The sequence below is a fragment of the Entelurus aequoreus genome, linkage group LG20 (assembly GCF_033978785.1).
Source record: "Entelurus aequoreus isolate RoL-2023_Sb linkage group LG20, RoL_Eaeq_v1.1, whole genome shotgun sequence".
NCBI lineage: Eukaryota > Metazoa > Chordata > Actinopteri > Syngnathiformes > Syngnathidae > Entelurus > Entelurus aequoreus.
The window spans coordinates 44,929,643-45,032,142 of record NC_084750.1 but is presented as its reverse complement, the minus strand read 5'-3'; the positions used below and the strand labels follow the sequence as shown (position 1 = coordinate 45,032,142).

Here is a 102,500-nt window from a genome sequence, read left to right as displayed (position 1 = left end):
CTGTCAGCCTGCAGGCTCGGGTTCACGGCGATGCAAATGATTGACGCATCCGAGCGGAAGAGAAGGACGTCTAAAGGGAAGAAGGCACAACTTTCTTCCCTATCAATCCATCCATCCATCTTCTTACACTTATCCGAGGTCGGGTCGCGGGGGCAGCAGCCTAAGCATTGAAGCCCAGACTTCCCTCTCCCCAGCCACTTTGTCCAGCTCTGTCCTGGGTCTTCCCCGTGGCCTCCTGCCGGTCGGACGTGCCCTAAACACCTCCCTAGGGAGGGCCACTTGTACCCGTGATCTTGTCCTTTCGGTCATAACCCAAAGCTCATGACCATAGGTGAGGATGGGAACGTAGATCGACCGCTAAATTGAGAGCTTTGCCTTCCGGCTCAGCTCCTTCTTCACCACAACGGATCGATACAGCGTCCGCATTACTGAAGACGCCTGTCGATCTCACCATCCACTCTTCCCTCACTCGTGAACAAGACTCCGAGGTACTTGAACTCCTCCACTTGGGGCAGAGTCTCCTCCCCGACCTTCTCCATCAATATGATACATAATTCGACTATTTTGTAGCGTGGAATTCCAGGAAATGCTTGATCAAGTGAAATGAGTCAAACAGAGAAAAATGGCAGGTATGAAAAACACTCACCTATTTATTATCAACCATCCAGAATGGACTTATGCTATCTTTAAGTTGAAGTGGAGTAGTCATTTGTGGCCACAATAATTCATTAGGTTAAGCTCAATGAGGTAGTAAATGAATGATGCGGACATGTTTGTTACTGGATATTAGGGTTGTCTCGATACTATGGTACCGGTGCCAAAATGTCTTTCGATACTTTTTGATAATTTTCTAAATAAAGGGGACCACAAAAATTTCATTATTGGCTTTATTTTAACGGTACTATACTCCGTTTGAAAAGTATCGGTACTCGATGCTTGATACTCGATGGGTGATACTCGATGCTTGATACTCGATGCCTGATGCTTGTTGCTCGATACTCAATGCTTGATACTCGATACTCAATGCTTGATACTCGATACTCAATGCTTGATACTCGATACTCGATGCTTGACACTCGATGCTTGACACTCGATGCCCGATGCTTCAAACTCGATGTTTGATACTCGATGCTTGATACTCGATGCTTGATACTCGATGCTTAACACTCAATGCTCGATGTTTGATACTTAATGCTCGATGCTTGATACTCAATGCTCGATGCTTGATACTCAATGCTTGATACTCAATGCTTGATACTCAATGCTCGATGCTTGATACTCAACGCTTGATACTCGATGCTTGATACTCGATGATTGAGCGTCAGGCATCAAGCGTCAAGCATCCAGTGTCAAGCATTGAGTATCATACATCGAGTTTGAAGCATCGGGCATTGGATATCAAGCATCGAGTACAAGTATCGAGTATCAAGCATCGTGTATCAAGCATTGGGCATCGAGTGTCAAGCATCGAGTATCAAACGTTGAGTATCGAGTATCAAGCATACTCAACGCTTGATACTCAATGCTTGATACTCAATGCTTGATACTCAATGCTCGATGCTTGATACTCAACGCTTGATACTCGATGCTTGATACTCGATGATCGAGCGTCAGGCATCAAGCGTCAAGCATCCAGTGTCAAGCATTGAGTATCATACATCGAGTTTGAAGCATCGGGCATTGGATATCAAGCATCGAGTACAAGTATCGAGTATCAAGCATCGTGTATCAAGCATTGGGCATCGAGTGTCAAGCATCGAGTATCAAGCATTGAGTATCGAGTATCGAGCAACAAGCATCGAGTATCAAGCATCAGGCATCGAGTATCACGCATCGAGTATCAAGCATCAAGTATCAAGCATTGAGTACCAAGCATCGAGTATCAAGCATAAAGTTTCAAACATCGGGCATCGAGTATTAAGCATAGAGTATTAAGCAACGAGTATCACGCATCGAGTGTCAAGCATCGAGTATCAAGCATCGAGTGTCAAGCATCGAGTATTAGGCATTGAGTATCACGCATCGAGTGTCAAGCATCGAGTACCAAGCATCGAGTGTCAAGCATAAAGTTTCAAACATCGGGCATCAAGTATTAAGCATCGAGTATCAAGCATTGAGCATTGAGTATCAAGCACCCGCCATCGAGTATCAAGCATCAAGTATCAAGCATTGAGCCTCAAGCATCAAGTATCAAGCATCGAGTATCAGGTATCAAGCATCAAGCATCGAGTATCATACATCGAGTTTGAAGCATCGGGCATTGGATATCAAGCATCGAGTACAAGTATCGAGTATCAAGCATCGTGTATCAAGCATTGGGCATCGAGTGTCAAGCATCGAGTATCAAGCATTGAGTATCGAGTATCGAGCAACAAGCATCGAGTATCAAGCATCAGGCATCGAGTATCACGCATCGAGTATCAAGCATCAAGTATCAAGCATTGAGTACCAAGCATCGAGTATCAAGCATAAAGTTTCAAACATCGGGCATCGAGTATTAAGCATAGAGTATTAAGCAACGAGTATCACGCATCGAGTGTCAAGCATCGAGTATCAAGCATCGGGCATCGAGTGTCAAGCATCGAGTATTAGGCATTGAGTATCACGCATCGAGTGTCAAGCATCGAGTACCAAGCATCAAGTGTCAAGCATAAAGTTTCAAACATCGGGCATCAAGTATTAAGCATCGAGTATCAAGCATTGAGCATTGAGTATCAAGCACCCGCCATCGAGTATCAAGCATCAAGTATCAAGCATTGAGCCTCAAGCATCAAGTATCAAGTATCAAGCATCGAGTATCAGGTATCAAACATCAAGCATTGAGTGTCAAGCATTGAGTATCAAGCATCGAGTATCAGGTATCAAGCATCAAGCATTGAGTGTCAAGCATTGAGTATCAAGCATCGAGTATCAAGCATCGAGTATCAGGTATCAAGCATCAAGCATTGAGTGTCAAGCATTGAGTATCAAGCATCAAGTATCAGGTATCAAGCATCAAGCATTGAGTGTCAAGCATTGAGTATCAAGCATCAAGTATCAAGCATCGAGTATCAGGTATCAAGCATCAAGCATTGAGTGTCAAGCATTGAGTATCAAGCATCGAGTATCAGGTATCAAGCATCAAGCATTGAGTGTCAAGCATTGAGTATCAAGCATCGAGTATCAGGTATCAAGCATCAAGCATTGAGTGTCAAGCATTGAGTATCAAGCATCGAGTATCAGGTATCAAGCATCAAGCATTGAGTGTCAAGCATTGAGTATCAAGCATCGAGTATCAGGTATCAAGCATCAAGCATTGAGTGTCAAGCATTGAGTATCAAGCATTGAGTATCAGGTACCAAGCATCAAGCATTGAGTATCAAGCATCGAGTATCAAGCATTGAGTATCAGGTACCAAGCATCAAGCATTGAGTGTCAAGCATTGAGTATCAAGCATCGAGTATCAGGTATCAAGCATCAAGCATTGAGTGTCAAGCATTGAGTATCAAGCATCGAGTATCAGGTATCAAGCATCAAGCATTGAGTGTCAAGCATTGAGTATCAAGCATTGAGTATCAGGTACCAAGCATCAAGCATTGAGTGTCAAGCATCGAGTATCAAGCATCGAGTATCAGGTATCAAGCATCAATCATTGAGTGTCAAGCATTGAGTATCAAGCATCAAGTATCAAGCATCGAGTATCAGGTACCAAGCATCAAGCATTGAGTGTCAAGCATTGAGTATCAAGCATCGAGTATCAGGTATCAAGCATCAAGCATTGAGTGTCAAGCATTGAGTATCAAGCATCGAGTATCAGGTATCAAGCATCAAGCATTGAGTGTCAAGCATTGAGTATCAAGCATTGAGTATCAGGTACCAAGCATCAAGCATTGAGTGTCAAGCATCGAGTATCAAGCATCGAGTATCAGGTATCAAGCATCAATCATTGAGTGTCAAGCATTGAGTATCAAGCATCAAGTATCAAGCATCGAGTATCAGGTACCAAGCATCAAGCATTGAGTATCAAGCATCGAGTATCAAGCATCGAGTATCAGGTACCAAGCATCAAGCATTGAGTGTCAAGCATTGAGTATCAAGCATCGAGTATCAGGTACCAAGCATCAAGCATTGAGTATCAAGCATCGAGTATCAAGCATCGAGTATCAGGTACCAAGCATCAAGCATTGAGTATCAAGCATCGAGTATCAAGCATCGAGTATCAGGTACCAAGCATCAAGCATTGAGTGTCAAGTACCAGGCAAATGTTTGATACTCAATGCTTGATACTTGATGCTTGATACTCAATGCTTGATGCTTGATACTCAACACTTGATACTCGATGCTTGATACTCAATGCTCAATGCTTGACACTCGATGCTTGATACTGGATGCTTGATACTGGATGCTTGATACTGGATGCTTAATACTGGATGCTTGATGCCCCAGACTAATCAGGACTACCCTGGTCACCAACAGGCCTCGTCATAGAAGAGCTAACACAGCAGGCTGGAATCCTGGAAGCCAGCGGAAGTCCAAACCTACAAAGGAGGGACCGCAGGCAAGCAGAACTTCCATTCCAGCCCTGCCGCGGTCACCAAAGCCGAGGCCCAGCTGTGCGTGATCGGGCCAAATCAACGACATCATCTGGCGTCTGCAGAGAAGCTTTCAAGTCCAGGAGGACGCTTCTGAGGCCAAAGCCAGGAAGGCAGCCAAGCCTCCAAAGACCATGTGACAGCAGAAACTAACCATCAGTCCGTACACCTTCAGTATGGATCGTGCACTTCATTGATCCTCTCTCTCTCTCTCGCACGTCCGCTGGGGTGGAAAGTAAATGAAGGCCCAGCTAAGTACTTTCCATTACACGTCTGTCCTCTTCTTGCGTGCGGGTGACGGAAGTCTTTTGCAGGAGTTCAACTTCTGAGGACACATTTGCATGTTTCAGTGCGCCTCAGTCCAGCTTGTGTTGGGGCGATTCCCTCCAGGAGCGAGGGAGGGAATACAAAAAGAACATCCGCTCGATGTATGGAATGAGTCATCTGAACACCTCACACTTGTGCACAAAAGGTGAGCGGGAATACCTCAGCGGCGGGCGCGTTACCAATCACGTCTTCCGCCAAATGAAAAGTGAAGTGAATTATATTTATATAGCGATTTTCTCTAGTGACTCAAAGCGCTTTACATAGTGAAACCCAATACCTAAGTTACATTTAAACCAGTGTGGGTAGCACGTGGGTAAAGTGTCTTGCCCAAGGACACAACGGCAGTGACTAGGATGGCGGAAGCGGGGATTGAACCTGGAACCCTTAAGGGTTGCTGCTCCGTCGCAACCAGCAGAGGCGCCCTGCTCAACACAACAGTGGCTTTGAAACAGGCGTCCAGAACATTCTTTGTTCCACGGCGGAATGAAACAAACGGAGTGAACCCTCTTGTCGGCCGTCCACTCTTTTTGTCTCTGTGGGCGGAGGCGTGGAGCTGGCATACACACATCGATTTTTTCAATGAAAAAAAATACGCTTTTTATTTCAATTTGTTTAGTTAAATATTTAAAATGAAGGAAAAAAAAAGGTTTAATCAAAATCCGCTCATAAATTCTTGAATTATGTTGCTAGCTACCAAACGAACAAACACCCCCTAGTAATTAATTGAGGGTAATTGCAAAGTGGGGCTGCAAGAGGGTTCATCAGTCTCAGCACAAGGACGAGTTTATTCCATGGCGGAATGAAATAAACAGAGTGAACCCTCTTGTCTGCCGTCCACTCTTTTTGTCTCTGTGAGCGGAGGCATGGAGCTGGCATACACACACAGATTCTTTCAATGAAAATAAATACGATTTTTATTTCAATTTGTTTAGTTAAATATTTAAAATGAAGAAAAAAAAGTTGAATCCAAATATTTTGACTGGGGGGGCCACATATGAATGATATATACACATTTATCTGTAAAAATCTGCTGTACAGTATATGTGTTTGGGTCCCAAAAGTCATGGAATTGGGGGTGAAATCACCAAAAATGATTCCCGGGCGCGGCCACCGCTGCTGCCCACTGCTCCCCTCACCTCCCAGGGGGTGATCAAGGGTGATGGGTCAAATGCAGAGAATAATTCCGCCACACCTAGTGTGTGTGTGACAATCATTTAACTTTAACTTAACATAGTATCTTATTTGGTTTCGATGGTGAGGAGAGGTGCCAGTCTGACAGAGTTCTAAAAACGTTATGACAGACCACCTAAAAAAACGGAATGTAATTTTACAGTTTTTTACTGAATGGGACACCCAAAATGTACATGAAAATAAAGAAAGTGGGATTTACAATATGAACAATAAAATATTAACATGTGAACATATTTCACGTCTCAGAGCAGCTCCTCCATAGTTGTGTAACTTTTACAATCAAGCAAAACACAACAAAAATGTAAGAAAACAGCAAAATATGAATGCAAAGTGTAATAAACACCTACAATATGATATATTATCACGTAAAAATGTGCTTCCACATCTGTTCCTGACACATGTGTTTGGGGCTGGCTGCTCCGAAAACAAGCCCCTCCCACTCTGCTTTGCTGCTGTGACCTAGATTACTGCAATAACTCCTATAACACCCAAAAGTGCAGATTTCAACCACTGAAATACTTTCTATAGTTCAAGACATTTAAAAACATCACTGCTCATCATAAATTATGTAGAACGTCCGGCGGGCCGGATTGAAAATCTTAACGGGCCGCATGTGGCCCGCGGGCCGTATTTTGCCCAGATCTGCTATAGTGGAATGAAATAAACGGAGTATTAAAATAATTATGTATAAGTTATCACACAACTCTTATGCTTAAAGGCCGTTGCGATAGTCATTATCAATTGTGCTGAAGTTGTACTTTTCTATCCGTGCAAAGGCACACAACTTGTAATCTTCCATTGCGAGTTGTCTGGCGTCCGCAGTTTGTTTCCAGACCCTGCCTGCTGACAGCCAAGGACGGACATCGAGTACCTCAACGCAGACAAAGCAGAGACCGGGCGAAATCTCGAGTGTCAGCACATTTCCATTCTGAATAACCACGTATTGTGTCTACTTGCATTATCCCTCCCTTCAGACGCAGCCTCAGTGATGTTAACTCCCGAATAAATAGAGGAGCACGTGGGGCTGTACCTTAGAGCAGTGGTACCCAACCTTTTTTGCACCACGGACCGGTTTAATGGAGGCATTATTTTCAGGGAGCGGCTTCCCACTTGTGAAAAGTACAACTCACTATTAACGCTGAATTAGTGGGAACTAACTTGTTTCTTTGCAATGAAATGCTGATGGAAATCAGCCTTTGGCTACAATCTGTCACATTAATATTGATGTTCATTAATGTGCATTGTATCATGTCACAAACTTATAACAAATGGCAACTTCCTATGAGGCGTTTTATTGTGCATCTATAAACAAGCTCATTGCTGTGTCTAGTGCACAGGTGTCAAACTCAAGGCCCGCGGGCCAGATCTGGCCCTACACCTCATTTTATATGGCCCGCAAAAGCCTGGAAATAATGTGTCATTAAAATACCTTATATTTTCTTTCTTATTTTCTTACTAAAATGTATTAGGTTTTTTTTGTTCCAGTTTGACAGGGAAAAATAATGGTGTCCAATATTGCAACAAATATATCATATAACTTTGTTAGTCAAAATCCAAATAAATACATAAATATCTGCTTAACTTATGGTTTCGAAGCAAGTTATCCATCAAATTGTACACTATAGAAATTACCAATAGATTTTACTGTAAAATTTTGGGAGTTTTTTTTACAGCATATTACTGTAAGTTGGGGAAAAAACGACCAATGTTAGTTTTTTTATAGTAAAATGCTGTCGACTGAGCTGTCAGTTTTTTTGTTTTTTTTACTGTAAAATCCACGGTTGATGATTTTATGGTACCACATTTTATTATGGTAAAAAAAAACTGGCAGCTGAGTTGCTAAAATAAAATAAAACAGCGGTACTGTATTTCTATTTATAATAATATGTTGTAAAAAAAAAAAAAAAAGAATAAAAAACATTTTACAGCAAAGTCTGGCAACTTTTTTACTGTAAAAAACTGGTAAAATACGCAATTTGTTTTTTACTCTTTACGTAATAATTTATTTTTATATATTGAAAGTCATAGGCAAATTCATTAATTATTTACTGTCAGTTTTTTGTTTTTTTTACTGTAAAATCCACGGTTGATTTTTTGGTACCACATTTTATTATGCTAAAAAACTGGCAGCTGAGTTGCTAAAATTAAATTAAACAGCGGTACTGTATTTCTATTTACAATATGTTGTAAAAAAATAAACAAACATTTTACAGTAAAGGTCTGGCAACTTTTTTTCTGTAAAAAACTGGTATAATACGCAGATTTATGTTTTACTCTTTACGTCAGAATTGTTTTATTTTTTTATTTAAAGTCATAGGCAAATTCATTAATTATTTACTGTTACAAGCGGCCCTCTATTGGCAGTTATGACTGCGGTGTGGCCCTCAATGAAAACAAGTTTGACACCCCAGGTCTAGTGGGACAGGTCAAAGTTAAGTTGGAGAAAATGCAGTCCTTTTAAATTATTTAATGTTTCTCTGCGGCCCGGTAGCAAATGCTTCACGGACCGGTACCGGTCCCCGGACCGGTGGTTGGGGACCTCTGACTTAGAGTGTAGGGTGAAAATGTAACTGGGTGTGCAGCACAATACGTTTCTCCTCATGAGCAAAATTGAACTCTGTCTCTGTGTGATTCCTTGCTCCTTGTCTCGCTTAATAGATAGTTCGGTGTTTGAACCTGACACAGAGTGAACCCTCTTTTCAGTCATCAGCTCTCTTCGACTCTGTGGGTGGAGGCGGGGCGCTAGCATACACGCAAAGATTCTCTCCTCTCGTTAAAAATAATTGAATTAAAAAATGAGTATATCTTGATGTAATTAGATGGATCTTTTTGATGGAGAAAAAAAACAAAACTTCAAAAAAGTTACATCAAAATCTGAGCATAAATTCTTGAGTTGAGTTGCAAACGACCAAACAGACAAATAAACACCAGCTGATGTAAGGTCATTGATCGAGGGAAATTGCAATGTCGGGCTGCAAGAGGGTTCATCAGTCTCAGCACAAGGACACATTTGTTCTATAGTGGGATTAAATAAGCAGAGTGAACCCTCTTGTCTGTCATCCACACTCTCTGAAGGTGCTAGCATATACAAACACTTTCCCAATGTATATAGTTTTTTAAAAAGATGCACAATTCAATTTAATTAGATGGATATTTAAAAGTGACCAAAAGTTGCATCAAAATCTGACCACACATTCTTGAGTAGCTAACTATCAAACAAACACCAGCTGATGTCTAACTTCCTGGCGGAGGTAATTGATCGACGGAAATTGCATCCGCATCAGTCTCAGCACAAAGGTTCTTTTTTTTTTTTTTTTCACAGAGGAATAAAATAAACAGAGTGAACCCTCCTGTCATTTACTCTGTCTCTGTGGGCGGAGGCGGGGTGCTCGCATACACAGGGAAGTTATACCTCAGTGACATAAACGTAGCGTAGTCAAATTAATCCGGATCACCCCCCAAATCACTCGCTCCTTAGCCCATTTATGACATTTCCTAAAAGTAACTTTTTGAGTTAGGTTGCTAACTGACTAACAGATAAACCAAATGTTATCAAATGCTTCTTAGTCCCATGTCCAAACCCCAAAAGCAGTGAAGTTGTCACCTTGTGTAAATGGTAAATAAAAAGATAATACGATGATTTGCAAATCCTTTTCAAGTTATATTTAATTGAATAGACTGCAAATACAAGATATTTCATGTTTCAACAGCGTTTCTGGGTGTTGTTGATAAATGGCTTTGGTTTTACATAGTAGAGTTTTAACTTGCACTTACAGATGTAGCGACCAACTGTAGTTAATGACAGTGGTTTTCTGAAGTGTTCCTGAGCCCATGTGGTGATATCCTTTACATGCTGATGTCGCTTTTTGATGCAGTCCGTAATATCATGGCTTACGTGCAGTGATTCATACAGATTCTCTGAACCTTTTGATGATATTACGGAGCGTAGACGGCGAAATCCTTAAATTCCTTGCAATAGCTGCTTGAGAAATGTTGTTCTTAAACTGTTCAACAATTTGCTCAGGCATTTGTTGACAAAGTGGTGACCCTCGCCCCGTCCTTGTTTGTGAACGACTGAGCATTTCATGGAAGCTGCTTTTATACCCAATCATGGCACACACCTGTTCCCAATTAGCCTGTTCACCTGTGGGATGTTCCAAATAAGTGTTTGATGAGCATTCCGCAACTTTCTCAGGTCTTTTTTGCCACTTGTGCCAGCTTTTTTGAAACATGTTGCAGGCATCAAATTCCAAATGAGCAAAAAATAACAAAATATACCAGTGTGAAGATTAAATATCTTGTCTATTCAATTGAATACAAGTTGAAAAGGATTAGCAAATCATTGTATTCTCTTTTTATTTACCATTTATCAAATGAAAAAAACAGGTGAACTTACCTTTTGTTGGTAAAGTGAAGCACGTGCTCAGTCCTTCTCCAGGAAAGGAAAAATTAGTCAAAGTCGGATCTTCTGTTTAATCACAAAGTCCACTTTGTAGAAGTTGTTGAGCCTGGACATGTAATTTTTCTTGGTGACACTAATTCCTTCATTCATTCATTCATTCACTCATTAGAGCATTAAAAACGTGTTTGCTGCGTGGCTGGCTAAAACACAAACAAACTGCCGGCTTCTTCTTTGTAAAGAGAGGCAGCAACAAGCACCTGCTAGCTCACGTACGCCACCCTTCATGGTGAATCACAGTGTGGTGACTCAGGGTACTGCGGTCCAATAAACAAGATTAATGACGTCACAATGATGTTACATTCATTACAGAATCTTCTTGGTTCTAACCTCTATGTTCTATGTTCTAACTTCTATGTTCTAACCTCTATGTTCTATGTTCTAACCTCTATGTTCTATGTTCTAACCTCTATGTTCAGGAAATGTGCAGATTTATTTTTTTAGGAAAATGTAAAAAAAAAAAAATGATTGAGTCATACAGGAAGTACATGTATACCACATTTTTAATTGTCAAATATTACATTTATTTGATCAGAAGTCAGAATTGTATTTGTTATACTTTATTGTATTTACGTAAAACTATATATGTATACATACATATATATATATATATATATATATATATATATATATATATATATATATACATATATATATACATATACATATATACATATATACATATATATATATATATACATATATATATACATATATACATATATATATATAGACATATATATATATATATACATATATACATATATATATATAGACATATATATATATATACATATATATATACATATATATATACATATATATATATACATATATATATATGTATATATATACATATATATATATATATGTATATATATACATATATATGTATATATACATATATATATATACATATATATGTATATATATACATATATATGTATATATACATATATATATATACATATATATATATATATATATATATATATATATATATATATATATATATATATGTATATATATATATATATGTAAATATATACATATATATGTATATATATACATATATATATATATATATATATATATACATATATACATGTATATATGTATATATATATATACATTCCGGTGATGCTGCTCTATGTTTGTTTACTTACTACTAAAAGACAAGTTGTCTAGTATGTTCACTATTTTATTTTAGGACTAAATGACAATAATAAACATATGTTTCATGTTCCCTAAGATTTTTTTGTTAAAATAAAGCCAATAATGCCATTTTTTGTGGTCCCCTTTATCTAGAAAAGTATTGAAATACATTTTGGTACCGGTACAAACAGTAGTGGCATGGAGACAACCTACAATGTAGTGTAGTTTACAAACAGTAGTGGCATGGAGCAGCTACTCCGTGTATCTTGCAGGCTTACAATCAAAACATGGATGAATAATTATATTACCATATTGTTTTGGCCTACAAGGCACTTTCATTTGATCAAAAATGGACAGTGTGTCTAATGTTGGATGCTTGACATTCCAGTGATGCAGCTCACATGTTGGATGCTTGACATTCCAGTGGACGTGTCAGGAAGTGTTGACAGAGTTGAAGTGCATGAGGTCATCAGTGGAAGGTGAGCATGGAGGCCAACTTCAGCCTGCAGGTTTTGTTGTCGATGGACATTCAAACAGAGATTTAAAAACCACCACACTGCTGCTTCGGTCTACTCAGACTTGATGAATCAAACTCCTCTCTCACTTTGTCTTCATTCATAAACCCCAAAATATTGGGCGAGGCAGCCATTGGTGGACGCTAAGCAAGACGCCGCGCTCCCAGCAGCCAATAGGAAGCGAGTCGTGTGCTCAGCTCCCGCCTTGCTCTCTCTCTTACTTACTTACTTTCAGGTTTTCATTTCCGTGCGTGTGCTCACTCGCCGCCGTCAAAACGAGGCTACGGGGCCCGACGGCGTGACGGACGCCACTTTGTTCCAACACGCGCTGAAAGTGGGCCAAAGCCCCCGAGAAGAGGCCTTAAGTTGACACTTCGCTCAGCGACTGTAAAAAAACGACAGACTGATCACTTGATTGACATCACGGCCTAATTTTCCGCGGCGCACAAAGAGGGGACGACAAAAAGTGCGACACACGTGCATCAACGAGCGCCTGTGTGAACTCAGCAGTGCTTGTAGTGAGCCGCGTTGACCCCACTGTATCTATGACGTCAGGAGGAGCAACGCTGCCATCTATGGGCGCCTGTGAGTACTGCAGTCTCCCAATAGATTACATCATCAGCTTGAGGTTGCTTTTTTTTCCTTTTTTTTCCCTTCGAATGTTGACGTTCTAGTTCAGACAAAGAGAAGTCGCAGCAGATCAGATCGGACTCTAATAAGAGGAACTAAATATTACATGACAAATGTGTCGTTAAATTCAGCTTGGGGATTATTGTTTTATTCATGCCATACGTCTGAAAGCTGACAAAATACAGATTTTGTACGTTCATTTTGACAGAATAAGTGCAAAGTCTTTAACCGCATCACAAACAAACTCTACTGATTTATTTAAGGACGTTAGCGTGTCGCTTCCTCCCCGCCAGTGTGAGGTCCAGGCCCTGCTTTCGGAACCTGGGTCGCCTGACGAGTCGAGCACGCCAAGAACCGAGCTAAAATCCGACAATGTCCAGCGCCAGCTAATAAGGTGTGTACTAAAGAACATGCACTTGCTGATAAATAAATACAAATTTAGTGTACTGACTTGTATAATCCACCAGATCATTTTTAAACTGCAACACATTATCCATACAGGTAGTGAGTGTGCCATTAGCTCACTGAGGCAATTAAGTTAAAGTTAAAGTAGCAATTATTGTCACACACACACACACACAATGTGTGGCCAAATTATTCTCTGCATTTGACCCATCAACCTTGATCACCCCCTAGGAGGTGAGGGGAGCAGTGAGCAGCAGCAGTGGCCGCGCCCGGCAATCATTTTTGGTGATTTAACCCCCAATTCCAAGCCTTAATGCTGAGTGCCAAGCAGGGAGGTAATGGCTCCCATTTTTATAGTCTTTGGTATGACTCGGCCGGGATTTGAACTCACGACCTACCCATCTCAGGGCGGACACTCTAACCACTAGGCCACTGAGCCGATTTTTTACCACGGGGTGAGCGCTGCGTATCAGTTTTGAACTACTCTTTTGGGTCTTTCCAGTCCTCAGTCCTCACTGGAAGTGTCTTTAAAGCACCAGACCACGAGGACTCTGAACTCCATAAAAGGTAAGATGTACGTTCTGGCAGAACGGTGCAGCCCGACTGGGATGTTTTGTACGCTTCGAGCAGCTCCTGCATGTGGGAGGACAGTTAGTTAGTTAGTTAGTTGGTTGCACAACATAGGGAAGGGGTTTGTGTGTGATGACACTGCCCCCTAGTGTCCACACTGATACTGAGTAACCCATTTAAAAAGCAATGGCAAGTTGCATCATCACAATATGATATTATTTGTTTGCGTGAAACGTCTTTTTATTTGTCTTTTTTTTTTTTTAACCGTGGAATTTGACAAAAAAACAAGGTGCAAAGAACCGTGCAGGAACTCCAGCCAGACAAAGAAAGCTGCTTAAAGGTAATACAACATTTGCACACCCAAAACTGTGTACGTTGTACAAACATATCACATTAGGGAGGGGTGTCCTGATACAACTTTTCCACTCCCGATAGTAATCTGAAATCTAACACAATCGCCACAGAAATAGTCCACAGTTTGATCCTTTTGTAGTGTGGGATGTGGGAAAAGGTTTGATGGAGTGAAAGTACTTGAGGGAAGAGACACACTAACCTTTAGACGGACTTATGTCTTTAAATGTTAAGTGGCGTGGTCATTAATGGTCGGCAACGGTGAACGATGCGGACACTTTTGTTACCGGACACTTTCTAAATATGCGTCTGCCTTGGAGACTTTGTGTGTGCAAATAAAATGTGCTAATTTACACTGCAACATTGTTCAATGATTATTACGTACGTCGTGCTTGAGTGCTATTGTGTGCTTAGCTGTTGTGTAGCTGCTATCCGATAGCTTGACTAGATGACTTGACTAAAATAAAATAACTTTTGTGCTTATTGGAGATCATTTAGATGTTACTGTAAATTCCGGACTATAAGCCGCTACTATTTTCCTACGCTTTGAACCCTGCGGCTTATAAAACGGTGCGGTTAATTTATGCATTTTTCTTTGCCAATATTTTCAATAATTTTAATTCAACACAAGCATAGACAATGAAAAGGTGTGTTGTTGTTTGTGCGATGGCGCCATCCTTTGGACGAGTTTGCTCACTGCGGGTGGTGCGGGTCGATTATGTACTTACCGTTTTAATGCCTTGACCCGGAGAGTAAAGCCAGTAAGAATCTGCTCGAAGGGATTCTTCATTCATCACTCCAAACAACGTTTGTAAGTTTTACGAGAGTTTGTGTTAGCATTATTTACTTACAATTGAAGGGACGAGCGGTAGAAAATGGATGGATGGATTATTTTTGTATTGTTTCAGTTCTGTAAAAATTCACTTAAACAATAACCGTGGAGTTAAGTCTGTTTAGCCGATTGGTGAGCTAGCTTCCGCAGCAATGACGATGCCTTCTGTTTTGTTTGATCAGCCGTTTTACTGCCGTTTGGAAACATTTAAAAAAAGGTATGTAAATAAAAATTTACAGAATATTTCGGTGTAAATAAGTCATTTCACAACGTATATACATGGTAATGCCCCCCTCTACCTCAAAGAACTGCTCACCCTCCAAATCCTCCACACGACACCTCCGCTCCGGACAGGCTAACCTCCTCCAACCTCAGAGGACAAAGCTACGAACAATGTCCCAGTCTGTGGAACGCTCTCCCTGACCACCTGAGGGCACCACAGACTGTGGATGCTTTTAAAAAAAGGCTTAAAAACCCTTCTTTTTTTAAAAAAAAAAGCCTTTTTTTTAGATTTATGCATTCTAGTTTTTATTTCTATTATCTTTTTATTTTCGAATACACTGTAGCACTTTGAGGTCGTTTGCTCAATGTAAAGTGCTTTTTTACAAATAAAAAAAATATCTGTGGGCTCTGTACCGAGGATGTCGTTGTGGCTTGTACAGCCCTTTGAGACACTTGTGATTTAGGGCTATATAAATAAACATTGATTGATTGATTGATCTGCGGCATACAGTCCGGCACGGGTAATATATGGAAAAATATAAGTTTCTTCTCAAATTTAGTGGAATGCGGCTTATATACCGGTGCGCTCTATAGAGCGGAAAATATGGTAAGTGGATGTCCAGCTGCAGGACTGCTCGTATCGTAGCTTGTCACGGCGATTTCAGACGCGAGCGATTATCGTCCGATACTTGGTATTGTGTTGGTATCGGATCAGGACACCCCTACGTGACGCTACAAAAAAACAAAAAAAGGTGATCCTGAAGTCAGACTTTCCCGTGTGTCATGAAGTGGATTCCGAGGTCAGGTTGCGGAGTGGCACGACGGACGGTACAAAGGGGAGGAGTGAGGGTGCCAATGTTTTGAGGCGCCCCTAAAAACAAGGACCACTTTTGAGAGGCATGGGCGTAAAGGATATCATTAACGAGGCAGTAGTGTCACTACTGATGGGCGCGGCCTCGTTAGCCGCCACTTGGTCCGTCACCTCCGTGGGTACCTCCGTGGGTACCTCCGTGGGTACCTCCGTGGGTACCTCCATGGGTACCTCCATGGGCACAGGTTCGTCCGAGCACAGGAACACCTCCACCGGGCCCTTGGTGCTCTTCACGTGGACCTCCATGCTCTGGTGACAGATTTAAGCAGACGTAAGTCTCTGGACGCAGTCAAATGTGAGAAAGGCGTTCATGATGTTTGCACCGTTACAGACATAAGACAACACCTCTTCATGGGGAAAAAAAACTGTTGAAAAATGAGCTACCTTTTCCTAGTGGGTCAGAACTGCATCTCTAATAATAATAATACATTTAATTTATAAGTCCCTTTTAAAGGCCTACTGAAAGCCACTACTAGCGACCACGCAGTCTGATAGTTTATATATCAATGATGAAATCTTAACATTGCAACACATGCCAATACGGCCGGGTTAGATTAGTAAAGTGACATTTTAAATTTCCCGCGAAATATCCTACTGAAAACGTCTCGGTATGATGACGTTTGCGCGTGACGTCACGGATTGTAGCGGACATTTTGGGACAGCGTTGTGGCCAGCTATTAAGTCGTCTGTTTACATCGCAAAATTCCACAGTATTCTGGACATCTGTGTTGGTGAATCTTTTGCAATTTGTTTAATGAACAATGGAGATAGCAAAGAAGAAAGCTGTAGGTGGGATCGGTGTATTAGCGGACGGCTGCAGCAACACAAACACGTAGCGGCTACGTCGTAGCCGGTGTTTCATTGTTTACATTCCCGAACGATGACAGTCAAGCTTCTCACAGCATCTTCCCTATCTGAATCGCTTCCACTGCCCTCTAGTCCTTCACTCTCACTTTCCTCATCCACAAATTTTTCATCCTCGCTCAAATTAATGGGGGAATCGTCACTTTCTCGGTCCGAATCGCTCTCGCTGCTTGTGGCCATGATTGTAAACAATGTGCAGATGTGAGGAGCTCCACAACCTGTGACGTCACGCTACTTCCGCTACAGGCAAAGCTTTTTTATCAGCGACCAAAAGTTGCGAACTTTATCGTCGATGTTCTCTACTAAATCCTTTCAGCAAAAATATGGCAATATCGCGAAATGATCAAGTATGACACATAGAATGGATCTGCAATCCCCGTTTAAATAAGAAAATCTCATTTCAGTAGGCCTTTAAAAAACCCAAGGTTACTTAGAAAATACATCTTTGGTGCCACCTGCTGGTTAACAATATACTTTTCTACACCCTGAATATAAGATGAGCATCTTTATCAAGACTTTTTTCTTGTACACTAATAATATACCCCTGTAATAAGTCACTACACACTCTCCATACTAGTAGCATCACAAATACACCACCAGCGCAGTGGAGTGGTACTTTATAATGCGTTAAAGTACAACGCATACCTTTAAGACGTCCAAAAAGTGCAGATTTATCCATGAAAATATGAAGAAGCTGCCGATGGTGTGGGTTTTTTTGTGGCCGTGACTAAAACTTAGACTTAGACAAACTTTAATGATCCTCAAGGGAAATTGTTCCACAAAGTAGCTCAGCTACAAAGGGTAAGGATGGAAAGGATAAAGCAGGTATAGTGTAGACTAAAAATGCACCATAGTAGCAATATAAAATATAACATACCGTATTTTTCGGACTATAAGTCGCAGTTTTTTTCATAGTTTGGCCGGGGGTGCGACTTATACTCAGGAGCGACTTATGTGTGAAATGATTAACACATTAGCGTAAAATATCAAATAATATTATTTAGCCCATTCACGTCAGAGACTAGACGTATAAGATTTCATGGGATTTAGCGATTAGGAGTGACAGATTGTTTGGTAAACCTATAGCATGTTCTATATGTTGTAGTTATTTAGTTTAGTTTATTCTTCTTCTTCGGTCAATGGTCAACAAAATAAACAAACAGTTGTACATTCATAGATTGAAAATGAAAATGTTGCAGAGCGAAAGGGTTTAGGCTGAAGTTGAACACTTCTTGCGCCTAACCCTATAAACAATGTCACGTACAAGATGAACTTCCGAAAATGATGAAATGTCCTTTGTACAACATATTATAAATACACATTATACACAACATAAACACAGTTCAATTATGTGAAATATCCTTGTACACATATTAAACCTTTGCACCAATTATATACTATCAGTGTTTCCCATAAACTGCCAAGATACCTGTGGCGGTGGGGGCGTGGCTATGGGCGTGGTCACCATGACCCCATCGAGTAATTTGCATAATTTACTACAATGATTTGATTTTCTCTAAAAAGGCTCAAAAAATGTATACTTACTAATTAATAATAACAGTTTTGTTTTAAACGTCCATCCATCCATTTTACAATATAATTACAACACTTTATGTACATATTTATATACAGATTTGAACAATACGTTATTCACTGAAATATATTTATTAATTGTGGTTCTTACAAAAAATATATCTTATAAAATATAAAAGCTAAAATGTCTCTTAAAGCTCTGCCCCTTTAATTAGTGCATACTAAATAATGTAACTTTAGCCTACTACTACAACTATATTATTTACCAGCAACATAAAGTGAAACAGAGGCAGAGGTGTCCTGCCACAGTCAGTAACAAATAAACAGAAAACAGTAGTGGTGGTAGATAGACACAGAACTTCATCAAACATCAGGGGCCGTACTTATCAAGCTTCTTAGAGTGCCATTTTACACTTAAGTCCTGAGAATTTGCGAAATTTAGTCCTACTCTCAAACTTAAGAATAAAAGCTTTTTATCAACGTTCTTAAGTCTAAGAATCACTCCTACTCTCCACGATATTTAAGAGACCTTCAGAGGTGTCTTAAGTGGTTAGGAGTTGCCAGCAGGGGATGGCACTGAGGCGAGAGAGACGTGCGCCAACGTTCAGGGAACGGAACAATGTTTTTTTTTTTTTTTGATGACGAGCAGCTGATCAAACGGTATCGTTTAGACAGAGCGGATATTATTTTTGTCACAGATTTAATACTTTTCGATTCTTTGTTGATTTCCGCATGTGTCTGCAGTGGGCTAGTATATATAGAGCCACCCACACCAGTTTCAAATTAGTTGCCTAATTAATGAATTGGAAAGAAAATGTTATGACAGTAGCGTATGTGTGTGGCCGTGAGGTGAGTGACGTCAGTGAGTGTGTGGGCGAGAGAAGAGAGGGAGCGGTAGCGTGAGTGCCGGCGGGGACTAGTTTGTTTTGTATTATTTTGCAGTTTATTGTCAAAATATACACTCCCATTGTCCACTTAAATATTTCCAAGATATTTCCTTATTCTTAGACAACGGATTCCCTTCCGTGATTGGTCATTTCTATGGACACAGAAAGGACGTCACCTAAAATTGCGTTTACGGCACATAGTAATGTCGTAATTCAGCTCTGAGTGTGACACTTAAGATTCAGTCCTACACTTCGCTGAAAGTGTGAGTAAGACGCTTGATAACTAACTTTTAAGTGCAGCTTTCAGCGAGGAATTTATTTACTCTTAAGTCAACTCTTAGCAGACTTCTTAGGAGTAATTCTAAGAAGCTTGATAAGTACGGCCCCTGGTCCACTGAACAAAGAGCTCCAAAAATCTTGAACTTTAGACTGCCATCAGTTTTACTCCCTACACTTAACCATGTGTTTCCTACTGCCTGCAGACTTTGCACCCTTTGTTATATACACATGTTGTGTTTCTAATATAAATACATTTAATAAAGTCAAATACAAATAAGGCGACAAGAGAAGTATCCTACACTTCTCTTTTGTAAAGTAAATCTGAACAGCCGATATGGGCATCTACATCAACTATATGATTTGCCTGAGAAGCTGGAGAGGACAAAAAAAATAAAATAAATAAATAAATAAATAAATAAATAAATATATATATATTTTTTTTAAATTTGTGGCAGACGTAATTCTTTCGTGGCGGGCCGCCACAAATAAATGAATGTGTGGGAAACCCTGACTATATACAAACAATTATACTTCCATTATTATTTCTATCTCACATTTAGTATTTTAATCAACATTGATTATAGTATTAACTACTGTGTTGATTCAAGAGTAACATATTTTTTCAAGACATTGGTCTTAAAGTGTTTTTTGAACGTGTGAATGGAACTGGAACATTTTTAGGAATCATCCAAGCTGTTCCACAGTTGAACCCCCCTGACAGAAACACATCTACTTTTTAAGCTCCTTCTTATCTTAGCTTTCTGAAAGACGGCTGAACCTCTGAGCTCATAGGGACTCTCTCTGGGTTTGAACCTCTCCTGTAGACACCCAGGCAGCATGTGGTTATGAGCTTTGTACGTCACAATAGCAGTGTTGAGGTCATTTGAATGACTCTTACCATAATATGTTACGTTAACATACCAGTTGATTATTTAGGCCTCATATAACGTACACTTATTCAGCCTGTTGTTCACTATTCTTGATTTATTTGAAATTGCCTTTCAAATGTCTATTCTTGGTGTTGGCCTTTTTTAAATACATTTCCCCAAAAAATGCGACTTGTACTCCAGTGCGACTTATATGTTTTTTTCCTTCTTTAGTATGCATTTTCGGCCGGTGCGCCTTATACTCCGGAGCGACTTATACTCCGAAAAATACGGTATGTAATATTTACATATTTAATATACGGTATATCAGTGTTTTTCAACCACTGTGCCGCGGCACACTAGCGTGCCGTGAGATTCAGTCTGGTGTGCCGTGGCCCGTGGGAGATGATCTAGTTTCACCTATTTGGGTTAAAATTATTTTTTGCAAACCAGTAATTATAGTCTGCACATTATGTGTTGTTGTTGAGTGTCGGTGTTGTCTAGAGCTCGGCATAGTATAACCGTGTAATATTCTTCCATATCAGTAGGTGGCAGCCGTTAGCTAATTGTGTTGTACATGTCGGGAACAGCGGGAGGCAGTGTGCCGGTAAAAAGGTGTCTAATGCTTAAACCAAAAATAAACAAAAGGTGAGTGCCCCTAAGAAAAGGCATTGGAGCTTAGGGAAGGCTATGCAGAACAAAACTAAAACTGAACTGGCTACAAAGTAAACAAAAACAGAATGCTGGAGGACAGCAAAGACTTACTGTGGAGCAAAGACTTACTGTGGAGCAAAGACGGCGTCCACAAATTCGAACATGACATGACAATCAACAAGGTCCCCACAAAGAAGGATAAAAACAACTGAAATATTCTTGATTGCTAAAACAAAGTAGATGTGGGGAATAGCGGTCAAGGAAGACATGAAACTGCTACAGGAAAATACCAAAAAAAGAGAAAAAGCCACCAAAATAGGAGCGTAAGACAAGAACTAAAACACTACACACAGGAAAACAGCAAAAAACTCAAAATAAGTTACGACGTGATGTGACAGGTGGTGACAGTACACCTACTTTGAGACAAGAGCAATATTGATGCACTCTTGGTTATGGTTTAAAGTCATACCCAACAATTGCGACAATTACTTTAACTTTTTACTGTCAACTGTGTTTTGTTTTTTAATGATTTTTGCAGGTGGTGTGCCTTCGAATTTTTTCAACGCAAAAAATGTGCCTTGGCTCAAAAAAGGTTGAAAAACACCGCGGTGTATCATGTATTGTTTGTGGCCCTATTTCAGTCTTTAATATTATTTAATACCATCAGACTCCTGAAGGCCCCCCAGCCTAAACCTAACCCCGAATACACACACTCAGTATGTTTACATGCAAAACAAACCTAAATACGGACTTCATTTAGTATAAACTAGCCTGAATAGGAGTTTCAATAACCACATAACCTGTCATGAATCACGTAAGTATGATCATATATATGTCAAGTTTCCTTTTACTTAGTCTTTCATAGTGTAAAGTAGAGATTAGCGGATTCATGTTGGATCATCATCAGTGAATAATAATAATACATCATAATCATAAATATTATTATTAGTGCATCTACTGGAGGATGAGCCTCTATCTTTCAAACCTAGTGACGCCTCGGTTTCCCAACTTAATTAAGGGTCCTTGAATGAGATGCAAAAGTGAAACTTAAACATAACTTTGCCACAAATAGATTGTTACGTCGTACTAAAACATGTTGACGGATTTTTGAGTGTTCTATAATCTCAATGAAACATCAGTTTTGGGCTTGCATGCCAACGGGTACTTGCTCGCTTCATTTATTGAACAGGTGTCAACCTGCAGTCCACACATTATCTCTTGTGTGACTGCCATCTACTGGTCACACTTATCATTACACCATGTACCAAATATAACTGCTTCAAAGTCGGCAAGCACAACCGGAGTACGTACATTAGACGCACCGGGTTATAAGGCGCACTGTACATTTTTGATCAAATGAAAGTGCCTTGTAGTCCAAAAATTATGGTAATATAATTATTCATCCATGTTTTGATTGTAAGCCTGCAAGATACACGGAGTAGCTGCTCCATGCCACTATTTGTAAACTACACTACATTGTAGGTTGTCTCCATACCAGTGTTGTATACTTTTCTACATAAAGGGGACCACAAGAATTTGCATTATTGGCTTTATTTTAACAAAAAATGTTAGTGTACATGAAACATGTGTTTATTATTGTCATTTAGTCCTTCAATAAAATAGACAACTTGTCTTTTAGTAGTAAGTAAACAAACAAAGACTCCTAATTAGTCTGCTGACGTATGCAGTAACATATTGTGTCATTTATACACCTATTATTTTGTACACATTGTTAAGGACAAGTGGTAGAAAATGTATTATTAATCCACATGTTCATTTACTGTTAATATCTGCTTATTTTCTGTTTTAACATGTTCTATCTACACTTCTGTTCAAATGTAATAATCACTTATTCTTCTCTTCTTTGATACTTGACATTAGTTTTGGATGATACCACACATTTGGGTATCGATACGATACCAAGTAGTTACAGGATCATACAATAAATTATAATACCTAATTAGTTAAGAACTACTGATGTAAAGGGTAGGTGTCGTTTTTTTTTTGTTTTTTTTTAACATGTTCTATTTTACACTTCTGTTCAAATGTAATAATCACTTATTCTTCTCTTCTTTAATACTTTACATTAGTTTTGGATGATACCACACATTTAGGTATCGATCCGATACCAAGTAGTTACAGGATCATACATTGGTCATAATTTAAGTTCTCATGTGTCCAGGGACATATTTCCTAAGTTTATGAATAAAATATGATTTTTTTTTTTAAATGACGATAAAAAATATCGATGTTATCATAGTAGTATCGACTAGATACGCTCTTGTACTTGGTATCATTACATTGGATGTCAGGTGTAGATCCACCCATGGCATTTGTTTACATTCAGGAGCACTATCTTTTGTTAGCGGTGACGCCGGTAAGCTATCGTATCCTCCTACGCTATTCCTCGTCCTCCGGTGATAATGTTACGTGTAAGAAAATTTGTCGCCATGGAGGCGAGGATTGGTGATTTAGAAGTAGCTAAAACACTGTGAATGGATGTTAGCTGCTAGCTAGCAGCTCTTCCTGAGGGTGTTTCAGTGTTATAACTTCACCTTTATCTTTACTTTTTACATCAAAATGCGTCCATTCTCCCTTTTCTGTCTACACACTGTGTCTGCTTGTAAGTACTCTGTGTGTGTGCACTGCCGAACATGCTCCTCTGCTGGTAAAACCAGCAATGACACGACGTGACGACGATGTAAAAAAAATAAAAATTTTGGCAAACCGGTACTTTTCAAACAGAGTATAGTACCGTTTTTAATTCATTAGTACTGTGATACTATACTAGTAGCGGTATACCGTACAACCCTAGTACATTGTAAAATGTGGATGTACTTAAAGTCATTTAGATTAGTGGAAAAATTGTGTGGTGAATATACAATAAAATAAAAAGTCTGATCAATCAAATACTTCACGAACCTGTTGTACTACAATATGTTATTATTTCTTAATTCAAAGTTTTAGTCATTAAAAGGTGTGTTACAAGGTCACATTGTGCTGGTAAGTGGAGGTAGGACTGTATCATGTTCAAAAGTACCTCTTTCAAGTGCGGAACCTCTATTTGTGTGTCCGGGGGGCCTTTGATCACAAACACAGTCTGCTCTTTGAAGCTGGGAAGGCTTTGAATGTCCTCGTAGGTCAAGTAGGCCAATGTAAACAGCGCGGTCAAGGAAGACTAATTGGGAATGTGCAAGTGCTACAAGCAGAACAATGATGGGTACTTTAAACAAGGGGTGTCAAACATGCGGACCGCGAACAGACCAGATGACTTTGCTAAGTATAAAAATGAACCTGAAATTTTTGAATGAAAGAAACAGCTGTTCTAAATGTGTCCACTGAATAGCAATTCTTTGCAACTTTGTAGATGATGATACATATGTACAAAATAAACCACATGTGCACCAGTTGAGGAAAATGATCAAACTACATAAATAACATCCTCTAATTGGATTTTGATATCAATTTTTTATTTTGATCTCAGGATTCTAAGAACATTACTGTCATGTTGAGTAAAAAACACATTTTTGTGTTTGCAAACCTTACAAAAGCACATGTTTCTACCGTATTTTTTAGACTATAAGTCGCAGTTTTTTTTCATAGTTTGGCCGGGGGTGCGACTTATACTCAGGAGCGACTTATGTGTGAAATGATGAACACATTAGCATAAAATATCAAATAATATTATTGATCTCATTCACATAAGAGACTAGACGTATAAGATGTCATGGGATTTAGCGATTAGGAGTGACAGATTGTTTGGTAAACGTATAGCATGTTCTATATGTTATAGTTATTTGAATGACTCTTACCATAATATGTTAAGTTAACATACCAGTTGGTTATTTATGCCTCATATAACGTACACTTATTCAGCCTGTTGTTCACTATTCTTTAGACATTTTAAATTGCCTTTCAAATGTCTATTCTTGCTGTTGGCTTTTATCAAATACATTTCCCCAAAAAATGCGACTTATACTCCAGTGCGACTTACACTACTGTTCATAAGTTTGGGGTCACCCAAACAATTTAGTGGAATAGCCTTCATTTCTAAGAACAAGAATAGACTGTTGAGTTTCAGATGAAAGTTCTCTTTTTCTGGCCATTTTGAGCGTTTAATTGACCTCACAAAAGTGATGCTCCAGAAACTCAATCTGCTCAAAGGAAGGTCAGTTTTGTAGCTTCTGTAACGAGCTAAACTGTTTTCAGATGTGTGAACATGATTGCACAAGGGTTTTCTAATCATCAATTAGCCTTCTGAGCCAATGAGCAAACACATTGTACCATTAGAACACTGGAGTGATAGTTGCTGGAAATGGGCCTCTATACACCTATGTAGATATTGCACCAAAAAGCAGACATTTGCAGCTAGAATAGTCATTTACCACATTAGCAATGTATAGAGTGTATTTCTTTAAAGTTAAGACTAGTTTAAAGTTATCTTCATTGAAAAGTACAGTGCTTTTCCTTCAAAAATAAGGACGTTTCAATGTGATCCCAAACTTTTGAACGGTAGTGTATATGTTTTTTTCCTTCTTTATTATGCATTCTCGGCCGGTGCGACTTATACTCCGGAGCGACTTATACTCCGAAAAATACGGTAGTAAAACTCACAAAGATACATTATTTAAGGCGGGGTACTAGACATATTGCATGTTTTGTTTAGAAGTTATGTTTAAATAACTGTCGCAGCCTCCGTAGCAGAACCTCCAGGTTCTGTAACAGCTTCTTCCCTCAGGCCGTAAGACTCTTGAACGCATCATAATAATCCCCTCAATTCCACCCAAAAATGGATTAACTGGCTGGAATAAAAAGACAATATAACATACATCCATAAACGTGAATGCATATGCAAAAGTGCAATATATTTATCTGTACACTAATCTATTTATTTATATCTGCACCTTATTGCTCTTTTATCCTGCACTACCATGAGCTCATGCAACGAAACTTCGTTCTTATCTGTACTGTAAAGTTCAAATTTGAATGACAATAAAAAAAGGAAGTCTAAGTCTAAATTGAGTATGACAGTTATACTCCAACATTATCACATAATTTATTCAGAAAATATAAATAACGACAAATAAAGTATATATATACTATTGACTGCAACAGGTAATTGTAAAAAAAATTTGATTTCTACAATTTCAGAATGAGCTTGTTCTTTTTTTAAACAAAGAAAACCATCTTAAGTTGTCTTTATTTTTTAGTTATCATGCCGTGATTTTACCACTTGGGAGTAGATTTTTGTCCATGTGGGCCCCCATCTAAAATGAGTTTGACACCCCTGCTTTAAACAAACATGCGATTAAATTAAGGATATCAACAACAAAAAAATAGGAAAAAGGATATCTGGCGTTTTGCTCTTCCAAACACAAGCGATGAATGTCACGGGTGTAAGTTTTGATCAGCCCATCCAGGATCCTCTCTTCTTCAGAAAGCTGTTTCAGCACTTCCACTGTGTTCTCGTTCAGCCACCCGCCCCTGTGGACACACCACAACACCTCATTGCACACAGGGCCTGATTTACTCGAGGTTTGCGGTACTAAAATACGTGCAAACCTGATAGCACACGCAAAGCTGATGGACTGAACGCGTGCAAAGCTGATTGTGTCTGTTAATATGCAAAGTACATGCTGATCATCAAAATGTTGGGAACGATGCAAATGTCATTATTTAGCACACGCAATGTGATTTATCAACACTCAGTCAGCACAAGTTAGCGTTTTATTTGGCGGGTGTCAGAAGGACGGGCAAACTGACAGTTCTACACACGCTGCAGGATCGGAGCTCGTTAGTGATGTGCAGATCGATACCAGATCGTTATGCTTTAATATCAATTCTTAAAATTAAAATATTTTGATACATTAGGTCAGAGGTGTCCTAACTTTTTCCACCAAGGGCCGCAGGACTGAAAAGTCAAATAATGCGGAGGCCAAATTAATATTTTTTTATTTAAAAAATGCTAAAAACAGATATTACATATATTTAAAGACATAGCTTTGTGTAAGCTATGTATTATGGGTGATTAAGTACATTATTATCAATTATGAGTTAGAACATTTCACCTTTTTCTAAATTACATACCAATTTTTATGCTCATTTTTCTTACATTTTTACTATTGTTTTTTCCCCATGTAAGAATATAATAAAAATATTAATAATAACAATAATATGATTGTGTAACTGCAAAACCTGTGTGAAAATATTAATGTTCAGTTACATATTTAACAATATTTATTTTTTTAATTAAAACCTCTTAAGGCCCAAGCTGTTTGTTTACATGCTTCTTTTATTTCTCTTTGCTATTTGGGCTTATTGGACCCTAATTAGAATAAAAACTAAGAATCATCTTTTGATATGATGTACTTAGTCCATAAGTAACAAACGTGTACTTCATGTTTAGTGACATGCTAATTCTTATTTTTACACTTTTTTCCCCCAAATTCCATTGTTTGTTATACTCTTCTGACACCACTAGATGGCAGTATAAGTGTCCAAATAAGCCAGGGGTGTCCAAACTTTTTCCACTGAGGGCCGCACACGGAAAAATTAAAGCATTTTGATATTTTTCTTTTTCAAACCATAACAAAATATATGCTTTTTTTTTTACTTTACCTTTAGGGGTCCCGGGGACCATAAAGGGTCTCAGTCATTAAATGTTAAAAATAAGTCAGATTATTATTTTTTTTTAATTATTTAACGCTTACAGTAAATCTCTATATCAACTTCAAGTTGATATAAAGTAATACAAATCTAAAAAAAATTTTTTATGGCTTTTCTTTCAAAAACAACTTAGTTTTTTTATAGTAAAACTGAAATATGCAGTATTTAGTAATTAGAGCCCTAAAAGATCAATAATGCAGGACACCATTGATTTTAATTATTCAATATTTTTGAGTAATCACAGTGATAAATAAATAAAAAATCACTAAATATATTTGGGATCCAAAAGGCGCCCCACTCATAAAGTGATACATTTTTATTAGGTTTTTCTTTTACTTTCGACACTTAAGTTACGAGATCAACTTCAGATATATCTGTCCATTTTATGCTGGAACTATTATTTTGTTTGTTTTATGCGCTTTTGTCAAAGAAAACTTTGATGTTTTTATATGGCTACTACACAATATATGCAATATTTACCACATAAAACATTTTAAAGTGAAACATTTGAAGTAATTGGAGCCCTGAAAATAATTCATTATAACATGGATTTTTTGTCATTTTTTTTTTTTTGAGCAATGGCAAAAAAAGAAAAAAGAAAGATGGACAAAAGAAAAAAAAACAGCCTGCATGGCAGCTTTTGTGTCAACATTGCAACTTTTTCTCGTTAGATTTCACCTCATTCCACTTTTTTTAATGTTCTTTTTTATTTTTACAATAGTATTTCCAGAATGTGTGGCGGGCCGGTAAACAATTAGCTGCGGGCCGCACTTTGGACACCCCTGACATAAGCACATAAGACCCCAATTCAGTAGTGTACACAATTTTGGAAATAAGAGCTAAAAGGTGCTGTCCACGCATGTGGCCACTAAGACTTTAAACAATTAAAAAGTTAATATCAACTAACTTGAACTTTGTTTATATTTTAAGTATATTTCATTTTTATTTTGATTGATTGATTGATAATTGCGTCGTGAGGAGACTGACTTTCACAATGGTGGAACGGGAGGTTGCGCACACACACACACACGGACACCAACACGTATACAAACGTACACACATTGACAGACACACACAGGTGCAGGATTATACCCAGCATTGTTGCTTCCCTACTGTTTACTACTGCGGTAACTTCTAACAGAATTTCCCACCATGTTAGATGGAGGAAATATGCTAACAGCTGATCACCGTGATCCAACTCAAATGGTGTCAATGGCCCAGCCCTACGTTATACTTACATCCACTGCACGTGATTCTTATACTTCTTTTTGATGAGGAGGATCCCCTCCAAGACGTTTGTGACGTCGTAGATGCGTCTCTTGGAGGAGTTGAGTTGCCTGCAGACGTCGTTCAGGTCCAAAACGCCATGCTTCGCACGCTGGAGCATCTTCAGAAACTTCTGCGTCAAAAAAACAAGCGACGTGTCGATTCGCGGTCTTCTCACCCGATTTTTGGCACTAACTGGGAAAAAGTTCATACGTATTAGATTTGTTATCATGAGTGTTTTTGCAATTGTGATATACTGAGAAAAACTCTTACCTATTTTGTCTTTAGGGGAGGGTGGTATGTTAACCGTCTTGGGTGCGGACGCCTCGCCATTATTCTGACAACCCGCGTCACCAACAGCTTCTCCATCCTGAATGTAGCAAATAAACATGACAACAAAAGCATTGAGGACAAATACAACACACATGCATGATGTCACGCTGCAGTTTTCTGTGTTGCCGAGTGTCGACCGGTTGCTAAGGACATAAAAAAACAATGTTTGCATTAACTTTTAAAAGTTCCATTACTATATATCGTACACATTTAGGCGTAATACCCAAACTGGCGGTAGAAATACTATATTATTAATTTACTCTTTAAGCAAGTCGTCATTGTAACTACTTCTGCTAGAAATATACACATCAAATAATGTTTTGGTTTTTGAACCTTTAATTTTTAAACAAAAATAATGTACATGAAGCACATTTAAAAGAGTAGTTACTTATTATCATTAATATTATTGTTATAAGGCCTTAATATGGGCAGTTACATTGATTTTTTTCCGTAGTGTCAAATTCAAAACAAAACTAAAGGTCTTCTGGACAGAAAAGATCTGCTCTCAAAAACTGCTATAGAAATGATACATTATTACTTTCCACTTAAACTAATATATATATATATATATATATTTTATTTTTTTTATCAAAAAAAAAAGTTTTATCAACTTTTTCTGTGGCAGATATAGATGTAGTTTCATAGGGGAATTTTAACTCTTAAAAAAACAGCATTTTTACAAATTTTTTATTTTTATTTTATTAAACAAAAAAAACACTATTGAAAAGTTTGCATTGGAGATTAAAAACAAAACATGTATTTACACCTTGAATCGCAATTCTTATTTATAACAATTCACAATTCAAAAAATGGATAAAAAAAACCCACATCTATTTTTAAAAATAAATATTCGGCCATGCTTACTAGTGTATACGTCAACAACCAAAAGGTTTTGTCACATGTTTTGAAAATGTTATTAAAATTATTATGCCAAATTGCAAGAATCGGTTTGAATCGAGAATCAAGTTAAATGGAGAACCCATTTTGAATCGAATCGTCACCCCATGAATCTGAATCGGAAGGAATCGTGAGGCGCCCAAATATTCCTACCTCTGGTAAGCTCGTTCAACAATTATTGCATTGATCAGAAGAGTCCGGGAAGAAAAGTCTGAAAAGTTACATCAGGTGTGCCTCAGGGCTCTATCCTTGGAAAACTTCTATTTCCATCAGCACTTTAAATAAATAAAGTAGTATAACAATGCTAATTTGAACATGTATCAACCTTTTTTGAGCCAAGGTACATTTTTTGCGTTGAAAAAATGCGGAGGCACACCACCAGCAGAAATCATTAAAAACGAAAATCAGTTGACAGTAAAAAGTCGTCGTCGCAATTGTTGGATATGACTTTAAAGCATAACAAGCATGCATCACTATAGCTCTTGTCTCAAAGTAGGTGTACTGTCACCACCTGTCACATCACACCCTGACTTATTTGGACTTTTTTGCTGTTTTCCTGTGTGTAGTGTTTTACTTCTTGTCTTGCGCTCCTATTTTGGTGGATTTTTCTCTTTTTTTGGTATTTTCCTGTAGCAGTTTCATGTCTTCCTTTGAGTGATATTCCCCGCATCTACTTTGTTTTAGCAATCAAGAATATTTCAGTTGTTTTTATCCTTCTTCGTGGGGACATTGTTGATTGTCATGTCATGTTCGGATGTACTTTGTGGACGCCGTCTTTGCTCCGCAGTAAGTCTTTGCTGTCGTCCAGCATTCTGTTTTTGTTTACTTTGTAGCCAGTTCAGTCTTAGTTTGGTTCTACATAGCCTTCCCTAAGCTTCAATGCCTTTTCTTAGCGGCACTCACCTTTTGTTTATTTTTTGTTTAAGCATTACACACCTTTTTACCTGCACACTGCCTCCCGCTATTTCCGACATCTACAAAGCAATTAGCTACTGGCTGCCACCTACTGGTATGGAAGAGTATTACACGGTTACCCTGCCGAGCTCTAGACAGCACCGACACTCAACAACACATAATGCTGGACGACAGCAAAGACTTACTGTGGAGCAAAGACGGGGTCCACAATGTACATCCGAACATGACATGACAATCAACAATGTCCCCACAAAGAAGGATAAAAACAACTGAAATATTCTTGATTGTTAAAACAAAGTAGATGCGGGAAATATCGCTCAAAGGAAGACATGAAACTGCTACAGGAAAATACCAAAAAAAGAGAAAAAGCCACCAAAATAGGAGCGCAAGACAAGAACCAAAACACTACACACAGGAAAACAGCAAAAAATTGTATGATGTGACAGTATACCTACTTTGAGACAAGAGCTATATTGATACATAGTTGGTTATGCTTTAAAGTCATATCCAACAATTGCGACAACGACTTTTTACTGTCAACTGAGTTTCGTTTTTTTATTTTTATTTTTTTTTGTCCCGTCCAGCTTCTCAGGCAAATCATATAGTTAATGAGTTTGGTTCTTTTAATGATTTCTGCTGTTGGTGTGCCTCCGGATATTTTTAACGCAAAAAATGTGCCTTGGCTCAAAAAAGGTTGAAAAACACTGCAGTAAAGGGACGGGTACCTTTCACATTTGAACCAATACGGTACCAATTCCAGCTACCTGAGAATCAATATCGTTTTTTAGGGGGAACTTTTGTGTGTGTTAATAAATGTTAAAAATGTCATTTATTAATGTAACATTTTAAAATGAGCCGAGTAGGATAACAGTGTTGTGTAGTTGTTAGATCTTGTTTTTATTGTTACATTTCTAAGTCTCATTAGCAAGTATTATACAGTATATTTTGTATGTAGTTGCAATTCCAAGACGTTAGATGGCAGTAATGTACTCAGTCTTTGCCGTGACTGCTGAATGTGTCAGTCTAGTCTCATGTTGAGACCTACAAAGTGTTTAAACTGCAAGTATTGTATTTATTACAGACCAGCTGTTTGATTGTAACGTGCATCTAAGTAGTAGTTTTCTTTACTAAAATTTAAAGTGTTGGGAACTTGCCATGTAAAATTGTCAATGCCAATCAGTAGCACGTCTATGGCAAAGCCAATGTAAACTAGCATCAAGCTAGTGCATTTGGGAAAAGTGGAGCCTTACTTTACGTTCGAGCGTTTTCTATCAGGCATACTTGCTTTGTTGGCATTTAAAATTGCAACACAACCTAGAGGCAGTTTGGCTGAGTCTGCTATGAGTGCTGCTTATGTGATTGTTTCCTCGCCAAGTGTTGATACTGCAACCGGAGGAGAGGTCGAGAGTGACAAAAGTATCGAAATATGGTACGCTTGATATAACGTGGTGTACTGACGCAATTCGGCTGGTAAAAGTACCGAAATTCGGTACCGATTCCGAAACACATTTATGCCAATTTACATTATGACAACATAAATACAAAATATGGAGACCGTAAATAGTCCTATTCTTTGAGGACCCACTTATTTTGAACTTTACATTACACCATGTACACTATATTGACCACAGTATTTGGCCACCCATCCAAATGATGAGAATCAGGTCTCCTAATCACTTGGCCCGGCCAAAGGTGTATAAAATCAAGCACTTAGGCATGGAGACTGTTTCTACAAACATGTGTGAAAGAATGGGTCTGGGTCTGGGTCTGGGTTTGGAGGTTGCCAGGAAAACGGTACATTTTGGACTGCATTGTGCCGAGTGTGAAATTTGGTGGAGGAGGAATTATGGTGTGGGGTGGTTTTTCAGGAGTTGGTTTTGGCCCCTTAGTTCAAGCGAAAGGAACTTTGAATGCTCCAGGATACCAAAAAAATCCATGCTCCCAACCTTGTGGGAACAGTTTGGAGCGGGCCCCTTCCTCTTCCAACATGACTGTGCACCAGTGCACAAAGCAAGGTCCATAAAGACATGGATGACAGAGTCCGGTGTGGATCAACTTGACTGGCCTGCACAGAGTCTTGACCTGAACCCGATAGAACACCTTTGGGATGAATTATAACGGGGACTGAGAGCCAGGCCTTCTCCACCAACATCAGTGTGTGACCTCACCAATGTGCTTTTGGAAGAATAGTGGAAAAAAATTACTATTCCGCAACCTTGTGGACAGCCTTCCCAGAAGAGTTGAAGCTGTAATAGCTGCAAAAGGTGGACCCACATCATATTGAACCCTATGGTTCAATATGACTTCCAACCTGACTGTGCACCAGTGCACAAAGCAAGGTCCATAAAGACAAGAGTCTGGTGTGGATCATCTTGACTGGCCTGCACAGAGTCCTGACCTGAACCCGATAGAACACCTTTGGGATGAATTATAACGGGGACTGAGAGCCAGGCCTTCTCCACCAACATCAGTGTGTGACCTCACCAAAGTGCTTTTGGAAGAATAGTGGAAAAAAATTCCTATTCCGCAACCTTGTGGACAGCCTTCCCAGAAGAGTTGAAGCTGTAATAGCTGCAAAAGGTGGACCCACATCATATTGAACCCTATGGTTCAATATGACTTCCAACCTGACTGTGCACCAGTGTACAAAGCAAGGTCCATAAAGACAAGAGTCTGGTGTGGATCAACTTGACTGGCCTGCACAGAGTCCTGACCTGAACACCTTTGGGATGAATTAGAACGGAGACTGAGAGCCAGCCCTCTGGCACTCATCGAGGGCGGACACTCCCCTTTCCTCTCCCTTATCTCTCCCGCTTGCTTCTTTGTCTTGTCTTAACTTTTTTGTTGCCTCTTTTTGCACTGCTCTCCAAATCCGAGACTCTCCCGAAGGACAGTGCGGCGAAGACACAACAAACTCCCTCCTTGTCTCTCATGGACACACACCTGTTGTTGTTGACTTTGGACTTATCGGCTGCACGACATCAAGGCCGCGGAACAGAGACACACTGCAGACTTACACACACGCATGCCACAAAAAAATATACGCCACAGAGACATACCCCTCCCCCAATCCAACGCCCTCGACGCAGGGGTGATGGAAGGATGGGCAGCGCCTGAGAGCTGCGGCCAGCAACCATGGCCCCCCACTCCCTCCCCTCTGTTGCTAGATACCTTGAGATGTACGTTGTAATATCTACATGTGCTTTGCTATGGAGGTTTTTTCCCCACATAGGAGCCCAGTCTAGATTGTATTTTTTTACTCATCCTTCCCCAACGTTGACCTTTTTCCCATCTTTTACGGGGGCGCCTTGTGGCGACCCATCAGCGTTCTTGTTCTGTAACCCTGTACACTGTTTGTTTGTCTAATCTTGAACGGGTTTGTGTTGAAAACAAAGTTTCGTTGTACTTGTGCAATGACAATAAAGACCTATCCTATCCTTCTTGACCAACATCAGTGTGTGACCTCACCAATGTGCTTTTGGAAGAATGGTGGAAAAAATTCCTATAAACACACTCCGCAACCTTGTGGACAGCCTTCCCAGAAGAGTTGAAGCTGTAATAGCTGCAAAAGGTCATATTGAACCCTATGGGTTAGGAATGGGATGGCACTTCAAGTTCATATGTGAGTCAAGGCAGGTGGCCAAATACTTTTGGCAATATCGTGCATACTGCTCAGTTTTCAGGGGTGTGACCCTTAAAATAATCCTGAGAGGGAAGTTAGCTGCAATCACTGTCATTACAAAAACATGTACTTTAACGCATGCATGAATCAAAATGACATAAGTTTGATATTATTAAATGTCGTCATGCAGGTGTGTGTAATACCTGTCCGTGCAAGGGTAAGGACGTGGCTTGCTCCTCTGTTGACTTCTCTTCCTTCATTTCGGAGGTTGGAACATTCAACAACGTCTTTTCCTCCGAACATGTTTCTACAGATTGTTCTTCGGACACCTCAGATTTAACCAGCACGTCCTCTTCCAAGACTGCAGCTATTGCGTCACTTAGCATGCTCTTCACATGGGCCATTCCTCTGCTAGCATAACATAACATACACCACTAGCATAGCAGCGCGACCCTCGCCATTCTAAGACGGATATCTCCACAAATAACGCAGAGATACCGTTTTATTGAGTGTATGTCCGTTTTAGAAACGATGGGATGTCATCCTACCGACAAAGTGATGACTTTGAAGCACAATTCTGTCTGATATTCACACAAAACACGCAAGAACCGAGCAGCGTACGACTTTCGTAAACGGGCGGAAGTTACATCGTGACGTACACAATAAACAAACCAATGAGGGATCACGTGACTTCCGTGTTTCACGTCCAGTAAATTTAATGACGAAACAACCACCATTATTTTTTTAATGATTGCACATCAAAAGCCCGTTCCCCCACGAATATTAATTATTAATATTAATGATTGCACATCAAAAGCCCGTTTCCCCCACTAATAAGACCCCAGCGGTAACTCATAATTACGACATAAAAAGTAATTATTGTGATATAAAAAGTCGAAATGAGGAGATAAGTCGAAAATTTGAGATAAAAAAGTCATAATTATAAAATAAAATAACATGATGAGAAATTGAAATTATAAGATAAAAGTAATGATTATGAGATATCAGTCATATAGTTGAGATAAAAAAAATAAAATCGAAATTATGTGATAAAAAGCGATACAATGATGAAAAATCTAAATGATGAGATCGTCGAAATCATGAGATAAGTCATAATTAGGAGGAAAAGAAGTCATAATTACGACATAAAAAGCCGAAAATATGAGATAAGGAAATCGAAATTGAGATAAAGTCATAATTAAGAGATTAACAAGTCATAATTATGAGATGAAAAATCGAAATTATGACATAAAAAAGTTATGACTATGAGATAAAAAGTCAGAATTATAATATAAAAAGCCGAAATCATGAGATGAGAGTTGATTTTTTTTAAAAAGTCATAATTATGAGATTAAAACTCCTATTTATATCAAAAGTTGAAGTGAGATAAGAAAGTCGAAATTATGGGATACAGAGTAATAATTATGGAAGGAAAAATCGAAATTATGAGATAAAGTCATATTCATGAGATAAAAAGTCGAAACCATAAGATAATAAAGTCGAAATTATGAGATCAAAAGTTATGAATATGCGATAAACAGTCAGAATTATAATATAAAAAGCCAAAATCATGAGATAAAAGAGTTGAGATTATGTGATTAAAAAAAAGTCATAATTATGAGATTAAAACTCATATTTATGATATAAAAAGTTGAAGTGAGATAAGAAAGTCGAAATCATGGGATACAGAGTAATAATTATGAAAGGAAAAATCGAAATTATGAGATAAAGTCGAAATTAAGAAATAAAGTCATATTCATGAGATAAAAAGTCAATAATAAAGTCAAAATAAACATGCTTCCATCCATACAAAAAGGTCTGTCCTTAAAATGTTAAACATAAGTCTCACATTATATATATATATATATATATAGTTTTAGGTAAAATACTGACTGCATGGCAGCTTTGTGTTATTAGTGTCAATATTGAAATGTTAAATTTCACATCTTTGCTCTTTAATTCCACTATAAATGTTTTCGTAATATTTTTTTACACACCTCTGGTTTAAAGGGTTTCATTATGCGGATGAAGAGACCGGGCTGCGGAACTGGTGCTGAGCGCCGGGACTGACGAGCTTCACGGGGTCTTGGCTGAATGAGCAGGTATTGGACACCTCGGTCTACTTGGACGCATCCTCGCTCATCCATGCGGACACTGGCCGAGAGTCGGTGGGCGGCCGAGGGTGGAGTCGGCTCTCTTGGTTGCTTTGTTGGGTCTGCTCCTGTCTCTTGTTGTTTTACTTCTGTGGCTGTGTTTAGAAGTGGCACTGCTGGAGTGGCAGCTGGTTGCATCAGCTCTGCTCTTTTAATGTCCTTTAAGGTTTCCCTTTTACACACGTTTATGTGTATGTCTTAGTCTGGACCCCTTCTCCAGGGACCCAGGCTTAGACTGAATTTGTTTTTTCTCACCCCCCCCCCCCCCCGCCACCCCCCCAGTGTTTACCGGTTTCTCAGCGTTTTTGTAAGGGGCGCCGTAAATTGGCAGACCCGTCAGTCTCCCTGTAATGTTTGTCTGCTCTTGAATGGGATTGTGCTGAAAATCTTAATTTCCCCTCGGGGATTAATAAAGTATTTTTGATTCTGATTTATAAAGCAGATATCCACTCATTGGTTATTGTCTCAATGCTTTTTTTTTTGTTATATTTTCATTAAATACAGCATGATGACTAATTTGAAGTGATCAAAAATGCTATTAGTAAAAGGAAATATTATTAGACCTGTTAGTGACCTACTCAAAATCAGGTTGCTCACTAACTACCTGATTTGATGCATTTTTAATAACATTTTTTTTAAATGTCCAATTCCTACCTATAATGTGAAGCAAAATGGGTTACGGAAAGATGGTAAAATAAGACAAAAATTAACTCAGCTCATGTAGAATGAGTAAAGTAAATGTAATATTGGATGTAAATATATATTAGAAATAAGCAGATAACTTACTAAACAATAGATGGTAACATAACAAGAAGGTAAAAAACTGCATGTATTTCACTTTTGGAAAATCAATATCAAACAATAAAACTGCTTTGAATGGAAGACGATGATGTAACCATTCTAGTTATGGTAAACATTTCCCCATGGTTAGTTTTATTATTTCAAATGTTATGATCGATTTCCACACTTGCAAAAAGTCACGGTGATACTGCTCATCACAGAAGTAGCAAGCGTGCTAACATGAATACAAGACACATGAATGTCTTTCCTCATTACAAACACCTGTTTTGCCTTTCAAATTAAGAAACACACCCAACAAAACCTTTACAAATTAAAATGGGAGAAGATAAACAAATATAAACACTCAGTAATAATAATATTAGTGACTCTTAAAGAAGCCAGAACAATATTTCTTCTGCTATTGTTTAATTTATCTTAATTAAAAATGATTTTAGCATGAGTAATAACTACCCGTGATGAGTTTGGTCACAATAACGGTGTGGGACATTTTCACAAAGTTACATCCCAACGATGATTTCAAATCAAATGCACGTGACCTCAGTCATCGTCATCAAACTTGATCTTCTTCCCTTGGAAGGCCAAAATCTGGCCCTGCTGCTCCTTCCGTTTCTTACTGGCCTCCCAGGAGGGATGAAGGGCCTGTTGTGGTGCCTGATGGGAAAATCCTCCTCTGCGATCCTGTTGCCTCGGATTACCACCTCGGCCACGCCCTCTGGAGGTTGCCTCCTCAGACCGGAAGCGTCTGGTCTCTGGGTTCTTGTTGTACTTTAGCGTTGCTGTTCCTCTCTCTTCCTTCTGGAACCTGCTGTGCTTTTCACCATCTCCATTTCCTCTGCCCGTCGGCTTCCCTCGGCCCTGAAAGGAATTCCCTCTGCGGCCCCTGCTCGGTTTGGACTGAGACAAAGAGCAGAAGACGGTCTGCAGTTTGGGTGCTTTGGCCTTTAACCTGGACTCCAGCTCATCAAGCTCACTCTGAATCTTATCCACTGGTTTTGACGTTTCCTCTTTTACCGACTGCACCTTAACCCCCTCTTTCTCCTTCTTCTTCTTCTTGAATTTGCTCACTTTGCCCACAAAGAAATCGTTATCGCTGTCGCTCTCCGACTGGGACTGCTTGTGGAAGCGTTCCTCGGTGCTGTCGTCAAAGTAGGGTTTGTCCTCGTCGTCTGAGATCTCAGAATCGCTTTGGTCATCTTGTTTCATAAGAGTGGGTTTAAGCAGCTGTTTGGCTGCCACGGTACTGACGTCTAAGTCCGACTTGTCGTCCTCAGAAATCTCCGAATCGCTCTGGTCTCCTTGTTTCGTTTGAGGCACAGGTTTGGCAGCCACTGTACTGTCTATGTCCGAATTGTCAGAAACCTCAGGATCGCTCTTGTCATCTTGTTTCCCAAGAGTGGGTTTAAGCAACTGTTTGGCTGCCACGATACTGACGTCTGAGTCCGATTTGTCGTCCTCAGAAATCTCTGAATCGCTCTGGTCTCTTTGTTTGGTTTGAGGCACAGGTTTGGCAGCCACGGTACCGTCTAAGTTCGAATTGTCAGAAACCTCAGAATTGCTCTTGTCATCTTGTTTCCTAAGGGTGGGCTTAGGAACCGGTTTGGCAGCCACGGTACCGTCTGATTTGTCCTGGTCTAATATCTCTGAATCGCTCTCTCCCTCCTCTTTTGTATGAGTCGGCTTTAGTTTGGGTTTATTTTCTTGACTCTTAGCTTGTGGTTTCTTTCTGGCCGGTTGCTTAACCTCAAACTTTTTGACTGACGCTGGCCTAATACTTGGAGTTGGAACTTGACTATGTTGTCTTTCCTGCTCTTCAGAGTCATCTGTTTCCTCCACTTCTTCTGTACTTCTTGTCCCCTTGGCTACTTTGTCTGCCCTTTTAACCGGCGATGGCTCGCCGTCTTCCTTTTCCACCTTTTGATGTTTCTCCCCCTGCTTTCCTCCCTTCACCCTTTCAGCTTGGAAAGCTTTCACAGCAGCCTTAATGTCCTCGATCCTCTTACTGAACTGCGGGTGCGAGGCAATGCGAGCCACAGCCCGGTCAGACATGGTGGACTTTGGGTTCCTACACACCTGATCAAAGTTGAGAGTCTTCTGCAAGGCCGTCTTGGTCACCTGCGGGCAGAGAAAGAGTAGTGATGGTCAGAGGAAGCCTCATGAGGCCTTGAGCTTCACGCATGCTCTGGCTGACCAAACCACCCGCTGGTCAAATGTAGCCACAAACATCTGTATCTTGATCACATACTGTTATACATGGCATGTTATGGATCTTGGAAACTAGGGCTGCAACGATTAGTCTACATCATTTCATTCATTTACATCAAGGGTGTCCAAAGTGTGGCCTGTGGGACATTTGCGGCTCGCAGCTAATTTTTTTGACAGTTAGCAGTAAACTGTAAAAATATTACTAAAAATAAAAAAATTGAATGAAAAAGCAAATATGTGAAAATTAACGAGAGAAAGTTGCATAGTAACAAACAGATGCCATGCGTGCTGTTTTTTGTTCTTTAAAACTCTCTTTGTTTAAAAAATAACAATGAATTAAAATCAATGTTGTATTAACGGGTCCAAACACTTTACGTCAAAAATTCCACTTTGAAAAAATTTTGTAGGGGAAAAAAACTGCATATTTTGTGTGTTTGCCATTTAAAAAGATTTTTCTTTGACAAGAAGTACATAAAACAAACATAGAAATAAATAAATGTATAATAATTTAACTTTATGTATTATTAATGTTACTATTATTTTCTCTTTTTTAGAAGCATTATATATATATATATATATATATATATATATATATATATATATATATATACATATATATACACACAGTATACACACACACACACACGTGTATATTAGGGCTGCAACTAACACTAATTTGATAATCGATTACTCTGTCGATTATTACTTCGATTAATCGATTAATAATCGGATAAAAGAGACAAACTACATTTATATCCTTTCCAGTATTTTATTGAACAAAAACAGCATACTGGCACCATACTTATTTTGATTATTGTTTCTCAGCTGTTTGTAAATGTTGCAGTTTATAAAAATAAAACAAAAATAAAAAAAGTAGCCTCTTCGCATGCGCATAGCATAGATCCAACGAATAGATGACTAAATTAATCGCCAACTATTTTTATAATCAATTTTAATCGATTAGTTGTTGCAGCCCTAGTATATATATATATATATATATATATATACACTTATATATATACATACATACATATACACACACACATATATACAGTATATATATATACACACACACACATATATATATATATATATATATATATATATATATATATATATATATATATATATATATATATATATATATATATATATATATATATATATATATCATCATCATCATCATCATCATCATCATCATCGGCAGTCACTCGTAGTCGAGTATGACTGTCCTCAGAATGGATGGGTTCCCATTCGGGAGGACGCCTGCGCGTGACGTCTTTTAGCGTGGGGAGACTGATGCGCCTGCAGCCACCACACGGTCCTTGGCAGAGAGGTGCCTTGATCCAGTGGCATGGATCCATGACGACTGGAGACCACCCTCTGTTGCAGCCTTCATCCGCCTTCAGTGCCGTTGTGACATGCCGTGTCATCCTCCGCCACTTACACCGTTGAGGTCTTTGAAATGCTATTTAACCCATAGCTGGGACCCTGACAGGTACTACCCCCCGGGTCAGAGTGGACCTGGGAGCAATGATGACTGAGAGGTAACTCCATCTACCCCAAAACTCCAGAACTCCCGAACTGAAGCCTCATCACCGGATGCAGTTTTGTGTCATACCCAGGACATATATATATATATATATATATATACACACACACACATATATATACAAATATATATATATATATATATCTGACTTAACATTTAAATGACATTTTTATGACAAAAAAAAATCTAAATGGCCCACATGTGTTTTGATTTTTGCGTCCCACAGTGGAAAACGTTTGGACAGCCCTGATTATATTTGGATGCAATACTTACAAGGTCCAGTTGGAGTGTTTTCATTGCATGGATCTCGTCCAGTAGGCGGGCAGCCCTCTTCTGATTCCTCTCAATTGCCACCTCATTCCCCTTTTTCTTCTTGAGCACAGCAATCTGCCGTGTCAGCTTCCTGATGAGGAGCACCCTCACCCGCTTCATCTCCTTCCTCATACACACCACCTCATTGTTCAGGTTCAGCTGCCCAGGCTGCTTCTGGCCTTTAGTTCTGCCAGCCTTTTTAGCTCTTTTATTCTTGGGGTGTTCCGCCTCCTTTACTTTTTTCTTTTCTTTAACGTCTTCGTCAATGACATCACCTTTTTCCTCCTCTGCCTCTCGTTTCGTTTCTTCCTTGTCCTCCTCTTTGTTGTCTATTTTTCCATCTCCAACATGTGCCTCTTCTTCCACTCCTTCCCTCCACTTCTCCTCAGTATCTGGGACCATTTTCTCCACCTTGTCCTCAGGGCTGATCATCTGTGGAAGCATGAACACAAATAAACTGTGTGATCACATTAAGACATTAAAATACATTACATTTCTATAATGTTTTCCTTATAAAGGTCACAGGTGAGCTTGTGCCAGGTGACACAACCAATCAGTCACATTTACAGTATGGTCAATTTAGAGCCTCCAATTAGCCTAACATGCATTTTGGGGATGTGGGAGAGATGCAAATTCCTCAGAGAACTGTTCCTAAAGAGGTGCTAACATATTACTCCATAGACATCTTCTAAGGGTACGCAGCATGGAGCGCTACTGCCTACTGGCGCTGACGAAACGCAAGCCCGCCATCTTGGAGTGGTGATCCGCTCCACTCAGTACAATTCATTTGGCAGGAGCAATGAACTGTCAGCACAATTAATTCATTTGACCTCACTGAATACCACTGATTTCCACGCGCTTTTTTTGTCATACGTGTAGCTATGATAAAGGACACATGTTTTGGCGTGTTTTATTATTCATAGTTTGCTTAACAGTATAGAATATTCTTATATGCTATAAGTGACCAGACGTCCCAGATCAAAACTGGGAATATAATCCCAGAGAAGGGGGAAAAAAACAGTCAGCTATTTTTTAGTTGAAGAAACAATATGATTAGGTTATATATACCTGCTACATAAACAATGTATGAATACATTAGATATCTATATATCTTATAGACTGTATCTCTGTTGCTGCAGCAGCAGATAATTTATTCTGTCTTGACACTTTGTATTGATATTTTGTATTACATTCTTCCCTTAAATGATCATGTTTACACTGATTGTTTTATATGAATTATTTATGTATGTCACTTTGGATAAAAGCGTCTGCCAAATACTTCAACATAAACATATATAAACACCTGAAAGTCTGTATATCAGCTAAAACCACCAATCTGTTTCACTGGATTCAGAATAAAACCAAATTCTGTCTTACCCAACAATGTTAGTATTTGAATATTGTTACTTGAAGACTTATTCCTGGCTACAATTATACCGTTAATAAAGTATTGTCTTCTACTTCGCCTAAAATGAGAATGCATCATAATCAGTGGCGGCTGGTGAAATTTCACAAAATACAACCAATAGTACATTTATGTTAAATCTTACTTGTGAAAAGTAATCCCCCCAATTCCTATTTTCAACAGTCCACTCATTTGAGCAGGAAAACGCTGAACACCAGCCCGGCATCTTTGTTTTCTACCTGCCAACTGTCAGTTTAGGCTGCTCGCCGGCTCCTCATCACCACTTCAAGATGGCGGCCCAATTTCTCGCCTCACAGCAGCCAATGCTGCGTCTACTTATGTCTATGGTATAAACTACAGTAGACCACACTCAAGGCTACTATATTGGGTGAAACGACAGTAAAGGTGACTCTGTCTGTTATTTTATGTTTAGAGGGCTCCAATTATGTTAAAAAAACGTAGTTAGGAGGTCGTAAAACGTTTTTCCATGCTTTAACTATGAAAAATATCCAATTCATTAATGAAAACCATAGTTGTTTACCACGGTTAGGTCTGGAACCAAGTAATTGCATGTAGCTGAGCGCTTGAGTGAATGTACAGTACGTGGCACAAAAACTCGGCTTGCAGAAAAAGTAAAATGTTTCTTAAAACGCAGGATGATTCATAAATGTTTTGTAATGTGTTGTCAGTTTGCACTCCAACGTGGTGCTGCGAGCATGCCTGGCTAAGTCGTGCGAAGTAACAGTAATTAGCGTCTGAGCGAAGCTAAATGAACAAACCTAAAATATTACAAAGTATACAGGATATTATGTAATTAAGGCAACTCTTACCGTTGTTGAATAATGGCCTAAAAACACTCAAAATGTAGCCAAAGCTGCCTGGTCGCCGGGGTCCGCCATGTTTGAGGAACGCCCTCCGGTGACGTCATGACGTCAGACGTGGGAGAAGGCAGGCGGCGTGTCGTGAAAAGGGGCGGTCCTTCCGCGGGACTGTTATTATTTATTTCTTTGTTTCATGTGCACTTTAACAACAACAATGGTGGCTAATCGAAGACGTGTTTGGTGTTGTTTCGCCGTGCGCGGATGACTGCCCCCTGCTCCACTTACCACACGGACCGGACGGGCGAATCTTCGGGGGGAGGATGAAGCGGCGCAATGCGGACTGCAGCAAACTCAGACGGCCGTTAAAACGGAACCGAATCACGGAGGGTATATATAGCAGGTACTAAGAGGGTCTATACAGCAGGTACTAAGAGGGTCTATAAGAAGGTACTAGAAAAACGCTATTGTGTAACAATGGCGCCTTTCTCTGTCGCGACATCGTGCCCCCAGTCTGGGCTTTTCATTCATATTTTTTATGAATGTACATTTGGAAACATTCACACGGCTAAATGAACATTGTGTCCGCGTTATGGGCCTAAATGTCTTATTTTGATGCTGGCTAGCTAGCTCATTTAAAACTGGAGCCATTTTTTTTTTTACAAAGCTCATTCATTATATTGTAGCCCGTGACTATACGTCATTTTAAACACATTATTTGTGTCTTAATGGTTTATTAATGATAGTGTCAAGAGGCGACTGTTTTTAAATTACGTTAATAAGGCGCAATATGCGTTTTCCGGTTGTTTCGTCCGTCCGTTGACATAAAACACTATACAAATTATAAATCCACTAAATAAAAAAAAGATTTATATTGTATGTTTTTTGTTTTTTTTAATAACACATTTATAAAGCAGAGCCAGTGTTTTTTTTTAATATGATTAAAAATATTTTCACCAAGTACAAAAAAAACATTAAAAACACCTGTGGAGTTTACGTGTGAAGCTGAAGTCTCACGAGATTTGCTTCTAGGAACAACATATATTGACAATTTGGGCCTTTGTTGTGAAAATATTTCCTTGTGGCATATGAGTTGTGTACAACAAACATTTTGGGGATGGCTGGGAGAGTGGCCGTGCCAGCAACCTGAGGGTTCCTGGTTCGATCCCCAGCTTCTACCAACCTCGTCACGTCCGTTGTGTCCTTGAGCAAGACACTTCACCCCTGCTCCTGATGGGTCGTGGTTAGGGCCTTCGTTTCCACAATAAGCCTGTCTCATCCTTACCAACATCTTGTTCAGGATTACCATATTTTTCGGACTACAGGTAAATAAATAAATGATAAATGGGTTATACTTGTATAGCGCTTTTCTACCTTCAAGGTACTCAAAGCGCTTTGACAGTATTTCCACATTCACCCATTCACACACACATTCACACACTGATGGCGGGAGCTGCCATGCAAGGCGCTAACCAGCAGCCATCAGGAGCAAGGGTGAAGTGTCTTGCCCAAGGACACAACGGACGTGACGAGGATGGTAGAAGGTGGGGATTGAACCCCAGTAACCAGCAACCCTCCGATTGCTGGCACGGCCACTATACCAACTTCGCCACGCCGTCCCGCAGTCACAGTTTTTTTTCATAGTTTGGCCGGGGGTGCGATTTATACTCAGGAGCGACTTATGTGTGAAATGATGAACACATTAGCGTAAAATATCAAATAATATTATTGATAAGAGACTAGACGTATAAGATTTCATGGGATTTAGTGATTAGGAGTGACAGATTGTTTGGTAAACATATAGCATGTTCTATATGTTATAGTTATTTGAATGACTCTTACCATAATATGTTACGTTAACATAGCAGTTGGTTATTTATGCCTCATATAACGTACACTTATTCAGCCTGTTGTTCACTGTTCTTTATTTATTTTAAATTGCCTTTCAAATGTCTATTCTTGGATTTGGCTTTTATCAAATACATTTCCCCCAAAAAATGCGACTTATACTCCAGTGCGACTTATATATGTTTTTTTCCTTCTTTATTATGCATTTCCGGTCGGTGAGACTTATACTCCGGAGCGACTTATACTCCGAAAAATACGGTACATATTCCGTACAATAGACCACTAAATGGTAACACCCGAATAAGTTTTTCAACTTGTTTAAGTCGGGGTCCACGTAAATCAATTCATGGTACATACGTTCCTGGTTCGATTCCCAGCTTCTACCAACCTCGTCACGTCCGTTGTGTCCTTGAGCAAGACACTTCACCCTTGCTCCTGTTGGGTCAGGGTTAGGGCCTTCGTTTCCACAATAAACCTGTCTCATCCACACCAAAAACTTGGTTCAGGATTATATCCCCCACCACAGTATGCATTCTGTAGTGTACAGGACACATGGCAAGAAGATTGATTGACAATGGTCTAAATCTAAATGGCCATCAGTGTGTGAATGTGGAAATAGTGTCAAAGCGCTTTGAGTACCCTGAAAGTAGAAAAGCACTATACAAGCATAACCCGTTTAACATTTTATAATTAAAATTGTTATAACTTATTCTTTTTATTTTCAATGTATACATTTTTTTTTATTCAAAACAAAAACATGTTGCGTACAAGTAGTGCTGGAGTGATACTGTATATACTTCCTAAACACCTAATTGGCCGATGCCTGAGCCAGATTAAAGTTTTGTGTCTTTTCTGCTGCAGTACATTTCTGTATCTGAAGTTCCTGGTCGTGTGGGTGTTGGTTCTGCTGGCTGACTTTGTGCTGGAGTTCAGGTTCGAGTACCTGTGGCCCTTCTGGCTTTTTCTCCGCAGCGTCTACGATTCCTACAGATATCAAGGACTGGTAAGAGTGTTTTTCCCCCCCATGTAGTAGCAATGACGAAACAATTTAGTCACTTTATGAATCTTCTCTTTCAGGCGTTCTCGTTCTTCTTCGTATTTGTGGCGTTGACATCAGACATCATCTGCCTCCTCCTCATCCCCGTTCAGTGGCTCTTCTTTGCTGCCAGCACTTATGTGTGGGTCCAGTATGTGTGGCACACAGGTCAGTTCAAGTCACATTGTTCAATTTCAATGATTTGAAGTTTGTGCTTGTTTGACCGTGTGTGTGTTACACCTAGAGAGAGGAGTGTGTCTCCCCACTGTATCGCTGTGGATCCTGTTTGTTTACATCGAAGCTGCCATCCGCTTTAAAGATCTGAAGAACTTTCACGTTGACTTGTGTCGACCTTTTGCTGCTCACTGGTAGGTCCTCCTACTTTATCGTATTCATTTCAACTCACGATTCCACTTATATTTTTTGGGGGGTGACGATTTGATTCAGAACCCATTGTCGATTCAACACAATTTTTGATTCAAACACTATCAGAATATATTATTTTGTATAAAAATGTAACAAAACCTTTTCAAAACAGGTAATGATAAACCGTTATAAAACGCCCAATGGTTAGTATTACCGTATTTTGACTCTTGAACGCATCGTAATTAAATTATCCCCTCAACTCCCCCCAAAATGGATTAACTCGCTGGAATAAAGAAGACAATATAACATACATCCATAAACGTGGACGCATGTGAAAAAGTGCAATATATTTATCTGTACAGTAATCTATTATTTAATTATATATATTTATTTATTTTATATATATATTTATATATTATTTATATATATTTATTTATTTATATATGCACCTTATTGCTTTTTTATCCTGCGAGCTTATGTAACGAAATTTTGTTCTTATCTGTGCTGTAAAGTTCAAATTTGAATGACAATAAAAAGGAAGTCTAAGTCTAATTTTCCGGATTATAAGGCGCACTTAAAATCCTTTGTTTTCCTCAAAACTCGACAGTGCGCCTTATAACCCGGTGCGCCTAATGTACGGAATAATTCTGGTTTTGCTTACCGACCTCGAAGCAATTTTATTTGGTACATGGTGTAATGATAAGTGTGACCAGTAGATGGCAGTCGCACATAAGAGATTTGTGTAGACTGGTATATGATGGCAATATGACTCAAGTAAACAACACCAACGTTTTATATGTTCCATTGAAAATATAGAACATTACACACGGCACTCAAAAATCTATCAAAGTGTTTTAGTATGATTTTGGTAAGTTATGAAGCTGCACCGCTTAATGGATTGTACTGTGCTTCAACATAGGAGTATTATTATGGTGTGTGTATAATGTAAGATATTATCTGGCGTTTTGTTTCACAATATTATGCAAAAGCAACTTTTCCTACCTTCTGGTACCTGCTGATCTGTATTTGGGATCTGCATAAGTCCTGAAAATTTGCGCGCGTCCGCCTTTGTAGTCCGTGCTGACACCGTAGTCGATAAGCTTCTTCTTTTTCTCTATCTTCTTTTTATGTGACATTCATCCTCCACTGTTGTCATTTCTAATATAAAGTAGTGTAAAGTTCTTACTTATATCTGTCAGTAAACTCACCATGAAGTCACTAAAACATACCTGTATAGTGAGTGTACATTATTCAACCAAGGAACTTTAGTTATTAGAGAGTTCCGGTCGGCCGTTTTTTCACGGGACACATTTCCGGTGTTGTTTCCGCATGAGAAGATGCTGCTCCGTTATTGATTGAAGTAAAGTCTGAATGTCATTAAAACAGTTAGCGCCATCTTTCGACACTTCTTCCACTCCCGTCCTTGCACACTGCACCGCTACAACAAAGATGACGGAGAAAGGACGCTGTCGAAGTGGAGGCATGTAAATAAGACCGCCCACAAAACGGCGCATCCTGAAGCGACTGTCAGAAAGTGACTTGAAGATGATGTGTAAAACATCATCTATGCAACATTTTGAGCAAAGAACCACCGTTACATGTTATGTAGACCACAAGGAAGTCTTTTACATTTAGAAAAAAATCATAATAATATGACTCCTTTAATGCGGCCCATAGTCCGGTGTGCCTTATATATGAAAAAAAATTGAAAATAGACCATTCATCTGCAGTGCGCTTTAAAATCCGGTACGCCCTATGGTCTGGAAAATACGGTATTACTCTTTTAAATTAAAATGATCGTTAAACGCTGATTTTATAACTGCACTTTGATAAACTTACCAATTGGTGACTGTGCTCATTTACTGAGAAGCAAGCTAGCACACAAAATTCATTTTATCAGAATTAGCTTTATTGGCCGAGTATGTGTAACACCCAAGGAATTTGACTTGGTATTCCGGGCTCTCTTTGTTTTATGTAAACAATAAATAAATGCTTAAATAACGACTATGTGCAAGGCTTATGAGATAATAGTGCAGAGGCCAATAGAGCAAAACAAAATGATGACATGAACATGAGTTAGTACAGTAACAGATTAGTTCCAGAATTATTTCGCAGCGTTCGTCATGGGGAAAAATTGTCCTTATGTTGTTTTGGCATACTGTGATTTGTAACGCCTGCCTAAGGGGAGGAGCTTCAACAGTTTGTGACCAGGGTGTGAAGGGCATGTAGTGATGCTAGCTGCCCGTTTCCTGACCCTGGACCGGTGTAAGGAAAGTGATTTTCCTTTGCAGTCTTTGTTCTGTGCGACAATACTTTTTAGTGTACAGTTATTGACCAAATACATTAAGATACCAGTTCTGTGACAGTCGTACCTAGAAAAACATTACACTGATTTTTTGTGTGTGTGTGTGTAATTTTTTACAGTGTCGCATGCTTTTCTTTTTTTTTTTACAGCGTAAGAATGCGCATTGTGTTCTGCATCCTGATTCGCTAAAAGACTGTAGACCATTGTCAATTAATCTTCTTCATGCCATGTGTCCTGTACACTACAGAATGCATACTGTGGTGGCGGATATAATCCTGAACAAGTTTTTAGTATGGATGACACAGGCTTATTGTGGAAACGAATGCCCTCTCGCAGCTTTTATAATGCAGGACAAAGCCAAAAGTGCAGGATTTAAGGCCCAAAAAGATTGTGTGACTCTGGTTATGTGTGGAAATGCTGCGGGTTTTATGATAAAACCCGGGCTTATTTATAGGTCACAAAATCATAGAGCCCTAAAAAAACAGGTTTTGATCTTTGGTTTCATCCTTTAATAACAGTAGTGTACTGTACTTATTTTTTTAAATCCATGAAGGTTTGAACTTTGACAGTGTTTAAACAAGAGAAATGTGAGAAAATGTTCATGCCTGTCTGAGCAAAGTTTATCAAGTGTGTGGTTAGGGGTTTTACAGACTTAAAAAATATATAAGAAATGAAAAAACATATGCTGTACATAGTACTCTAAACGAAAAAAACATAATAAATATAAAACAACAACCTGTAAACGAGAAAACGTGCACAGTAAATAAATCTGGTAAATGAAAAAACTGTAAACGAAAAAAAAAAAAATATTGAACGAAAACACAAACGAAGAGAAAAAATCTACTACTACACGGATTTCACTTCAAGCGGGTATTTTTTGGAACGTAATCCCAGCGTTAAACCAGGGAACACTATTAAAATAAACGTAATGGGTGCTTGACCCCCAAAAGCATCACACATTTAACATGCCTTTTAAATAGGGATGTAACAATTAACAATAGGGGTGTCAAAAAAAATAGATTTTCGAATTATTCCCGATTCTTATTCGATTGAAAATAATAAAAATCTATTTTTTTATCTGTCCTGTCAACCACTCAGGCAAATCATATAGTTGATGTAGATGATCTATTTCTGCTGTACACATTTATTTTAGAAATGGTAAATGGGTCGTACTTGTATAGCGCTTTTCTACCTTTTTTAAAGGAACTCAAAGCGCTTTGACACTATTTTCCACATTCACCCATTCAGACACACACACATTCACACACTGAGAAGTGTTGGATAATTCTCTTGTCTTATTTGTATTTGACTTTATTAAATGTTTGGATAGCATTTTGTTAAACAAAACCAGTTTTCTTTTAAGTAATATAAAAATGTATCAGAGCTGTTTGTCTATTTTATGAAGGGATGTAGTTAATTAGAAGTGGCACCCAGTGTTATTAATAAAGTATTGAGTTTGAATCATTATTGGATTCTGAATTGAATTATTACCCCCAAGATGCTAATTGAACTGTGTGCTGCCCAAAGATTCACAGCTCTAATTAGCAGTATTAATGTTAAACAGGGGTACAATGCCTGATGGTTAGTAGTACAGTGTTAATGCTTTGGTGTCACAAACACAAAAAAAAAGTTAAAGAAAAAACCAAATCGCTCAGTTATTTTTTTAGATTTTCAGTGAGTGGAAGTTTTGCAAGATTTGTTTACATCTTGCGTAACAACACGTAATGATGATGTAAACTCTTTATATATATTATTGATCTTTTTTATGACCTATGGAAAATAAAGAGCAGAAGAAAAATATATAACATCTACATAAATACATACAATTTTTATTTCAAATGTAACCTTCCTCTGATTACAATGCCCTCGACTATCAGAGCAGAAAGGAAAGGAAATGTCAACACAAGCATGGAAAACAATCAAAATAGTAACATCGCATTCAACTCTTAACAATAACCTTTTAAAAGGAAGGTGCAAACATAAGGAATATGTAAACAATGCTTAATAAAGTGTAAGAAAATAGTGTGAAAATGTTAATGCAGAGAAACCTGAGAAGAACTATTTTCTGCAGGTTTAGTGCCAAGAAGTTATGGCTGTGCTCTAAAGGGTAAGCAATCAAGACAACAAGATGGTGCAACCAAACTAGATAGTTGATACCGTCACCTGATTGGCTGTTAGCGATTGTCTTTGTTTATGCAACCAACCTTGCTTTGCAACTTCTGCTTTCTTCTGACATAGAAATAAAAAAAACGATTGAATACATTTTTGGTCGAACTCCAAATTGTACAACTTTGGATACTGTGTGGCTTCCATGTTGACTTATCACAGTCCTTGCGCTTAAAAACACACGTCTCTATTTCCTGCATTATTGTAAAATTGCCCATATTCATCTCTTTTGTCCCAGCATTGGCTACCCGGTTGTTACTCTGGGCTTCGGCTTCAAGAGCTACGTGAGCTACAAGATGCGCCTGAGGAAGCAGAAGGAGGTGCAGAAGGAGAATGACTTCTACATGGAGCTGCTGCAACAGGCGCTACCTCCAGAGCAGCAGATGCTCCAGCGACAAGAGAGGGAGGCAGAGGAGGGTGAGAGATGCACACATGAATCATAAGCAACAAAGTAGAGATGTGACGTTGGCGAACAAATTGAGTCTTTTGAACGGCTCTTTTAAGTGAACGATGAGAAGTGATTCGCAGTTGTGATCCATTTGTTTGAGAGCCGCTTTTAAATTAATTTATTTTTTAGCCGTTTTTTATGCACATCTAGATACAGCGTCACCCCATTGGACTAGAAAATAAGTCAGAGTCAAAGGAAGCATCGCCGCTTTTGGATTCACTTTTTCCAAATGATTTTTATTCATTTATGTTAATCACTTTTCTGGTTAATTTGTAGTACAATTTTGTACACACATTTTTTATTATGCCCTAATTTTTATTAGTTTTATTTATGCTTTTTACATACATTAAATAACGACTTGTCCAGGGTGCAGCCCGAGTGCAGCTGGGATAGGCTCCAGCACCCCCGCGATCCCAAGAGGGACAAGCGGTAGAAAATGGATGGATGGGGCATACAAAAACACATTTTATTCTTGCTTATTTTTTTGCTTTTTTTCTAAATAGTTAAAATGCACTTGTGCTACAAGTTTTTTTGTTTTTTTTTCCGGTGAGAGAATATTTAAAATAGTGTTGTCACTCTCATTCCTAAGGATTGTTTACAATGAAAACACGACAAAAGAAAAAAATTCAATATTTCAGAATAATTCCCCCCAATAGACCAATCTTGGCTTATAACTGCTACCAGTAATTGTTTATTTCATAAAATACAAAAAAAGCAATTAAAAAAACAAAATAAAACAATAATAAATGGCTCTTTCAAAAGGAACGAGTGCCGACTCCCTACAAAGAGCCATAAATCCTATCTCTAGAAATAATACAGAATTACTTATTATTTATGTATTTTTGTCAGTATTGTTAAAATGCACTTGGGCAACCATTTTTTTATTCCAGTGAGAGAATATTCAAAATAGTGTTTTCACTCTCATTCCTGAGGATTGTTTACAATGAAAACACAACAAAAAATATATTTAATATTTCTGAATAATTCCCACCAATAGACCAATATTGGCTAAAAACTGCTACCATTAATTGTTTCTTTCATAAAATACAATTAAACTATTTTTTTTAAAATACTACAATAAAGAGGCAGTCTTTTGAATGGTTCTTTCAAAGGGACGGCTCCTCAAGACCCGGCTCCCTACAAAGAGCCATGAATCCCATCTATACAGAATTACTTATTATTTATGTATTTTTTTTAGTGTTGTTAAAATGTATGAGTGCTACAAAAAAATTTCAGTGAGAGAATATTCAAAATAGTGTTGTCACTCTCATTCCTAAGGAATGTTTACAATGAAAACACCACAAAAACTATATATTCAGTATTTCAGAATAATTCCCACCAATAGACCAATCTTAGCTTATAACTGATACCAGTAATTGTTTCTTTCCTAAAATACAAAAAAGCAAAGCAAACAAAAAAAAGAACGATAATAAAGAGCCAGTCTTCTGAACTCCTCTTTCAAAGAAACAAGGGCAGACTCCCTACAAAGAGCCACAAAACCCATCTCTAGAAACAATACAAAATTACTTATTTGTTTTTGTTTTTCAGTATTGTTAAAATGCATGTATGCTACAATTTTTTTTCTAAGGAGAGAATATTCAAAATAGTGTTTTCGCTCTCATTCCTAAGGAATGTTTATAATGAAAACACAACAAAAGAAAATAATGTAATGATTCAGAATAATTCTTACTGCTATCAGTAATTGTTTCTTTCATAAAATACAGGAAAAAAAAGAAAAAAAACAATACTAAAGAGCCGGTCTTTTGAACGACTCTTTTAAAGGAACGAGAGCCGGCTCCCTACAAAGAGCCATAAAAGCCATCTCTAGAATCAATACAGAATGACTTTAGTTATGTATTTTTTTTCCTGTATTGTTAAAATGCACGTGTGCTACAAGTTTTTTTCCGGTGGGAGAATATTCAAAATAGTGTTGTCACTCTCATTCCTAAGGAATGTTTACAATGAAAACACGACAAAAAAAAAATAATTCAGTATTTCAGAATAATTCCCCCCAATAGACCAATCTTGGCTTATAACTGCTACCAGTAATTGTTTATTTCATAAAATACAAAAAAAGCAATTAAAAAAACAAAAAAAACAATAATAAAGAGCCAGTCTTTTGAATGGCTCTTTCAAAAGGAACGAGTGCCGACTCCCTACAAAGAGCCATAAATCCTATCTCTAGAAATAATACAGAATTACTTATTATTTATGTATTTTTGTCAGTATTGTTAAAATGCACTTGGGCAACAATTTTTTTATTCCAGTGAGAGAATATTCAAAATAGTGTTTTCACTCTCATTCCTGAGGATTGTTTACAATGAAAACACAACAAAAAATATATTTAATATTTCTGAATAATTCCCACCAATAGACCAATATTGGCTAAAAACTGCTACCATTAATTGTTTCTTTCATAAAATACAATAAAACTATTTTTTTAAAAATACTACAATAAAGAGGCAGTCTTTTGAATGGTTCTTTCAAAGGGACGGCTCCTCAAGACCCGGCTCCCTACAAAGAGCCATGAATCCCATCTATACAGAATTACTTATTATTTATGTATTTTTTTTAGTGTTGTTAAAATGTATGAGTGCTACAAAAAAATTTCAGTGAGAGAATATTCAAAATAGTGTTGTCACTCTCATTCCTAAGGAATGTTTACAATGAAAACACCACAAAAACTATATATTCAGTATTTCAGAATAATTCCCACCAATAGACCAATCTTAGCTTATAACTGATACCAGTAATTGTTTCTTTCCTAAAATACAAAAAAGCAAAGCAAACAAAAAAAAGAACGATAATAAAGAGCCAGTCTTCTGAACTCCTCTTTCAAAGAAACAAGGGCAGACTCCCTACAAAGAGCCACAAAACCCATCTCTAGAAACAATACAAAATTACTTATTTGTTTTTGTTTTTCAGTATTGTTAAAATGCATGTATGCTACAATTTTTTTTCCAGTGAGAGAATATTCAAAATAGTGTTTTCACTCTCATTCCTAAGGAATCTTTACAATGAAAACACAACAAAAGAAAATAATGTAATAATTCAGAATAATTCTTACTGCTATCAGTAATTGTTTCTTTCATAAAATACAGAAAAAAAACGATACTAAAGAGCCAGTCTTTTGAACGACTCTTTGAAAGGAACGAGAGCCGGCTCCCTACAAAGAGCCATAAAAGCCATCTCTAGAGGCAATACAGAATGACTTTAGTTATGTATTTTTTTTTCCTGTATTGTTAAAATGCACATGTGCTACAAGTTTTTTTCCGGTGGGAGAATATTCAAAATAGTGTTGTCACTCTCATTCCTAAGGAATGTTTACAATGAAAACACAACAAAAAATACATATTCAATATTTACGAATCATTCCCACCAATAGACCAATCTTGGCTTATAACTGCTACCAGTAATTGTTTTTCATAAAATACAAAAAAAACAAACGACCAAAAAAAAAAAGAACGATAATAAATAGTCAGTCTTTTGAACGGCTCTTTCAAAGTAACGGCTCCTCAAGACCCGGCTCCCTACAAAGAGCCATAAAACCCATCTCTAGAAACAATACAGAATTACTTATTTATGTATTTTTTTTCGGTATTGTTAAAGTGCTACAATTTTTTTTTTCGGTGAGAGAATATTCAAAATAATGTTGTCACTCTCATTCCTAACGATTGTTTACAATGAAAACAACAACAAATATATATTTAATATTTCAGAATAATTCCCAGCAATAATAGTTTCTTTCATAAAATACAACTAAAATGATAATAAAGAGCCAGTCTTTTGAACGACTCTTTCAAAGGAACGAGAGCCGACTCCCTACAAAGAGCCATCAATCCAATCTCTAAAAACAATACAGAACTACTTATTGCACACGTCTGTTTTGATCTGAACACTTTTTTGTTTGCTTTCTTCTTCCTGCTTTAGCCAAAGGGATTTCAGAGGCAGAACCCTTAGTAATATCCCAGAACGGGGGCCCTCCCGGTAAGAAAAGCTCCTCAGTGCCATTGCCAGAGCTGGAGTATCGGGAGAAAGGGAAGGACAGCACCGCAAAAGAGCGGGAAAGCAAAAAGCAAAACAGCCTGGGAATCAATAACAACAACATTCTACACTCACTGGACTCCAAACTACAGGAGACGGAATATATTGAGAACTTCATCAGGGCAAAGAAACTTAGTAACGACGTGGCGGCAGACAGCGAGGCCCCTGCACACGCTGCTTCCAAAGAGGAAGCGGCGGGAAGCGGCAAGAACTGCAAAAATGCTTCCGGGGGCGGCGTCTCCAACTCCCCTCCCAGGAATCACAGCTTCAGCAACGGCAGCGTTCAGACGGCTTCCTCGGCCAGCAAGAATGAGAAGAAGCAGAAAGGAGGGAGCGGGAAAAGTCAGAGGGATCCTGTGGAGAACTGCATCCCCAACAACCAGCTGGGAAAACTGGATGCTTTAGTCCGGTAAGTCAACCTTGACCTTATCCTTCTTATGCAATGTGGCTTCTTTCAGTTCTGACAATGAGGTCAAATACCTTTTAAATAATGCTGCAATTAACTGCTTAGTTCTCCACACAAAACTTAGGCATTACACAGCTGTGGCTGTAGGCAACCCTTTTTATTTGAGTTGTATTAACTCCACAAGATGGCAGTAGAATTGAAGTATTGTTTGGACAGCTTTATCTACCTCTGCATGCACTTTAAAGTGCTGCTACACAGTTGTTGGTGTTTGGGGATGGGTACCTTTCACATTTGAATGGATACAGTACCAATTCCCGGTACCTGGAACTCTATAATCAATGCCACCCAAATTCTGTGCTTTTGTGTGTGTTCAAATGTTTTAATCAACGTTAATTATCATTAATGTTTTTATTTAACATGTAATACTGAGCTGTGGTGTCCAGTTTTTATCTTGTTTTCTTTTGACTTTTGTGTCTCATTTGCAAGTACTGTATTGGTGACTTTGTATAGAGTTGCAATTCCAAGACATTAGATGGCACTCGTGTATACACTAAGGTGTGTTGTAGATTAACTACGATCAAAGTATTGGACAGGACGTCGGAAATGTGTAAATAAAGTTGTACTTTACATAAGAAAAAAGTGGGCATACAAAACGGTACAAAACGACCCTTTTATCTTGTTATTATCTGTCGTTCGTTCATTCACCCGTAGGCTCAATCTCAACAACCACAATGCACCTGTCTTTTTTAACATCCGGTTTGCCGCAATGAATTGTGGAACATGCAGTATTTTAGTTAACCCTTTGTTAGGCTATGAAGTAGAAAACAACTCCATTCAGTGTCAGAGTTTCTCAAATAGTCAATATCAAATACACGTATGAATCAAATCAATTCCCTTTTCACTCTTTTTAACTGTAAATAATAATAGATTAATTCATCAGCAATTAAATCAAGTCTGCAAATGATGAATGATCATCACACATGAACTATATAACCCATAAATTACAACATGTGTTGCCTTAGCCAGGAAGTAGTCTTTGCAATTCAGGTGAATGTGCCAGTCTTGTCCGTTGTTGGGCCCTACAAGGTGGTTGTACTGTAAGTATTGCACTAGTCACACACCAGCTGTTTGATTGTAACGTGCATCTTAGTTGCAATCAATCGCCAATAGGTAGCATTTCTATGGCAAATCCAATCGAGCAAACACATTTTGTGAGAATTGGAGCCTTATTTTACATGCAAAAAAAGGTATGGAAATATGGCACCGTTTGATTTTACTTTGGCCAGCATCTTTAAAAAAAAAAGCACCGAATGCGGTACCCATCCCTATGCATGTTACACTTACAATAAAGTAATCATTGGTATTAACGCTGACTAAGCATTCTAACCCGTGTAACAACCTTAGTTCTATAGATGCTGTAAGGACCATGTAGTCCAAAAGCTATGTTTTCTTTCCACTTTCTTATGCATGCCAAATCAATAATAGCATTTATTTTAGACCACCAGTCCTAGTTTTGAGTTTCAACCCACACAAATAAATGCCCTCATTCTATGTATTTATTTTCTGATGCAAAGGCTGGAGCAGGACGTGAAGCGCCTGAAGGCGGACCTCCAGGCCAACAGACAGCTAGAGTCGGACCTGCGGTGTCAGCTGTCCTCGCTCAGCAGCCAAGACCGCAACCTGCGCTCCGAGCTGGGCCAGCTCCGTCAGGACAACGATCTGCTCCAGAACAAGTGGGGTGACAACCGTTGGTGAGCAACACCATGTCGGCGACAACACAAACGTGTTCTGGTTATTCTGCGCCACTTCAGGCTCCACGGCGCCGTGCAGGCCAAGCAGAAAGATAAGCAGACCATCTCCCAGCTGGAGAAGAGGCTAAAAGCCGAGCAGGAGGCTCGCATCCTGGCTGAAAAACAGCTGGCTGACGAGAGGAAGAGGAAGAAGATGGAGGAGGCCACGGCTGCCAGGGCGGTGGCTTTGGCCGCAGCTACAAGGTTGCAGAAAGTTACTAAGAGGAATAAAACAGTGCATTGCACCCCAAGTCATAGGTGGCACACTTGTTTTCATCGAGGGCCACATCACAACCTTCAGGGGGCCACTTATATAAAACAAATATGTCGTTAAAAACTGGCAGTTGGGTTGCATGAATTCTACTGTAAAATTGACAATGGTTGTTACTTAGTGCTGCAGGATGTTGAGAAAAAAACCTACTTGCGATTTTTCTCTCCAAAATTGCGATTGTGATACGATTTCTGATTTCTATATTTCATATATAAAAATGTGAACATAAGGAGTGAATTAAGACATGTTACTTTTAAACTGTCAATCAACATATTCTTGTCTGAAGGTGCCAAACATTACACCAATAATAGACTTGAACAAATGTTTGGCTTTATGGCTTTTGTCAACATCATGCTCTTAAACTGAAAAAATAACGGATAAAAAACTATAAAGTGTTATATTGTAATGTAATCTAAAAACAAAACAAAAAAAACTTGGCTCTTAAAGTGCCACCGTAATGACCAACATTAAAGTACAGGAGCATAGTAGGCCTAATTCATTAAAAACAAGGCAGAGGTTTTATTTAGCAAGTATATTCAATATTTCTGCCCACTGTAACATTACACACAGTTTGAACAGTAACACTGTGTTTCAATATAGAAAAATAAAACACTGTACTTTAATCAAATGATTCTTTGGCCCCCGTACCACTAGTGGTATATGTAGCACAGTTTTAGAATCACTGTCTTAATATATAATAATATTTAAAGAATATACATTTTGATTAGTCATTAGTGTGGAATTGTTCACCATTGTACTGTAATTGGAAGGTAAATAACTTTGTTATCCTAAATATGTAATAAAATGGACTCATATCTCTTTAAGCAAAAATGCAACTTAAATATTGAACATCTTAAAGTGCATTTCTCTTCCTCGTTGAAAAACGAGGTCGGACGTTGTCTTTTTGTTTCACGTGATAACGGTATTCTCGCTCGTTCGTCCGTGTTGATGGGCTCATATTGCTCGTCCCATTTGAAGCTGGAATATTACCACATTTGACTTTGTAATCTTTTTTTTTTCTCCCTCCTAATTGTTGTTACTTTGCGGCACTTCTTACTAGCGAGTCTGTGCTTCCTGTGTGTGAAAAGTTGGCGCCCCGCTCTCCGCACACCCAAACAAAGATTGTGAATGACTGAAAAGAGGGTTCACTGCGTTAATTTAATTCTACTGTTGAATAAACACGCTCTAGTGTTGGGAACAATGCACAGAGTGAGACCTCTTTCTCCCTGTCTGATGCTCAACAATCCTGATTGGCAAACATGTCTGCCATTCAAATGACGGCGAAGGCGGAGATTAAAAAACAACCTCAGCCTCTTACATTTACGTTATCTCGCTAATTAAAACCTCAATGTTGTTTAATCATGCATTTTTTACAGCAAATTATTGTAAATGGGAAAATGGTACCTCAGTTTCTTTTTAACGCTAAAATTCTGGCAAATGAGCGACAAGTTTTTCATAGTAAAAAGTCTATTTCAAATTTTACAGTGTACAATTTAATGGATAATTTGCTTGGAAATCATTCGTTAAGGAGACATTTTTTTACAAATAAAATATTTGTTGCGATATTAAATAATATTAAAGTTTAAAATATATGCAATGTGCAGTATATATATTTAATAGTGTTGTCAACTGATTAAATTGACTAATTAGATGAATCACAGGTTGTTACTCAAAATCAACTTAAAAAAATACCCCAATATTTTGACACAAATTCAATAACTGGGTGATAAATCTGCATATTTACATCATTGATGCAGTATTTTTTGTGATTAATCGCATGAGTTAACTTATTTTTGACAGCTTCAATTTTTTTTCCCCTGTCAAAATGGAAAGATGGATTACATTTAGTGGGAAAAGAAAGTACTGCATTGATTGTATTATTTCCAGGCTTGTGTTAGAAGTGTTTTGATTCTCTTACAGAGTGGAGTCCAACGATTCGCTGCGTGGTCGGATTCGAGAGCTGGAGACGGAGTGCAAGAAGCTCAGCATGGACATGAAACTCAAGGAGGAGCAGATTCGGGATCTGGAGGGCAAGTGTCAGGTAAGACTCCAAGACAGTGGTACTCCACTTAAGATTCCTTGAGATAAGAGCTGTCTCTCTGCTAATTGTTATGTTGTATGTATGCAAGCATCCCCGCTATTAGCCTCAGTGCACCTTCTAGGGTTGTACGATATACTGGTATTAGTATAGTGCCGCGATACTAATGAATCACATTCGGTACTATACCGCTTATAAAAAGTACCGGTCCACCCCCCTTCACTACACTACACACCGTAGCTCACTGGCGTCACCACTAACAAAATCTAGCACCCCTGAATGTAAACAAATGCCATGGGTGGATCTACACCTGACATCCACTGTAATGATACCAAGGACAATAGCGTACCTAGTCGATACTACGATTACATCGACATTTTTTAGCATCACAAAATCTTTTGGTTTTTTTTAAATTCATAGTATATTCATAAAGTCAGGAAATATGTCCCTGGACACATGAGGACTTAGAATATGACCAATGTATGATCCTGTAACTACTTGGTATCGGATCGATACCTAAATGTGTGGTATCATCCAAAACTAATGTCAAGTATCGAAGAAGAGAAGAATAAGTGATTATTAAATTTTAACAGGAGTGTAGATAGAACATGTTAAAACAAAATATAAGCAGATATTAACAGTAAATTAACAAGTAGATTAATCCTTTTATAATGTGTACAAAATAATAGGTGTATAAATGACACAATATGTTACTGCATATGTCAGCAGACTAATTAGGAGTCTGTTTACTTACTACTTACTAAAAGACAAAGTTGTCTAGTATGTTCACTATTTTATTTAAGGACTAAATTGCAATAATAAACATATGTTTCATGTACACTAATATTTTTTGGTGAAATAAAGCCAATAATAGGTGTATAAATGACACAATATGTTACTGCATATGTCAGCAAACTAATTAGGAGTCTTTGTTTGTTTACTTACTACTAAAAGACAAAGTTGTCTAGTATGTTCACTATTTTATTTCAGGACTAAAATGCAATATTAAACATCTTTAATGTACCCTAAGATTAATTGTTTGTCCTACATTCTGTTGTATTGTTTTTGTTACAATATGTCTGACTGATAAGTTTTCTTCTTTTTCAAAGGCCTTTTACATGTTAAATTGTACTGTTTTATGTGGGCTGAGTACCAACGAAATGGACTTAAATTCATTTCATTTAGGTTAAGAGCTCGGTCACGGAACCAATCAGACTGGGATGTAGAGGCACTACTGTACACTCGCCTTTTCGTAGCGTTAAGAGCTCACCATGTCTTGCCTTGCAGGAGTTGCGCAAGTACAAGGAGAACGAGAAGGACACGGAGGTTCTGATGTCGGCGCTGTCCGCCATGCAGGAGAAGACTCAGCACCTGGAGAACAGCCTGAGTGCAGAGACCAGGATCAAGCTGGATCTCTTCTCCGCACTGGGAGACGCCAAGAGGCAGCTGGAGATAGCACAAGGTACTTCTGGGATTTTAGTCTGCTCATTAATAACTTGCTTTGACATTGGAAGTCAACATGATATTTAAGTCTTTATGTTTGATAACCAAGCATAATAATAATAGTATTTTTTTGGTGATTTAACCCCCAATTCCAAGCCTTGATGCTGAGTGCCAAGCAGGGAGGTAATGGCTCCCATTTTTATAGTCTTTGGTATGACTCGGCCGGGGTTTCAACTCACAACCTACCCATCCCAGGGCAGACACTAACCACAAGTGGCTGGCCATTTTGAAATGATGTAGCAGGCCACAAATAATTACCAGACCACATAAAATGATGTGGCAGGCCACATTAGAAGTATGGGACGGGCCACTTTAAAAATTAAGTGGCGGTTCGCAATATATTGATATGACGGGCCAGAAAATGAATTGGCAGGCCCCTTTAGAATTATATGGCATGCCATATTGAAATTATGGGTTGGGCCAATTTTAAAATGAAGTGGAGCTCCACAATAAAATGATGTGGCAGGCCACAATAGAATTATATGGGGGACCACATGAAATGATGTGGCGGTCCATAACAAAATGATGTGGTAGGCCACGATAAAGTTATATGGGGTACCACATGAAATGACATAGTGGTCCATAACAAAATGATGTGGTAGGCCACAATGAAATTATATGGGGTACCACATGAAATGACATAGGGGTCCATAATAAAATGATGTGTTAGGCCACAATAAAGTTATATGGTGTACCACGTGAAATGACATAGGGGTCCATAACAAAATGATGTGGTGGGCCACGATAAAGTTATATGGGGTACCACATGAAATGACATAGTGGTCCATAACAAAATGATGTGGTAGGCCACAATGTAATTATATGGGGTACCACATGAAATGACATAGGGGTCCATAACAAAATTATGTGGTGGGCCACGATAAAGTTATATGGGGGACCACATGAAATGACATAGTGGTCCATAACAAAATGATGTGGTAGGCCACGATGTAATTATATGGGGTACCACATGAAATGACTTAGGGGTCCATAACAAAATTATGTGGTGGGCCACAATGAAATTATATGGGGTACCACATGAAATGACATAGGGGTCCATAACAAAATGATGTGGTGGGCCACGATTAAGTTATATGAGGGACCACATGAAATGACATAGTGGTCCATAACAAAATGATGTGGTAGGCCACAATGAAATTATATGGGGTACCACATGAAATGACATAGGGGTCCATAACAAAACGATGTGGTAGGCCACAATAAAGTTATATGGAGGACCACATGAAATGACATAGTGGTCCATAACAAAATGATGTGGTAGGCCACGATAAAGTTATATGGGGGACCACATGAAATGACATAGTGGTCCATAACAAAATGATGTGGTAGGCCACAATGAAATTATATGGGGGACCACATGAAATGACATAGGGGTCCATAACAAAATGATGTGGTAGGCCACAATGAAATTATATGGGGGACCACATGAAATGACATAGGGGTCCATAACAAAATGATGTGGTAGGCCACAATAAAGTTATATGGGGGACCACATGAAATGACAGTGGTCCATAACAAAATGATGTGGTAGGCCACGATAAAGTTATATGGGGGACCACATGAAATGACATAGTGGTCCATAACAAAATGATGTGGCGGGGCACAATAAAATTATATGGGGAACCATATCAAATTATTTGGCGGCCCACATAAAATATTGTGGCTGTCCACATAAATGACGTGGCGGACCCCAAATGATTACGCGACCACACAAAATGATGTGGCAGGCCACCTTAGAAGTATGGGACAGGTCACATTAGTATGATGTGGCGGACCACCGAAAGTGAATTTGCGGTCCCCATTAAAATTATGTAGTGTGCCACGTTAAAAAGATGTGACAGTCCACAAAAATATTTATGTGGTAAGACCACAATAAAATGATTTGATGGTCCACATGAAATGATGTGGCAGTCCACCTTCGAAGTATGGGACGGGTCACATTTAAAATGACGTGGCGGAATACCTCAAAATAATTGGCGGGCCCCATTAAAATTATATAGTGTAATTATTTGGTGGCCCACATAAAATATTGTGGCTGTCCACATAAATGATGTGGCGGGCCACAAATGATTACGCGACCACACAAAATGATGTAGCAGGCCACCTTAGAAGTATGGGACAGGTCACATTAAAATGATGTGGCGGAATACCTCAAATTAATTGGCGGGCCCCATTCAAATTATATAGTGTGCCACATTAAAATTATGTGCCATTTAACAAAAATATTTATGTGGTAGACTACAATAAAATTATTTGATGGCCCACATGAAATGATGTGGCGGGCCACCTTAGAAGTATGGGACAGGTCACATTAAAATGATGTGGCGGAATACCTAAAGTGAATTTGCGGGCCCCATTAAAATTATATAGTGTGCCACGTTAAAAAGATGTGGCAGTCCACAAAAATATTTATGTGGTAAGACCACAATAAAATGATTTGATGGCCCACATGAAATGATGTGGCGGGCCACCTGAGAAGTATGGGACGGGTCACATTAATATGATGGGAAGGGCCCCATTAAAATTAGTGTGGGGCCACTTTAAAATGATGTGTCAGTCCACAAAAATATTTATGTGGTAGACTACAATAAATTATATAGGGGACCACATAAAAATGAAGTGGCGGGCCACATAATTGATATAGTGGGCCTCTTTTAAAATGAGCTGGAGTGATTACCAAACCACATAAAATGTTGTGGCGGGCCACTTTAGAAGCATGGGACGGCCCACATTAAAATGGCGTGGTGGTCCACAAAAGAATGATATGGCGGGCCATGAGTTTGACACCTGTGGTCTAACCCAGTGGTCCCCAACCTTTTTGTACTTGCGGACCGGTCAATGCTTGAAAATTTGTCCCAAGGACCGGGGGGGTAAAAAAAAAAAAAAAAATTATTTTTTTGTCATAAAGAAATACAATCATGTGTGCTTATGGACTGTATCCCTGCAGACTGTATTGATTTATATTGATATATAATGTATATATTGTGTTTTTCATGTTGATTTAATTAAAAAAAATAATTTTTTTTAAAATTTTTTTTAAACTTCTTGTGCGGCCACGGCCCGGTACCGGTCCGTGGACCGATTGGTACCGGGCCGCGGCCGCACAAGAAGTTTAAAAAAAAAAAATAATAATAATTTTAAAAAAAAAAAAAAATTAAATCAACATGAAAATCGGTCCACGGACCGGTACCGGGCTGCGGCCCGGTGGTTGGGGACCACTGGTCTAACCTATTAGGTGGTCCCATGCACAACATCACTGTGATGGATTTGGTTGTGTTGACTGTATGAAAGGTATCCTGCCTGTAGAGGGCAACATTCTAGTGGCACACCCTATAGAACCACCAACAACCCTCCTGGTCCCAAATGATGCACCCAGAGTCCTGGAACCAAGCGGTGTGTGACTCTCTGCTCTTACAGGCCAGATCCACCAGAGGGAGCAAGAGATCGCCGAGCTGAAGCAGAAGATAGCGGAGGTGATGGCGGTGATGCCCAGCCTCTCCTACTCGTCAGACGGCAGCAACCTCAGCCCCGTCACGCCGCACTACTCCTCCAAGTTCATGGACAATAGTCCCTCCTCCCTGGACCCCAACGCCTCCGTCTACCAGCCCCTCAAAAAATGACTCAATCCATTTTTTGGAGTTCAATCTCTCGGTTTCAGTTGGGGTCTCCCCCGAGTTTACAAACTCCTGACAGTGTTTGCACTCTGAAGGACACAAATATACATATCTGCTGGGGGTCGTGACCTTCACTTTCAGTCAGAGGAGGAAAGAAAGAGCCATCGTGTGTCAATCTTCTTTTCCCAGAACAGGCATTATTACCTTCTTCACCAAGTGAGAATGTAAGCAGCACTCATGCTTTCTTAGTGTAGAGCACTGATCTTCTCACAATATGCACTTCCCCTCACAACCAGGCTTATTTGCCAAAACCACCAACACCAAATTACAACCCCTCATATATTCAATGAACTATTTGCAGATTTTGCAGTGCCTTGCATAAAATCCTGCAGTTTCTCCTCCAATAAGGTTGTTTTTGCAGCAAAAACAAAGCTGTGATTGTCTCACGCCCAACAGTTTACATCATGTACAGTACAGGCCAATATAGTGTGGACACTATGACTATTTACATTGTAGATTGTCACATCAAAACTATGAATGAACACATATGTACTTAAACAACTGACAACATGTTTTATATTCTACTTTCTTCAAAATAGCCACCCTTTGCTCTGAATTACTGCTTTGCACACTCTTGGCATTCTCTCCATGAGCTTTAGGAGGTAGTCACCTGAAATGAAGCTCATAGAGATAAAGTTAAAGTTCAAGTAGCAATGATTGTCACACACACACACACACACACACGAGGTGTGGCGAAATTATTCTCTGCATTTGACCCATCACCCTTGATCACCTCCTGGGAGGTGAGGGGAGCAGTGAGCAGCAGCGGTGGCCGCGCCCGGGAATCATTTTTGGTGATTTAACCCCCAATTCCAACCGTTGATGCTGAGTGCCAAGCATTGAGGTAATGGCTCCTATTTTTATAGTCTTTGGTATGACTCGGCCAGGGTTTGAACTCACAACCTACCCATCTCAGGGCGGACACTCTAACCACTAGGCCACTGAGTAGATACGCAGATACGTTGCAAAATAAGCTATTCACGCAAAAATATTTTGTAAATGTATTAACAAACCTTAATTGTTTCCAAACAGTGCCTAAAAAAACGGCTGCTCAAACAAAACAGAAGTCATCTTCATGTACCCACTGGCTGTGGACGCTAGCTCTCCAATCAGCTAAACAGACTCAATAACTCCACGGTGACGTTTTGGTGAATTTACTGAGGAATTTGTGGAACTGAAACAATACAAAACGCTCATGGAGAGAATGCCAAGAGTGTGCAAAGCAGTAATGTTAGCATGTAAGCGAACTATCCATTAGGCCATAGTTTTATGAACGTGTGGGTATTAGTCACGGTTTTCGATTGTTTTAATTTAATACGGTAATACTAACCTAGTGTTTTGTGTTGAATAGTTTAAACTCAAGCAGAGACACTAAAGAGGTGTGTTATTGTTTGTGCTGTGGCGCCTTTTTTGGTACGAGTTGCGGGTTGAAAACGTACTTACTGTTTGAATGCCTTAAACTGGAAGTAAAACTGTCCATAGCGAAACTGCTCAAAAAGACTCTTCAGACATAACTACAATACAACCTAAAAACAAATAAGACTTACTGAACTGCCTGTAGGAGTGTTTTCATGCATAGAATAGAATAGAAAGTACTTTATTGATCCCTGGGGGAAATTCAGCACCACAGTTCGCTCACAATAGACAATAAACACTTAGGTATTTTTTACATGTGAATAATATTAATACAGTCTATTATACAGCATTATTCACATGTGAATAATATAAATACAGTCTATTATACAGCATTATTCACATGTGAATAACATAAATACAGTCTATTATACAGCATTATTCACATGTGAATAATATAAATACAGTCTATTATACAGCATTATTCACATGTGAATAATATAAATACAGTCTATTATACAGCATTATTCACATGTGAATAATATAAATACAGTCTATTATACAGCATTATTCACATGTGAATAATATACATGTATTATACATATATTCTACATTTAAGTACAGTCAAGCTTCCGCAGCTAGTGGGTCCATGACCATGACTTCTGTTTTGTACGATCATCCGTTTTACTGCCGTTTTTCTAGACCCTGTTTGGAAACAGTTAAGGTTTGTTGATACATTTGCAAAATATTTTTGTGTAAATAGCTTATTTCACGATGTACATATCTGCGGCTTATAATCCGGTGCGGCTAACGTATAGAAAAATGTTTTTTTTCTTTTAAAATTTAGTGGGTGCGGCTTATATAGTCCAGAAAATACGGTACATATTGCGCAAGTGACAGACCCAACAAAGCACACCTGTGACGTGAAAACTATCTCTTGAAGCTCATGAAGAGAATGCTAAGAGTGTGCAAAGCAGTAATCAGAGCAAAGGGTGGCTATTTTGAAGAAACTAGAATATAAAACATGTTTTCAGTTATTTTTGGTTAAGTACATTACTCCACATGTGTTCATTCATAGTTCTGATGTGACAATGTAAATAGTCATGGAAATAAAGGTTTGGTCTGTACTGCACGAGAACTTCCAGAAGAATGTTTCTTTGCTGAAGTGCCAAGTGTCACCATGTGTTCTCCATTCCTCAAGTGATGTAGTTTTCATTTGCACAGCGGGTGCTGTTGACTTGTTGGTGACTAGAACGTATTAGACGGTGTTGTGTTTACAAGGCTGACTGCGATGAAGCGGCGGGTTGTCACTTTTGCATTGTGTTGGGTTTTTTTTTTATCCACCTATTTATTTGTGACTGGATCTAATCAGTGTTTCATTATCTCTCACCATGCTGACTTGCTTTAATTGTATGTTGGGTTTTTTTTTCAAACCATGGAAGGATTCTGTGAATGTGAACCATTTGATTCTGTTTGTGCTCTTAACCTGTGGAACACTGTTGTAGTGAATCGTTTTTGACATTGTGACTTTTCGGTGGTGAAGAAAGACAAAAAAAGAAGGGAATGAAAGAGTGAAAGGTGATTTGTGTTTTCATTGTTGTCTTCCCAGGTTGCATTTTGACACTTTTCGTTTGGCCCATGGCTGGAAAAGTTGCCGGAGGCGCCAATATATGCTTTATTATTTAAATCGGTGGTTCTTAACCATAGGGCCGGGGCCGCCAAAAATATAATCACAGTTGCGGGCCGCAGCGTACTTGGTTGTAATACACTTGTCCACCACTTGTGGCAGTAATGACAACATCAAACAGAAGAAGTCTGGAGCTTAAGTCAAAGTTTAAAACCTCTTAAGGCCCAAGCTGTTTGTTTACATCCTTTTTTTTTTATTTCTCTTTGCTATTTGGGCTTTTTGGACCTTAATTAGAATAAAAACTAAGAATCATCTTTAGATATGATGTACTTATTAGTCCATAAGTAACAAACGTGTACTTCATGTTTAGTGACATGCTAATTCTTATTTTTACACTTTTTCCCCCCCAAATTCCATTGTATGTTATACTCTTCTGACACCACCAGATGGCAGTATAAGTGTCCACATAAGCGGCCATAAGACCCCAATTCAGTAGTGTACACAATTTTGGAAATAAGAGCTAAAAGGTGCTGTCCACACATGTAGCCACTAAGCCTTTAGAGGTTTTAAGCGCAAAAAATATGACTAAAGTGGTCAAGCTGTATTTTTATTTGCAGTTTATTAAAAAAAACAATTTACTTAGAATTTATTTTAGCACTGCTTGCTTGTATTTAAATTATTTTTTCATTGTTTTTTATGAATCCCTTATTTTTGGTTTCATGGTTTATCCTATTAAACTTTTAAGTAGGTCAAATATATTTATTGAATATTATTAAAATGATTAAAATCGAGATTAACATTACTCATTCAGTGTTAATGCTTGAGTGGGGGCCCTCTGCAGTGAAACAGTTGGGCCCTGCAGTCAAAAAGGTTAACATCCCCTACTTTGAATAGTTAAAAAAAGGGCAAAAAATAAGATGAAATATTTATAATCTACAATTATTTTAATTTTTTTAAAAATCACTAATTTATAAGTAAGTAAAATATGCAACTTTTTCCACTAAAAAATTGAAGCATGTGGGGGCCATTTTGATATTTTACATTTTCCAAACATATATTGTTACCCTTAGGGCGGTGCTTCTCCAACTGTGGTTCGCGGGTTCCATCTAGTGCAGGGGTCACCAACGCGGTGCCCGCGGGCACCAGGTCGCCCGTAAGGACCAGATGAGGCCTGTTCTAAAAATAGCTCAAATAGCAGCACTTACCAGTGAGCTGCCTCTATTTTTTAAATTGTATTTATTTACTAGCAAGCTGGTCTCGCTTTGCCCGACATTTTTAATTCTAAGAGAGACAAAACTCAAATAGAATTTGAAAATCCAAGAAAATATTTTAAAGACTCGGTCTTCACTTGTTTAAATAAATTCATTAAATTTTTTACTTTGCTTCTTATAACTTTCAGAAAGACAATTTTAGAGAAAAAAATACAACCTTAAAAATGATTTTAGGATTTTTAAACACATATACCTTTTTACCTTTTAAATTCCTTCCTCTTCTTTCCTGACAATTTAAATCAATGTTCAAGTAAATGTATCCTTTTTATTGTAAAGAATAATAAATACATTTTAATTTAATTTTTCATTTTAGCTTCTGTTTTTTTTAACGAAGAATATTTGTGAAATATTTCTTCAAACTTTTTATGATTAAAATTCAAAAAAAATATTCTGGCAAAGCTAGAAAATCTGTAGAATCAAATTTAAATCTTATTTCAAAGTCTTTTGAATTTCTTTTAAAATTTTTGTTCTGGAAAATCTAGAAGAAATAATGATTTGTCTTTGTTAGAAATATAGCTTGGTCCAATTTGTTATATATTCTAACAATTATTATTTATTTATTTATTTAACAAAGTGCAGATTGGATTTTAACCTATTTAAAACATGTCATCAAAATTCTAAAATGTATCTTAATCAGGAAAAATTACCAATGATGTTCCATAAATTATTTTTTTAATTTTTTCAAAAAGATTCAAATTAGATAGTTTTTCTCTTCTTTTTTTCGGTTGAATTTTGAATTTTAAAGAGTCGAAATTGAAGATAAACTATGTTTCAAAATTTAATTGTCATTTTTTCCGTGTTTCCTCCTCTTTTAAACCGTTCAATTAAGTGTAAATATCATTAATTATTAATAATAACAGAGTTAAAGGTATATTGAGCAAATTGGCTATTTCTGGCAATTTATTGAAGTGTGTATCAAACTGGTAGCCCTTCGCATTAATCACTACCCAAGAAGTAGCTCTTGGTTTCAAAAAGGTTGGTGACCCCTGATCTAGTGGTACACCAAACAATCACTTAGTGGGGTTCCTCAAGGTTCCATCTTCCGTCCTCTCTTTTTCATCGTTTGGCTTATTCAACTGTTGGTTCACTTAAAAAAAAAATGGTGTGAGACTCACTTTTTTGGATGATCTTAGACCAGCATTGAGAACAGCGTAGCGCTCCTTGCTGTAACTCTGACTAAATAAAAAGACCTAAATCAAATGTCCACTGCAGAGGACGCTGCTTCTCCGGAATATACAAAATAAGACTAAACCGTAAATTCCGGACTGTAAGCCGCTATGTTTTTTTCCTACGTTTTGAACACTGCGGCTTATAAAACGGTGCGGCTAGTTTGTGGATTTTTCTTGGCGGACGGCCAAAATGCGATAGCTTTCCAAACATAAACAAGCAAAAACATTGAAAAGGTGCGTTTGTTTGTGCTGTGGCGCCATCTTTTGGACGACTTCGCTCACAGAGTAGAAGTGCCGTTCAGTCTCTGAGCCGTCCATAGCGTTCCTACTTGCACTGATTCTTCATTCATCACTCCGAGCAACGTTTGTAAGTTTTACAATATAACTAAAACAATTCATACTTACTAAAGCGTCCCATGTGTGACGTCTGCAGGAGTGTTTTCATGCGTATTTGTACGTGCTATCGTAATGTAGTCAAGCTAGTGTCGGTAGCATTAGCTAATATGCTAACACATTTACGAGTGTCTGTGTTAGTATTATTATACTTACGATGGCGTTCTTTTTGTAAGGTTTCACTTTCACAAATTCCTCAGTAAATTCACCAAGACGTCATTGTGGAGTTATTGTTTAGCTGATTGGAGAGCGAGCAATGTATTTCTTGTAAAGTGCATAAAAAGGAGAATGGAAGCTGGACACTTTCATGTGGTATTGGACAGAAAGGAGGACTTTTGTTGTCCTCCATTAGAAAAAGTGTAGGTTCTGTGGATAATGCATATGTTTAAGAGTTATTTCTTTATTCATAATCATGTTTGAATCAGCTCATATTTTTCCATGTATACTCTGTATACCAGTTTCTCTTTGTCTTCAGATTGCCTGTTTAGACAGGGTCGTAAACCATCAGGAATGTGAACACAACCCCCAAGTCTCTCTTCTTATCAGTGTTGAGAGGAGGGGGGGGGGGGGGATGGGGGCTTTCTTTGTGTGAAAAGAGTTGCTTTTTCCTTTGGAATGCCAGATCAACTTGGGCTACGCATTTGTATGTGTTGTTCGAGGCTGGTCTCTATTCTCAAATATTTGACAATAAATGACAAAATACCTATACTGTGCTTGGTGGTACCTTTGAGATCAGTTTATATGTCATCTAAGGAACTTGGGACTGACCAGCGTTTTACATCCCACTTGGAGGAACATCTGGTCAAACGCAACAGTTCTCATCACTACTGTCTGATTCCAATCAATGCAAGTCATCACAATCACACCAACTTATATTCTTGTCTTCATGAAAGAAACATGCTTGTATTATCATTAAACATCTATCATTTGTTAACCTCTCTTCCATAAATAAATCTATATAAGTTATATATATGAATGATCCCCTCCACTTGCTACATTGAAAAGTAGCTCACCTGCAGAAAAAGTGTGCTCCACCATGAGTCATCATGCAAGCTTTCCCTTGTTTTCCAGTGTGCAGTACACACCAGTCACCAGCGAGTAGCGCTATAGAGCCAAGCACTACAATACAAGGGTATTGTAAAAGATCTTAAACACCTCACCTGGAGAAGGCTTCATCCAGATCATCTTCTTGTTCCTACATGGAAATCAAAGTGTTATAAATGCAAGACTTGTGTGGTGTATACAGCACGTGGATCTTTCTTTTACCCACCCAGGCTGGGTTATTATCACTCTCAGATGTCCTCAGGTGACCTTCACCATCACCGCGTCCCTGGTCACGTGCTCCTCAAAGTCCAGCCGGTGGTCAGCGGCGACGTCTGGCAAGAAAAGAGGACAATATGAACAATGTGAAGGTAATAAAGCTCGGTGGTGTTTACCTTTGAAGCTCTCCCCGTGGGAACTGCTGCTGACGAACAAGACTTTTCTAGAACATAGCACAAGACTGGAAAACTGTGCGTGGGATCTCACTAAAAGTCTACGTACCAAATATCTGATAATCCATTCCAATGACTGCTTGTTTTTTTACGGGTCAAACACTTGGCGTGGGAAATAGCGGACGTGGTAAAGACGTTCATTCAGTTGTAGGAACAATAAAAGAGATAGCAGACATGACAACAATTTAGTGGTTTCTTTTTCTTTCTTTAGTTTATTTATTTAATTTATTTATTTTTTATTTAGTTTTATTTTATCTATTTATTTTATTTATTTATTTTTCTTTCTTTCTTTCTTTAGTTTATTTGGAAAATAGCGGACGTGGTAAAGACGTTCATTCAGTTGTAGGAACAATAAAACAGATAGCAAACATGACAACATTTTAGTGGTTTCTTTTTCTTTCTTTCTTTTTATTTATTTAATTTATTTATTTATTTGTATTTTTTATTTTATCTATTTATTTTATTTATTTATTTTCTTTCTTTCTTTTTATTTCTTTCTTTCTTTCTTAAGTTTATTTGGAAAATAGCGGACGTGGTAAAGACGTTCATTCAGTTGTAGGAACAATAAAACAGATAGCAAACATGACAACATTTTAGTGGTTTCTTTTTCTTTCTTTCTTTTTATTTATTTATTTATTTAATTTATTTATTTTTTATTTATTTTTATTTTATCTATTTATTTTCTTTCTTTCTTTTTATTTCTTTCTTTCTTAAGTTTATTTGGAAAATAGCGGACGTGGTAAAGACGTTCATTCAGTTGTAGGAACAATAAAACAGATAGCAAACATGACAACATTTTAGTGGTTTCTTTTTCTTTCTTTCTTTTTATTTATTTACTTAATTTATTTATTTTTATTTTATTTTATCTATTTATTTTATTTATTTTCTTTGTTTCTTTTTCTTAAGTTTATTTGGAAAATAGCGGACATGGTAAAGACGTTCATTCAGTTGTAGGAACAATAAAACAGATAGCAAACATGACAACATTTTAGTGGTTTCTTTTTCTTTCTTTCTTTTTATTTATTTATTTATTTAATTTATTTATTTTTTATTTATTTTTATTTTATCTATTTATTTTATTTATTTTCTTTCTTTCTTTTTATTTCTTTCTTTCTTAAGTTTATTTGGAAAATAGCGGACGTGGTAAAGACGTTCATTCAGTTGTAGGAACAATAAAACAGATAGCAAACATGACAACATTTTAGTGGTTTCTTTTTCTTTCTTTCTTTTTATTTATTTACTTAATTTATTTATTTTTATTTTATTTTATCTATTTATTTTATTTATTTATTTTCTTTGTTTCTTTTTCTTAAGTTTATTTGGAAAATAGCGGACATGGTAAAGACGTTCATTCAGTTGTAGGAACAATAAAACAGATAGCAAACATGACAACATTTTAGTAGTTTCTTTTTCTTTCTTTTTATTTAATTTATTTTTATTTTATTTCATCTATTTATTTTATTTATTTATTTTCTTTCTTTCTTAAGTTCATTTGGAAAATAGCGGACGTGGTAAAGACGTTCATTCAGTTGTAGGAAAAATAAAAGAGATAGCAGACATGACACAACATTTTAGTGGTTTCTTTTTATTTCTTTCTTTAGTTTATTTATTTATTTTTATTTATTTATTTATTATTTTAATTTTATTTATTTATTTTATTTGTTTGACTTCTTTTATTTATTTTATATTGTATTTATTTATTTTTATTTTTTATTTTTCCTTCTTTATTTTTTTCTTTAGTTTATTTGGAAACTAGCGGACATGGTAAAGACGTTCATTCAGTTGTAGGAAGAATAAAACATAGCAGACATGACAACATTTTTGTGGTTTCTTTTTCTTTCTTTAGTTTATTTGGAACAGAACAGCATAATACATCACACAATATCATATCATTTCTCTTGACATCATGTCCGAAAAGGAGTAGGAAGAAGCAAAGCTTATTTAATCCTACCCCTTTCCCACTTCAGAGCGTTTACAAATATATACATTCATTTACTGACCTTTTTTATAGTAAAATGACATCCGTGAATGAGTTATACAACAGTTTGGTAATATATGATGAAGTCAGTCATTATTAACATACTGAGATGAAGAATATCTTATTTTCTATAAAGTTATAATTCTTCTTCTTTGTAAGCACTATTCATTTGAACAACCTCTTAAAGTGGATCATATCAGTACAATGTTTAACTTCTTTACTTCATCCATTCCATCATTTAATTGCACATACTGATATGCTAAAGGTTCTAAGTGTTGTACGTGCATACAAATGTTTTAAATGAGATTTTCCTCTAAGGTTATATTTCTCCTCTTTAGTTGAGAAGAATTGTCGTACATTCTTTGGTAGCAGGTTATAGTTTGCTTAGTACATCATTTTAGCTGTTTGCAATTTTACCAAATCATCCAACTTTAATATTTTTGACTCAATAAATAAAGAGTTTGTATGTTCTCTATATCCAACATTATGTATCAGTCTAATTGATCTTTTTTGTAACACGGTTAACGAATGTAGCACACATTTGTAGTTATTTCCCCATATTTCTGCACAATAACTCAGATATGTAACACTAGCGAGCAGTAGAGAATAGGAAGTGAGTTTTTGGCCCAGGACGTATTTTGCTTTATTCATTATTGAAATGTTTTTTGCCACTTAATGTTGTATATTTTGTATATGAGATTTCCAGTTCATTTGATCATCTATTAATACTCCCAAAAATCTGGTTTATTTTACCCTTTCAATGTCTACTCCGTCTATTTGTATTTGTGTGTAATTTAGTCCTTAAATAAAATAGTGAACATACTAGACAACTTGTCTTTTAGTAGTAAGTAAACAAACAAAGACTCCTAATTAGTCTGCTGACGTATGCAGTAACATATTGTGTCATTTATACACCTATTATTTTGTACACATTATGAGGGACAAACTGTAAAAATTGATTATTAATCTACTTGTTCATTTACTGTTAATATCTGCTTGTTTTCTGTTTTAACATGTTCTATCTACACTTCTGTTAAAATGTAATAATCACCTATTCTTCTCTTCTTTGATACTTTACATTTGTTTTGGATGATACCACACATTTAGGTATCGATCCGATACCAAGTAGTTACAGGATCATACATTGGTCATATTCAAAGTCCTCATGTGTCCAGGGACATATTTACAGACTTTATAAACATATGAATTTTAAAAAAAAAGAAAATGGATGGATGGATGGAAAAAAAGATTTTGTGATGATAAAAAAATAGTGATGTAATCATAATAGTATCGACTAGATACACTCCTGTACTTGGTATCATTACAGTGGATGTCAGGTGTAGATCTACCCATGGCATTTGTTTACATTCAGGGGTGCTAGCTTTTGCTAGCAGTTAGCTATTGTATCCTTTATTTACTTTATTTAGCCATTGTATTTATTGTTTCGGTTGTGTATATTTGAGGGTTATATAACCTATTGCATTGCTTTTGGTTTGGATTATTAATCAAGAGCACAATTCTGCTAACAGAGTATATATACATTTTTGTTATTTGTTTCTTTATGTGAATATTTAAAAGTTTCAATACCAATTCCAATGTTAAAAATATACCAGAAAGTTTATTGCATTTGAAAGGGTGTACTTGCATTAATATTATGTATTATTATTATTTCAACAGTGGTTAATTTCGTCTGAAAATAATAATGTCGACGATAATATCCAGTGTTTCCCATAAACTGCCAAGATACTTGTGGCGGTGGGGGCGTGGCCATGGGCGTGGTCACCATGACACCATCGAGTAATTTGCATAATTTACTACAATGATATGATTTTCTCTAAAAAAGCTCAAAATGTATACTTACTAATTAATAATAACAGTTTTGTTTTAAACGTCCATCCATCCATCCATTTTACAATATAATTACAACACTGTATGTACATATTTATATACAGATTTGAACAATAAGTTATTCACTGAAATATATTTATTAATTGTGGTTCTTACAAAAAATATATCTTATAAAATATAAAAGCTAAAATGTCTCTTAAAGCTCTGCCCCTTTAATTAGTGCATACTAAATAATTTCACTTTAGCCTACTACTACAACCATATTATTTACCAGCAACATAAAGTGAAACAGAGGCAGAGGTGTCCTGCCACAGTCAGTAACAAATAAACAGAAAACAGTAGTGGTCAAATACAAATAAGGCAACAAGAGAAGTATCCTACACTTGTCTTTTGTAAACTAAATCTGAACAACCGATATGTTTGCCTGAGAAGCTGGACAGGACAAAAAAATATTTTATTTTTTTTATTTGTGGCGGACATAATTCTTTCGTGGTGGGCCGCCACAAATAAATGAATGTGTGGGAAACACTGATATCGTTTATCGGCAATAATTTGTAGGTCAATATATTGTTAAGCAAATTGTGTTACCAGGCCAGGACTATTTATTGATTGATACCAGGCCAGGACTATTTATTGATTGATACCAGGCCAGGACTATTTATTGATTGATACCAGGCCAGGACTATTTATTGATTGATACCAGGCCAGGACTATTTATTGATTGATACCAGGCCAGGACTATTTATTGATTGATACCAGGCCAGGACTATTTATTGATTGATACCAAGCCAGGACTATTTATTGGTTGCATCAGCTCTGTGCTCATTTAATGTGTTTTATGTCCTTTGTGTTCTTTTAATCCATCCATTTTCTACCTTTTGTCTAATTTAACTGATTTTTTGTGGACTTTTTGTATCTGCAACCACATCATTTCCCCATAGTGGAATACATTGAAAACATCCTAGAATTGGCCTTCATTCTGCTAGAAGAGATGCACACCTGATCTAAGGCCTTGCATGATCCTTACATGCAGCATCCCTGCTTACCACTTTTAACACAAAAGGGAGGCTTAAAAGTCATAAATGTTGTCAACTTTAGTGCACTAAACAGGTCTGGAATGGCCAATAAAGGAGAAGAGAGTAGAGGCCATTTACTATAACACCACGCAGGTTTTACCCTGACTTCTGACTTACAGGTAACACGTTGAGAAAATGTGAAATATTCTAAATAAACACACATTTAGCAAGTGTAACAATAATACACTTTAACAAAAATGTACGTAATACACACATATTACAGAAAATATGTAAATAAACAATATTTTAAAAACTTTGCTAGCAAAAAATCAACTTATTTTTAAGCTAACAATTATGACTTACATTTGTGTCTTCCAGCAGTCCAAGGTTGTTTAGCCACACTGGGCCTCCGAATAATGGCTCTCCCAGCCGACTTTAGGGCGTCCATTTCGGCGTAAGAAGTGCAGAAAGTCCGGAGAAGTTTGCTGAATGTTTGTTGTCTTGTTGAATGTCTTGTTTGTGGTGCGTTCAGGTGCTGCCAGAAATGTGATTGTTAGCTTATTAAGAAGCGTTTGCCTGTGCTGTCGTGGTGCGTTCAGATGCTGCCAGAAATGTGAATGTTAGCTTATTAAGAAGCGTTTGCCTGTCCTGTCGTGGTGCGTTCAGATGCTGCCAGAAATGTGATTGTTAGCTTGTTAAGAAGCGTTTGCCTGCCCTGTCGTGGTGCGTTCAGATGCTGCCAGAAATGTGAATGTTAGCTTATTAAGAAGCGTTTGCCGGTCTTGTTGTGGTGCGTTCAGGTGCTGCCAGAAATGTGATTGTTAGCTTGTTAAGAAGCGTTTGCCTGTGCTGTCGTGGTGCGTTCAGGTGCTATCAGAACTCTTGAAGTCCAGGGAAATAACCCAGCAGAGCAGTCAGTAATCGCTCAAAGGCATTTGGTTTTATGTCGAAATATTGTTTGAAAATCTACCAGTTTATTCACGCGTTCATGTTGTTTGACAGTTTTGTCCAAAAATCGACAGTTAATTGCGGACGTTTTCTGATAACTTCATAACACGTGCTTGCAAGTGAACGCAACATCCGCAAAAATAATATGACAAAACAAACATTAAAAAGTGGAATAAAATAGCAAATAGGTGTAATGTAACGAGCAAATGTTGCAATATTGACACTACACAAAGCTGCCATATGCCGGGAGGTTGTTGTTTTCTTACTTCAAAACTGCGCTAAAATAATAAAAACGTATAATTAACGAACAGATTTGAAGTTTTAAGCGTTTAAAATAAAAATAATATCTAGACTCATGACTTGGTTTTAAAACTTTTATGAATCAGGGCCTTTTGGATCGTTGAGACTTTAGTCTTCTGATTTTTTTTTATATCCATCCATCCATTTCCTACCGCTTGTCCCTTTCGGGTCGCGGGGGTGCTGGAGCCTATCTCAGCTGCATTCGGGCGGAAGGCGGGGTTCACCCTGGATAAGTCGCCACCTCATCACAGCTACTTGGTTAGACAACGTACTATCCATATTCCACTGCCATCTACTGTCTTGGAAGTGCAACTGCATTGCAAATGAGACTCCAATGTGTAATAAAACTGAACATGCGGTTATCATAATTAGCTTAATTTTTAATGTTTAAAAAAAAAAAAAGAACTTTTATTAACACACATAAATTGATACCGTATCGATACCCAGGTACTGGGAATCGGTACCGTATCGGGTCGAATGCTAACGGTACCCATCCCTAGAGTGCTATGGCTGCAGATTAAAACCTTTTTTTAAATTTGTTTACCAATATTAACTCAAAATCATAAAACAGAATAAGAGGAAATATAAACTTGACATCCTATTTTTATGCCAACATGGTTGTCATTTCAGCACTAAATAGATGCATGGAATATTTGGGTATTGAACTGATTTAAGTATGACTTTGTTGGTATGTTTTTCATTTAATTCTTTATTAGGGTAACTGAAGAAAGTTAACTTCAAAAGTGATACTGTAAACTTGATCCAACATTACTTATATATACATACATATATATATATACATACATATATACATATACACACCTTCTCATTCAATGCATTGTCTTTATTTTCATGACTATTTACATTGTAGGTTGTCACATCAACACATGTGGAGTTATGTACTTAACAAAAAAATAACTGAAAACATGATTTATTTTCTAGTTTCTTCAAAATAGCCACCCTTTGCTCTGATTACTACTTTGCACACTCTTGGCATTCTCTCCATGAGCTTCAAGAGGTAGTCACCTGGGATGGTTTTCACTTCACAGGTGTCATAGTTTTGATGTGACAATCTACAATGTAAATAGTCATGAAAATAAACATTGAATGAGGAGAAGGTGTGTCCAAACTTTTGGCCTATATATATATATATATATATATATATATATATATATATATATATATATATATATATATATATATATATATATATATATATATATATATATATATATACATATATATATATATATATATATATATATATATATATATATATAAATATGTATATTATATAATATAAGTATATTATTTTTTAATCTTTATAAACAGACTATTTAACATATTCAGTTTATCTAACATTTTAACTAAATATTTAATAAAGTCAACTTCATTTGGAAAATGAACATAACTTTTAGCACATTTTGGGGGGGAAACGAGTTAAAAAATAAGCTACACCTTTATCAAATATTTGATATACTGTATACACATAGTTAAATATGCTACCAAAGAATGTACAACGTTTCTTCTCAACTAAAGAGGAGAAATATAACCTTAGAGGAAAAAATAATTTAAAACATTTATATGCACGTACAACACTTAAAACTTTTAGCAGAACAGTATGTGGAATTAAATGATGGAATGGATTAAGTAAAGAAGTTAAAAATTGTACTGACATGATCCAGTTGAAGAGGTTGTTTAAATTAATAGTGCTTACAAAGTACAAAGAAGAAGAATTATGAGAAAAACTTCCAACCTTATTGAAAATATTCTTCATCTCAGTATGTTAATAATGACTGAATTAATTAATTACATATTACAAACTGTTGTATATACTAATTCATAGATGTTATTTTACTATATAAAATGGTCAGTAAATGATTTTATATAATTGTAAATGCTTTGAAGTGGGAAAGGGGTAGGATTAAATAAGCTTTGCTTCTTCCTAATCCTTTTCGGGCATGATGTAAATGAAATGATATGAAATTGTGTGATGTATTATGATGTAAATGTGTTCATGTTCCAAATAAACTAAAAGAAAGAAAGAAAAAGAAAGAAATATTACTATTTGAGGCATTAATTACAGCATCGTTGTACAGACTTAACTGCCAACCCAATACCTTATCTTGACTTTATGTTTATATCCAACAAATACATTCACTATTGCAGTGTTTTCCAACCTTTTTTGAGGCAAGGCACATTTTTGTCATAAAAAAATTCCGGAGGCACACCACCAGCAGAAAACTTTAAAAAATTAACTCCAAGTCGTTGTGTCTTATTTTGAGTGTGTTGGTGTCTTCTTGTGTGTAGTGCTTTAGTTCTTGTCTTGCTTATTTTGGTGGCCCTTCCTGTTTTTCCGGTGTTTTCCTGTAGTGGCTTCATGTCTTCCTTTGAGCGCTAATCCGCGCACCTGCTTTGTGTTAGCAAGCAAGGCTATTTACGTTGTTGCTATCCTTCTTTGTGTGGCCATTGTTGATTTTCATGTCACGTACGGATGTACTTTGTGGACACCGTAAGTTTTTGCTGTCGTCCAGCATTCTGTCTCTGTTTACTTTGTAGCCATGCAGTTCAGTTTGACTTTTGTTTTGCATAGCCTTTTCCTTTCGTTCATTTTGGGTTTAAGCATTACATACCCTTTTTACCTGCACCCTGCCTCCCACTGTGGTCTGCATATCGGGATCACAACAAACCATCCTCGTTTCACCCGACACATTCCGACTTTTACAAAGCAATGCTGCCACCTACTGAAATGGAGTATTGCGTGGTTACCCTGCCGAGTTTTACACAGCACAGACACTAAGCAACGGCACATTATTGGCAGATTCTAATTATTGATTTGCCAAAAATATTTTTGGGATAAATTAGGTGAAGTTGCATAATTTCCAAAGGCACACCAGACAATATCTCACGGCACACTAGTGTGCCGCGGCACAGTGGTTGAAAAACACTGCACTATTGTAAGTGTTTAGTTTTAGAAAGTGGATTGTCTTCAACCAGCAGGGGGCAGTGTTGCAGCAGCATGACCCTCAAAAACAGTGATTGTCATCAGTTTGTGATGCAGAGCACACCTTCAGACATGTTTTTTCTTCTGCACAACATCAGCTGGCTTCTCTACTCCATAAAAATGACATATTAATTATGCGTGTGTGCGCCTGGGTCACGTGCTCCCTCCTGCGAACACTTTTCCATCCATCTTCCCCAATTCAGCTTATTTAACCATCTGCATTATTCAACAGTCTCCTCGCGCTTGGATGGAAGCGTGCAGACGGACTGACAAAAGTGCCACCGCCCGAGTACGCGAATGGACAAACACTTACAGTATTGGCGTGTCTTTAGTGGCGACGAGGCGCAGAGGCCTCAAAGGTCAAGTCCATGGAAATGCCCCCCCTCTACCTCAAAGAACTACTCACCCCCAAATCCTCCACACGACACCTCCGCTCCGGACAGGCTGACCTCCTCCAACCTCCGAGGACAAAGCTACAAACAATGGGAGACCGGGCTTTCTGCTCCGCCGCTCCCAGTCTGTGGAAGGCTCTCCCTGACCACCTGAGGGCACCACAGACTGTGGATGCTTGTAAAAAAAAAAAGGCTTAAAAACCCTTCTTTTAAAAAAAGCTTTTGTTTTAGATATATGTGTGCTAGTTCTAGCTATTAGGCTGTTCTAGTTTTTATTTTTACTATTTATTTTACTTGTTGGGGGCAGCTATTTGTGGTTCTAGCGTTGTTGTTTTGTTTTGTTTTTAAATGCACTGTCGCACTTTGAGGTTGTTTGCTCAATGTAAAGTGCTTTTACAAATACAATCTATCTGTGGAACGCTCTCCCTGACCACCTGAGGGCACCACAGACTGTGGATGCTTTTAAAAAAGGCTTAAAAACCCTTCTTTTTGAAAAAGCCTTTTTTAAGATACATGCATACTATCCATCCATTCATTTTCTACTAGTTCTAGCTATTAGGCGGTTCTAGTTTTTATTTTATTTTATTTTTACTATTTATTTTACTTGTTGGGGGCAGCTATTTGTGGTTCTAGCGTTGTTGTTTTGTTTTGTTTTTAAATGCACTGTCGCACTTTGAGGTTGTTTGCTCAATGTAAAGTGCTTTTACAAATAAAATCTATCTGTGGAACGCTCCCCCTGACCACCCGAGGGCACCACAGACTGTGGATGCTTTTAAAAAAAGCTTAAAAACCCTTCTTTTTGAAAAAGCCTTTTTTAAGATACATGCATACTATCCATCCATCCATTTTCTACTTGTTGTAGCTATTAGGCGGTTCTAGTTTTTATTTTATTTTATTTTTACTATTTATTTTACTTGTTGGGGGCAGCTATTTGTGGTTCTAGCGTTGTTGTTTTGTTTTGTTTTGTTTTTAAATGCACTGTCGCACTTTGAGGTTGTTTGCGCAATGTAAAGTGCTTTTACAAATAAAATCTATCTGTGGAACGCTCCCCCTGACCACCTGAGGGCACCACAGACTGTGGATGCTTTTAAAAAAGGCTTAAAAACCCTTCTTTTTAAAAAAGCCTTTTTTTTTAGATATATGCATACTATCCATCCATCCATTTCTACTAGTTCTAGCTATTAGGCTGTTCTAGTTTTTATTTTATTTTATTTTTACTATTTATTTTACTTGTTGGGGGCAGCTATTTGTGGGTCTAGCGTTGTTGTTTTGTTTTGTTTTTAAATGCACTGTCGCACTTTGAGGTTGTTTGCGCAATGTAAAGTGCTTTTACAAATAAAATCTATCTGTGGAACGCTCCCCCTGACCACCTGAGGGCACCACAGACTGTGGATGCTTTTAAAAAAGGCTTAAAAACCCTTCTTTTAAAAAAAGCCTTTTTTTTTTAGATATATGCATACTATCCATCCATCCATTTTCTACTACTTCTAGCTATTAGGCTGTTCTAGTTTTTATTTTTACTATTTATTTTACTTGTTGGGGGCAGCCATTTGTGGTTCTAGCGTTGTTGTTTTGTTTTGTTTTTAAATGCACTGTAGCACTATGAGGTTGTTTGCTCAATGTAAAGTGCTTTTACAAATAAAATCTATCTGTGGAACGCTCTCCCTGACCACCTGAGGGAACCACAGACCGTGGATGCTTTTAAAAAAGGCTTAAAAACCCTTCTTTTAAAAAAAGCCTTTTTTAAGATATATGCATACTATCCATCCATCCATTTTCTACTAGTTCTAGCTATTAGGCGGTTCTAGTTTTTATTTTATTTTAACTATTTATTTTACTTGTTGGGGGCAGCTATTTGTGGTTCTAGCATTTTTGTTTTGTTTTGTTTTTAAATGCACTGTCGCACTTTGAGGTTGTTTGCGCAATGTAAAGTGCTTTTACAAATAAAATCTATCTGTGGAACGCTCTCCCTGACCACCTGAGGGCACCACAGACTGTGGATGCTTTTAAAAAAGGCTTAAAAACCCTTCTTTTTAAAAAAGCCTTTTTTTTTAGATATATGCATACTAGTCCCAGCTATTAGGCTGTTCTAGTTTGTATTTTTATTTATTTTTATTATCGCTTTATTATTATTTTTTAATACACTGTAGCACTTTGAGGTTGTTTGCTCAATGTAAAGTGTTTTTTTTGTGGTTTTTTTACAAATAAAATATATTATTATTAAGTGACAAAGATGTCTAAAAATAGGAAGACAAATGAAGACTTTTGCACGGGTGCCTTGTGGAGTTTGCGGGGTTGCCAGGCAACCTCCAAAACCAAATAGTTGCGTGCAGGCTTCAGAAATGAAGGATAGGCAATATGTGCACATGCAGTAATAAATGCACTTTGCAAGGGCACCGTCATGTTGAAGCGCCTTGTTTCCCCTTCACTGAACTTCTGCTCCATGAAGCTCTCAGCTATCAGACGCAAGTCATGCCAGCCTGCTTGGCCAAGTGGCTCCGCTCCAAAGCTGAAGAAGCATTTTTCACAAACTCATCCACCCGGGCTATTTTGGTTTTGTCACAAGGATAAACAAGGAGATCCGAGCCAGTGTTTAGGAATGGGACCCGTCTACTTGCTGGATCGCTGGCAGTCATCATCAGTCATTTGCATTTAATGGCCGTGTGTACAAAAGATCATGTCACTTTTTTCACACATTAGAGGCCTCCGCTCTAATTAATACCATTGCCTCAATGAATCATCCACTTGAACGCACGTTACAGCACCTCTCCAAATAGACACACCTCCAAGACTAATAATAGTCACGAGTCCACTAGAGAATTATTTATGCAAAAAATGCCTCCTCTCAAATAAACATCTATTTTATTCACCGCAGTAATAACCACTAAAGCCTCCTTGAAAATAAATGCCTCCATTTGATCCTGTATAGCAAGCGGTACCATGAGGTAGTTGCAATCCTAATGATATAAAACCACTGCAAATTACGGTACATGTCTTGTTTTCTGACATCACCATTTGTGCAAGTTAATGCCTCCTCTCAAATAGATGCCTCCTTTTCCCCCTTAAAACAAAACAAAAAGTATGCCAATAAGGAGATGTAATTATCTTTACTACCTGTGTCCCATTAGGTGTTATAGTTTGGTCACACAATACAAATAAAGGCCTCTTCTTGAATAAACACCTCCTTTTTTCCCTTGAGAAAAAATGACCAAACAATTGATACCACTTTTACTGTGTCAATATTTCTACTAAGTGCTACAGTGTGTTCACGCAGCCTCCATTCAAACAAATACCTCATTTTTTTCTCTTTAAATAAGTCAATGTAATTATATTTAGTGTAAGTTTACAGTAAGTTGGTCAAACAGTACAAATAAAGGCCTCTTCTCAAATAAACGTTTTTTTCCTTGAGAAAGAAAGGGCAAACAGGTGATGCCACCAGGTGGCTCATCTTTACTAAAGCCATATTTCCAATAAGTGTTACAGTTGGGTCACACCGCACAAATGAATGCCTCATCTCAATTAAATACCTCATTTATTTATTTTTTTTCATCCAAAAATGGTACCAATAAATAAATGCAATTCTTTTTACTCCATGTTTTCCGTAAGTGTTAACAGTTTGTTCACACAGTAAAAATACAGGCCTCCTCTCAAATAAACACCTCATTTTTTTCCTTGAGAAAGAAAGGCCAAACAGGTGATGCCACCAGGTGGCTCATCTTTACTAAAGCCATATTTCCAATAAGTGTTACAGTTGGGTCACACCGCACAAGTGAATGCCTCGTCTCAACTAAATACCTCATTTATTTATTTATTTTTTATCAAAAAAATGGTACCGATAAGTAAATGCAATTATCTTTATTCCATGTTTTCCGTAAATGTTGACAGTTTGTTCACACAGTACAAATACAGGCCTCTTTTTAAATAAACACCGCATTATTTTCCATCCCGGGAGATAAAGTGGTGCAATTAAGCGCTACCGTTCGACACGGTAAAAAAAGGCCTCCTTGTTCCCCTCAGGAAAAAGTAATTACGTCCGAGAGAGCAACATTTCTAAGTCGCCACAACAGATGGTGACAGAACAAATAAAGGCCTCCTTTCAAATTGACACCGTCTTCAAATAAAATTTTTTTTTCCTGCCTTGGAAAAAACCCAACACTTCTTACCTTCAATAACATTACTCTTAAGTCCGTTTCTGATAAGTAGCACAGTTCACTTTGACGGCACAGTAGAAATGACCACCTCCTCTCCAATGGACGCCTCCTTAAAATAAACCGCAGTAATTTAAAACGGTTTCCTTCCAAAGTAAACACAAATAGGCAAAAATAGAGCACTGAAAATGTTTATTTATGAATAATACATATTTATTACATACTTGACAGCTTGTAAGTGTATTCATTGATAAAGAACCTGGCCTTGATAAAAGGTAATATGCAGTTTATTGTTAACTGGATGACTAGTTAACGTGCCAATTAGGGATGCACGATAACGGAAGTTTGAACCGATTTATTGACGTTTACAACCGATATTTATGTGTATATATATTACACACGATTTTGTGAGAAGAAATTAATTTACACTTTTGCCCAAAATGTATACACTCTAACAAAAATACATGCAAGATAAAGTCAACTGATATTTGTTTACCTAAATATAATTAGAGTACAAATACACTTCCTACGATAATTCTAACCCATGCAAACAATTAGAATCATTTTTTTTCAAACGGTCGGCCCTTATCAAACGCTTCCTCATCAGTCCTGTGGCTTTATGCTTGCTGCGGTCGCCGCTAATAACACCAAGTCTCGGCTTAGCAGCTTCGTACTGCTTCCATAAATCTTCACGTCAATCACTTTTTTAAGGTGACTCATCGTGCTTTTCTCTGTACGCACGCAGTATCATGACATCACAAATATGCGACCATACTGTCGAGGACTCCAAGTCCTGGGGTCACGATGGAATTCAGCGTTAATTCTTGAGTCAAAACATATTTTAAATATTGATTATCATTTAAAATAATTAATAATAATTAAAAAAAAAAATCTGGTTGTATAGAGAGATGGCCTGAAGACGTGTTTTTACAAATATTTTTATTAAAAAATAAAATAAATTAAAAAAACATCTAAAAATGAAACAATTGTGGTTGTCGGGAGAGGGCCTAAAAACATATTTTAAAAAATTGATTCTTATTACAAAATAAAATACAATAATCTGGTTGCATAGAGATGGCTTGCAGGTGTATTCTTTCAAATTGAATCTTATTAAAAAATAATAAATCAATAAAACAACTCTGGTTACTTGGAGACAGCCTAAAAACATATTTAAAAAAATTGATTCTTTACTAAAAAAATTAAAAAATAAATTCTGGTTGCTTGGTGATGGCCTAAAAACATATTTTTAAAAATGGATTCTTACTAAAAAAAATTAACAAATAAATTCTGGTTGCTTGGTGATGGCCTAAAAACATATTTTTAAAAATGGATTCTTACTAAAAAAAATTAACAAATACATTCTGGTTGCTTGGTGATGGCCTAAAAACATATTTTTAAAAATGGATTCTTACTAAAAAAAATTTACAAATAAATTCAGGTTGCTTGGTGATGGCCTAAAAACCTATTTTTAAACATGGATTTTTACTAAAAAAAATTAACAAATAAATTCTGGTTGCTTGGTGATGGCCTAAAAACATATTTTTAAAAATGGATTCTTACTAAAAAAAAAATTACAAATAAATTCTGGTTGCTTGGTGATGGCCTAAAAACATATTTTTAAAAATGGATTCTTACTAAAAAAAATTAACAAATAAATTATGGTTGCTTGGTGATGGCCTAAAAACATATTTTTAAAAATGGATTCTTACTAAAAAAAAATTAACAAATAAATTCTGGTTGCTTGGTGATGGCCTAAAAACATATTTTTTAAAATTGATTTTTACTATAAAAAAATTAACAAATAAATTCTGGTTGCTTGGTGATGGCCTAAAAACATATTTTTAAAAATGGATTCTTACTAAAAAAAAATTAACAAATAAATTCTGGTTGCTTGGTGATGGCCTAAAAACATATTTTTAAAAATGGATTCTTACTAAAAAAAATTAACAAATACATTCTGGTTGCTTGGTGATGGCCTAAAAACTTATTTTTAAAAATGGATTTTTACTAAAAAAAATTAACAAATAAATTCTGGTTGCTTGGTGATGGCCTAAAAACATATTTTTAAAAATTGATTTTTACTAAAAAAAAATTAACAAATAAATTCTGGTTGCTTGGTGATGGCCTAAAAACATATTTTTAAAAATGGATTCTTACTAAAAAAAATTAACAAATAAATTCTGGTTGCTTGGTGATGGCCTAAAAACATATTTTTAAAAATGGATTTTTACTAAAAAAAATTAACAAATAAATTCTGGTTGCTTGGTGATGGCCTAAAAACTTATTTTTAAAAATGGATTTTTACTAAAAAAAATTAACAAATAAATTCTGGTTGCTTGGTGATGGCCTAAAAACATATTTTTAAAAATGGATTCTTACTAAAAAAATTAACAAATAAATTCTGGTTGCTTGGTGATGGCCTAAAAACATATTTTTAAAAATGGATTCTTACTAAAAAATATTAACAAATAAATTCTGGTTGCTTGGTGATGGCCTAAAAACATATTTTTAAAAATGGATTCTTACTAAAAAAAATTAACAAATAAATTCTGGTTGCTTGGTGATGGCCTAAAAACATATTTTTAAAAATGGATTTTTACAAAAAAAAAATTAACAAATAAATTCTGGTTGCTTGGTGATGGCCTAAAAACATATTTTTAAAAATTGATTCTTACTAAAAAAAATTAACAAATACATTCTGGTTGCTTGGTGATGGCCTAAAAACATATTTTTAAAAATGGATTCTTACTAAAAAAATTAACAAATACATTCTGGTTGCTCGGTGATGGCCTAAAAACATATTTTAAAAAATTTATTCTTTACTAAAAAAATAAAAAAATAAATTCTGGTTGCTTGGTGATGGCCTAAAAACATATTTTTAAAAATGGATTTTTACTAAAAAAAATTAACAAATACATTCTGGTTGCTTGGTGATGGCCTAAAAACATATTTTTAAAAATGGATTTGTACTAAAAAAAATTAACAAATAAATTCTGGTTGCTTGGTGATGGCCTAAAAACATATTTTTAAAAATGGATTTTTACTAAAAAAAATTAACAAATAAATTCTGGTTGCTTGGTGATGGCCTAAAAACATATTTTTAAAAATTGATTTTTACTAAAAAAAATTAACAAATAAATTCTGGTTGCTTGGTGATGGCCTAAAAACATATTTTAAAAAATGGATTCTTACTAAAAAAAAATTAACAAATAAATTCTGGTTGCTTGGTGATGGCCTAAAAACATATTTTTAAAAATGGATTTTTACTTTAAAAAAAAAATTAAAAAAATAATTCTGGTTGCATGGAGATGGCCTAAATACGTAATAGTAAAAATGGATTGCTATTAAAAAAGAAATTATTTAATTCTAGTTGCAAGGAGATGCCCTAAAAACGTATTTAAAAAAATAAATGTTTTAATTCTTGTTTTTTTAAATTAATTCTTAATAATAAAACTAATGCAATAAAAAAAGAATTCTGGTGGCAGAGAGATGGCCTATAAATGTTCTTATAAAAATGTATTTTTATTTGAAAAAAATAAATAACAATTTTGATAACTATGAATCGATGAAGAATCGGGATGAAGTAGAATCGCGATTGAAATAAAACATTTAATTTAGTTATTTTTAAATGGATTTTTAAAAATTGTGAATTGATTTAGAATCAGGATGAATAAGAATCGCGGTTCGGATGTGAATCGACTTTTTTGTGCACCCCTACAAGCCACAATAGAGACGACGACATACATGGAGACAAAAATACTTCATTTTTATCGGTTGTTTTTTCATTATGGGAATGTTGGATGTGACGTCGTAATTATCGCTTGTTGATGACATCGTGCATCCCTAACACAAACACTGCATCATTGTGACAGTGAAGAACATTGTGAGGCCAGAACAAATCCAAATGAGGCAGAAAAGCGCTGATGTGAAGGCCAGAGAAAGGCGGCTAATGGCGCTCTGAGGGCGTCTATAACGAGAGACGGGGGAGTGGAGATAAATGCCAGGACAAAGGTGGAAGGAGATGGCGGGAAAGAGAGGAAGTGAGGGAGCACCACAAGATCATCCTGCATGTGTGGTTGAAGCAAGTCATGTTTATGTTGGAGGGCAAATATATGTAGCATTGGAGCTCATGCAGGTGTACCTAATCAAGTGGCCAACTGAAGATAACAGCACAATGACAACGTTGGTTTTCCACCTGCATGATGTTAATAAATGGGACTTGCACAGGTATGACACAAGTCTTTTTTTCGGAATATTTTTTGGTATAGAGTGGACTTTTCTTCATGTCTTAAAGTACATTTGGTTTCACAGAGTAGTCATACATAAATAAAGATAGCATAGTATTTGTTTTTATATATTAAAAAAAAAAATCATGACATCAGCAGTGCTGCAATGTTTTAAAAAAAAAGACACTCTTGGACATTTTTTGTGCATCTTTGCGTCGATTTGAGTCTTTTTTTTAAATTTTTTTTACCCCATCCGGAAAGAAACCGAAGTGGAACCCTGTCCATAATCGTGCATCGTTCCCGTGCATACACTGTAGGTGTTATCTGTGCGCCGATCCAGTGTGGACCTCAAATTGAACTCGTTTAAAAAAAAAAGCTTTCCTGGGAATGTGCCGTGTGGTATGAGAGCGCCATCTGGCTGGTGGGAGGAAAATGGCAACTTTTTATTCCTCCAACATCAGTATGCTTATTTTTAAAAGTTCTTCATTGTTATCATTGCCTTTTTATTCCCCAACATTTGTGGCTGCAAAATTGTCTCTCAGGGTCTGAAATAGAAGAAAAATCAAACATTTCTTTTTTTTTATCTTATTCATCCTGTAAACACCAAGGAATATTGGATTTTAGCCAATGAGGCTCCATCACAATTTGATCGATTTGCATGTAAAATCTTTGCTATCAATTAAAGGGCACTTGGTATGAAATTTGACTGCAAACATATGCCAAGCGCCTTCCTGCTCCGTCACTGGTAAGAATATAATGGCGTATTTTACCGGACATCTTCAGCGTTTAGTGCTGGGTTTGCAAACACTTGTACTTGTAATCAAATACCGGCTGACAAATATGCCATTTTTAATTATGTTCAATTTTGCACAAAAAAAAAGAAGTTTTCGGACAAAACAGGCATTAAAAAAAAAAATCAAGTTGATTTTGAAAAGTCTAAAGATCGTTTCACATCAATAAAAGTGTGAAAATATATATTTTTTTGTGATGGGACGGGCCTTAAAATAAAATTCTGCTTTGGCCTCAATTTGGGAGCGAGCAGCTACACAACAGCTAAGCACACGAGCTCCACAAACGTAATAATCAAACAATTATGCGGCGTAAAACCGCACATTTTTCAATATCAAATAATCATAGTTGCACATTACTTAAGTCTCCAGTAACAAACGTGTCCGCGCCATTCAGCTTAACTAATTACTGTAGCCCCCCAAAAAAACAATTACCACTCCGCTTCAACTTAAAGACAGCATAGGTCCATTCCAGATGGTTAATAATAAGTAGGTTAGTGTTTTTCATGCCTACCATTGTTTATTTTGTTTTCACATTCCACGCCACAAAAATAATAAAAGTGTGTATTTGCGCTGATATCGAATCGGATCAATACAAGTATCGATCAATAGTCACGGCTCCAATGTCGGTATCACATCGGACACCTCTAATATATGCATAATAGTGCAATCTTTTTAACGTAATAACTTGTAAAATACATATGTATTATTTTTACGCGCGATTGCCTTTTTTTTAATATATATATATATATTTTTTTTTTACGTGACTAAAATACATTTTAACGTATTTAATCCCAACATGTATTTTTTTAACCGTGTTTTTCATGCCTACCATTCTTCTCTGTTTTCACATTCTACGCCACAAAAATAATAAAAGTGTGTATTTGCGCTGATATCGAATCGGATCAATACAAGTATCGATCAATAGTCACGGCTCCAATATCGGTATCCGATCGGACACCCCTAATATATGCATAATAATGCATTATTCTTAACGTAATCACTTGTAAAATTCATATATATTATTTTTACGCGCGATTGCCTTTTTAAAAAAATTATTTTTTTTTTTTACGTGACTAAAATACATTAACGTATTTCGTCCCAACATGTATTTTTTTAACCGTGTTTTTCATGCCAACCATTCTTCTCTGTTTTCACATTCCACGCCACAAAAATAATAAAAGTGTGTATTTGCGCTGATATCGAATCTGATCAATACAAGTATCGATCAATAGTCAAGGCTCCAATATCGGTATCATATCGGACACCCTAATATATGCATAATAATGCATTATTTTTAACGTAATCACTTGTAAAATTCATATGTATTATTTTTACGCGCGATTGCCTTTTTTAAAAAAAATTTTTTTTTTTTTTTTACGTGACTAAAATACATTTTAACGTATTTAATCCCAACATGTATTTTTTTAACCGTGTTTTTCATGCCTACCATTCTTCTCTGTTTTCACATTCCACGCCACAAAAATAATAAAAGTGTGTATTTGCGCTGATATCGAATCTGATCAATACAAGTATCGATCAATAGTAAGGCTCCAATATCGGTATCACATCGGACACCCCTAATATATGCATAATAGTGCATTCTTTTTAACGTAATAACTTGTAAAATTCATATGTATTATTTTTACGCACGATTGCCTTTTAAAAAAAATTATTATTATTATTTTTTTACGTGACTAAAATACATTTTAACGTATTTCATCCCAACATGTATTTTTTTAACCGTGTCTTTCATGCCAACCATTGTTCTCTGTTTTCACATTCCACGCCACAAAAATAATAAAAGTGTGTATTTGCGCTGATATCAAATCTGATCAATACAAGTATCGATCAATAGTCACGGCTCCAATATCGGTATCATATCGGACACCCCTAATATATGCATAATAATGCATTATTTTTAACATAATCACTTGTAAAATTCATATGTATTATTTTTACGCACGATTGCCTTTTAAAAAAAGTTTTTTTTTTTTTTTTTCCGTGACTAAAACACATTTTAACGTATTTAATCCCAACATGTATTTTTTTAACCGTGTTTTTCATGCCTACCATTCTTCTCTGTTTTCACATTCCACGCCACAAAAATAATAAAAGTGTGTATTTGCGCTGATATCGAATCGGATCAATACAAGTATCGATCAATAGTCACGGCTCCAATATCGGTATCACATCGGACACCCCTCATATATGCATAATAATGCATTATTTTTAACGTAATAACTTGTAAAATACATATGTATTATTTTTACGCGCGATTGCCTTTTTAAAAACTATCTTTTTTTTTTTTACGTGACTAAAATACATTTGAACGTATTTAATCCCAACATGTATTTTTTTAACCGTGTTTTTCATGCCTACCATTCTTCTCTGTTTTCACATTCCACGCCACAAAAATAATAAAAGTGTGTATTTGCGCTGATATCGAATCTGATCAATACAAGTATCGATCAATAGTCACGGCTCCAATATCGGTATCATATCGGACACCCCTAATATATGCATAATAATGCATTCTTTTTAACGTAATAACTTGTAAAATACATATGTATTATTTTTACGCGCGATTGCCTTTTTTTAAATTAATTTTTAATTTTTTTACGTGACTAAAATACATTTTAACGTATTTCATCCCAACATGTATTTTTGTAACCATCAGGGAAGGAAAAAAATGAGGCACCTGTCCTACAGGTTGCTGCGGAGGAGCCCCCCCTGCGGGTGCTCGGGAGTACTGCACTCCGAGGAGTTCTTGGCTTTGTCTTTGTTGTTGTTGGGCTCGTTGTCCTTGATGATGTCATACTGGCGGCAGAAGAGCGCGATCACGCCTGCGAGGCCACACGGCGAGCGTGAGTAAAGGACGACGTCATCCTGACGGTGACGGAGGACGTTACCTGCCCACATGACCAGGACCACGGCGATGATGATGGCCTCGCCGGCTCGCAGCTGCGCCGCCTGGCCCACTTCCTCCATCGTGACCTCGTCTGGCGAGAGAAAACACAAGCGGCGATCTCAAGGTCGCGGCGGACACCTGCTGGTTGTTCCCACAGGAAGTGACATAATGGATGCGGAGCCTTCAGGGTTTGGTGTCGCGTCGAACTGGGTCAGGCCGGATAAAATAGGAAGCGTCCAAGTAGGACGACAACGCTGCAATGCATTGTGGGCCATTACCTGGATTCTTGGACGCCAGCTTCTCGGACTCTTTGAGGGTTCTGAAGAGGACCGGGTCACTAGGCGGACTGCTGCCCCCCATGCTGAGGCTCTGCACCTGGACCATGTACTGGGTGTCCTGGTCCAGACCCCACAGAGCACAGGAGCGAGTGGTGGTGTTGACTTCCTGGATCAACCTCCGCGTACGCACCTCCTTCTTCTGCACACACCACACTGGCTCTTCATCTCCCGCCATTATCATGCCCTCAGGGCCACTTTAAATGAAGTAGTGGACCACATTGAATGATGTGACAGGCCACTTTAAATGATGTGGTAGATCACATTGAATGATGTGACAGGCCACATTAAATGATGTGGTGGGCCACTTTAATGATGTGACAGGCCACAATAAATGATGTGGTGGACCACATTAAATGATGTGACAGGTCACATTAAATGAAGTGGTGGACCACATTGCATGACGTGACAGGTCACGTTAAATGAAGTGGTGGACCACATTGAATGATGTGACAGGCCACAATAATGAAGTGGTGGACCACATTGAATGATGTGACAGGCCACATTAAATGAATTGATGGGCCACATTTAAAGGATGTGACAGGCCACAATAAATGATGTGGTGGACCACATTGAATGATGTGACAGGCCACTTTAAATGAAGTGGTGGACCACATTGAATGATGTGACAGGTCACATTAAATGAAGTGGTGGACCATATTGAATGATGTGACAGGTCACATTAAATGAAGTGGTGGACCACATTGAATGATGTGACAGGCCACAATAAATGATGTGGTGGACCACATTAAATGATGTGACAGGTCACATTAAATGAAGTGGTGGACCACATTGAATGATGTGACAGGTCACATTAAATGAAGTGGTGGACCACATTGAATGATGTGACAGGCCACATTAAATGAAGTGGTGGACCACATTGATTGATGTGACAGGTCACATTAAATGAAGTGGTGGACCACATTGAATGATATGACAGGTCACATTAAATGAAGTGGTGGACCACATTGAATGATGTGACAGGTCACATTAAATGAAGTGGTGGACCACATTGAATGATGTGACAGGTCACATTAAATGAAGTGGTGGACCACAATGAATGATGTGACAGGTCACATTAAATGAAGTGGTGGACCACATTGAATGATGTGGGAGACCACTTTGAAAGACTTGACGGGCCACTTAAAACTATGTGTTGGGCCACATTGAATGATGTGACAGGCCACATTAAATGAAGTGGTGGACCACATTGAATGATGTGACAGGTCACATTAAATGAAGTGATGGACCACATTGAATGATGTGACAGGCCACATTAAATGAAGTGATGGACCACAATGAATGATGTGACAGGCCACAATAAATGATGTGGTGGACCACAGTGAATGATGTGACAGGCCACATTAAATGAAGTGGTGGACCACATTGAATGATGTGGGAGACCACATTGAATGATGTGACAGGCCACTTTGAATGATGTGACAGACCACATTCAATTGTGAATTTGAAATATTTACAAGGTCGTAAACAATTTATTTACGCCCTAACTATGAAAATGTAATATTTATTCATATTTGTTATGAAGATTTGTTTTATCCATGATAACTGCGGGTCCCTGAAGGCCACACCAGCTGCATTCAGGTGCTCTCGGTGAAGCGCTACACGCACCTGTTGGGTGATGGCGAAGCCGATGACGGGGTCTCCCTCCAGGGTGTCCCATGTGACCACCGCAGAGTTCACCTCGATCTCCTTCACGCTCACATTGACAGGAGGCGACAGCACAGAGTCTGACATGTGGACATATTGTCATGTTTTACACCAGCTTTTTACTGTCACACACACCAGCTTTTTATTGTCACACACACCATCTTTTTAGCATGTGTTGGATATTGTCATGTTTCACACCATCTTTTTACTGTCACACACACCATCTTTTTATTGTCACACACACCATCTTTTTAGCATGTGTTGAATATTGTCATGTTTCACACCAGCTTTTTATTGTCACACACACCATCTTTTTAGCATGTGTTGAATATTGTCATGTTTCATATCATCTTTTTAGCATGTGTTGAATATTGTCATGTTTCATATCAACCACACACATCATCTGACTTCAGACTGAATATACATCTCTGTTTATGATCCCTTTTCATAATATTTGATAGTCTGTCGTCATGACGACCGCATCATGCTCTGTTCATATTCATATTCATATGAGGAGCAAGTCAATTGACGGACAGGAAATACGTATTTCTTGTATTATAATGACTACCTAATATTTATGCATTACCAGCTCTATATTTTTTGTAAAATCATCAATTTTTAGTAATATTTAAATGATTAGAACACAAGTTCTATATTTTTATAAAAGCATGATTTGTAATATTCCAACTTTTATATGATGCATCCTATTTTCATTTGAATGTTTTATTTGCGCTGAATGTTGTTCTCTCGGCCGTGACGATAAAATCACAATCTATTTTTCTAGAATGCAAAACTAACCATTTATTGAAATATATGTCGATTTGTTCTTGTCATATTAGGGATTTATTTTCATAACATTTGGATTTTTTTTTCTTACAATATTACAAAATTGTACTTGTAAAAATTTTTTACGTAATACTATGGCTTTAATGTGGATGACTTAAATTTTATTTTCATAATCATTCATTTTAAAATTAAGAAAATGACACATTTTGTACTCATAAAATTTAGATTTTTTTGCAATATCTCAAAGGTAAAATCTAGATTGTATTTTCTTAATTATATTGTTTTTTTCAGTATGTAAAACTGTGACTTGTTTCAAATAAAATTACATGTATGTTTTTTAATACTGTATTCCTAATGTATTTTGTGATAATCCAATGATTTTATTATAACATGTCAACTACGATTTATTCAAATATAATTAAATACTTCTTGTAATATTATACATTTATTTTGTAAAAATATTTTTGTGGAACATTACGACTTATTATCACGTAAGATATTGAATTTATCTTCATAATAATTAAATTCTGTTTTTAAAATGTTAAAATTCCACGTTATTCAAATTAAAATCACATGCATTTTTGTAATATTAGGGATTTTTTCTCATATAATTGTTATTTGTTTCTTGCAAATTGTATGACTTTATTTGTGATTATACAACATTTTTTCAATCATAAAATTATGATTTCAAAACCATTTTACTTGTAAAATTACATCATTTTTATCCTCATAAAATCTAGATTTTTTTTGTGCAACATTACGATTTTTTGTCTTTGAAACATTTGTATTTTTATAATAATTATATTTTGCTTGTTCAAATAAAATTACATGTTTTGTTGTAATATTAGGCCTTTTTCACCCTCATAGAGTTATGATTTGTTTCTTGTACAATTATGACATAGTTGTGTGATAACACTTTTGTACTTTATTTCTTAAATGCATTACTACAGCTTTATTCAAATACAACTAAAACCTTTTTTCTGTAATTTTAGTGATGATAACCTCCACTTTTTCAAATGGAGGAGAAAAAAAGTCCTCCTTTCTGTCCAATACCACATGAAAGTGTCCAGCTTCCATACTCCTTTTTATACACTTTACAAGAAATACATTGGCGCCAAAATCCCTAGCTTGCTAGCTTCTGCGTGCGAGTTTAATGAGACTCTTATTTTGTTAGCACAGGCAGGATGAAGCAGGGCTTTTATTGTGAAGACAGGAACTGTGCAGTCGGTCTTTAGAGTTTTGACAGCAGGTACGGCGCGAGAGTCTGTTGAAATAAAAAGTGTTTCTCACCTTCGTGTCGGTCGTTTTTTCTTAATAATGATCTGGCAGCAGCCAGATCATTACAATGAATTGAACAATTATAGCTTGATCCAAATAAAATAAATGTTTTGACCTCATAATATTAAGACAAGATGTCATTATTATCACAATATTAAGTCGTCCTCTTGACTCTTTACCTTTTTCTTCTTGCGACACCTCAACTTTATGACGACTTTTTCGTTTTGGCAGTGCCGCTTGCGACCACTAGGGGGGGCAACTTTGCATAAAAACCTGCTGATTGCCAAGAAAAGCTGTCACATATTTTTCATTTCGGAGACATTTTCCACATTTAACTTCCGGCAAATCTGGAATTGTGCGCGCGCCTTTTCACATTTTCACGATCTTACGCTGAAGTTTGCACGAAATTAAACGAGAGACTTTATCTAGACCGCGGCCTTAAGGTAAATAATGCACATGGCAACACGTGTAGTGTGTGTGTGTGTGTGTGTGTGTGTGTGTGTGTGTGTGTGTGTGTGTGTGTGTGTGTGTGTGTGTGTGTGTGTGTGTGTGTGTACTCACCAGCCCTAACGGTGGCCACGGAGAAGAAGAAGCCCGTCAGGATGACAAACAGCCGCCGAGAAGGAAGCATCCTCTCCTCCACCTCCTCCTTCCTCTCCTCCACCTCCGTCCTCGCCTCCTCGCCCGCCGCCTCCTAGCGCAGCTCTGCACGCCGCGTGGCCCGTGTAGCGCGACCCCCGCGGGAGGCACGCATCGTCCCGAGCTCGGCGTGTTTGTGGCGGACTCGCCGCAGCGGAAGAGTAACGAGGTGCACGGGAGAGGAGGAGGAGGAGGAGGAGGAGGAGGAGGAGGAGGAGGAGGGTGAAGGTGGCGAGGAGGAGAAAGGAGGAGGAGTTACGGTGGCAGGTAAAGATGGAGCGTAAAAGTGACGCAGGGGCGCTCGCTTTTTTTCCGCCGTCGCTTTTGTCTGTGGACGAAAGAGCAGAACAAGTCTGGTGTTAGTCGTCTTCTTGGAGCGCACTACTGAGGCGCAACAGCAGAGGCGCTGCTGAGTCAATAATATTGATAACAACGACCTGATTGCCTTTTATTGTTCCACGTTCTGAGATATGATCAATACTTTATTAAATATATTATATAGGGTTGTCCCGATACCGGCACCAAAATATATTTGGATACTTTTCGAAATAAAGGGGACCCGAAAAAATGGCATTATTGTCTTTATTTGAACTAACAAAATAATAGTTTGTAGTAGAAAGAGTCGCAGGTGTCTTCAACAGGAAGAGAACTGCTCAGGTGACGTCACAATATTTCTTGAAATATTGTAAAACATTTACAAATTAAAATGAAAAAGATCCACATAATTAAACACACAAATAATATATAAAGTATAATGTTTGTTCTGCCAATAAAGTGTATTGTGTGTCTATTCTAGGGTTGTCTCGATTCCAATATTTTGGCGCCGGTGCCAAAATGCATTTCGATACTTTGATACTTTTCTAAATAAAGGGGACCACAAAAAATGTCATTATTGTCTTTTATTTGAACAAAAAATATTAGGGTACATGAAACATATGTTTATTATTGTCATTTAGTCCTTAAATAAAATAGACAACTTGTCTTTTAGTAGTAAGTAAACAAACAAAGACTCCTAATTAGTCTGCTGACGTATGCAGTAACATATTGTGTCATTTATACACCTATTATTTTCTACACATTATGAGGGACAAACTGTAAAAAAATGGATTATTAATCCACTTGTTCATTTATCTGCTTATTTTCTGTTTGAACATGTTCTATCTACACTTCTGTTCAAATGTAATAATCACTTATTCTTCTCTTCTTTGATACTTGACATTAGTTTTGGATGATACCACACATTTAGGTGTCGATCTGATACCAAGTAGTTACAGGATCATACATTGGTCATATTCAAAGTCCTCATGTGTCCAGGGACATATTTACTGGGGTTATAAACATAATATGAATAAAAAAATAAAACAAATTTTTGTGATGATAAAAAATATCGATGTAATCGTAGTAGTATCGACTAGATACGCTCTTGTACTTGGTATCATTACAGTGGATGTCAGGTGTAGATCCACCCATGGTGTTTGTTTACATTGTGACGGCGGTGAGCTATTGTATCCTCCTACGGTGTGTAGTGAAGCATGTTTAGCTATTCATCATCCTCCAGTGATAATAATACTTGTAAAAAAACATATTTTATTTGTCACCATGGAGACGAGGATTAGTGATTTAGAAGTAGCTAAAACACTGTGTATGGATGTTAGCCGCTAGCTAGCTAGCCATGTCTTAAAGCAGCTCTTCCTGAGGGTGTTTCAGTGTTATAACTTCACCTTTATCTTTACTTTTTACACCAAAATGCGTCCGTTCTCCCTTTTCTGTCTACACACTGTGTCTGCTTGTAAGTACTCTGTGAGTGTGCGCTGCCCAACATGCTCCTCTGCTGGTAAAACCAGCAATGCCATGACGTGACAACAACAGGGGGGCGGGAGACCAGTACTTTTTAGAGGCAGTATAGTACGGAATATGATTGATTACTATACTAGTACCGGTACACCGTACAACCCTACATTGAAATATTGAGTTTTCATATCAATGATAAGGCGGTAAAAGTTAATGTGTGCGATTATTTAGCAAAAAAACTACGTATAAATGCAATTTATGTTGCAATAAAATGTCAATAAATGAATGACAAGGTGCTTCTAATGACATTTTGACCCCGACACATTCCTAGCCCCTTCCTGCTTCGTCACTGGTTTAAAAAAAATAATGGGCAAATTTCCCTCGTTAGTGCTGGTGTTGTAAGGGCAGACATTCCGGGTTCGATTCCCGGTCAGAGTCGAGTCAGGAACGTCTGCTACTTTATGTTTTTATTGTGATTACTTTTGCACAGGGAAAAAGAGTAAGTAGTGCAAAACACGCATCGAGTGAAATTCAAGTTTAAAAATATTTTTACAAATTCGCATCAATGAAAGAAAATGGCGTTTGTGTCAAAAATATTTCCAAATTTAAATCACGCAAACAATTCATTTATTTGAATTTAAAGTGTCATCCATCTGATTTAAAAAATATTGTTCAAGAGCAATTATTTGTATACATAAAAAACTACGGTTGAATTAATAATAAAAATATATTTAAATAAATCCATTTATACAATATATTATTTAAGAAGGAAATTATTGTTTGTGCTTGTCAATAAATAATTAAAATTGTATTTGAAAAATTTGGAAATTGTGTTATTTCCTACTTGCATTAATCAATAAATACATGATAATAATTATATAAATATTTGTAAAAGACATTCACTTACTCTAATATTCTTACAATGTCTCTGGTAGGGTTGTACGGTATACTAGTATAGCATGGCGGTACTAATGAATCAAAAACGGTACTATACTCTGTTTGAAAAGTACCGCTTCCCCCTTTTTTTTTTTAAACGGGCGTGGCGGCGCGTCGTCGTCACGTCATGTCATTGCTGGTTTTACGAGTAGAGGAGCATGT

The 102,500-nt window shown here is 37.3% G+C and overlaps 4 protein-coding genes across 6 annotated transcripts; 1 reads left to right on the top strand and 3 right to left on the bottom strand.

The window, feature by feature from the left end:
• Positions 1 to 15,497: 15,497 nt before the first annotated feature.
• On the bottom strand, positions 15,498 to 35,554 carry e2f3 (E2F transcription factor 3). Its single transcript, XM_062030156.1, has 6 exons — positions 35,085 to 35,554; positions 29,388 to 29,484; positions 29,087 to 29,309; positions 26,535 to 26,666; positions 24,223 to 24,337; positions 15,498 to 16,348 (listed from the first exon to the last, which is right to left on the bottom strand). Exons 1-6 carry the CDS (start codon positions 35,307 to 35,309, stop codon positions 16,100 to 16,102), a joined length of 1,041 nt encoding a protein of 346 aa, XP_061886140.1. The 5' UTR covers positions 35,310 to 35,554; the 3' UTR covers positions 15,498 to 16,099.
• Positions 35,555 to 37,802: 2,248 nt separating this feature from the next.
• Positions 37,803 to 44,288, bottom strand: srfbp1 (serum response factor binding protein 1). 2 transcript variants are annotated; one of them, XM_062030147.1, is made up of 3 exons: positions 43,848 to 44,116; positions 41,863 to 42,333; positions 37,803 to 39,947 (listed from the first exon to the last, which is right to left on the bottom strand). In XM_062030147.1, exons 2-3 carry the CDS (start codon positions 42,331 to 42,333, stop codon positions 38,373 to 38,375), a joined length of 2,046 nt encoding a protein of 681 aa, XP_061886131.1. In that variant the 5' UTR covers positions 43,848 to 44,116; the 3' UTR covers positions 37,803 to 38,372. The 2 variants fall into 2 exon arrangements, with proteins under 2 accessions (XP_061886131.1, XP_061886130.1); XM_062030146.1 differs by lacking the exon at positions 43,848 to 44,116 and adding an exon at positions 44,137 to 44,288 and having other exon boundaries at positions 37,804 to 39,947.
• A 39-nt stretch (positions 44,289 to 44,327) lies between these two features.
• On the top strand, positions 44,328 to 73,065 carry maco1a (macoilin 1a). Of its 2 annotated transcripts, none has more exons than XM_062030149.1 (11): positions 44,328 to 44,527; positions 46,834 to 46,975; positions 47,050 to 47,176; positions 47,253 to 47,376; positions 52,084 to 52,262; positions 56,224 to 56,746; positions 58,318 to 58,476; positions 58,555 to 58,737; positions 60,725 to 60,845; positions 62,130 to 62,304; positions 72,925 to 73,065. In XM_062030149.1, exons 1-11 carry the CDS (start codon positions 44,448 to 44,450, stop codon positions 73,002 to 73,004), a joined length of 1,893 nt encoding a protein of 630 aa, XP_061886133.1. In that variant the 5' UTR covers positions 44,328 to 44,447; the 3' UTR covers positions 73,005 to 73,065. The 2 variants fall into 2 exon arrangements, with proteins under 2 accessions (XP_061886133.1, XP_061886132.1); XM_062030148.1 differs by lacking the exon at positions 72,925 to 73,065 and adding an exon at positions 65,784 to 69,652.
• Positions 73,066 to 90,138: 17,073 nt separating this feature from the next.
• fndc5b (fibronectin type III domain containing 5b) lies at positions 90,139 to 99,656 on the bottom strand. Its single transcript, XM_062030155.1, has 6 exons — positions 99,534 to 99,656; positions 96,870 to 96,988; positions 95,184 to 95,382; positions 94,907 to 94,996; positions 94,696 to 94,840; positions 90,139 to 91,751 (listed from the first exon to the last, which is right to left on the bottom strand). Exons 1-5 carry the CDS (start codon positions 99,601 to 99,603, stop codon positions 94,701 to 94,703), a joined length of 618 nt encoding a protein of 205 aa, XP_061886139.1. The 5' UTR covers positions 99,604 to 99,656; the 3' UTR covers positions 90,139 to 91,751; positions 94,696 to 94,700.
• Between the last annotated feature and the right edge of the window lie 2,844 nt (positions 99,657 to 102,500).

Coding starts and splice junctions, on each gene's coding strand:
- e2f3 (XM_062030156.1), bottom strand. CDS start 35,309: ATGTTATGTTATGCTAGCAGAGGAATGGCCCATGTGAAGAGCATGCTA. Junction 29,485..35,084: donor CCTTACCCTTGCACGGACAG/GTATTACACACA, acceptor TGCTACATTCAG/GATGGAGAAGCTGTTGGTGA. Junction 29,310..29,387: donor CTCCCCTAAAGACAAAATAG/GTAAGAGTTTTT, acceptor ACTTTTTCCCAG/TTAGTGCCAAAAATCGGGTG.
- fndc5b (XM_062030155.1), bottom strand. CDS start 99,603: ATGCTTCCTTCTCGGCGGCTGTTTGTCATCCTGACGGGCTTCTTCTTC. Junction 95,383..96,869: donor GCTTCGCCATCACCCAACAG/GTGCGTGTAGCG, acceptor TGGTGTGTGCAG/AAGAAGGAGGTGCGTACGCG. Junction 94,997..95,183: donor GCTGGCGTCCAAGAATCCAG/GTAATGGCCCAC, acceptor TTCTCTCGCCAG/ACGAGGTCACGATGGAGGAA.
- maco1a (XM_062030148.1), top strand. CDS start 44,448: ATGAAGCGGCGCAATGCGGACTGCAGCAAACTCAGACGGCCGTTAAAA. Junction 47,377..52,083: donor CGACCTTTTGCTGCTCACTG/GTAGGTCCTCCT, acceptor CTTTTGTCCCAG/CATTGGCTACCCGGTTGTTA. Junction 60,846..62,129: donor ATCTGGAGGGCAAGTGTCAG/GTAAGACTCCAA, acceptor CTTGCCTTGCAG/GAGTTGCGCAAGTACAAGGA.
- srfbp1 (XM_062030146.1), bottom strand. CDS start 42,333: ATGATCAGCCCTGAGGACAAGGTGGAGAAAATGGTCCCAGATACTGAG. Junction 39,948..41,862: donor AAACACTCCAACTGGACCTT/GTAAGTATTGCA, acceptor CTCTGCCCGCAG/GTGACCAAGACGGCCTTGCA.